The sequence below is a fragment of the Xiphophorus couchianus genome, chromosome 1, assembly GCF_001444195.1.
Source record: "Xiphophorus couchianus chromosome 1, X_couchianus-1.0, whole genome shotgun sequence".
Lineage (NCBI taxonomy): Eukaryota > Metazoa > Chordata > Actinopteri > Cyprinodontiformes > Poeciliidae > Xiphophorus > Xiphophorus couchianus.
In genome coordinates this window covers 7,804,820-7,948,998 of record NC_040228.1, presented here as the reverse complement: position 1 = coordinate 7,948,998, position 144,179 = coordinate 7,804,820, and the positions used below count along the sequence as shown (strand labels likewise).

At 38.6% G+C, this 144,179-nt stretch overlaps 2 protein-coding genes and 2 long non-coding RNA genes across 6 annotated transcripts; 2 read left to right on the top strand and 2 right to left on the bottom strand.

Moving 5' to 3' along the window:
- Positions 1 to 10,021: 10,021 nt before the first annotated feature.
- Positions 10,022 to 26,787, bottom strand: LOC114145828 (uncharacterized). Its single transcript, XR_003595773.1, has 3 exons — positions 26,775 to 26,787; positions 16,468 to 16,471; positions 10,022 to 10,294 (listed from the first exon to the last, which is right to left on the bottom strand). It is a non-coding gene; the product is annotated as an uncharacterized LOC114145828 (long non-coding RNA).
- Positions 26,788 to 54,443: 27,656 nt separating this feature from the next.
- On the top strand, positions 54,444 to 110,676 carry ajap1 (adherens junctions associated protein 1). Of its 3 annotated transcripts, XR_003595553.1 has the most exons (7): positions 54,444 to 55,341; positions 67,426 to 67,502; positions 79,997 to 80,757; positions 101,109 to 101,196; positions 101,337 to 101,579; positions 104,421 to 104,549; positions 106,133 to 110,676. XR_003595553.1 is itself a non-coding variant. In XM_028018027.1 (5 exons), exons 1-5 carry the CDS (start codon positions 55,313 to 55,315, stop codon positions 104,491 to 104,493), a joined length of 1,194 nt encoding a protein of 397 aa, XP_027873828.1. In that variant the 5' UTR covers positions 54,444 to 55,312; the 3' UTR covers positions 104,494 to 104,550. The 3 variants fall into 3 exon arrangements, 1 of the variants encoding a protein (XP_027873828.1); XR_003595550.1 differs by lacking the exon at positions 67,426 to 67,502; XM_028018027.1 differs by lacking the exons at positions 67,426 to 67,502; positions 106,133 to 110,676 and having other exon boundaries at positions 104,421 to 104,550.
- On the top strand, positions 102,798 to 103,619 carry LOC114144834 (40S ribosomal protein S6-like). Its single transcript, XM_028018043.1, has one exon. The coding sequence runs from the start codon at positions 102,839 to 102,841 to the stop codon at positions 103,586 to 103,588; it is 750 nt and encodes a 249-aa protein (XP_027873844.1). The 5' UTR covers positions 102,798 to 102,838; the 3' UTR covers positions 103,589 to 103,619.
- A 4,802-nt stretch (positions 110,677 to 115,478) lies between the features above and the next one.
- Positions 115,479 to 116,586, bottom strand: LOC114146726 (uncharacterized). The gene is made up of 3 exons (XR_003595951.1): positions 116,469 to 116,586; positions 116,328 to 116,399; positions 115,479 to 116,005 (listed from the first exon to the last, which is right to left on the bottom strand). It is a non-coding gene; the product is annotated as an uncharacterized LOC114146726 (long non-coding RNA).
- Positions 116,587 to 144,179: the final 27,593 nt, after the last annotated feature.

The window sequence follows — 144,179 nt, the reverse complement described above, 5'->3', positions numbered from 1 at the left end:
TTATGTTTAACTATTACCCTCTTGTGCGTCAGCTAACAAAAACCCTCCAATGTGGGTAAAGTGATTTGCTCAATTCTTTATGAGCACTGGGAGGGAATGCAGACTGCTGGAAACTATGGGCTTATGATAAATGGAATAAGCTGAATGCATTTCCATTTAGAAGAGACAGACTCAAGCGGACAATTCAATAACATAAATCCTCCGAGACTTGCTTCGGTGGAAATCGAGCCTCCATTAATAGAGCAGGTTGCCGTCCTTGAAGGACTTATGAAAAGAAACACAATTGCAATGGCCACACCTGAGCATCATGAAGTGATAAGGAGATGTGGAGTGTGGTGATAGGATGGAAACGTGTCCTTCAAGGTCACGCGAGAACATTAAGTAAAACGCCTGAAGAGGGAGTGAAAGGCGACTGTAACTAAACAGACTTGAAAGGAATCTGAGATCACCAAGGTGAACCCCCATGCAGGGAGTGGGATATAATTGCTTGTCGTTAAAATGCAATTGAAAGCCAAATCGTAAGCATGCATTGTTGATAAGTGAACTCGGTTCATGTGGTCCTGTGACACTGATAAAATGTGTGAAGCTCACAAAGAATTAATTAGCACGTTTAGCTTCAGGCCATGTCGGAAACCGAGACGGAAGGAGAAAAATGAGCCATCAAAAAGCTACTTCTTCTGTTGGACAATGTTTATAGGCTTTTCAAAGAAACACATTTAAGATTCAGATCAGCTTAAGAAGTGCAGCTTATCACCGGCTGCACTGCACACAGCGAAAGAGAAAGTCTTTTAACAGGTGAGACCTTGCTGTTTTTGCTTTTTAGCAGAGAGGTTATCAGCTAATAAGGAGCAGAAATACAAGAATGTCAATTGAAACTAAAATACAGACCAATTAAAATATTATTGTGGCAAAGGAGGTGACACATGGGCTTTTGATCTGAATTTGAGGAAAAAAAGACAATTTTCTCCCACCTAATAAATATGTATGTAGCTTATTTGGAAATCAGCATGCACTGGTTTATGGGTTGGCATCCTGAAGCTATCAGTCAGTCACAATCTCATTACTTTTCAGTAGATCACATTATTAGCTAATACTTCTGTCTATTATTTAGATGCAATAATTCTATATATAACCTAGAGGGCTGTTTAAAGAGGTAGTTTGGGATTTTTTGAGAGGTTCTGGTAAATTATCAAGAATAGTTAGTATCTTGCCTGCAGCATAAATCCAGATGAACTGACTTTTTAATATTAGGCTAACAGCTAGTTGGCAGAGGGGGCAAAACCAAAGTGGACTACTACAAACCTAAAACCACTTAATTCAAAGAAAAATAAAACATCAGGGTCCCTTAGTAGATTTGAGTGTTCACTCTGTCTGTTTTGCTGTAGGGCAACAGTGGTTCCAACTGCTTCACTGTGCAGCGACATTTTACAATGGCAAGCTTACACAAGAACGGACTCTACTTAGAAAGCCAGAGCCACACCAACCCTTGAGAGTTCGTAACGCCGTAGCGTTTTAAATTTCTATTTTAAATGCACTTGAAGTAAGCCTGGATTCACAGAATGTTCTGTGCTCTGCGATCAAGAAAAAACTGCGACACAAACCCTAAAGCGGCTGAGAACAAGGACGCAGCGCTACAGAGGGAAGATTCCTCCACAGTTTGCTTTTTCATGACTCAGGGCTGAGGCAAACATCTGTGGAAAGCATTAGGATCTAAAAGTGAACCAATTATGAGAAAAACACAGCCCTTGGTCAGTCTTCCTCAGCCCTTTTCTGGTTAGCTGTTGATGACTGTGACTTGTCTCCATCTTTCTCCTTCCTGCAGGCGCGATTGGCTGAGTCTTGTCCAAGGACGGGGTTTTGAAGAGTTACAGCAGCAATAAAAAGCCAAACTGACTGACTCATGTTGTTTATAAAAGATTCTATGCGGCAGTGGGTGTGAGGAGGTGGACCTCTTTGTTTGTGTGTGTGTGTGTGTGTGTATTTGCTTAGTGTTTAATCTCTGGCAGCTATTTAACGTAAATATATTCATATTCATATATATCCTTCCAGCCGATAGTGTGTTTTAAGGCTCTTTTCTTGATATAGGTGGTTTGATCTGTAAGGAGGAGGCAATTATATCTGATTGGATTCAGATAAAAGGCTTTGCTAAATGGTTGTGCGCCAGGTTCTGCTCTGTACTGTGGCTTCTTGTTCAGAGTCGTCAACACTGGATTAAAATGACAGCAGTGTGTTAGATTTCAGAGCCATTATATCGATGACAAATATCATGAAAATCTAAAACATGTTTCAACCATGCAACGACAGCCGCAGCTTAGACATGGATTCATAGAACTGCATACATCAACACTGGATTTCTATAGTAACAATAACAATAATAATAATAAATTTAAAAAAAAACATTAATAGAGGATTTGGAGGTTCCTCATGGGCACACCAAACCTACTTTGCTGCTCAACCCACAAGTGCATTTTCCTTACAAATGCGTTGCCCATCGAGGGGAAATGAAAAGGCTTTCCAAGATTTATTGCCAAGAGGCTTTGCTACAACAAAGACAAACTAAAACAAATGTTTCTACTTCTTGTGCTGACATTAATTATTATGTTAAAAGCCAAAACAAATAGATAATTATATGGGTGGTTTATTTTTTTATTTTAAAAAAAACAACAACCAAATTGCAGCTTCCTTCTAGTATTTATAAAGCCATTTTCAATGGTAAGGTCCTTCATCACTTATGACTCTTACCATTAGGGGTTGGTATTATGCAAAAATTTACTTTTTTGAGCTTTGTATCACTGTATAATGTCATTACCTTAACCAAGAGAGGAAATCCCATCTCATTATTGGGGGGGGGTACTTAAGAGCAATTTTGGGGGGCTCGGCAAAGTTGCAGTGAAATATAACGTAAAATGTGGTTTAAAAAGTTTTTATTGTGTTCAAACTGCAAGACCAAAATGACTAGTGAGTGATCATGCTCAAACTTTTGTTTTTTCTCAGTTAACAAACTGTTGAGACCCATAGAAGTCAAACTAAGATTCAAATGTTATTTAGATAGGAGTTTGGTTCAGTGTCTCTGCTGCACCTTTACAAAAATTTAAGGCTTTGACTAAAAACAAGTTTTAATGAGTAACTCCACTTAATAAAATTCCTCATATATACTGATTTATTGCAGTGGTTCTTAATACAAGTTATGTATTATTTAAATTATAACTTAAGTTGCTGTAAAACTTTCTTTTTTTGTGGTTTTTCCATGTTCTGGATGGCTGAGAACCTATAAACAGGGAAGCATCATAACTTAAACTTAAGGCTCAGCACCAGAGTTTTTTCAGAAAAATATTAAGATTTTATTTTGTGGTTTTAACATCTCTACGTTGAAGATTGTAGGAAATAAAGGCATACTTTATTATTTTTTTTACTGTCTGCTCTGCTTTGCAATAGCCCCTCTGCTCTTGGCTCCCAGACAGAGCTGTCGGCTAGTGCCAACGCTCAGCCGCTCCCTCCAGTTTCAACTCTTCTTATGAAAGTAAGAGTTACTGAGTCCAAATATGATTGAAATAGTGGCTACTTTTAACAGAATAAAGAGCTAAGTCTATAAAAGCAATGTAGCCAGTTTTGCTAATTTTGATTTCCAAGGCATAATGTGGCAGTTTATCATGATTCAGCCAAAGTAATGAAATAACAAACTGCGGTCTGATTTTTATTGTTAATGTGTTTCTTCCTATTGAGCAGTGAAAGTAAATAAAAATGTTTACATGTTTTTTGTTTTAAGTATTTACTTACTGGAGGATTTTTTGTTTGTGCTGTTTGCAGGGCCGTTGCTCCTCCTACACTGTTCTAATAATGGTGGGGTGGACCTAAAAATTCATTCTTATTTTTAATTTTTGTTTAGATGTATGGCAGATTTATTTTGCCTATTCATACGGATATATAGACTTTTCCAAGATTGGGCTGGGGGGTGATTTCTACATTCCCATTGATTTCAACTTGCTGTGGGTCAAATCAAAAAGGGTTAAATACGTTACTGATCACTCCTTTGGCTGGACAAAGCTAACACTTTCTGACCAAGCATATGTCATTTACCCAGAATGCATTGGCGCTGTCAGTGTGACAGTATTTTATTAAAATTTATAAAAACTAAACAGCCTATATTATTACTACTGTATTTTTACATCTAAAATAAATATTTCTCAAATAAAGTCTATCGCTACAACTAATTGTGGATCCCTTTAAGTGCTGCCCATAGTGCTGTGTAAACTAGATGACACCTTCGCCCACAATAAGTTGAGCAGGGTGCAAAAGGCCATATGAATCCATTGCTATCAGAAAGCAGCTGCCAGTAGACACCTGACTGTTGTTATCTAACAGTGGAAAGGCCAGACGTCTGCAACACAAAGACACGTGAATGAATAAAAGCAACATATTCCCTGTTGATCTCGAAAGCTAAAGTAATAAAGTATTTACGACAACACTGACTCGATGACCAGTCTGGCACATTTTCCTTACATGTCATCGAACGCACAAATGGACGAGCAACGTTCGTCCTGCCTGACATTTCTTTGTTTGTGTCGGCCCGCAGTCAAAGTGCACGCGGCTTTCACTCGCTGTCTGTCAGCATACCAAACCGGTTCCTCCCTGCAAAGTCAGATACTAATGCTTCCACTGAAAAAGCAATTTCACACCAATTAAAAGCTGCAACAACAGAAGACGCATTCCAGTTTTTCAGAGCAGCCTGCAGCCTCGACAACGTGATACGAGTTCTATCGTTAGCTAAGTATGATAATCATAACAGCCTTGTCATTTTTTTTTTCCTAAAAAAATACATTGGGAAAGAGGAGTAGGGGATGCATGTTTTGAGATCACGAGAATAGAGCCTATTCTTGTAAGTGCAGGGTGAATAAACTTATAATACTAACAGAAAAAAAAAAAAGATAATTAAATCTGCAAAACACTTGTTTCCACCCACTGAATTTTGCCATGGTGGTTAATTGTGAATAAGGAGAAGAGTCAAATACATAAAAAACGATAAAACTGATTTCCAAAAACTACTCCAAAAGTGATTTCCGTAGCTAATGTTCACCAATAGAGTCTCAGTTTGCCGCCATGAAAGAAATCCAGTAACTTTCAGTATACAGGCACATATGCAAAGGAAATCTAGAACACAATGAATTTCATGCGCTCAATTTTTATGGAATCTTCTAAAGCTCTTTCATTATCATCTTCATTTACCTCAGCCATTTTATGATAAAGGTGTTAATTGGTAAATGGATTGAACTTATTTAGCGCTTTTCCAGTCATTATGACCACTCAAAGCACTTTACACTAGAGTCACATTGACCCTTTTTCACACACACAAATGTGCACACATTTATACACCGATACGCAGATTGGCAAGCAATTTTGGGGTTAAGTTACTTGCCAAGGGGCACATCGACACGTGAACCCACAACTTTCCGATCACAAGACTACAGAGCCAAAGTCGCCCCACATATTGCTGTCCACATGTTGATGCATGTCAAGGTTTAAAAATTAAACCTTGGAGGTGATGTTTAAGTCTTGAATGATTTTTGAAATTGCACATTGCATAGGTCAAAACTTATGTCTGAATAGTCCTGTTGAGGTAGGACTTGAAAACTGACTTTTATACAGTAGAGTCTCTCTACTGTCTCATTTTCCTTACATTTCACAATTATGCATCATTGTATGGTGGTTTGTGTCATAAAATGTGTCTGCAAAGCACCGTATATCTTAGACTTATGAATAGGAAATGTTGATGTTTATGAGAAGACAGAGCTACATTTGAAAAACAAATCTTGTTGAGAAAGCCGAATTGCGCCAAATGACAAGTGAATCAATTCATTTTGGGGTAGATGGCGGAGTTGTGCTTGTTAAATCAATAATGACAGTATAGTGTGCCATCTGCTGCTGTTAAATGACCAGATGATTTTTAATTATGTCAAAACATAAAAACCTCAAAAGCTGAAGCAGAAAATTTCTGCCTTTTCCATGACAGTTTGACATGTTTGCTATTCTGCATCTGTCGTTTTCCCAGGCATCAATTACACAACAACTAGTTAGGTTTAAAAATCCTTTTATTATGTTTCGCCAGCAGGATAGGCCCTCTTATCGGATCTCTCTTCCTGTTAAACCTGTAACAGGGGATTTTCTCTCTGGGAATTGGATTATTGATGGTTTTCTCATTTGAATAATTTTGCAATAAGAAGAAAATGAATTTTCTCTATCCCTCGCCTGATAGCATCCATGCAGCTAAACTGTATCAGTGTTTTTAATAGCTTGCCTGTGGTTGTTGTTGTTGCAGCACTTTGAGCACAGTGCAGGAAACTATTTGAATGTTGTCTGCTTGAAGATAATCTTCTGCTAATAAGCGTATTTGCTTGTCACAATAGTTTTATTTGCTCATTATAGAATGCATAGCTTTGCAAGATGTGCCCCTCTCCCAAGCCAACGTTACTCTAGCACTGCCTACTTTGCCATATTAAGTGCAAAAATAAATAAATAAAAACATCATAGCTGGAACTTTAACCAGATCACGTTGATCAGTTAGTTTGCTGAAAACAACCAAACTTCTCTGAAACGTATTAGACCAGAGACATGGGAAAAACATTAAAGAATTCTACGGACAAAAAACAGTGTTTACAAAATAATAACTACTGATTTTATATATATTGAACTTCACAATAATAGCTTACAAATTCTGATAATGCGGCACTGAATAAAAGAATAATACAATCCGTGGGTGATTCTTTGACAATGGATTTGCCTTCAAAAAGTGTCCTCTGTCCAGACCTGCAGTCAAACACATCTCAGGATGGTCAATTTGTTCTCTTTGTGAGTAACAGCACCGTTTTTCAGAATCTTCAGTAGGTCTACCGAAAGTCCTTCTCCAAAATATCTGAAATAACTTTCTCTGCTTGAGTTTTTTTTCTACAGCCTTTAGAGCTGAGAGCCATCTGGATAACTTTATACCTAAAAACTATTTCTGGAGGCCTCAGATTAAACTGGTGGAGTTCAACCATCAGTGACTTTCAGGACAAAATTACAAGTGCAATGAAAGTCTAGAACATGAGCAAGAGACATGAAAGCTGCAGCATGTAACTTTTACATGCTTACTTTTACATGTGTGTTCAAATTGCTACCTGGTGGCCACAGTATGGTATGAAACAAATCAAGCTCCTCCACCTCATCTCAGTGCTAATTGTGATGTCTGCAAAAATGCACCGCTCCCTGTCAAAAACAACCAATCAGAGCCAGGAGGAGTGTCTCAGTGCTGTCAATCATGCTAATCAAGTGCTAATGGTGGGGGAAAAAAACAAAACGTACTGTTCCAGGAAACTTTTTATCCATCACCATCTGTGGCCATGTTAGCTACTCTGAGCATTCACGGCAGACTCCCTTGTGGTGAACCAGCTGTACTGTAGCTGAGAGAAAAGTGGAGGGTCTGAGCAGGTCAGATGATGCATTTACACCAAACGCATTTTGAGCATCAGGCGTGTCTGGTTTACATTCAAAGTCTATGTGGAGGCACATCAAGGGCCATCATGGTGCTTTTCGAGTGTCTAGCGCAGCGTGATTTGAAACCATTTGGAGCGTTTTGAGCGTTGGAATGCGTCCCGTACTCCACATAGACTTTGAATGTAAACCAGATGCGCCAGTCACTCAAAAAGCGTTTGTTGTGAACGCACCAAAAGTGAACACGCGTCAAACTTGAAGCGTCAGGCGCGTTTTTGAACACTCCAATACACAAGTGTGGTTGACAGCGCCAAGACCCTCCTCCTGGCTCGGATTGGTTGTTTCTGACAGAGTAGTGTATTTCTGTAAGTGACAGCAGAACCAGAACAGAAGATAAAGCAGCTCTATTTTTCCACAGATTATCTGTCTGATATTATACGGTCATGACATAGTAATAGTTTCAACACGTAAAATGAGCTGTTGTTTGGTGCATACTTCCATAATATTTGCCAATTGCAGCTATGAAAAAAAAAGTTTCTTAATGTGCTAACAGCACATTAACAACATGAAGAGGGACCATTTGGCTCACTGGGGAAAACTTTAGCAGCCATCCACTCAGTCCAGGGTCATAAATATCCTCACATCCTCCTGAAAGTCTTTCTCTGTGGAATCTCATGAAGCCACAGATTACAAGGACCAGTGAGATCCGTGTTGACAGATTGTCCAACTTAGTTCCAAAATACTCTGCCAGAGCCTCCCTTGGCTCCTTAAGCCACTTCCTGGTTCAGACCACCATAACAATCCCCACCTGAGTAACACAAAGCAACAAGCAACCACTGGTGATCAGCAGACCTCCCAGAGGATCGAGAGATGATCACACACTCACCACACAGAGAGGTATTTTACAAAAGGCAGACTCTGCTGCACTTGGACTTCTAATTCGCACACGAATGACATTGTGTCATCATCACCACCTGCTGCTGTGGCATAGCGTCAGTGTAGCATTTTGTTTAGAATCCCACAGACCTTAGATACAAAACTTTATTCAAAACAAATATCCTCAAGATGTAGCTATGGCTTCACAACTCTTTATGCAGGATCACGCACACCCACACACACCCCCCCACACACCTTTGTACCAAAGCAAATGGCCTTTACCTTGTTGATTATTTTCTACTTTTTAGACACAATGTACAACGCAAACTGAATGTACCATACAAAGGTAAACTTTCTACTTTCATCTTACTCAAAGGAGTTAAAAGTTTTTAGAACAATTTTATTTAACTTTTCCAAACAAAAAAAAAAAACCCTGCTGTAATCAATTATTAATATCACAAGATCCTAGAGTGATGTCTGCACCTTTCCGAATTAGCTTGTCAACTCATCTTGTTAGCTGGGCTCATTTAGAAAAACACAAATTTCCCCTATTAACTTGAGAAAGAGTGCTGGCTTCATCCTGCTGTTCCTGTCTTTGTTTGATCTGTCTGGTAGCAGGTGACATTACTCCAGTGTTTGAGTCTGAAGCAGAGTTGTACTAGCTAATTAGATTTTTTTTTTCACCACTCCTTTCCACGCCAAAGCACAGCAATGTTGTTAGCACATTAACAAACTTTTTTTCTCTCCCTCAGACATCTATAACTGTCTCTTGGTCTCGGAGCGATAACAAAGGAGAAATCTCTGAAATGAGCAGAAAGTGACTGAAAACTCGAGAAAAGTCATTCTAGGAGCTGTCAGGCTGCTGACGGGCCCACAGCTTCACTGCAAACAGAGGATTTCAAGTCAGCAGAAAATGAGGGATAACACTTGCAGTGTATTATCGCAACCCCCCTCCGTTTGGTGAGTTTTCAGTACTGAGCTGCCAGGGGAAACACTGTGTACACAGAAATTTGAGAGAGCGTTTACTTGTATCACTGACAAAGACACGGACGACAGAGTTGTTCATTTAAGAAACTCGGGGTCTGCTTGTACTACTGTCAAAAGGGGTCAAAAGTTACCACAATAAATGGTTTAACAATATGTAATTTATTGAATTGGTTTGTAGAAACACATCCAAATATATATATATATATATATATATATATATATATATATATATATATATATATATATCTTGAAAAAGTTCTAGTTTGACAGTCAGTGTTGTGAATGTCAAAGCACAAAAATAAACTTTTATAAACTTCCTGATTAGAAATGCAACAGGAAAAAACATCAAACTCCCAAATGTGAAGAAACTGAGTTTGAATATGCATATTTTGATGCTTGTTTATCTCCTCAAATGCACTTTCGCACTTTCACATTGCAGACTATTCTTGGTTGTTACAAATCCTTTCATGGCAATCTAGTAAACTACTGAAGTAATTTCTCCTAGACAGACAGAAGGCTCTGTCACCTTTAATTTTCAGCTATAGCTGTTTCAGATTATTCAACATCACACAAAGATAACTAGAAAACTATAAAATGTTATTTAAAAAAATTGCAGCTCTTTTAATCATTGGTCAGTAAGTTGTAAGGTCCCACCAAAACTTAGACCAAACCTACGCCCTTGGCTGTAACGTATCGCAACAACGGGCCGACCCGCTCAAGCGATAACTTCCGGTTCAAAAGCACTGTCTTCCAATCAGCGATCTCTCAGGTCTCCAACTGGGACATACACTTTCCATTTTGTTAATGTCGTGGTGGTTTCGTTAATGTTGTAGTGCTTTTGTAATTTGTAATTGTGCTTCGTTAATGTTGTAGTGGTTTGCACCTCAGGGCCACCGTAGGAAAACCCAGTTTCGCCATCGATCTCTTTTTCATATGTGGACTAATGCTGCCCCCAAGTAGCGAATTACTGTCCGATGCTGTTGTTGGAGGGGAGGGAGGGTGTTGCGCAGTACTCCTATGTACTTCTCCTACGCAAGACGTAACTGGTAAAATCCGGTTTAGGATTTTCAAAATAAAAGATCCGGAAGTAGTTCATTATTTCTTGCGCGGCCTGGTGGTTGGGGACCACTGCTCTAAAGCACAAAACACAATTAGTAAAAAAACAGACAATATCTAAAATTTAATATTTACAGAATTATCATATATTAACATGGCGCAGGTCCCACAAATGCATTGTTCTGTATTTAATGGGCTGCTTCGGTGTTGTTAAAAGTTTTGTGAGAATTAATGTGCATCTGAACAGCTGAATTGATGCTTTCTCTGGTGACTTATGCAGCTATTAGCTGCATAAGTCAAGCCCACCTGCTCCCCCACGCACAAATACTCTGGAGCAGATCGGCAGATATAGCGAGATATAGCTGATGGATTAACGTAAGATCCCAGTGGAGTATCAGAAGTGGTGTGTAATATAGACTGTGCTATTTTTTGAATATATATAGTTGCTTAAGTATTAACAGTTATTTGAAAAGTGGTGAAGTACTTCTTGATGACGGTAAGAGCTTTCCTGGTGTGGTTCATAGAATACATGTTCACCACATTGTGGTAACCTGGTTTTTATGTTGTTGTTTAATTTAAATGGATTACAATGTTGCTTGACAGCACAGTCTCACTTTATCTCCTTGATTTGGATTTCTGTGGTATAATTTTAGCTGGTCCAATTTTACTAGATTTTCCTGTATTGTATTATAATTGCAGTGTGCCTATGGTTTTAACAGTGGTGGATGTTGTCAATTTTAAATTATTCATTAGTCTAAAATTATGTTGATTTAGAATTCTTAATTAAGGAAGAAACATAAATTATCTTTCAATACCTTATTAAATTCAGTTTACTTATTCTTTAAAATTGTTGTAGATGTTGTTTGTTAACGGAAAGTATTTGTCAATCAGTTGTACTTTTGACATGATGAAAATAATGGTAGATGTAATTCTGATTGTTGTGGCATTTCCGATTATCTGTTTTGTTTTGGTCATATGTAAGATGAGTTTTTTTCTTTTTTTCCACATCATTCAACAAAGTGCTTTTCTATGAGCTTTGAGTAAACTTATTTTCCTCTTCTTAGACACATGACAACTACAGAGTCAGTTGCCACGTATTTCATATATCACTGTCTTCTTAAAAGATTTATTTATTTTCTTTGTCAAGTTTTAAGTTATCTTTAGATGTTTTATCTGTTTTAAAATTTTGTTCACAAACTAAGCATCTGTGACATGAATCATTTAGGGCCATGGAATAGTCTCCATATTAGTTGATTAATATGATTTATTATTTGTGGTGCTGTTCAGTAAAGTATTAGTATTCATTGTAAAATATCTTTAACAGTTTACTTTGTTTTGTTACAGTACTATTGCACAGATCCAACATCTTCACGAGAAGCTGCAAGTAGGAGTGTTCACGAGGCGATCCAGCTGAGCCTGGAGACGCTGGAACGAAAAATGAGGCAGCTGAAGGCAATGCAAAAAAGGATACATTTTTTGCATTCTCAAGCTGCAAACCTAAATGAACAGTTGCTTCAAGCAACAGCAAAAATTGAGACGCTGGAAGATGGTGCAGCATTTTATGCTGATGGTGGGTATATTCATAGTATATCATGTTGATTGTAGGTTTTATTTCTGTTTTATATTTTAATCTTGATTAACATATGATATAGTGGTATATTATTAGGTATTTGTAGTGTATACAGAAAGTATTTTTTGGTTCTTGGATGTTCTTTTTTTGGTTTTTACAAATCCATTGTCAATAAAAGGAAAGAGATTCACTTTTGATATAAGAAATCTAAAAAACAGGTAAATATGATACTGAAAATTGAGCTGCAAAAAATGACATTCATTCACTCATTTAGATGTGAAATAATGATTGTATAAATATTCACCCCCGTCTAGTGAGCATCTACTAGCTATCCTTTCATATTCAATGTATCACTATTTCTTAAATCTTTTTATTGTTCATGGTGTGGATTATCTTGAGAATTAATTTATTTTACTATATTCAGTTGGAATTTCTATATGTGTTCTGATATTGTTTTTTTGATGCTAAAATCTTGCAGAAAAAACTGATGCAGCCGTCCAAACGGAGGAGGAGGTGCATGGTCAGGACATGAACTGGACGGCTGAAAATTAAAAGTTTTTTTTCTCTTAAGTTCAGACATTTTGTCCACATTTGTTACATTTATCACTTTTTGTAAAATTGTTATATTAAAGAAAATAGTTCTACTTTTGTGAATGGATTCATTTTACATTTTTTTAACATGATAAAACAAGATTGCATCTTTAGGGTAAAAGGTAGTTTAAAATTCTAAATTTTTTAACCGCCTAGTCGCGACCGCCAAGTTTGGTGAGTTTTTGAATATGATAAAGCCCCCAAAAAGGCGCGCGAAGAGGGGGTAAGAATAATAATAATAAAAATAATAATAATAATAAACAGCACGAAAACAATAGGCCTTCCCAGCGCTTTGCTGCTCGGGCCCAATAACCCAGTCAATTTGTTACTCAGGACCTCCAGGAAAGTGTGAAAACGTTGCAGGCCTGTTAGAAAAACAATGAGTCGAAAGTCACTTGCAAAACATTGAGAACGTTGCAAGTCACTCGTCCTCTCCTCGACTTCCGTTGAAAGCAGCTGGACACGTAGTGCTGAAGCGGCTAGCTCACGTAGCTAAGCTCACGTAGCTTAGCTCAAAACCCCTCAGGACTACTTGCGTCTACCTCCTCTGGTTCCGTCCCTCTCGCGGCGACCAAGCTCTTCTAACGTCTCCCGAATTTCGTCCTCTTCCGTGCTTTTGTCCAGTTTTTCTCTCCCTTGAGTGTGTTTCCTTCACTTCTTGTCCGCTCCTTCTCTACCTCCGTTCTCTACCATCACGTTTCTCCACTCCTTCTTTCTCCCGCCTCCTCTTCTCTCCACCAATCACGAGTCACGCACCGGACAGACTGTCTCAGTGACCAATCAAATGGCAAAGCCAAATAAAATACACAGTGCATCTTACATCACACTAATACTTCTTTAAATTGCAATATTTACATAAAATAATGCTCTTAGTTGATTTACAAATAATACAGTCTTAATTACTAAGTAAGCAAATTACCTAATAGCTACCTTTACCATTTAAATTACTGAAATATTAAAGTAAAGGAAAATACAACTGTATTTCTTCCAGAGACAAGAATATGAAATCCATAGTTATCACCAATGTTATGCATTAGTAAATAAACGTTCACTTTTACTATATTTGGGTCTTGTCTTGAACTATGTAAGATTTCTATTAACCTCAACATACGTCATTACAGTAACCTCAGTTTACCACAGGGCTACATTTGGTTCAGCATTCAGCCTCCCCAGTATTTAAGCGTCTCATTCTCACTCCCTGCCAGATCCTTTCGTCTACTCCCGTCTCTTCCTCGGTCCTCCCTGCGCTCCTCCCTGCGCTCTCCTCGTGTCTCCTTGCAGGTTTCCTTCTTGTGTACGTTTGGCTTTTGTTCCGACTCCCTGTTGCTTTTTTTGTTCCTACATTTTCATCAAAGTCATTACCATCTACTCAATGCCTCCGTCGTCTGCATCTATGTCGTTGTAGGTGTACCTATAACAACATATCATGACACAAACATGACTAACATGTTTCAACATGGAAATGTTGAAAAAGTGATCAAATATGTCCATTAAAAATAAAAATCTCTTTCTAGATGTAAAATTGAATACGGGATGTAAATATCATTGTGAACATAACTTCTTTTCATGCTTATCTTCTTGCTACACAAAAACACAATCTGATGAATAAAATGATCAAATTTCCAAACTTTGTTTTTAGAATTATTGCATTTTTGAGTAAATAGTCACAAAATTATGACATAAAGCTAAGAAATAAATGATTAAGCCTAGCATGTTTAGATTTTCTAATCATTTCACTTTCATGGGACTTCCTAAGTATTCATCACACTTATGTAACACATTTAGTAAGGTTTTTATAGGGGGGGTTGTTTTTGCTTTGTCTCCATATCTGCCCATTAAGCCAGTGTTAATATTACAAGCCTACACAGCAAAAGCAATTACCTCCGCACTCATGAATATTCCAGTGGGGTTACTGAGAGGTTTTCATACTATCCTTCCCCAGATCTGACTTTTCTTTTCAGCAAAACTCGGCAAAGATTATCCACGACATCTCTCGTTCAGGAACAAAGGAGATGGAGACAAAAATAAAACTTCTCAGAGAGTTATTGCAATTGTTTTGTCAGCGAAGGATATCAACTATGTAGGACAAAATGGCTGAATGGGATCTGCGCTCAATTTCCTAAATGCACAGATGTCTTTTCATCGTACTATTGCAAATAAACTTCAAAGGCGGACTGACAGAGTTCTGACAACAGTGATCATAAAATTGCTGTATTTTTTTAAGTCGATTCAAAAACAAGACAAACATCTCAACTTGATGTTTAAAGCCTTTCATATTCAAAGTCTTTGTATTCTTTTTACTAACAAAAATAGCTTGTTCATAAAAAAAGAAACATGGAAATAATAACAGTGATTTAAATTACTTAGAATCACAATTATAATTGTTTAACCGACAGTGTTCGAACAAAATGTGTTCATAATGTTACGTCCACCAGGCTCTTTTGGTGGGGTAACATTAAAGAAAACCACACAAGGACTTTCTGACTTAATGAAAATTGAATTGATTAAATTATACTAAAGAAATAAAACCTGATAAGGAATACCTGAAAAGAGAAACCAAAATAGATTAATGCAAAACCCATAACTAACCGGAAATGCGCAAATGCAAAACAAACTTAACAAAACCCAACCATAAGATACAAACCAAACCAAATGGGGTTCTGAGGAGGGAGAGGGAAAAGCCTCCTGTCTGTTGCAGCATGGCAGCTTTAAAGCAGCAGAGCACCAATCAGGGGAAAACATAACACCTGCAGAAGGCCTTTCTCCAGACCCCTGCGAGGAAAAAGGGCAGCAACCCACTGCAGCCGTGGGTAACAAAATAACAAAAACATGAAAAGCATTGAGGCTCACATCAGGTTTATGGTGTGTATTTTGTTTCTGATAGTTTAGGTTTGAAGCCATATTTATTGCTCTAGTGTTGTTTCTGTAGTGGCAAAATAAAAAAAAAAATTACAATGTTTATTTATGTGTCCAAACATTTTGCCCTTTACATATTTATCAGTTGTTTAGATTTATAGATCTCATGTGTACATGCACAAAGTTTTCTGCTGCAGTCCTCTGTGTATGATCCATCTTTTACTCCTTTTCTCTTATAGGAAGGAAAACAGGTCCCTTTAAAATAAACACATAAAAAGTTTAGTGTCATATTTCAGTTTATTCCCTCTTGTTGTAAAAATGCACTGCAAGATATGGAACTGTTTTAAAAAAAATCTTAGTATTCAATTTAGCTACGCTGATAAAATATTTTATGAAATATAATAGAGCAATTCTTCAACCTAATGGGCACTGAACACACCGGATATTTTAAGCTTATATGAGTAAGTTTTACTCAGTGTATGGCAAAAAAACAACAACAAAAAAACAAACTTTAACATATTTTAGCCTGAAACAATGACCTGCTTTTCTATGAAGAAACTGCAACCTAGTTATTATTAAAAAAAAGCAATGAAGCAGCAAGAACCCTCCCTGCTTTTGTTCTAGCCTTCATCAGCTTGTTGTTTGTTTCAGCAGTCTGCCCTAAAGTTGTATACACTAGTCTGGTATACTAAACTTAAATTGGTTTTTAGCCTTTTGAATTTAAAACCAAAGGAGAGGATGCAGAACGTGTCATCTTTTATTAAATAGATTCATTTAGGCAAACTATCAGCAAAGCACATGAGTCTCTACCTCAGCATGAAAGATCTTTGAGGTCAAAACTGGAGTAGTAAATCCAAATCCTCACACCTCCATTATTTTTTTTTTTACTAAAAATTATAAAAATGTATGGTGTTATTAATTGTATTTGAGAGTTGAGCACAATTGGCTTCATTCTTGACTTTCAAACGTTTATCCTTTTCTGAGATTCAGAAATTGCACTCTGTTTGCATCATCAAGGATCTAAAGGAATTTTATGCTGGTTAAAAAAATACCTTCTTTTATATTACCTGACTTAAACGCAAATTCAACTTTGCATACTTTGAGGCATGTGAAACATTATGGTACAAGGTCTTTATTGTTCCCATCAGTTTTGATTTAAATCTGCTTGGTGATGAAATTTTATCATGTTTATGAGGTAGCCAGGAATTTATCGTATTTAGCGAAATACGATAAAGTAATGACAGTTGTGGTTGCCAGAGTTTTACCGTAGTTTGGCAAATACGGTAAAATACTGGCATCGGTGGTTGCCAGAATTTTAGCTGGTAAAATACCACCTGCCTATAATTTACCATGAACTATTAAATACATCAAGATGTATTTGATACATTCCTGAGCAAATCGGTTTGACTGATTAAGTTAAGCCTTCGAACATAATAGCTTAATTTAACAGTATGTCTTCTTTGAAATCTGGAGAGTATTATATTTGAAAATTAATAATTTGCTGATAATCATTTCTTGTAGAAATGTGCTATGCATGTTTGAACATTTTAGAATCAAACTAACAGATTTCTTTTTACCATGGAACAGCCCTCACTACAAAAGGTGAAGAATAATATAGAAATCAGTAATACATGGCTAACAAACTTCGACTCCGTTTCTTTTTCTTCGCCGCTCTGTGCTTCACGCTGTCAAGGTTGCTGGGCAACATAAGTTACGCTGGCGTGGAGGCTAGAGAGCTAGCTGACGGTTAGACCTGTCCGAATTCACAGCTTCTCTTCTCTGGTCGTCGATATTCGCGATCTGCAAAGGACCCGTCCTGCATAGACCGGGTCCTTCGAAGGATCCAGACCCTCAATTTGGACACAGCTCAGGTATGTTTTGATGAGGGAATGACATCATCATATAAAGCTAAAAACAATTCATTTTTGCATAATATACCCCCTTTAAACCAGGATTTCATATGGATTTAATCTGATTTCAAAGCGGTGTTTAGCTGCATATTCTGTTAATTGGGAACCAAGTATTGTCCAAAATAATTGGTGCAATTAGAGAAAACACAAGGTCTTGTTGTGGATGTGGCAACACTGAACAACAAACATGAAGTCTACAAACAGTGGGAGCGTTGTTGTCAAGAAACTGATCGTCACTTTAATTTACCCCGTGAGGATTTCAGCATTCAACTAAATGTGAGTTGGAGGAACAAAAGAAAGTGTCACTTCTTCCATTTTATAGTGCAATGTGTCCAATAATAGCACAATTCGTGTTGGTGACCCTGACTTGTCTCGTTATTTAAGCTTGTTTTATTCAACACCATGTTGACTTAAAGGTCTTAGACAAGATACCTGGCTTCATGTAGAGCTTAATATAGATATTTTAATTGTACTGGCATTTAAATTGTGAGTAAGTGCAAAGATGCATCACGGGTTTAGGCCAATTTGGGGAAGACTCTGGCAGATCTCCTTTATGTCCCCCATTGAGAGAAACAGAGCAAGATTGAAGAAGCTTCTTATAGATGTAGGAATATCATCATTCCCCGATCAGAAACCTGCAAGACTTAAAATTCTGCTTCAAGCAGCTGACCACAGTAATAGACTTTAAGCTTTAAATAACCTATTTGTGCTAATTGTTTCAGATGAGGCAACTCTTAACATAGCAACGAGATTTTCCTGCCAAAGGCATAGTGCGTACCTCTCTCTACAGGTCAAACTCTTCAAGGGAATGGCTTTAACCTCTGTGTTAATGGAGAAATGAGAAAGAAGATACAGATGAATGGGGCACGGCGGCAAAAATGATTATTGTATTTAGACGGAGTCTAGTTAGATGTGTCGCGGCACTGAAAGGGAAACTGGGGCTGCCCTCCAATAGCTACGTTAGGTGGGAATAGGACACCACCATAATAAATCTAATGGCTTCTTGTCACAATAAATTATGCGCTTTCACCCCTACAACTGGTGCACATGATTTGTGCTCATGATTTGTAGCACCACAAGGTCACAACAGTGATGAATGTGCAGGCCAGAATTTCTAAATAAGATCTGCACTTGTTTATATCTTTCACCAGAATTTTGTTCATGCTTCTACTATTTTTTCCTGTCTTCAGCCTTTGGAGAGGCATTAGGACATTTTCTCTTTCTGTGTTCGGCGGAGACAGAGGTACATGAGCTCTGGTAATCGCAAAAAAAGAGTCTGACTTGCAAAATGCGAGTTGCTGTCTGTTTTTGATTGTGTCTGGAAAGACTTTTAAAAGTAGCCTGAATATGAGCTTGAGAACTTTAAAGTAAGATAGGAAGTAGTTATGTTCCTTCTCATAACTTAACTATATGAACTCAACAGGACCTCAGCGGAGCGTGACTTAGTTTATTGAACATTTCTCCCAAGAATATAGTGAGATCAATGCACTGATACCACATTTGGTATTCTTCCACATAGTACACAAAATAGTGCCATTGAATAATGTATTGTTTTATCACATACATAACAGAAGTAGTTCTTGAGTTGCCGTTTTGAGTTGACAGAGTTGGCCAACCAAGACATCCGAATGAGTTAAAAAACATATAATATCAATAACACTAAACTCAATTATATTATTTTGCTTCCAATTGGAATATTTTTTATTGAAAGAAGGTAAAGTATTTGCACAACAGTGCATAAAACATTTTCTGTAACGGTTCTCTAATAAATTGCTTGCACAAAACATAATTATGAATAAAATAACACGCAATTTTTTTTAAATTTTTTTTTACAGAAAACAAAACAAATTTGCAAAAACACCACTAGAGAAAAATAAACAGGTTCAAAGTACAAAAAAATCACACCATAGACCTTGCAGTGGGAGTCTCAAAATCAATCACTGTCTGATTGAAGGCGCAGAGAAACATCACACTATTTACAGTAGTCTGTTTTTTGTCTCCCCTCTTCCACTGTCCAGCATTTTGAACAGGATGTGACTGAAATGTCAATAAAATGGTAACAAAAAAATGGTCTTGTACCACTTCATCGTTTTCCCTCTGACTGAGTAGTAATAGATGAGGGCATCCAATAAATCCACTCCCCCCAAGAATTTGTTGTAGTCCCTCAGAGTGTGGAACACAAATGTCCTTCACAGCCCATCGCCTGCCACTTTCACTGTCCTCCGCTCAGTGTCTCCACTCTGAGCCTTGTGGAATGAACTGCATAACGTTACGCCTTTAGTGTCTTTCCATTTCACGAAGAGGAGTCCCATATTTGAGGAGCCACCTTATGCCTCCCCTCTCAGCAGATTTTGGAAGAGCGTTTTGCGTTGTTTTAGGAAAGCCAACACATGTTTGGTTCCACTGGCAGCGCTATGGTTGGCATTTATTTTGAAATAAATAAGGGCTGGTGTAAAAATGATCTACATACAGATGTTAAAAAAGCGTCATCGCTTTCAAGTGTTTCGTGTGACAGTAGTTTTGGTACTTGGTACATTAGATTCTTTTTGTCATGATGTGTCATCTGGAAAGCAGGCAAGTCGACCCAGTAGATAGAAAATAACACTTTATTTTCAGAACTTTAGGCCGCGAAGTACTCAACTAGCTGGAAGAGCGCAGAGAATCCAACAACTTTTCGGGAACACAGGTGAACTTAAAAAGGCTGGACAGGACACAATTAGCAAAATTCAACCCAGCTGCGCTCATTAACCTCCAAGACGTGGGAATGAGGAAAAACAACTAACACGAAAAAGACAACGAAAAACACATTCTGACACTTTTTCTTCTTTTGCTCTTTCCTTTGGTTTGTTATTTTGTTTGTGTTTCCTTTCAGTTCCTGTAAAGCACTTTGTATTGCCTTGATGCTGAAAATGTGCTATATAAATAAAATTACCTTTTACCTTTAAAACAAAGTTTGACGTTAATGAAACTCCCATTCTATTTGTGAAAACAAATGGAGATTCCTCGTTTTGTCACAATAATTACGTCTCTTTCAACTCTACTCTCCTGGAGGACAGCCTAGTAATAATATCAGCACAAGATGAAAGTCAGACCATACAAATCACATTAGTGCTTACAGGTGTTGTTTGGGGGTTTACTACTAAAGCTGAACAGTTGGCCACATTGCTGTTTTGCTGCGGTGTTTACACCCAAAATCATAAGACTGAACCAATGAAAGAAAAGGAAGGAAATTGGGTTGCTTCATTAATCTAAAAGACATGATTTTTTGGGGAATGTGGCAAAACTAGGAATGGCTCAAAAGGACAAAAATGAAACATACCTCAAAGGACAAACTAGAACAATCTAAAATCACCAGATGAAGCAGAAGTGGGTCAGACTACAGAAGCTGATTTAGGGGCCTTTCAGAAGACAGTTCCACTTCAAGCCTAATAACATGAACTCCTCTTTACAGCTGCCACGGTTGCTCCCAACACACGATTTGAATGCAACAATGTCCCACAACAATGTTCACTTAATTCAGATCAGTACCCACAACAGAGCCATCCTTCTGTATCCGCTAGGCTTTTTTAAACCAATGTTTTGATGCTGAGATACTAATTGATGAGTGTAGATGAGATTACACTCTGCTCACCATACTAAGGTTACATTATAATGCAAAGTATTGCTGAAAACAATGAAGAATCCAAGTTTCCCTCAAGACGTACAGTCTACCCAGTCCTTGTGTGTCTCCAGTCCATATTATTGCCCAGGGCAAGGGGTTTTCAACTCTAGTCTTTGAGGGTCGGTGTCCTGTCACTTTTAGATGCGTCTCTGTATCAACACACCTGAGTCAAATAATCGGGTCAATAGAGGAGCTCTGGAGAACTTGACTGAACTGAGGAGATGATTCAGCCATTGGATTCAGGGACACATCTAGAAGTTGCAGGACACCAGCCATTACGGACTTAACTTCAAGACCCCTGGTAATTCAGGCGTAATTCAATTAAATCCAATTCAATCTACTGTATTTAAATAGCGCCACTTCACAAGAAATGCTACCTAAAGACAAGGTATTTGTACTCTTTCACAACCCCCATTTTATCTCTCATTGTTTGACATATGCAGACCCTTTCTAAAACCCACAAGCATCTCCTTTGTTTTGTTCACATTCAAAATTGAATAAATATGCCACGAAGCAATCCACCAGTTCTCTCCTAAGTCATTTGCACACTCATCGGGTGCAAATGAGTCACCCAAATGCACAATCTTTTGGTGAGGTCATCACAAAGCCGTGATATCAGTCCTATAGAGAATTTGTGGGTAGATCTGAGAAGGTGTGTGTGAGTGAGGCGGTCTAACATTTGACTCAGTTCCATCAGTTTCCTCAGTCTGGAGGAATGGACAAAAGCTTCATCAACTATATTGTGACAAACTATTTGTGAAAGGAAACCCAAAACATTAGCGACAAGACAAGCAGTTCAAAGGCAATGCTACCAATTACTGAGGAAATATATGTACACTTCTGTTTTGAAGATGTCCCTGAGAAATTCTTCAGCTCCTTATTGTGTGGATTGGCAAATAGAAGTAATTTTGCTGATTCTATCTGACCTAAAAGAGGAGACGTTTGGTCTGATGTTACCTCAGACACTGAGGGAAAAAATGTGTCTGGTTTCAACTGTACATGCGTCAGCATTTGGATCTTTCCCTTGCTGTCAACGATTGTGACAACTGCAGAAATATCTCCTAAAACTAAATTATGCAAGCAGAGCGGCTTCGGCTGCAGCAGTCTCAGCCCAATAGTTTTAGCATTAGGTCATCTCAGATGAGCAGAAAGAAAAAGGGCTTTTTCTGTGGTCAGACGGATCTGTCACTGCTATGTTAGTTCATGATAAAAATTAACTTTAATGCTGCATAAAACTTGCTCCAATGCAAAATTGCATACTTGAATTTTATAGATTTTGAAAAACCTATATATTTCCCCACAGTATACCACTGTGACAATATAAAGTGTTGTTACTGCGATAAGGTAGCAGGAAGAAAAACACAATCATCAGTTTGTGATAAATCTCAAAAAAAGAAAAAAAACACAGGTAGGTAAAAGAATGAAATCAAGCAATAAAATGAAAGTCAGGAGACATGAAAATAGAATAAAACTAATCAGAATCAGGCTCTCAGATGAACGTATTATTAAAGGATTAATTTCAAAGTGAATGGATGTTCACTGAAGATATGTAATCTCATACAACTCATTTTCTGACTGTGGCACGGTCACACAACAAGCTTTGTCATCTCAGTTTTTAAAATCGTAATGCATGCATAGAAAGGAGTTTTCAGTAAAAAGATCATAGATCATATTTATAGAACTGGTAGAAATCCAGGGATTTGTTTTGTATGTTTGATTAGGGAAAGGACTTAATGTTAAAAGTGCAAAATGTAACATAACATTCAGATTAAAAGCCATTTAAAGGTACCTAAAACAAATTTAATATAATGGAGTGTGATTAATCTATGTCCGACAATTTTAATGTTTTTTTTAAAACAATCAGTTTTTGGAGAAGACACATTGAAATATTTTAAAGGTCAAATGTGGTACATTCATGTAAACTATAATGATTGTAATTTCTTGAGGTCTGCAAACTAGTTTGTCAGAATTTTTTTTTAACAGGTCTTTGAGGTCTTAATTCCCAGTTGAAACAATGGCTAAAACAAAAACAAATATGTGAAGAATGTGTGGAGAATTAGTTTTCACTAATATGCATTTTTATGTATTTCTTGTTAACTGCTACAGTAATTTGGCGTGTGCATGGGCGTGGGGGTGTGTGTAGGGGTGTGTGTGTGACTGGAATCTTTGATGTTAAGTTTAATGTCTTTTACAAAAGGCCCAACCAAATACTGGGTTTGCAAAATAACCTGTCGCTTGAAAACTGCTTACGAAACAACTGTTGCTTTATTTTTTAACATGTAACACCATGTAATGTCCCTGTCCTTGATGAAATAAACTTGAATTGAATCGAGTTGAATTGAATTAAGAGGATGGTCAAGGTTGTCCATAGTTTTCGTGATTTTATGTCAAATCCTTCATCTGCTCACCATTCCTTTTCACTCCGTACACTTCAGACCTCCAGCACAAGAACGACTCCTGCCATTTACAGACATACTCTGATGACTCTGCAACGCCGAGCACAGAAAGCATGTTAGAGTAAAGCAAAGCACGTGAGAAAACAGGAACTCTGCAGTCGAGTCATATAAACCACCTAGTATGATCGGCAGCCCTTCAGGGTCATCCTTGTTGAGTCTTTCCATTGTCTTCATTGGAAATCACGTCCACTACTTAAAAAGGTTGGCCATGCCAAAGTGTTCTTCTAATATGCTTTTGATCCTTCAAATAAGTCTTTACGTTCCTAAAAGCGGACCAAGTGCAATGTCCGTCCTTCCTCTTAATGAGTGCGCAGCAGATATTATTCTCGTTTGAATATTGCTCCAAGGCTGCTTGACCTGTGCAAAGTGATGTTGTGGCGCTCAGTCACAGGGCGAGTGTATAATGAGAAAATTTAATCACAGCTTTCGGCCTCTTTCTCAAAACATGTGACAGACATCTAAAAATGAGCCAGAGCCCCTGAGGAGGCATGAGTTCTGTGGTGTGATGGCGCTAAAGCAATGCAAGTAGAAATTATGTCCTTCTTCCCTCCTTATGTCTCAGTGATATTGATAAGCATTACTGCACAACATTTCTACTGTCTTAACATTTAGGTTCCCAAAATTTGAACATGCATGAGAGACGGGTCTTGCGAAAAGTTCACAATTTCCTTTGAAAAATAGATAGGATTTCCATCTTTATCACATTTTAATATTGTTTCTTGGTGGAGAATACCAATTTATGTAGTTGCATGCAAATAACATCACCTCATGAGACAAACTTAATCGTCATCAGATAGACTTGTTCTTTCTAATAACAATGATGTGTAAGATTCCTCTAGCTGTCCAGTCAGTGGCTGCGCTTCCATTGACCATATAATTGCGCAATTTGAACAAGTCAACCAGGTTAACAATTTTAAGCAGCTGAAGTGTTTTTGCAATGAATCACTAATAGTCATATTTATTCCCATGCAAAGCTTTGTAGGTGTTCAGTTTGCACACGAAGATCTACTTACCTCTGCATGCTTAACGCTTAGAGTAGCTCCAATGGGCAATCACCTGACATACTTTCTAATTAATTCAAACAATCTTTATTTAATGACAGCACTAGACTTGATTCTTTTAATAAAAAGTTATCAAAAAAGTATTTTACTGTAGAATATTGCACTGTGTGTATTATAGTAAATGTCATGTCATATCTCTGTGTCTTTCAATTACTGTTGAAAGAAGCCCTCTTGCTTTGCCTTTGGTAGCGAGATCAAGAAAAAAAAAAGAAGTAGACCACTTATCAAACACCATAACCGCGTGATCAGCACAGAAGATACGCTAATTGCAAAATCAGTTGCCCATCTAATCATCGTAACTGCATGATAGGAATCTTGTAATTATGAGTAAATTAATTTTTTCATAATCGCAAGCAGAGAATTATTAATAGCCCGTGTCATTGACTTCACGATTTTGAATTTAGTCCTTAAGTGTTACAGTAAAGCTTGCAATCAGGAGATGTGCTTTCACGTTTGGTGTTAGTTTTAGTTAGTGTGCACTGCTTCACTGTAGGAGCTTTGTTACAAATATACCGTAAAAAACACTGAGGCCACTTCAGTCAACACATCTCTGAATTATAGACAGGGAGCGGTGCCTTTTTGTTAATTGAGCCTTAAATCAAAGGCAATGCGGTGAATAAAAGCTACCTTTCTTGAGGGCTGGATAAGTAAAAACGAACCCACAGTCGACAATATATAGACTCTATAAAAAGCAGCAGGGAACAGCAAGGCTAAAGCCAATTTGAATGATGGGAGTAACATGAGAACAGGAACTCTAGGCGCGAGCTGTCACAGTTCACACTTATTTTGCTGCAGAGATTTGCATGTATTTCAAGATGATTTTCATCCCTCTTTCTTCACCATATTAACATATTTGCATATCATTTGCAGAAATTTGGCAGCCACTGACATCCAATAAATTTTGTTGTGAAACATCTCTGTCTGAATTAATAAGCATGTGGGCGTGTGGGTGTATGTGTGTGTTAAATGCATGCTGAATCTGGCACAGCACACTGTGAGACTTCACTCTTAAATCACTAAATACAACTGATGTTAGCACAGCACAATCAGTACCAGTCAGGCCTTTCTAAGAATAAAAAGTAAATGTGATAAAATAAGTTCTGCTTTGTTTACAATTCAAATGGTTGATTGATGAAGTTTTTGTCACAGAGGTGTAAGGAGACCTCAAATCAGTAGCTGCATTATCATTACAAATATGCGCAAAACTTTTTCAATATTCCCTTACGACAAAAAAAAAAAACAACAAAACGCAACTTCGCGATTATAGTGTTTCCTTTAACTAAGAAGCACAATTCACGCGACAAATCACTAAAAAGCATGCTGCGTCTTCAACCTCCTACCACTTCCTGTGGTTTTCTTTGTGGTTTGCACCAGTGACAAAGTCTTGCTGTTGATCATGTGACTCAAGTAATGCGTAAAAAGTGTTTCCATTGCAATTTTGGGTTTAAAAAACAATCCGGCCTAAAAACCACCTTCCCGTATCGCCAAAACCTTTTATTGAAAAACAAGAATATTTTTCAAAAAAGGGGAGTTTCCATTAAGCAGATTTATTTTTGGAATGTCAAATTGCGCAGCTATTTGGTCACTGGAACTGCAGCTACTTAAAATAGAGCCTCTCTTTTTCCTAAAAATATGTTTTTGTCTGGAACAAGCTGGGCCATTGCTAGCTGCTTAAGACTCTTCATACTTGCATACTCATACGGTTCAGACAGTGGGCCAAAATTTCTGAGAATTTGAAAAACTCAGGGAGATTCTTGTCTTTGCAACTCGGTGGAGCTCTAGAAAAAGGTCTTAAATTAAACTTAAATTCTATTTAAGTCCACATAGATATAAATAGATATTGATTCATGCCCAAAATGTTTGTGACATCAACATAAGTCATGTGGACTAAAGGCAAGTCTACTAATATAAGCTTCTAAGTTTTGAAAAAGTAAAAAAAAAAAAAAGAAAACTCAAAATTTTGATGCTGTAAAAACACAAATTATTTTTATATTCCCAATTGGCCTAAATCATCCTCTGAAATACATTATGTACATATTTTGTTTAATCTGTAAGCCACTGCACTACAGCAAATTCTTGCATTTTAAATCTGTTGTTTATGTTACGATAGAGATAATAAAAGATCTCTATTAATCATCCTACAGTGACCATTATCAGTACATGCAGATGGCCATTTATGCTAATTAAGTGGTGACATCATTCAGCAGCTTCTAGCAATTAGTTGGATGGCCAGTAGCAACTTTGGTTTCTGAGAAATTATTAACAGTGGTCAAGCTGGCCGTCAACATTTGTTACAAAATTATCAGGCAGCTTTCAGTCCATGCTAAAGTACGATCCTAAATGTAAGTGTGCAGAGGTGTGCAGACAAAAGCCAGCTTTGTTTTGTTTGTGGAAATTTTTTTGTTTGTTTGTTTCCAGCTTCTGTCCCTCTTGCCAACGAGGCTAAAACCTTCTGTCTTGTGAGTCTTGGTTCATGGAGTCGACTGTGAACCTTGAACTTTCAACAGTACTGTTTGACAATTTTCCATGTATTATTTTTTTTTTTTTTAACATTTCAGACATTTTGTGTCATGGATCACACAACACTTGTATCCTAATGATCTCACAGAGATTGATGATGTTCTTACATTGTAAAACAACTTGCCCCACATTTTAGTTGTTGCTGTACTGACTTTTAATAAACTACGTCTCTTGCAAAAGAATAACGTCGAGCAATTCCATCCACCCAGCACTTTTATACCTGCTTCCTCCTGCTCAGAGTCTCAGAGGGCTGAAGTTCACATGTTCTGTTGTTTGTTAGAAAAGTAGGATACAGCCTTATGGGCTGATACCTCCCAGCAGAAACTAAGTGAGGAGGAAGAGTTGTTACGGTCAGTTGTGAATCACTTTAGCATGTTTTTGGACTTTTCCCTTCATGTGGAATGAAACCAAAGCCACCCACGAACACACACTGAACATGCCAACTCCACACAGAAAGAGCCTGTCCAGCCAGCAGGTTCCCACCCAGAACCGTCTGTGTGTGCCGAACACTGCACTACATTTATATTGATAATGAAAAAAAGATCTGAATTTGTTTTTTTTGTTGAGTCTTTTGAAATAATGTCATTGTGCAACCTGCTAAATTTACAAAATGACCTATTTTTATGGAAAACAGTCATAATATGCAATAAGTAATTAATACATTGATCTTCTGTAGTTGCCAGGAAATGTCGTTTGAAGACTCTTCGTTGTACACTCTAATAGGGAAAATGTGATGCAATGACCCCGATGTTTATGGGGTTCAAACCACCCACTGTTTCAGCTAACACTTAAGTAGGTGGACCTAGCCTAAACATTTGCATAAGCTAACCGTAAAAGTCTCTTTGCAACAGTGGAGCCTGCCGGGAACTCAGAAAATTGGCAGTTTTTCTGAAACGGTAGCTTGTTTCTCTGCCATTAGCACAGCTGCAGCACACCAGCAATTTTAAGCTTCAAAGACAACACATGCTGAATGGGGTGAAGGGTGTGAGCGGGGTGTTCACGAGCATGATGGACACTGCTAAGCCATCCTTCCTGGCTCTGATTGGTTGTTTCTGACCGGCAGCGGTGCATTTCTGCAAATGGCAGTAGGACCACAGGGAGGAGCCAGAGTTGCTTGATTTTATTTGATCTTTTTCAGTTTATCTGATATTTACACAACATAAATTTTTTGTAACGGAAAAAACAAATACATCCAAACTTTATGGACTTTTCGAGTTATTTTCACATGGTAATATCGCCATCTGATAGTTTCAGTTGTGTCTTCTTCATGTTGGTTGTCTGAATGATTAATTAAAGGCTGCTTCCATGTGACGTCCCATCTCCACCTTACGCAAACATGAACATTAACAGATCGACTTTCAACCGGTTTTCTGCACCAAAGAGATAAGAACGTATAAACATGTTTTCACTGGGGCTTTTTACTGGTGCAATTTGAAATTGACGTTTGTTATCGCTGTGACTGTATAAAAACAGTCAGGGGTATATATCTGCAAATTTATTGCCAGGGAACACAAAACTACTGCGAGGGTTTGCAATATTTTTCTGAGGTAACACAAAAGAAAAAAAAAAATCACCCACCCATATAGCCTATGGAAATCCATACATATTCTAGTGTCGGGACATAGACAAATATGTCAAAATGCTTTTTTATAAGTTGCCTACTGCAGAGTTAAAGTCGGTGTCACCACTTGTGACTGAAATAAATATTCTTTTGATGAGAAAACAAATGAATACGAAATTAATTATTTATAGATGTATGTCTTTTGCTAGGATACAATTTACAGCAACTTAAACAACACTGTGGTGCGTTTTAGATATTTCAAAGCTTGCATGTTCTCCGGTATAATTAAAAGCACATGCATCGATAGACGTAGTGCAGATAAGTAGTGTGTTTGTGTTGCTACTGAAGAAAACACAAGTGGGACAAAAATGTGCATTTTTTTTTTTTAGGACCCACAAAAAGATGATAACAGTGTAATTTCCCTCACTTTTTGACAAGAAACTAATACAGAGTGTCAACACAGCTCTGGCTGAACTGCTTCTCACTCCCTGCTTTATCAGGAACAATAACTGCCTTGACACGCTGATGTGAATGTGCGTTACCATGGTTACAAAAGGTTGCCTTCTAAACGCTCGCTATACATCATTTATCTGGCCTGTGCTCTCATCACATCTTCATGCTCTGCATTCACAGATTCACTTACAGTTTTGTGTTTATGCAGAAATCAAAAACATACTCCCACACGAACCAAGGGATGGTCTGCTTTTCTCTCACAGACAAATGAACCAAACTGAGCTCCCTGGTGAAATGATCTCAGCGGGATGCTTTGGTTCACACCTTCGTGTGAGGGCCAGCTTTTATACAAGCATTATCTGCTGCATGGCTTTTGCTATACGAGACACAACTTTATCTGTCCTTTTCTGTTTTTTTTTTCATTCAAGGTACTGTTTGATTTTTTTTTAATCAAACAGTGCCTTTAGCAAGTCAAAAAGGTAGTTATGAACTGTAATCTAAAAATTGCATTCTGTGAATGCCACAGTGTCAGCATCTCTCATGTCCTCCGCAAACATGCACATTTGTTTGCAAATGCACGAGTTTACAGTCCTGCAAGACTTGAATGTTTATAGAGAAACATCTGAAGAGTCGGTCTCTGCACGCAGGTAGATGTAGCCTTATCTTACAGTAGAATATAATGTCTACTGAGATTCACCGCTTTAATTAAAGCTGATAAAATGCATTTAAAAGTCACTTATTAGAATTCGATTTAGTTTGTTTACACAGCACTGATTCACAGCGCTGGACGAGGCAGATGTTGTCTCCAGACCCTTCAGAAAAACAAACTGATCTGATTCATGTGTAGAAATGTAATTGGTTCAATCTAATCATGTAGACAGATTCAAATTAAAGAACTAAAAAAACTAAGCCAATTGCACAGAGTCTCTCACTCCAAATTGCCTCCATTTTACTTATCAGAAAAAGGCTCATTGATCGTCAGTGTGAGTAAAGTTGGAAGGGTTATAATAGCTGGATAGGGGTCTTATTTTCAGTAATGTTCGCCCTCTGTGTCTATATACATTCTGACACTTGCCTATGGTCACCAGATATGGATCGCGATCGAAAGAACAAGATTCCAGGACACAAGGGGCCAAAACGGGCTTCCTCTGATGGCAGGTCTGACTCAAGCTTAGACACAGAGTGAGGGGAGTCCTCTGTAACCAAAAGAATCAGCTCAAGTGGCTCGGACGTCTGATCAGGAGGCCTCCTAGATTTCAGGGCATGTCCTAGTCCCACTGGACCCAGAACCCAGTGGTAGACCCAGATCCAGGCAGAATGACTTTATATCCCCTCTAATGGCTGAAAGAAGTAAAGTTAGATCTAGTCAGTTCATCTGGTCTCTTTGTGAAAATTGTCACACATTAGTTTTCTTCCAAATGTCTTCCAAAGACAACTATTGTTCAAATAGGACACCAGGAGTTTTGAAAGCCATAAATTCTTAAGATGTTTGAATACAAGTTAGAAATTACAAAGTTTGTTTTTCTCTGTTAAGTGATACTATTCGTATAGCCTTGCCTTCTTTCCCCTCAGTTCACGTCGACGTTGTGTGTTCTGCCTGAGTTTTCCCCCACTGAGCTCAATTTCTCCAGTTGAATTGCAACCGGGGCCAACATAGTTTGGAAAAGGCAGCAGAGGAAGTGAACAAAGTCCAGACCCCGGGTACAAAGCGAAGCATAAATCACGGAGGTGGTTTTTACCAGGCTACCAATCTTATATCACTGCTGTATTTGCAAGTGATGGAATTAGACACAACCTGATTTCATGAACCACTCCACTTCTGTGAGGATTTTGTGGTATCAAAGTAAAGAAAAAGTCTGTGATTGAATTAACTGGGCTGCTTCTTTATTGAGTAATTATGCAAATTGTATTTTTACCTTATCAAAAGTTTTGTGAGATTGCACACACAAGCTGAATACAGAATTAACTTATTACTTACTTTATTCATTAGCTTTCTGTGTTTAACATAAGATGTCTGGCATGGTTTATTTCTTCTTAATAACACATTTGTGTCTCACAAGTGTTTTAATCCAGACTAAAACAATAACAAGCAACACAATGGAAGCAGACCCATTTACTGGGTTATCTGTGCCACATGTTGCAGGAAGTTATTGGTTTCCAGTTTTTCCTGATTGACCATCTCAAACACAAACGGTATCAGTCACAGCAGCTGACATGGTTATTGTTGCTTTGTTTTAGGCTTCGGCTTCAGATTCACAATTCATTCATACAGCATGTGTCTGTGTCTTGTCACTCGCCTCTAAATTTAGGCCCAGTGCAGCCGGGTAATTTAAACAAATGGTCAAAGCTGCCGTCAATTGAGCATCACGGAGGCTTGAAAAGTCATGTTTTCACTCCAATATTTCTCTTTTCCGCTCCACTCAGTCAGTCTGCTCACGGTGGGAGGACCAATGAGTGAAGAAATTGAAGGTAAAGGCTGTAAGATGTTAGAATCCTCTCACCACTTCCTGATTTATTTTATTTGCTCTGCCCCAACTCTCCCCACCTCTCACTTGCCTCTTCTTTCCTGCTCACTCGTTCGCCCTCTCTCGACGTCTTTCTCATTCTCCCTTCACAATTATCTCTTATAGCCTGTGAGGTGATTAATGGGTTTCATTTGACATCCTCTCTTACCCTTCGCAGAGCACCAACAAATAAAACCTGGGCCCAGCGCACAAATTGTCCCTCAGAAGAGCAGTAAAAATGGGGAGAATACGGGGGCTGCGAAGACAATGAAACAGAGAGATCTGGCCTTTAGAAAGAACAACATTTGCAGAGGAACGGCCTGGAACGCTTTCCTCTGTAGCCGCTCTCCCAAGAGAAATCCCCCTACTGCTAATCTACAGTTATTGCTATTGCCAACGGCAGTCTCCAAATTAAAGAAGGGAGGGGAATAAAAACATTTAGACCTTATCATCTGTTTACAACTCGTTTTTACAAACCGCAGTCTTTGCGGGTTGCCAGCAGCGGTAACGATTACATTAATACTCGCGAAAGATTGTGAATAGAAAGAACAATTGGTGTTGTGGACAGTGGCTTCAATGAAAAAGTCGAAGGCAATCAAACTCAAACTCTAGGAGGAATTTATTTGCAAATTTCAAAAGTGTGACTGAAAACGTATTCATCAATTTAATGGAAGTGGTATCTGTGAGATTTAGAGAAAACGGGTTGCCATTTTCAGGAGTATGTCCTGTAAGTCTGAGAGTGTCTTTACATCTGCATTCATTGCTGAATATGCAATTGTGGGTTTTATTAGTTGCAATTTAGTCAGCTGGACTTTCTGTTTTCCATATTTTACACATTATCGTGTCTGTGTAGGTTGCAGCCCTTTGGAGTCTGACCTGCTGTTAGGACAAAAGTCTGAAAGTGAAAAGAACCAATGGTCAAAGAACAACACATGGGAAATTGACACTCAGCCATCGTCACTGAAACAGATCCGGTATGGAAACCTAAACTTCCTCTTCTCCAGCAGCACATTCGAGGGGATTCCACTATTCTCCAAAGCCAGAAGGGAAGTAATGTCTGTTCATCTGAGTGGCTGTGCAGAAATTTGAGTTGTTTGACATGCACAGTTATCTTCCTTTTGTAATGCTGCAGTGCTGAAAAAGTCCATTGTGACATTATATATATGTATTGCACTATCATGTAAAATGGGGGACCCACTATTGTTGATTTCTCATCCGTTCAGCAAACAGCAAGTGTCTCTGCTGAAGACAGAAAACAGTGACATTGGGCGGCATATCTAGGATGACAGAAAACTCTGTCCAGCTCAGGTGATACTTTGTCAGCCAAGTACTGTGGAGAGAGGTTGATGTGCATTTTCTACAACAGCTGGAAAAGGCGACAAAAACTCATTCTTCTCCACATTTTGAAGAGCCTCAAAAACGACAAACTCAGTTGCCAGTTCTGTAATCATTTGTGCCTGAGTGTTGTTCCTTTTGAAATAATCTAATCCACTTAGGATTTCCTTTAAAATACGGTTCTTCTCTTTACTCTCTTTCATACTCTTTTAGCCTACTCAACTTGTTGCTTTCTGTCATAGCTCTTTCAGTACCACGTCAACAATTACCAGAGCTGCAACATTTTCAGAGGGTGATTTTTGTTTTCCATTTTAAAACAGTTCCAAACCACATCAACTCGAGTTCCCACGTCTTACCAAAATCCTTTTACGACAACTTGTGGTTTTATGTCGTTGCCAATATAAAACTTACCTGCTTTGATGCTGATATTTTACAAATGCCCTGATGAAGACCCAATACTTGGGATTTGAATGAGGAGCCAAGTACCTATGTGATACTTACAGTATGGGCTGAAAACAGATTTTGTTAATGGGATTTAATTTATCAGAAGTCTTAATGTAGACAAACTAATATCAACTGTCAGAAACAGAGACCCCTGTGAGGTACTATAAATTCTTCCAATGAAACTGAATTGGAAGCCTTTTTCTCTTGTGTTTGTAATTGGACTTACTGCTTGCCTTTTTGATGCCTTCATATTGTCTTGCCAACGTTAATTTAGCCTTCTGTCATTATGCTGGACTGGCAAAATGATCTGTCCATTAGAAGCTGTTTTATGCATCATTGTCAGCTATAATTAATACAAATTTCAAGTATGAGTTCACAGCCTCGGGCATTTTTTTTCCCCTCCTGCTCATTGTCAGGCAGAGGTGGGCTCTTTCTTAGCAGTCTTCTCCACGGACATGGTGGGAAATGCCAGCCAATGACATTCAGCTCCTGTAAAGGGTACATCATTCCATCTGCTTTGCACTTCGCAGCTATCTGACCACTTACCAAACCCTGTCTGGGCATCATTACCTTATGTTTGCCATCTTTGCCATCATGGAGTCCGTGTGAGACAAATAAGGTCCTAAGGTTATTCTGGACTGACAAGGGCAGGGAGGAAAAGGACAAAATGACTGTTTCTGCCGCTGCACTGTGACAGGTCATGCAAGCCTGCTGGTTTCCTCTAGTAGCATCAGTCTAACAACATATATAACCACTATAACAGTGTAAGAGATGAACAGTTAATACCGTACGTATATATAATATATATTAGGTTGGCAACTGTAATACATTAGCCCTTAACCCATGCAATTAATCATAAAGGTTTAACACATTGATCTTATATGGTGTTGATACGTCACATGACCTTTTGTGTCCTAACAACATCTCTCCAGTGGAGGTTTACCTCGTTCAAAGCAGCGCATCACACGGTCTTGTACTGCGATCAAATGCAAACGCGAGAAGATGAGCAAGGAAAGTCACATTGGTGTGCTCAGTGACAAATTTTGTTTAAAAAACGCAAAAGACAAAACCCAAACTTCCTTCAAGTCTTATCTATGCTTGTAATAGGTATGTCGCCTACTTATTGCAACAGTGAATTATCCTGTCACGGAAGCACAAGCAGTTTATAGTTAACATTTCTAAGTTAACATTTGAAACAAAATTTCTTCTTTTAGAACGTCCTGAATGTCAAAATCGGGAAAACAGACATTTCTATATGCGTGCTTGCACAATTATGATATACATGTTTTAGAAAATATTTCAAGCTTACAAAGTTGAGCATAGTGACTAATCACGATTAATCACAGTGCTAGAGTGTGATTAAGATGATTAAATTTGCTCATTGATTATTTTAATTAACAGCACTGTTTTTTGTGTAAAAACATTTGCATTCATCTACAAATATGATTTTTCTTAAGGTTATTATGCCATGAGACTCTCCTACCAAACCTAACAGTAACACGCTAGGCTTACCAAATAAGAACAAGTCTATTTTCCTTCTGTATTTTTTGCAAATGACATATTCAGTTATCTATCACACTATCGTAGAACAGCACAATGTTTCTGCCTCACAAGAAAACCTCAGCGGTGTGTGAGACAGCAACGTTCTACATCTTTCAAATCACCTTATTGCTGAGATTGGAGCAGTGAGTGACCCATCCCAAGTGAGGCAGTAAGCTTCAATATTCTTTAAATGTACATATGGATAACTTTGACGTTATTATCAGAAGTGGTCTGCTTTGTTGATCCTAACCCAGCGATTTGGGGATAAGCGAAAGGCCTCAGAGAACAGAAGCAATGAGCTTAAACAGAAGATAATGGAGTGAAGCCATATTATAAGGTGATTAGAAGAGTATCACTGTGTATTGTCACGCTGGGAGGTCTGAGTCCAAGATAAGCAAAAGATAGAAAGAAAAGATAGGGCTATAACTTATACAGACTTGTGTAGACGATGGGCATAGTCTATTCTCCAGAGCTCATATTTCAGATTTTATACATTAAAGCATATCATCAAACCACACCGGAGGACTGTTGTGTCATCAAATCTGCAACTTTAAGGGTCTCTCAGAACGTGCTGTTGCAGAGCTCAGTCCTCCAGTGGCTTTGACAAACAATAAAATGCATACTGATCCAGCCTTAAAACAGAACACGACACACTTTGCTTTTGTTCTGTTTTGGGTCTGATGATCCATATTGAGAGAAAGTGCATTTGGCACTTGCCTAGCACCAGATTAAACTAATCTGATTTGAGCTTTTGACAAATCTTATTGGATCTGTGACCCCCCCCTCCCTGCTTTTCTCCAGCAAAGCTTTAAGAGAGAAAAGTGGAGATGTACCAAAAAGGAAAACTAGCTGGAACATGATGATATCAGAAAAATAACACTGCCTTAAATGGCTCTCTTGGATTGCACTTTCACCGAAATGGAAACTAAGCCTGCAAATAACCACAAGACAAAATGTGGAATGGGGGGGAAAAAATTGAGATTTTTTTTTGTATGTTCTGCAAAATCCTTTAAATTTTACACGAAAGCAAGTAAAACCTGTTAAACGCCTCATGATATCCTGGTGGCATATACGCTTTCAACAAAACACACAATTATCCAGCCTCTGGGAACTAATAGGCATAGTATATTGTAGTCGGCTATGTTACAAAGATGATTGCTACTTTTGCTCTAAGGGTCCTGTTATTTTCAAATGTCATATTTTGTTAGACTGAGACCAGGGAAGAAGGGTTCACCGCCACAATGTCTTTAATCCATTGCCAGGCATTTTTTTTTATTGCTCAGCAGCAAAATGATTTATACCATCCCAGTAGAGCAGCCTGAGGAATAATGCCATTGTTTTGCTGTGATTTAGTTTCTGTGACAAACCTCTCACAGTGTGTAAACTGATTCCCTCTGATCACCTTAGAGTGGAAGTCTTTAAAAAGTTTGTTGCACTAAGTTCATGGTCCAGTGCTTCTTGGGCCAAACGTCAAGAAATAACAAACTGTTAAGCTGCTGAAATGAGTAAAGTCAGCTTTAATAACCTACATAGACATATTGATGAAGAAAAATGAAATTGTGTGAAATTCTGAATTTCTGTAAAAGCTAACAACTTCTATCATCGCTCTGAAGGAATTGAGCGCATAATTCTGATGACAGTCTATGGTCAGTCAAAGGATGCAGGCCTCTTGAGTAGACTGTGAGATTATCAACCATTTAGCATAGTTAGCTTAGCTACAGACTACTGTTTGCCTCCATGTCACTAGCATTTAATGAATTAAGGGAAAGAAATTACCAAGATATTCATATATTTAACTTGTCCCTGTACCTTTTACCACTTAACAACAGATGTGTCAGCAGCAGCTCTAACCCACATCTCTCCTGACCTGCCCTCTCCCAGTGAAATTAAAGCTGCAGTATGTAACTTTTATAAATATATATATTTTTTCACATATTTGTTAAAACTGTCGTTATATTGTGACAGTATGGTATGAGAGATAATCTGTGAAAAATCTATTTCCTCTGCTTTCTCAAAGTGCTAGAAACAACCAGTCAGTGGCAGGAGAGTTTTAGTGCTGTCAATCAATTGTTGATTCTATGTTGCATTGTGTTTCTGTGTTTGATATGGTGTAAAGCCCTTTGAAATGCCTTGCTGCTGACATGTGCTATACAAATAAAATTTGATTGATTGATTGAATCACTATCTCATGTTGCTGCTCATCCTTCCTCTCCCTCTCTCTGTGCTATGCTGCAGCTAGCATAGCCTGTAGTTAATGCTTAGTCTAGTTAGCATAGCTACCCGTGACAGCAGATAAACAATTTTCCTGTAATGATATGTTGTTTCTCCACCATTAGCACATTTAGCAGTGAGTGAATGAGGATGATTGACGGCACTAAGACCCTCCTCCTGGTTCTGATTGGTTGTTTTGGTCGGAACGCTGCATTACTTTAGTCAGTAATAGTAGTGCAGGGAGGAGGTGGAGGAGATTGATCTTTTCACAGATTATCTGTCTCATAGCAAACTGTCATGACGTGGTGACAGCTTTAAAAAATATGGAGAAAACATATTTTTTATTAGTTATATACTGCAGCTTGAATAAAATGCAACTACATAGCATTTTTTGAGAAGTCTGGATTGCTTCATGTATATTTTTCATATTGCTTATGACTGTTGCTCATGGGGAGAGACATTTCAGTAAGCTAAAACTAATAGAAAAAAATTTAAGCAACCTACTTGCAAACTGTTTAATGTAAAATTCGTGAGCAGTAAATATTGTGCTAGTAATTAGTATTAGACCAAAGAAAGCAAGGCAGTTGCAAGCTTTTAAAATTGTGACGCTTTTGATGGGTCAGATAGACTCAAAAAAATTGTAACAGCAGCTGCGTGGGGGGGCCCAAGATTTCTGGCGGCGCCCCTGCTCATGTCTATTGCAGGTCCATGTCACCCTGACACTGAAATCAGGTCCATTGCTCAGTGGGAAAGTTAATGTGTTCAAAGGTTTTTAGTATTGGTGTCACTCGGAATATTGCTTTGACTTTTGTGATTAACAACTTTCACGATGAGTTGGTGTGTAATATGTTTCATTTGGGTTGACTGCTTAATCAAGTGTTTAGTTCTGAAGTACTTTACTGCTAACAAAAGAAAACTATTTTTGTTGTACATTTTGCTTATCTGTATTATTTGAATCTTAATGCTTGTGACCTCTTTCAGAATTTTTTCTTCACCAGATGCCTTCTGTCATCTCGTATATTCTTAGCAACAGACATGAGATGACACCATTCACCGTTACCCATTTCATCCCCATCCTTGAGTCAGACCTGGGTAAGATTGGCTGCCCTGACCTTTTAATGGCCGCAGTCCACCAACGCTGGTCAGGCTGTGCTTTGCTTCACTGGTGGTCCATGGGTGCTGTCCTACAAAGGGGAGAGAGCATTGTTATTGGTCAGAGTGGCAGAAAAATTACTAGAAATATATCAAAAGACACTCAGGTTCACGGTGATCATCATGCTCGATTTCTCAAATGAAAGTGAGATGCATCACACTCCCGTTTTATGCTCAACAATGTCCGCAAAATAAATTAGTTTGTCCAGGGATACAGCTGTGCTTCATGTAAGTTTTATTTTGTTTCCAAGTTCCAATAACAAGTGCCCAGTGGAGCTGATATTACATTGTTAGAAGGGTTCATATCTGTCAAACCAACATAACTGGATCAGTCTATTAAGAGACCCGTCTGCCGAATCTGCTATGAGACTTCAGACTTCAGCGCAAAACCTATATGCATCCCACCCCCACTTTCATGTTTCCTCCCAAACATCGCTGTTGCCATTTCTTGCAACAGCTATTTTCTGCTTACATGTAGGAAAAACGTGGGCATCAAATGGATGACCTGGGAAAATGGAACATGATATTCCTTTTTTTTGTTGTTTTTCTTTTTTTTAGTTTTGCTTCTCTCAGAGCTACTGACCGATCAATTATAGCCCACTTTCCTCTGTGGTACATTTTCTGCTTTAAGTTATGCCCAGTGTATGCTTCTTCTCTGACAGTGTTGTGCTTGTTTCCATAGAGACGACTCCAGTGTTCCCACACACTGCACTTCCAGGTAGGCACTGACGGGGCGACGGTGCTTCACTGAGGAATTTCTCATCATTACCGCTCCTCTGCTAGACTAAAGAGAGAGATTCAAGCAGAGTCAATTGTCCTTGAATGTGCTCCAATAAATTTCCATTGATGCAGCATGTCAGCAAAGTCTCATGCATTAACATCTTCAAACCAGCGTGGTTCATACTTTTACCCCTGCTTGTCAAATTGATTATGAAAGGTCAAAAAAAAAAGCTAGATTACCTTTCTTTCCCATCTATATAAAACCAATGTCTGATTGAAATGGTGTATTGTGTCCTGGTGTATTTTTTCTCGATTTTTTATGTAATTATTTCTAAAGAAAATATTACATTACGCTGAATGAGTGGGTATTCTGTCATCCTCTGGCGCAGGGCAACATGTAGTGCTTAGCCAGAATTTAGCTGCCACCCCTAACACAAAATGAGCAATTGTTCAATGTCAGCTCCTTTCATTTCACATGACTGCACCTCCACTCCCCCTTTGTCAACCTGTTCTGCTGATGCTGCTCAACCTCTAGTTTATACTGCTCTTTTTCTATGATTCAACAAAATTACAACAGTGACATAGCAGCACAAGGCGAAGAACTGCCGTTTTGCAACTTGTAGCGATCTCTCCAGTCGTATAGTGGACAAAATCCTACCTTTGATATCATCTGTGTCTAGCAGCAGGCTTCTTAATTGGATAATTTTTTTTTTTTTTTTTTTTAAGTGGACATTTTTATTTGTTTGGAAACAGTTTTAAGCCAGAATGCACAGAGATAAGGGTCTTAAAGCCAGTCAAATAGCAAATTGAGCTCGATTTAACGCTTTATCCACAATCTAATCATGCAGTGCACATGAGCTCTGTGGTGATTTATCATGTGCCAATCTTTTTCACCTTTAGCCAGAACTGCACAGGCGAAGGAAACTGATATTTAATTGTTTCATTTTGTCAGTTATTTCAGACATGAAATATGTGGGTATTCCTGGATTCCTAATAAATTAACACTTGCCACTCGTGTTGTATCTTTGAATGCTCCTCTTTTCTGATTTTTTTGTGCATGTACTCTTTCTGTTATTCAAGAATGGCGGCATGCGCATTAGCAGTGGCCTTTGTTTTTTTTTAAGAAGCCTGTTTACGTTGGCTTTGTAGATTACGGTGGAGAATTATTAGTTCTTGAAGGTGATTATGACCAGGAAACAATTCATAGAGCTACTTTCTACTAGGAATGTTCTTCCTTTAGAGAAATATTTTTTTTAATCATCTCCATTGACACAACAGAATCAGTCAATCAATCGACTGATTTTATTTATACTGTCAGGTGGATTTGGCTACAGTGAGGTGAGTCAGCTTTCTTGCCAGTAGAGAAACTTTACATAGACACACAGTAAATATAAATATAACATGGCCCGGTGCTCAATACTTTAAAATACGTATATAAAAACATTTTTAAAAAAACCTCAAAAAAACATTGACTCAAAAACAGTATTCTCAGTAGAAGAAGATTAAAACACAAAAATAAAATAAAACGATATTAAAAGAATGCCAAATTAAATTTTGGAAGCATATGGTAACTAGAACAAAACTCTGGAATACCATTCCCTCCATCAAGATGACATAGCAGCAGAAATGGACACAGAGACAAAAAGTGAAAAAAAGAAAGGGAGAAAGGTGGGGAAAATGTTTAAAAGAAAAAGATACAAAATGAAGCATAGAGAGTCAGCCGCCTTGAATTCTGACTCCAAACCTACAGAAAGAGAAAAACCAAACCGAGAAACCACAACAAGTAACACAAGCTTATAAAATAACAACAGTTATAAAATAATGGAAATTTTTACCATAGATCGTAATACAAGCCCAGCTGAGAATGTATCTGACAAACACCTGAATCTGAACACGTTATTTTAATAATGTGTGCTTGTTATTACTCGAGACTTTTCTGTGCTGATGTTTGTTGGTTTTGTAAGACTGTTTTGGGATCTTTTCACCTTTCACACTGCTGCTTCACAATCAATAAGACATTGCCTGTGTGCAGCAACATGCAATAGAGGAAGAACATACCTCATATATAGCTGAATCTACAGAGGTCTGCTTTATAAATGTTTAATATTGGAAGTTGTTCAATTTTATGTCTTGAAATTAATTAGCTTAAACATGTTATGCTATCCCAGTAGCATGCATTGGTGAGTTTTATGTTAAAGGCTGACAGAAGTCGTGTTAATAGAAAAAAAAGATGTACGTGAGCCGTACTAATTTTCTCTCCTGAATAAGAAACAATGAATTGCATGCTCCCGTTAAAACGGGCTTCGTTCTCAGAAACTACAGGGGTTGAATTTTGCTTGCAGAACCAGCATCAGCTTTTTTCTCTCAGGTGGAGACGTGAGAAATCTTTGTGACATGGCTGCTGCAGCCGTGTGAAAACAGACGGGAACAACAAGATCTACCACAATCTGTTGTCTTGATGAAGTGGGGACCAGTTGCTCCAGACAAAAGGATCCCGTTTTATTCTCTGCATTCACTGCATTTTACATATGTATCCATCTCAATTTTCACAACTTCTAGTGAATTACCAGCTGCACAGTGTGAACACGTGGAGAGTTTCTTTCCACTCCGAGTATAGAGGGTGAGCTGCAATGTCAACGAAAGAAAATCTGTGGTTTTGTCTTTGAATTGAGAAGATATGACATTTCCCCGAAAATAGTCGAGCGGCCCGAGGCATTGGCTCACTTCAATGGTGTTTCTTCTTGCGTGTGCAGGCGTGTGTGTGTGTGTATGTAGGGGTCTGTATTTAATAAGAAAGAAGAAGATTCAATGTCCAGTTTGACACTAGAGTCTTGGCAAGGAGTGTTGAGTATTACAGCCCTGGGTGGCAGGATATCAGTGGAGATGGCTCTTCTGCACACTCAGACAGCCACCCTGCCCGCGCTTACTCATGCCTTTATCTCCTCACTTTCAGACCCTGCTCACAAGAAGTCCCTCCTATAATGTCAGGCAAAATTTAATCAGCTTAGACACAGAAAGCTGGAGGAAAAGTTTTCGAAGGTCTTAAAAATGATATTTGAAATTAAGGTAAAATATAGGTCCAGCTTCCTACTGTGAATGCTTTCCGATTTGCGGATCGCATCCCTTCCTCCATCAGCCGTGAACCGATTAGATTAAAGTCCGTGGGGAAATTTTGAGGTAATACTGGCAGTTGGTTTGTATTACACACGTACAAACAATCTAAAATTGCTCTTTGAATAATCCTGCTTTGATCCAATAGTTCAACACAACACTTCCGTGCTCGTCGAGTGCAAGGGGGACCCAGCTGTAAAAACCAATCTCGTGTGCCGCATGTGCAAAGAAGCATAAGCTCAGTGAGCAAATAGCTCTGCTTCTGGGTTGATGGTGAACGTTGTGTAACCTGTACAGGGTTTGAGCTATTTCGATTTATCATATCAGTGTTGCTGCTTGCCGATCGTCCCACACTTTGTCCTAATATTGACTCCCCATTATAACTTAAATAAGCCCAGTGTGTAAAAGAGGCTTTTACGTAACAGGAAACTCAGTCAGCAGAGCCTGCCTCTGGTTCAAACATGATCTACTGGCATGAAATAAGCCCTGAACGGCACTGCTGCAGCTAACTGTTCATTAGTCTATGTAATGAAGCAGAAAAAGGATAACAATAACAGCACCTCACGGCCATATAGCTGAAATTCTCCTTAAGGCTCAGATCCATATACACATGGATGGTGGAGAGGGTCGGCGTTTGAGGTGAATTAAAGCTACTGATCGAGGTTGATCCACACTTTGAAATCTAGTAGCTCAGATTTACATTTGCTGTTAGCAATTAATGAATTAATGAATTAATTAATGCTTTTTGCTCTTTGAGAGAACAAGTTCAGTGTCTAGCAGTGGCACGTTTTATGGAAATAGTCAACAAGTTGCTTGTGTTTGCTGACAACCACAAAATAAGAAGGAGGATGATGTGAACGACTGTGACGATGAGAATTGCCCGTACGTGGGGTTTCGTTTTAAAACCATAAAGTTGACCCGTGTCAAAAAAATGCGCCTCATATTGTGAACGTTGTAAGTGTAAGTTCCAGAAATGACAAAAGAAGCATTGATAACAATATGAAGGCCTGAGTATCATCTGTTATGCCTAGTCCTTCTCTACTGTCTGCTATGTGAGACACATAATAAACTATTGGAATTTATATACAAGCTAGTACAACTCCTAACTACACAAGTTTACTCTAGAAATGTTTGTTTGGCAGTTGTTCAGATTTATTTCCCCTCTTTTGCAATACATATTCATTTTGTGGTCATGTTAGACCAGATATAACCTTCTGACAAGATTATGTCAATGTCTGGCAATGGAAAATGTTAAGAACAACACAATGTGCTTGTGATTTTACAACCAAACTTTTATAGAACTATGTCTGTCTAGAGAATTTAACTGAAAAGCCAACTTTGCTGCACCCGAATCAACCTTTATTTAATTGATTAAACTCAGCTAAATATAGGTTTTGAAAGAAAGTGACTCAAATCTTCTTTTCATAACTGTGAATAAATTTGATGAACCAAGCCTGAATACGTTTGAAAATTAGATGCTTTTCTTTTAACACATCAAACAAGTTTTGGATCTACAGAAAAACAAAACAAAACAAACAAAAAAAGCAGACCACTTTATGTACTTGATTTTTTTTTTTTGGTACACAAGTACTTTTGACTGAATGAAGAAAAATGTGTACATGCATGAATGCATGTAGTTACATTTATAGTTACACTTCATACTTTGTGCTCTTTCAAATGGTATTGCGTTTTCTTTGTGTCAGACTGACAGTGTTTCATGTTTGTTTTGACACAAACAAATTGAATTGAATGCATTAAAAGTATTTTTACAGACCTATATCAAGCTATATGTTTGTAGCTTAATCCTGCTTTCACAACCAACACATTCTTACATAAAACATAAATGTGATTTTTTACACACTTCTATAACTGGCATGTATAACTGCATATTTCACAACGTTGCGGTATTGCTCCTAGCAAACAGACGCACGGTTGCGCATGTACAAATTGACATCAGATGACTGCAACAGAATGTAAAAAAAACATAAAGCGCAAAAAACTGAGACACAAGTACTGCACAATTAAAAACATCATCACAGTGTACTGAGTTGCTCCCATTCACTGCATGATATGGTTTTTGATGCTTTCTCCTTTTATGTGCAGCTTTAAATTAAAGCAAGTGGCATTACTGAGTCACTCATGTTTGTTAGTGAGCCTGACACTTGTTCATGTAGCATGACTGCACATGCTGTGACAAGCTGGACATCTGAAGTTGGACCAGGAAGTGGTGCTGCGGTCACTTTGTGAAGGTCCAGCGAGCCTCTGGCTGTGTTGTACTGGTACTCTGTGTGAGACCGGTCCTATAACCTTTCCTTTCATATCTGATGCAATAGGAAGGAAGAGTGCATGGCGCTGAAATCAATAGAGAAACATGAATAAACATGTTTGATACATACAGCGTTTTATGACAACTGGATAATATAGTAGTGCTATATAGGTGCCTGGAAAATACATACAACTGCCTCTTTAGATGGTTAGCTTAAACAAAAGGATGTAGTTTTGATTGAAGCTGGAAAATATAACTCGACTTAGACAGAGTATTTTTCTCTGTCAGCCCCTGGACTTTACATTTCCTGATGAAAGAGAGTGGTGCCATTTTTATTTGATGTTGAAGAAGTTGCTTGCAGCAATGGAGACTCCCAAAAGATGAGAGCTGGTTCCTCATATTCTTTTCAGTTTTAGGCAAGTAATCTGTCAGCGCGTTCTGTCTGGTAGTAAATATCTCATTGCAGCCTTTGAAAAATCTCATGATCATTGTGTCACCACAGACTTAAAGGTTCCTAATTCATGTTTTATAGAGGATGCTACATTTATCTCTTTATAAACAAAAATCTGCTTAAGAGTACCATAGATTCTTTGCACCAATGTTTTGACAGGTAGAAATTAAAACTTAAAGATTTTTAACGTCGACTTTAAACGTTGGCTCCTGTCTGTATAGAGAGACCAAGGCTCCTCTCTGTAGGTTAGGGTGTGCTTGGGGGAGAAATCAGAGCCTTTGTTCTTCTCCTGAGACCTGCTTTTTCCATCCACTGATAGGATATCTAAATGTCAGGCACTTTTATCTGCCGAAGATGAATTCAGTGGAAGAACCTGGTCTGCCACAAAATTCTCAACACTGTTCTTAAATCTCCCTGATGCATTGTTCAGGTCTAATCTCTAATTGTACATACTTCCTTAATGTTAATGTAGCTTCGTGAATAAGGTAGAATGTGAATTAGATTTATTTCATTTCAGAGTTATGAATATGTGTTTTGTGTCTGCTTATTTTCTGTTTGTTTGGCCAAATTCTAATAACAGTGACAAGATGTTCAGCCTGTCATTCTCCTTCCAAATATGTTTCGAGTTTATGACGTCTGAGTGAACACAGCAGCAACAAAAGACTCGGCGCCACATTGGTCAGCACTGTCAGAACGAATAACAGTGGCACAAACATGTGCCGGAAAGTATATGAGGACCTCGGTACAATACAGTGAAATGATTTTCATTTAATAAAAAAGAAAAACAAGTCCTGCCTGCTGTGAACAGATGCCTATCTATACCGGTAGAGACTTCCTCTGTTGTGGATGTTCTGTTATATATTTTTTATTAGTCAGCAGAAGAATTTCCATTGTATTTACTTCGGGCTTTTATTCTTCATATTGCAGCAATAAAACCAAGGAAAATAAAAAAAAGAAGTTGCTTTCTTGTGCAAATCATTGCGAATAGCAGAAAACAAAGAAAAACAAACATAAATGGACATCTGATCATCTCTGCAGATTAAAAGCAATGGAACCTACTCTTTAAAAAATGCATGTTAATACAATCTATTGATAATAAACAACTGTATAACTATTTCTAAGGAGAAATTACTAGAAATAAATGACCCCAATTATTAGAAAACCTGATTCAGCAGATTCATTTTCCTTGTCCCTTTTTGTTTGTCATACAGTAAGTCGCTTGGAGAAAAAAAAGCAGGGCTTGAATTTCTTCAAGTTTTGTGAAAAATCCTTTTCAGTCCTCCTCACAACTCAAAAGTTTCCTCGGGCATTTCAAATGAAAGCTCAGATGTCTTCAAGAAACTCAAACAAGTTCAGCCGCTTCTCCTCCTGCCTTTCTGGCTCTTAGCCGACAGCACAGAGACAACCTTCCCAGGTTGAACACAACGTTTAACAAATCTACCCTTGACTGGCTGAGAAAAAAACCTAAAGAATAAACATCCAGTCAGAATTCTGCTTAGTAAGCTTAGAGGTTAAAAAGAGAACATTCTAGTTCTACGCCCACGGCACTTGACTCGCTAACTAAATCTTTTTAAGTTGCAAGAAAACTGTCTATTTGGACCTTATGCTTTCTCTCACAGCTGTCTAATCCCACAAAACCAGCAAATGTTTTTGTTTTTTTCTTTTCTTTTTTTTATGACTCTCTGACTGTTGATTAGAGTTTCCAATTTAATGTCTGGAAGAGGAAGATCAATGTAAAAGTGATTAGTGTTTGCTTTAACAGAGTGACAAAACCATTGATGTGTCTCTGGGAGAAAGAGGAGCAGCACTGGCAACAAAAGGTAAGTACCAAAACTGTGAATTAAGTGTATTTGGAGGGGAAAAAACAAACAAATATGACAGTGTTGTCGCAATACCCAAATCTTGCCTTTGCAGAGTGCTTTTAACTCAATGTCCAAATAAATATGTGTACAACAGTGTGAAAACAGAAATCAAGCAGAAGGCAGCCTGAAACTTTTTAGCTGGGAATGCAGCTAGAAGTCTCACCATTTTGTACACGATCAGTTTGAGTTTCGCCTGTGAAGATTTACCTGCACCACAGTAATATAGCTTTCATAATATCAAAAACGCCCCTCCATCTGTTGCTATGCATGTTGGAAGTCAGAATACCGACACACAATCTGCAGTTTGTTTTGCTCAGACAGAGAAAAAAGAAATGGTCAAGCCTGCAATTATTTACCATTGTTAAACATTTAGAAGCCAGACTTGGAGAGAGTGGTCAAAGCTTATTTATTAAACCAGATGTGTAAACATCAGTAGAATTTTTTTTGTTGCTGACAGCACACATGAAATATCAAAAACCAAGTCAGACAACAGGATATACCTTAACAGGCAGTTGTTTCCTAGCATCCACAGGAGCCTCCAGCTAAAGCTGTCTGTCTGTGCTGTGGTCCGAAATGTGTCGCGTCCTCATCCCACAGAACTTGAACTGTTCCTTCAGTCGAAGCCAAGACTAAAACTGAAATTAAACGATTGTTTTGCAGGTAGAAAAAAAACTATTTTAGGAGTTTAATGAGAAATCCATCTTCTTGGCCTGTTTATTTTTACAAAGCATACCCATTTTTTGTGCATAGAGGATCTCTGGGGAGACTCAGAGGATTCACTCCATCATTTTCTGTGTTGTAATTTAGCAGCCACAGGTCTGTTCAGTGCATCCTATTTAAAAACGTTCCTTTAATAAGGAAAGCATTTTCTCTTCTGTTTATTACAGGCAGCTGCACTTGCGACACGCATTTAAAAACTAGATAAAGCGTCCACGTATGAATAAATAAACAGTTAATGATAAAACACTTTGAAATTCTCAATTGCAGTTGAAATACTGCACACTGATCTCTTTTTGTGTTGCAGCAATGAACGGTTTGTGCTCTCTTTCCTGCCTAATGATATGAACTAACCGAACGCAAGCCAAATTGTATTTTATTTTTCATACTTTTAAGATATCTTTTGGTTGTCTGACTCTGCAAAACCATTTTCTCTTCTAATTCAGCCTATCGCTGGTCATTTCTATCTTTCAGAAGTCTCAAATTTTGCATTTTGGCCAAAAAAGATCCCAACAACTTAGAAAAAAAAAAATCACAAAAGTAGACAGATTCTTTCAGAACGAAAGGCTTGTAAAGTGACTTCAACCACAACCACAAACCAGAAAACGATTCATCCTGCACTCAAAACTCAGCCCACAACTGCTGCTGCTCAGAATGACTCAGTCCAGTTTAGCACATACACAGCAGCACTCTGATCCCTCTTACTTTTAATGCGCACTCTCATGGCGGGGTGTTAATGGCTTACACAACAGATGTTTATTATGCCGCGTTTCGATCCATGTGAGACGAAAACCACCTGCAGCCTAAGGAAACATACATGGCAACCTGCGACCCGCGCGCCCCTCCTCTCAGAGGCAAAACAAGGCTGTCCACACATACGCCCCTTTCTTTCCATTTCACGAGCAAAGGCAAACGTACGAGGACGCACACAAACACGAAGCCAGGGGAAGACAACATGCAAAGCAACGAGTGTGGGAGATGGAGTGTGAACGAGAGAGGAGGAGAGAGATGGAGGAAGTGAAATGGAGAAGCGGAGCGATGACAGCTTCCATCTGCTGGAGAGCTGCTGATGGTTTCCTCAGACAGTCGCGTCCACTTGGATCAGGATGTATGTGTACGCAGTAATGAAGTAATGAGGGTGTTTAACAGAAGTGTGTTTTATAGCAACAATTAGCGGGGGAGGAATGTTGCCTCATCATGTATGGAGCAGTCAGTTTTATGAACAGCTGCAATTCATCTCACTGGGAGAATAGTAACTCCTTTCATAACCTCAGTGCCTTGCAAAAAAAAAAAAAAAGAAAACACTCATGGCTTTTTCATCTTTGGTGTATTTTATTAGGATTTTAAGTAGTAGAACAACACAAAGTAAAGTGTAATAGCAAAGTGAAATGAAAATATCAATATCCTTTCAAGACATTTTACAGATAAAAATCTGAAAATCAACAGTTTTCAGAGCCTGCTTTTATTGTGATAAGGTCCAGTGAAAGCTGTCGCCCTCAGCAGTCAGAGGTTAAACAAACAGCGTCATGAAAGACCAAGGAGCACTACAGACAAGTGGAGAACAAAGATGTGGAGAAGTTTAAAGCAAGGGTAAGTCATTAAAAGTAAATCCCAACATCTCAGCAAGTACGGTTCAATCCATCATCAAACGGAAGGAGTATGGCACGCCTCCAAAACCTACCCAGATATGGCCGTCCATCTAGACTGACGGGTTGACCAAGGAGAGCATTAATCTGAGACGCGGTCGAAAAGGTCCCGGCAAATCTGGAAGCACAAATCTGACCTTTATGGATAAAGCCATTATTATTGTTATTTATTTATTTGCAACATATGTTTGTTTTATTGTAAAAAAAAAAAACTTTAATATTTGGTAAACAGCAGAGAAGAAAAGCATATTGGCATTCAAATAATTTCCTCATTTTTAAAGCCCCAGGGGAAAGCAAACATATGCAGGAAACGGTGCTCTGCTCTGGTGAGGTCAAACTTGGACTGTTTTGGTCCACATGTACATCACTATGTGCAGCAGACAACAAAAACTTGCACACGAACCGAACACATTAAAAATAGCAAATCCCAAAACGTGTGGCAAAAACCGTCGCGGAGAAGGCTGACGACACACTGACGACGACAGAGCTTTTGTTTCTATCCATTAGTGCGAAAAAAGGAGGCCCAGTAAATACTAGCAGAGTAATTAAAGGAAAAAGAACTATGGCTAAACAAAAACTACATAACCTAGAAAATTATACGTACAAAAAAAAGCTGAACGTAGCCCATCTTCATCATGATTCAATACCAAGAGGTGAGAAAGATTATTAGTAAGAGGTTAGTAAAGTTAATTATTCTTTGAATAAACCTGACTGAGTTTGGGCTTTCATACAAAAATAATGACCGGATATTTGTTTTGTTGAGTGTTAATATTTCTGTGCTGAAAATGTATAATCTATTTTGGCAATTTGGAAATTCACAAAAAACATTTTTAGATACAGTAATTCCAAATGAATTATTCTGAATCTGAGCTGAGTTTTCATTGCTACATAGATAAGATGAATGTGAAAAGCAACATTCAGCATCTATTAAACTTTCTCATGTTGCTTTCTATAAAATGGCTTGAACTTTGCCCCAGACTTCTTCTAATTGGCTGATCAGCACTTTAGGAGAAATTCCTGCCAAGTCAGACCAAGCTTGATTAAGTTGTATTGTTTTACTTTTTCCTCAATAACTTTCTTCAAGAGTGTTTTTTTTTTTCTTCATTTCCAATTCATTTCTGAGTTGGTCCTAATTAAAAACAGTGACATGGGCCTGCTCTTTCCTGACACAAAATGGCCTCCAGTTTAGTTTGAAATGTGAGTTGTGCTGATATTTATTTTTCTTTTTAGCCAAATGGGAAAACATGGGATCGATCCACAGACTCAATCCCATTAACTTAGAGGCGAAGACAGTATTTCTGGACCACAAAAAGGCTTTCGGATTCTTCTGCTAAGCCAGTTTTCTGATGCCTGTAAAACCAATGACTTCAGTCCTAAACATTTTCTTTTCTTTTAACTTTTTTCTTTTTTTTACTAAATCCCTCTCCCTCCAGATTACCATTAGAAGTCATTATTCTAAGAAGTTTCTTCAGACGTCTGATTGCCAAGGTTTTTATCGAAGGTAGACGTTCACTCAAGTTATGGAATATTGCGAAGGTTAAACTCATCTGTATATTTGTTTTGACTTTTGTTTCCTTTTTTGCTAAATGGATTATTAGAAAATAGGCATCAGTTTGATAAATAATATAGTATTTCATCGTAAGAAAATAGCTTTTGGTGAAATTTTTTTTGTATAACTCTAAATTTATGTGTAATTATTTCAAAGCTGTTAAATTAATCCAAATTCTCTGAATTAAAAAAGAAATTGTCTGTAAATTTGTGATAGATATTGTTCACTGAGAAATAAATAATTCATCCTGCACTGATTGAGGTTCATTACTTCTGTACGTTTGGCACATCTTATCACTTCTACAATGAATTGAACTTTATTTTATTTTATTCTTTTTGTAACATAGAGGAGGTGTGGACTCAAAACACACCACTGGAGATTTTATTTTCCAGGAAAGGCCGCAGTGGCTGCAAAAGGCTGGAACAGGTGTGATCTGTTCATTGGTTAGACACTCTGACCCTGAGGAGAACAAGGAAGGCTGCCTTTTCCTCTCTTTTTCTCACGCAAGACCTGATCTTGTCATGGATAATATTTCCAGCTATCCCGCTGTGCGGTCACATCAGCACACCGATTCTAATGAGAAGAGAATTTTGCCTACCGCTAAGTTCTTGTGGTACAGGTGTGTAAAAAGCCTCCAGGGTGACAGTTTAATGCCGCATTCATGTCAAACGGGAGAGACGGTAGAAATACGCTGCGGAATAGAAAGCTGCTTTCACTTTGGATTCAGCATTAAGGCTGCACATTCTCCCAGAAAATACGTTTTGCCTCATCTGAGCTGAACCCTGAAATCGGAGTGATGTGATTGATTCTGATGTTCTGAGTTCTTACATCATGCCTCTATTGTACTGTACAGTATTCTATATTTGGTTTTTGCTCCAAGTAGCAGACTCGCACACTATGCAGAAGGTGGAAAAAAATTACTTGGTTTTGGAAAAAATAAAATAAAATAAAATGGCGGTTCTATAGAAGCTGACAGAAGCAGGGCGGAATAAAGAGAAATCTGTCATATAAGACAAGGGTATGGAAGGACACCATGTTTTAAAAATGAGCTCGTGAAATAGATAATGCATGGTTCTTAGTAGAAGTATTCAAAAACATTTTATTGATCATCAGCTATACTTAACAGCTTGTCATGTTTGCAAGAGTCATCTAGAGGTCAAGTGATGATTTTCTATTTCTTTCTCTTCCTTCCTGCTTGTTGAAGAGCTGGACTGTTGTGTCTTTATGGGATCACGGCCACTTATTTAGAACTGTGATGGCCAAATCCATGGCCACACTCTGATGTCGGTAACTCTTTTTTTTATACACAGTTTATTTTTTCATATAAACACAACACTTTAGTTTCATTAAAAACATTTATTAGTTGATTTGAATCCATTTGTTCTATTTGTTAGCGCACACATTTAGTTAACATATGTATTTATATCAACTTAAAGTTAATTTTGTTTGCTGAAGATTAATTCTGTTTGTTTTGCTGCTGGTTCTTACCTGCCTTGGAGTTACCAGACAAAGGATGGGGGCCAGAGCTCAGCAGGCTTACATGCTGAGTGGACTGCACCACTAGTTCCTGCTGGAAGGGGGAATTTGTAGTTTCTTTGTTTAGATAAGTTTTCTATTTAAGTAAATAATAGTATTTAAAGTTTAATATTTTTGATTTTCAGTTTTAGGTCTTTAGTTTAGCCAAACTTGGCTGTACTGTTATTTGTTTTTGTGTTATTTGTAATTGTATTCTGTTTAGTTACCCCTATTGTGTCTTAATCAGTCTGATCAGCCAGTATATAAACCCCTGTGTGTCATTTCTTTGTTAGGTCAGTTATGTTTGTTTGTGCAGCCAGTTTGTTTAAATTATTTTGCCTGAGTTCAGTTTTGTTTCTTTGACCTCTTTTATGAACTCAGTTTATCTTTTGTTATTTATAATCTTTGGGTTAAAATAAAAACCCCTATTTTTCTAATATGTCCTGTGACTCCTCCTGTTTTTAACTCGGTCCATCACAAGAACTAAATTAATTAATTTGTCCTGTCCATCACTGTGTCCAGGCAAGCTTGTGGAAAGTTGAGTGGAAGGAAAGATTCAAAACGTGAGGTACATTACTTCACAAAGAATCATCCAGACCTGCCTAAGATCTCCCAGAACCATGTTATGAGTGATGATCTGAAGAACATGGGCCAAAACTTGCAAAAATGTATGCTTGCCACAAAAACAGCATTGGACATCACCATATCCATTATGAAACATGCTCACTGGTTTCTTTGATTTTTGATGGAACTTGGGTTTTGTCAAGGTGGATAAAGTCATAACCACCCCCAAAAACATTTAGGTGTCTGATAGAAAGCTCAAGATGATGAGTCATTTTAGTTTTCGGTCCAAACACTTAGAATCAAAAGACTGAGAAAAAAGAAAGAGTTTTGGAGTGGCCAAACAAGATTTCAGAACTAAATCTGACAGAAAACCTGTAGGATTGCCTGGCAAGATCTGAGAACTAGAGACGTTCTCACAATCCGAAAGATTTGGACAACTTTTGGACGTCACAGTGGATAAATATTATTGCAGAGAAGAGCTAAAGTAAAAGGTGATTCAGCAAGATGGTTTACAGCCCCCTGTCCAAAACAGAGTTCTTTTATTTTTCTTTTCTTCATCAATTGAAGTTTGCTGTACAGGTGGACAGGTTGATGTATCAATCCTGATGAGCAATAGTCCCACACTGCTGACCTGGCCAGAGTCCCGGCTGCAGCCCCAGCCAAGTAACATCACAGTATACCTTCACCTCGGATGCACAGTCAATGGATGACTGACATTCAGTCCTCTGACAAAGTTTTTCTTTTCTTTTATTAGTCAGGCCAGCCACAAGCAGAGCGATGACTCTGTTCCTCTGAGGTTCGGTCAGCTGTGACATTGAGCGGACATTTCAGGCTGATTTCTGTCAGCGGTCATTCTGCTGTGCCGGATCACACGATTTTCAGATATATAGGCCTATATAGGTTCATTTCTTTAAAAAAAAGCAAAAAAAAAAAAAAAAAAATGCTTCGCTTGGGTCAAACCTGAGAGCTATTTCTCATTTATTTGATGTTTCAAACTCACAGTGCTGCCCTGCGACGGACTGCACCTGTGCCGACCCCGCTAGGGACAAGGGTGTACAGAAAATGGATAGATGGATGAAAGTCACAGTGCCTTGCAAAAGCATTCACATTTTTTGAACACATTTTCCCCATTTCGTCCTGTTACAGTCACAGACCTTAAAGTATTTTCTTTGGATTTTATGTGAAATACCAGCACAAATTAGTGTTTGATTGTGACGTGGAATGCTACACGAGTTTCATAGTTTGCACAAAAAAAAGTCTGAAAACTGTCAATTCGTCCTCAGCCTTATTTACTCAGATACTCTGAAGTGTCTTTAGAAGTCCCAGAAGTGCACCTGTGTGGGCGGAGAAGACAAAGTAACATGGCAGCCATCCTTAACACAGGACACAACCCCAGCATGAAACAATGTGCAAGATTGGTCCAGTCAAAGTACAGCGATATTGACAGAGACAGATGCAGTCCACCCAATCTGACTGAGAAATCTTGCAAGTGTATGTCTTTTTTTTTTTTTTTTTTTCCTTATCCACGCCATTAATTCCCGCTGCTTTTGTTTGGTCTGTCACATAAACTACTTGAAAACAAAAATGTGAACACTTTATTATTTTCCCCCCCAAATGACAACGTCATGATTTTATTTACCAAACAGATGACTCCTCGGTCACACTGCTGCTACCTGTGCAGATCTGTGCTCTCCATCACCATGTAGCCAAGCCCAGACGACCATGCGTGCGCGCGCGCTCCCACATGACGCGAGGCGCTCCGGCACATGACATATTTGGCTTTAAAGTGACGTCACGGCAACGTGGGGCTCTGCAGGCAGGTCGTTCGTCAGTCTGAGAGAAGAGGAGCAGCAGGAGGAGACGGACCATCCTCCTCTCCTCTGTAATGACAAGCTCTCATCCCCCCCCCCCCCTCTCTCTCTCTCTTCAACTCCTCAGAAACAACCCTCATCCTCCAGGACTCTCCCTCATCGCGCTCCTTCTTCCTTCCTTCACTTTCGCCTATTTTCCATCATTTTTCTCCCCATCCTTTTCTTTTTACTTTCTCTGAAACCCGTCCTCAACCCTCAACACCTCCAGAGATGTGAGGAGATAATGAGGACCCCCTGCCAGCGCTGCTGACTTGGAAGATCCGTGCATCCTCATCTTTTGCTCTGTTTTTTCCTCTCTCCCTCTCTCTCTCTCTCTCTCTCCTTTTTTCTCGGAGGTTCATCTGCCTCTCAACAATGTAAGCGACGTACTGTCAGTTCAGTGATGAAGAAGCACACTACTTGGCCCGTTTTCCCCGCATCTTATGTGCTCGCTCTTTCAGCCGGAGGGAAGGAATGAAGGATTTTGCGCGGAGGCAAAGTTTGAGGGCACCTCCTCACCTGCCCGCCTCTGCCTTTAACCGATTACCAGGAAGAGAGCAAAAACAACAGATGAAGAACTTCTGAGCGAGCTGACTATTGTTCTGGCGTTTTTATTTATTCATTTATTTTTCGCTTGAGTGGGATTTGGTCACCTTCCTGGAGGAATTCGAGGTGCGCCACGCTGAAGGATATGACTTAGAACAAAGATGCTGGCGTTGACAGCTGGAGTAAGGTCCGTGACTTGAGTGCTTTTCTCACTTCAAACTAGAAATTGCCCCAGACTTAGGTGAAAAGCCGTCCAAATGGGAGGATACCTGGAGGACTGAGGCGGATTCGGCAGCCGAGATAAGATGTGGATAAAAAGGAGCGCTGCGCGCAGGTGAGACACGTTTGCTGCTGATTAAAATAGCGTGTTTGGGATTAAATCCGTCACTTTAACGCTCGAATAACCCGAATAACCCATCCTTTCGAAAATCGGACACCCCTCTTCCACAACACGTCTCAGTTTTGAAAGCTACGCCACGGCAACTTATGAGTTCATCGGAATTAAATATATGCACGCTAAGACTCTAACGAAATAAAATTGCAAAGGGGAAGAGCATATTTCACACACTGCACAGTTTTTGCAATAAAGTGCTGTCAACATGAAATATTTAGGCAAAAACATTTTTTTTATTTTTTTTTCAGAGGAAACATTCAAAATGTTCACATCAGGAACGCTAGGGGTCACCAACAGCACAGCTCAAACGACTCACGCGGTCACAGACGCACGCGCGCACAGCCTCAAGGTTAGCCTTGGCAGCTCCGCCCCACTTCTGAGAGCAAACATATGGAAAGATGCAATCATAAAGTAATTAGAAGGCAACTTTATGGAGGCTAAATTAAAGGTAGCTATACGCTCCAATGATAGCAAAGCCATTGATTTAAAGGTAAATGTCCGTGACATGTTTCATAGTTTTGTGCTCTGAAAGTTTCTTTTGCAGTTTACTGATCTGAGCTTATCAAGGGTAGGAAACAATATTCCATGGAAGCTATTGGGAGAGAGGCTCTGAGGCTAACCTGACAGAACTGTCATTCTTTTCAATGTTTCAGTTTCATGTTACTTTGAACAAGATGGGAAACAGGCTATTTAGCTCAAGCTTCCTAAGCAGTTTCCGACCGAAAGCCAAAATTTGCCACACTCATTCCTCATCGAGGCAGCCAATAAATAAAAGTAAGGACGCCCTCCTAGATGAGCAACAGTCTAATGTTATTCAGATTCGTTGGACACCCGCTGAATCTCATTCCTGCCTGGCATATCTAATTCCTTCCCGTTTGCAGGCGCACATTTATTATGCATGACACACTCTCCACATCCTAGGCTGACCTCACAGGGTGATGGCAGTGCACGGCGTCGGCAGAGCAGCAGATACACAAGATGAAGAAGTGAATTGGTTTCAGATCTGCCGTGGTCCAAAGCTGGAACAGATCTGCGTCCCCTGTTGAGGAATTTTCTTGCTGCTTGTTGGGTGGGTGATGTGGAACGTCCAAATGCCTGGAGAAACGGCAACTGGTGTCATGGGCCGCAGCAGCGTGTTATGAGTTGCAAGCCACTTTGTTTCAAACGGCAGCTGAAAGCTTGAGTCGTCTGTTCTTGTTGGGTGTTTCTTTGGTCAGTGACGGCGAGTGGATCCTGCAGGGAAAATTCTTACTGTCCATAAAGTGTGTGTTTGTGCGGAATAAAAAGCGGAAGTTGTGCAGGAAGAGCTACTGTACCTGTTTGAACAGATAAAGAACAATCTGAGCTCAGAGTGGAGATGTGTGGGCGTAAATTAACACTGCTTTAGCAAAATTTTAAAAAAGGACATTTTGGAAGATAAAAAAAAAATCTCCACACCACAGCCTTTGCATTGTTATTTGTTCATTCATTCTATTATTCATTATGGATTCTAGGCAACTAATCTCATTAGGAATCTCTGTTATAAAGGCTTTATGATTATTCTTTGTCAAAATTTCAACCTGTAAACGCCCTGGCTAGGGTTGATTCTATTATTATTGTAATGAACATAATCTTTCTTGCCATTTAATATTAGGTACAAGACTTTGCGAAAGGATTAGGTTGTATAAATACTTTTAAAGTTTAAATCTGTCTTACATCTACAGTGGATCCACTGTTAAAGAGCTGTAAAAACCCTTGAAGAAAATTATTTTCATTATCTTACACTGACTTCTGAAAAATTCACCCCTCAGTTTGAATGCATTTATTCAGTGGGGAGAGGAGGAATCTATCATAAAAATCAATTGCGAACTCTTACTGCTGTCATGCAGAGGCGGAAAGGGATGTAAAAACAAGAATCCAGCTTATTGTTAGAGAAATGCAGTAAAGTGAGGCATCCTGGGGTTATCAATCCTGCATACCAGCAATTAGATGCCATCCATATGCCCATCAGTTGGTTGTAAGGCAATCCAACCAAGCATTTTTTTTCGGCCCACCATTACAAACTCAAAAAATATGGATTTTCTGGGTGGCGTTGATGTAAAACTAAAAATGAAAAGGGCAACAATTACTCTGTGCCAACTGTCAAGCATGGTAGTTATCTGTGATGCTGCGGCGTCGTTTTCTGCCCCAAAGGGCCTATGAAGCTTCTTATAGGCCCTTTGACATCTTTAATTGAATTACCAGATAATTCTACATTTAATGTCAGCTTCCATTTACTTACTGAACATTGATTAATATGGTGTATTACTGCCAGATAGTGATCCAAAAGAATAGCACACTAATTGTCAATCATACGCAAAATCTATTTTATCCCAGACTCTGGATCAGCCAGAACTCTGGGTGATCGAGTTAAAATGGTCAAAGATCCCTCACTCGTTTTTTTTCTCTAAATCCGTAAAATATTATAGAAACCTAAGACTTGACCGACTGGTAAAGGGAGGCAGCACAAAATGCAAAATGATTAACAGCAGCAGTATCAACATCTGTGATATCAGTGATTAAAAAAAATATATTAAAATCGTAATTTTTATCATTGAAAAGGTTTGTCTCAAAATTTACACCTGCGATTATACAACAGGAAGAATTATGTTAATATTATTAAATATATTACAAAATATATTCTTGTAATGTGTGTGTGTGTGTGTGTGGAACTGTAGCTCCATTTGGCCAAATTGGAAGCTTGTAATTAGTTTGACAGAAGAACTGGTTCTGTAGCACACTAACAGATAGTTAAGTATTTTTTCCAGCACTCTTCTGCTTGCTTGAAGTTATTTGTGTAGAAATATGGCTGCAGAATTGGTTATTGGTGAGAAAATATGTCTTAGATCTCTTTGTGTGTGTTTTTTTAATGAACAGCTATGTTAAAATGTAGCTATATAGAATTTCTCTCATTGTAAATGAAATCCTAGATACATGATAGATTTTCCCAATGGAAGACAAATTTAGGTGCGATCCATAGACAAAAGCAGCTGTAATTGTGTATAATTTGAGTCTACTGGCCATCATTCATCTATGCCAGGCTCTACACCTTGGTACTGAATCTTTCATGGACGTCACACAGTTTTTGCTTCCCCACAGAGAGCCCTCATCCCACCAGCACACAGGAGATGCTTCAGATTACTGTGGCTGCACAACGTAACGGGCAAAGACACCAGTTATCTTTCCCAAGGACTTTTCTTCCTGTCGAGTCGTCTCCAGCAGGCCACCGTTTCTTGGGGTGTATAATTATTTTCAGTCTGGATAAATATTAAATTTGCTCAAACGTTGATAAAAGGAGGAAGTTGTTCAGCTGATCTTTGTGAGCTAAGAAAGCTAAGGCATTATGTCCTCATATCAGTATTCATGTGCTGTATGCGCTGTGTTACCGCTACACTAAATTGTGGTCTGTATCTGACTGATGGTCTAATTTTGAATAATATAAGTGGCTTAATGAACAAGGGCCCCTAATACACAAAGCAACTGCGCAGCATCAGCGGCCTGCAGATGATGGACTTTATGTGACCCGCCTCTTCGTTCTTAGGCTTTCAGCACAACTCCAGTGCCAAAAGTGGCATTTCTGTATGAGGGGGCATCAGATATCCAGATAGTCCTATGATTTAGGTGCCATCTTAATAGCCTCTATGAGGGTTATTAACTGGGCCTCTCTGGAGTGTGATTAACCTAATTTGCAGTGAAATAGGCTGTGTTGCTTCTCCGAGATCCTATCCTCTGGAGGCGTGTGGGGGGGTGCGTGTGTGTGTATGTGTGTGTAAGAGCGTGTTGCTAACACCATGTGCTCAGTAGTCTGTCAAATCCAGGCGGACCAAGACAGGTTGTCCCTGTCTAACGGCAAAAAATACGAAGCGTCCATCTGTGGTTCATTTGACCAAACTTCAGAATTTGTTTAGAGAAGAATGAAAACAAGATTTGTTGTTGAAGGCTTTGATGGCAGCAGGAGGAAAGCATAAATTACACAACACTAACTTGGATTGCAGCTGTAAGTAAAGATAGATTACCAGATTTGGATCACGGCAACTGTTTTGATTTCCTTTACCCCCTGCAACACATAAATGTATATTGAATGCTTGAGATGAGTGGGCTGGGGTTTGATTTTATAGCCTTGGGAAAAATAATAACACTAGCTGTTAAAGTCGGGCACTGTGACCACAGTATCATAAATTATAGTTATTCTGCTTTGTTTTATGACTTGAATCTCTAAAGTTCCTTAGAGCAAGGAGCTGAACTGTAAAGTTTGAAATGGTAAACTGATCTGAAAACTACCGATGCTCTTTTGGGGCAGAGCTACTTTCCAATCTAACAACTTTCACCCGTTTAAATTTAAAGTAGTTCATAGATACAGCAAGCTAAAGGTTCAACAAGCAGGTCTTTAGTACAGAAATTGATAGGTGATGGAAATCGGATCAGCCACTGGTTACCGGATGGTTTGAAAAGTAAAAATTCTGTTGTTTTTCACAGACCATCACTCTGCCATTTGGTCTCTGTTACAGGAAAGTGATGGTTGTTTTAATAATCAGGGAGGAGTTTAAGGTGAAGTCAGAAGGAGCACAAAGATAAAAGAAGGGGCAAGATAAAGTGAAAGTGACTTTTGTGAGCTCTTACATCATGTTATTCCCTCATTAACAATATACCTGGAGTGTTGCCTTGAATCCAGTTTGAGAAATCATTTAATCTCCCATGGCAACCATTCAGGTGTGCAAAACGCTTGCCAGCAGGAGCGATGTTGTGATGACTTCCTGAGATCATCTTCCACCTTTCTGAAGATGGATTTTCAGAAGGAGCAAGAGTTTCTTAAAGAGACAGAGCATGTAAAGGTGTAAATATAAAGGTGTTAAATTGCAAAATCAAATTTCTTTTAAGTCATGTTCGATATATGCAGCATTTTTATAACAACTGAAGGTAACATATTTCCTTCAGTTTATAGTGCTATAAAATGGCACTATGCGCCTTGAAAATACATATTACTTCCCCTTTAAAAGGAAACCGTTTCATTCTGCATATAAGAAAGCACAAAACTTTCAGCAGCTAACAAGAAGGCTGAACATAGCTTTGTTTTTCTCTCACATTAAAACAAACAAGTATTTACAGGCAAATATAACACCGTAATTAATTAATTAATTAATTAATTAACATTTATATACAATTGTATAAGTATCAGCTCCATGGCGTGCTTCTAGATGAGTACTAACAAATGGTAACTCGATCAATCTGGGTTGTTGGAAGGTTTATATTTCTTATTTGAAACAGCTTATTTGTGCTTCTATAAGTGTTTGCCTCATCTTCTGCGTACCCCTCCATTTATTTAAAATTTGCTCAACGACCCGAATCTGCAGCTTGACTGCATCAGCAAACAGCCAACAATGTGCTGCTGATGTTAGATAAACCTTGTGTCTGATTGGCAGTCCTGACAGTTCCCAGCCTGCAGGTTGTGGGGATCAGATCCTTTGGTGTGCTACAGACTTGAAACCTGGTCATGGGGTAGTTTTGACTTTCACATCTCTCAAAGACAACTCCGCTTTAAGTTTCAGTTTGGGAGAGATGTTACACCTAAACAGCATGCACTCGCTGTCTATGCAGTAAAATATCATCCTGTGACTTTTGATTAAAGGAAGTTTGGCTCTGATACAAATGAAAATTTTCCACAATTTATCACTTGACCCGAGCACAAAACAACCCTGCCAATTGCTCCAGCCACTTTTGGTGAAAACTGTAATTACCATCTTCTCTAGTTTGTGCAGAATGAGAAGGTGTGTCTTGTTGCTGTTTCACTGACGCACATCCATCCTGCAGAGTAACAGAATTACCAACACAGATCTTATACTGTACCTGATTAATGTAGTGAGCTTTTGCTGGGTCAATAGTTCTTCTATGAAGGACCAGATTTATCCGTCATAGCCCATTTCCATTAACTGACCCGGACTCTCACAGCTCGGCTGAAATGCTTCTTAATAAAAGCTTTATTTTGTTTTTAGCATCTACGTGGTAATTTATGTGGACTGTGGCACAGGGCACAGTAAGAATTATTACATCAAAGGGCTTTTATAATTGGAGCAATTTTCCAGTTTTTCTGTTTTCTTTCTTACCCAGTTTCTCCCAAGCCTCATCACTCTGAGCATGTGGGTCATATACACAGCGCTGGAGGACATTGTGCAGTGGGAGAAATTAGTGGGATGATGCAAGAGCCTTGGCTGTTACATCTTGGACCCCGTAGTTAACCAAATGCAACAATATTTTTCTGCTGTTTTCATTTTTTTCCCCCCTTTAAACTGTTTTCTGGTGCAGCCATAGTAGCAGCTGTCCCAGCTTAAACCTAAAGGCCCATGAAATGTGGGTCTAGTTATGTGTGTAAATGTGTGTGTGATGAACACTACTGGGACATTTGGAAGGTTTCATACAGTATTTACCTCCCAGTGGCCTGCTCCACAGAGGCAATCCATAAATCTCTGGAAGTCCACAGAAAGCCAGCCGTGATGTTTATCTGGGTGATACGGGATATCCACCTAGACCAGATCAGCTCCTGCACCCCTAAGAGACATGCAGACGATATTTATCTGTGTAAAGGGATGAAATTTGTCTTTTGAATGGGTGACGTACAGCCGTTTCCTTCAAAGCATGCAGACATAACGTATGTTTAGCAAAGATTATTCCAGTTCACAACAAATCCTGCAAATCTCCCTGACCTTTTGTAAAACTCTCTGATGGTTTTTTACCTTCAGAGGTAAAATACCCTTGAAGATATCACACCTGCAGAATCATTGATCTGGATGCCACAACATAATATGATGCATGCATAGTAAAAGGGGCAGAAGTATGTATTCTTTCGCAGGGGCAAAAAGATAGTTTAAATCCATCTCTTTGATAAGGTGGTGATCACTTGATAAAAACCTGAGACAGAATACGTCAATGAGGAGCTGGATTTTTAAACTCTTTCCATTGGGAAAAGCCAGAAAAGACTCTGAACACTTGGACAGTTGTAATTTGTCTCACAGACATTTGGAAATGTTCAGCTCAGAATTGGAGGAGCACCAGAACTTTGTTTCAGACTTCTGAGTCAAATCTTTTATTTTCTCGAGAAGGTCTTATGAGTTCAGCATGGTGCATTTGTGCATTCCAGGCATAAGTCAGCTATCAGTAAAAATGCAGACCGCAGTTTCAGGATTTTAAATTGTTGGAATGTTACCCTTCCTGGCATTTAAAATCTTGTAATGGCTTTATGGAGCACACAGCAATGTCTGCTAGAATTGTCAAGGTCTCTCACTGGTTATGTAAGTTATTTCTGCTTGTTTATATTGATAAAAAGGAAACCATGCACTTTTCAAGGTTTGTAAGTAGATCTTCAGAGTAACAGGGTTATATACATATATGTGTGTGTGTGTTTAATATTGGACAAGCAAATGTTATAACAGTTTGTTTTTGTTTTGAGACAATTTAATTACCCATTCAGGATTTGCAGCTATACATTGATGTTGTGATTCTGTCTGATTAAAAACTGCTGGATGACTAAAAAGATTGCAAAGAAGCTTAAAGAAAAATACCGCATAGACTCTCACCCAGAACATCAGCACACGACACAATAATTCCAGGGGTTTCTCAACATTTCCTGTCTCATCAGAAAGCTAAATGGGTTGAATGGCGAGGTTGCGATGGTTGTAGCACAACAGATATTTATTCTGAATAGAGATCTAATTGCTATTCAGAAAGAAAAAAAAACTTTGGATTTTAGAGACTGATTCAATCTAAAGCGCCACTTCAGGAATGTACTTAAGTGTTCCTTCAGTGACACCAAAGGGAGTATATTTTCATCCAGCTCTGTGGGTAAGGTGCCAGTTGAACCGAGTTTTAAACGGAACAGCTGAATAAGTCATGTAGCCTCGTAATTCATAAATATCCAGTATGCAGCGTTCATCAAAGCGGAGAATTGCTTTCTGGCATTATGCATGCTCTAACATTTTCTATTTACTTTATCAAGCAGTCTGTTAAATTGATTTAACAAAATGTCAATTAGAAGTGCAGCTTTCCAAAGAGACATAATATCAGAATGATATTTGGGGGCAAAATACTTTAATTCATGTTGCGGATTTTTGCTTTCTTGTTGAAGAGCAGAAGAGTTCAATCAGTTTTGACTTCTCCCTGCTTTTTGATGCTAGATAAAAGAAGATCATATTATACATTTAAGACGTTTGGTTCAAAAAAATCCATTGTGAAATCTTTTGAAATTCATATTTCCATCTTTTATCATATGGATTTTTCCCAATGATCATATTTTTTTCATGTTATGAAAGTACAACCTAATTTATGTGGTAACATCATATAGAATCAGTGCAGTACTGATTGCTTTGTCCTCAGTGAATGCAGAAAAATCTAAGCGGAGTGACACCAGACAACTGATAAATAAAAAGAACAAGATAGCTGCCGTGTACTTGAGCCATCTTGGGTTAATTAAGTTGAAGATTGTATATGATTTGCCACTCTCTATAAGAGATCTGAGCCGTGCAAACACTTTACAAAATGCTATCATGGTCTAATCTGAATGTCCCAAAGGTGTACAATGCCACTTATTGATGCTTTGAGTGGAGAGAGACAATGGCTTCCCTTATAATAACACAAAACATAACCATCGCTCCACTCTCTGTTAGAGTGCAGATGGTGGTTGACAGATGGTAAATCTGTTATAGTCATTTTCAAAACTCATTGTGGATCTCTGTTATCTGGAGTGCAGTTTGTTTTTGTTTTTTGGGGGGAGGGGGGGTTTGCCAATATATTTGGAAATGTTCTGTTTACAAAGTTACTCCAGGCTACAAACAGCATCACACCACAACAGCTAATATATCACTCTTACAGTTCTTAACTTTTGCTCAAAGCTTTTCACAATGTTACATTGTCCGAATGCCCTGCTTTACAATGGGGGCTTCAAATCCAGAGTCAGTTCCTGGTATCATCCTGCATTATTCCTGTATTTATTCCATAAATTATAGTCTTGCAGTTGAGCCCAAAGATATTTATACCATTGGAGATTTAGACTTAAATTTATTTCAGTTCAACCGTCATGTTTGTTTATAAATGGACAGGCATCACCCAATTGCATTGGGAACGCAGTTTCATCCCGTCCAGATTCTTCTAATGCTAACAGTTATTGGGTTCACTTTTTAAAATATTGACTACAGTAAATGCCATGCACCTGAAATGGTGGTTTGAAAGTCAAAGGGATACTCTCTACTGAATTATGACATGCTGATATATCCACAGCTGGAGGATGATGCAACACACAGTCAGTCTTTAAAGTAAAGCAGGTATGTACCAGTTTTCTTAAGACAGGAAATCACTACAAGACAATAGCTACTCACCTAAACCTGCCCATCTCTACAGTCAGAAAAGTACTTAAAAAAAAGAAGGTTTTATTCAAGTAGAAAAGCAAGGCTGGGTGGGGCCAGCTGTGACAGATACGAAGACATAGTAACAAGATAGCCTAGGCTAGGCTTTACAAAATGCTAACCCAGGCTAACAAGATAGCCTATAGATAGGCTATCTTGTTGCTATGTAAAGTGAGGAAAAGTTTTCAATGAAATAACACAAAGAATTCATAGGAAATCAACTGTTTTTCCTTCATCCTTTGAAATGCCTCATGTACCGTGAAACCTAGAACGACACTGTTTCTCCTGCCGTTCCCATTGCAAGTTTACTTGTAGTTTTCCTAATAGTAATGCCTGAAAGATATTTCAGATTTAGCAAGGTTAATATACTTTATCAGAGTTGTTAACCTTTACCCAGAGCTGTAACCTGTAGCAGTTGCGGGAGGGAAGTAAAAAAAAGAAGAAAAAACGTAACTGAAAATAAAATCTGAACCAGTTGTTACAGCCCAGCTCAGTTGGCTGCGGGTTTTCTTTTTGGCTCACTCTTTCTGTCTCCATCCGGCTGTTCTTTTTATCAGATGGGCACACACAAATCTAAGGCTTGGATCTGGCTGCGGTCCTGCTCATATCTACCACTAAAAGACATCATGAACAATTTATCGAATACCTGCTGAACAAGAAGAGCGCAAGCTGGAAGAACTTTAACCTGATCGCCAAACTACATGAATTGGTAAAATGCTGAAGAGGAAACATTCTTTGCTAAAATATGTAAAATACAATTAAAGTGACTAAGAAATATATGGCATGTCTATATATGTTAACTGGCATTATAGTATAAGCTTGATGACTAGATTATCTATCTATCTATCTATCTATCTATCTATCTATCTATCTATCTATCTATCTATCTATCTATCTATCTATCTATCTATCTATCTATCTATCTATCTATCTATCTATCTATCTATCTATATTGTCCAATTGTGAAATTAATTCCGTTCTTAATATAGTGCTGAGTTTATATTGATAATGCAATGGTCTGGCTCAGTGTTACAGAAAGCTCTTGTTATATTCAGTGGTGTTGTGCTACCGAACTAGAGTCTTGATGTTCTTTACAGGACATGTCTGCTGGCCCTGACTTGAAAACAGTGATTATTCTGGGTCAGACTCTTTTGAAGCCACATGCTGGAATTAATGGGAGCGAGAAGGGCAGAAAACGGGGCTGGTATCATGTCCTGGTTTTCTCAGTCTGCTGCAGTTGTAAGAAGGAGAAAAAGTGTCACTTCTCGTTAAACCCAGTGGGGTCGTTAAATACTAATTCATGTTTTCTGTGAGATAGGAATGTAATTACAAAAAAAAAAAAAAAATGTTTGAAGATTTTTTTTTAATACTGTGTGAATTAGGATTGAATGTGCATGAGCAGTGTTTGCTTTTTTTAAGGAGAGGAGAGATTTTAAGCCCCATAAAGCTCCATGTACTTGTGATTTTAAAATGATTCTAATATACCATGGCCACATTCTATTTCTCAATGTTTCAGAAATAGTTTGAGTAGATAAATTCAGGGATTTGACCTTTTTGTATTGGTAGTTTCCACTTATTTTCTTATTTTAGACTTTAATATTTCAACTGTCATTTGTAATACTGCCACTATCTGTGGTCTTTTAAATTTATCATGTTGTGGAATCATATAAGAAATGTTTTTAATGATTAGAACTGCAGGCGGACATGACTCAGAAATCCAAATCTTTGTTTTTGTGGTATAATTTTAAAGGTGCATCTTCATCAGACTTTTCATAAGTTCTTTAAACATTATAAAACATTTGTAACAATATAAATCTATATATATTTTTTCTCTCTTTACATATATAATATATATTATTTTACTTTTAAAGCCTGTTCTTGGTACCCAGTCTTCGGAGAATGTAGGGCTTTTTTCTACTTCTTTCCGTTTTCATTTGCATGTGGCGGTAAAGGTAGAATTAAACCAACAAGAGGATTTATAGGAAAAATCTGCAAATTTTCAATCTTGCTGGATATTTTTTCCAGGCATGTGACATACTGTACATATGAGTTAAATGGAGAAGGAGAAATAAGAGGGTGAAGCAATGCTTTCCCCCTTCTTTTTCACATGCAGTGCTTGGGTTGCAGCTGGTCAACAAACGTACCGATGATGACATTTCTAATTTACTCTAAAAATGTCCGGCTTTATGATCAGTGAACGGCCCTAACATGTCTGGCTGTTTCGTGCTGAATCATTCGAAAATTGTACCACTCAGAGGTTCTATCCATTTTGGTCATTTCAGCTTCTTCTTGCGTATGGAGTTTGTCTATAAATATTGATGTATGTAAAATACCGTCTCGTTCCTCCTATTAAATTCAGCTGTAGCAGTCAAAAAGCATATTTGCCTTGCCGCTGGGGTCCAATCTGCACTGCTGTTTGCACTGTACTCACAGCGAGTCATCTGTAAGGAGAAGTGTCCTTGCTCCTCGGCCTGAATGTTATCAGAGAGTTTTTACGGCCCAGAGGGGCGAGACTACCGCACAGCTTCTTCACTGTTCACTCGTTTCTTTCTCCATCTCTGTCACTCTCTAAGGGTAATGCAAATGCATACTCCATGTCCTTCCATCTCTATTTTAGGACTCTCCTCACTTGCATTGACTTGCTACGCTGGAGGCTGGCAGGATCAGGGAAGGTGGAGTGAATGGAAACAAAATGTAAGAGCTCTCACACGCACCCTACTGTCTTGGGCGTATTCTCTACACACAATCCTTGAAAAGGTGAACAAAATAGCCGGAGCTCCTTCATAGTGGTCTGAATGTGTTTGACTTGAGAAGAAGATGTAATCCATCCTCAAAACCCCCGGAGGGTTTTGAGGGAAGCCATGACAGCACTGAGCTTTTTAAACAACTTAGCTATAAATAACCTCTTAACACCACAAGGCGCTGGATACCAGAAAGGGCTTTTTCATCTCGAAGACATTTCTGAGTAACCAGACAAGGTGTTACTCCTATAGATGTTGCCACATACAGTAGGTCAGCTTTTCATGAAAGTTCCCTCAGACTTGTCAGGGAGAAGGATGCGAAGCTGCTGGATTGTTAAATTGCTGTATCAAAACTTCTCATTTGCCGTTTGTGCATCACGATGCAAGATTTTATAAAACCAGAAAAGTCCATATATCACCGAGACAGAGCAGAGCTAAGTTTAGAGGGGGGGTTTCAAAGTTTTGATGGATGACTACCACTTTATGGAGGCAGCATATGATTGAGGGCAGCGCAGAAAAACACACACACAAACTCTTAGTCACTAAATTGAACTTTTGCACACAATTTCCATGAATAACTGCATAGCTTATGGGTATGGGGTTTCAAATGTTAGAGGCAGGCAGAACGTTGGTTTGCAAGTCACCTCACAGAACAGCTCTGCTTTATGCTCCCCTGAATGGGCTTCATCATGGCCTGTTGATGATTATTTAACATGTTTAAATTGACCAGGTTTGTTTGAAGGCGCACAGTTCCTCTCAGGGTTGCTTGTATCATTGACATACGTGGAAAAAACTCATTTCTGAAAGTGAAACTTCAGTCATTAACTGAGTTATTGACACCCTTAAAGAAGGGGGAGTCACAAAAGGTTGTTGCTAAAGAAGCTGGTTGGACATAGAGTGACATATTCCAACACATTTGTAGAAAATTGAGTGGCAGGAAAAGGTACACAAGCAATCGAAATAACCACAGCTTGTAGATTATTGTCAAGCAAAATCCATTCATTTTGTGGAGCTCCACAATCAGCAGACTGGGGCTGGAGTCAGCGCACCAAGAGGCTCCACCCTGATGAGTGTTGCAAATATCGCATTCCTGGTGTCAAGCCTCTCCTCAAACATAGAACATGTCAGAAGCGTCTTAACTGGGCTAAGGAGAAGAAAAACTGGGCGTTTGGTAACTGGTCTAAAAGTCCTGCTTGCAGATGAAAGTAAAGTTTGTATTTAATTTGGAAATCAAGGTCGCAGAGTCTGGCGGCAGAGTGGAGAGGCATAGAATTTATGCTGCTTGAAGTCTGGTGGGAGGTTTCCACAGTCTGTGATGATTTGGGATGCCATGTGATACACCGGTGTTGGTCCACTGTGTTTTCTGAACATTTCAGAGCAATTCATACTTCCTTCTGTTGGTTTTATATTCCAGAATTGGACTTGGGATCTCCCCACACTGCCAAAGAGACCAAAAGCTGCTTCAGTGGTGTTACTGTGCTTGACTGGCCAGTAAAAAGGCTGTAGAACCTATAAAGTATAGATGAAACATCAGAACCGACAATGCAGATGACCTGAAGGCCGCTATCAAAGCAACCTGCTTTCATTACAAACCCGTAGAACCACAGGCTGATCAATGCATTGTTGCAGTAATTTATGCCAAAGGAAGCCCAACAAGATACACCGCAAATCCAGCAGGCCCAAATTAACTCTGTCAGATTCGATTTCAACACTTTTAAAGTGTCTATATGGGTCCACACCAGAAAGTGTCAATTTAACTCTTTTTGAAGAGTTGGCACCTTAATTCTAAGTGTCAAATATCAAATATGTCTGGAGTTAATCATTTAAGACTTAATAACACTAACTCGGTGTTAGATCTTAAATATTAACTCTCCCAGTTTTGTTTTTCTACTTCATAAGAATGATTTGCAATTAATATCAAATAGAAATACATTTTATTATATTGAACTTTTAAAAATTCTTTGGAAAATAAATATTTGATAAATAAGCAATGATTTTCTGAGATGTGTTTATTTCAAAACATGTATCATAATTAGAAAACATGTAACAACATGGAATAATGTACACTTTCATGTTATATATGTCGCTTTCATTCAAACATCGCTTATCAAAAGGTCTGACATATCAGCTGTGCAATACAAAAAATAGGTATAATTACTACATTTTTCTTCAATACAGTATATATGAAATTGTTTAAAGTACAAGGCGGAGAAAGTAATGCGCGCAGTTAATGTAATATGATATTGTACATTTTGTGCATAGAAATGAACATGTTCTCCAGTCTTTTTTATTTCAACATGCAAATGTATTTAGTGTACTTGATGTGTCTTGACAATCATGGGAATTTATTTTCTTTTAGTTTGACCACCAGCCCCTGGTTGGATATCACAATGGCTTTTGCCTCTGTGAGAGCACAAACAACTGACTGACAGCCACCGTAAAAAGTAACCACCAACTTTGATTTTTGACCTGTCGCCACGTCTATTTAAAAATAAAAATCCATTATTTTTTATTGTGAAATTTTGCTTGTAAAAGATATACATTTTTAACAGTTTATTTTCGAGGTGGGACACCATTCCATACTTTCAAACCAAAGTTTTTATGCAGTAGAGGCAGTTTTGCTTAGTTCAAGTGCACGGTTCAGTGATGATGCTTAAGTGTTTATAAGTGGCTGGGATGCAAAACTACAATGGCAGCATAAGAGGTTTCCTTACAGGCAATTGATCCTTAAACGTTTGTTATAACAAGGATGAACATAAGGAGACATCCTCTGCCCTCAACGTGGATATTAGCACTTCCACTGGAAACACACAGGTCTGTGTATCTACTTACACACCTTTCTTCAGCTGTACTGGTAATAGTAATTTAGAGCGCATGTCAGTGTTAAATACGTGATCCAACATTTAGGATGTTAGAGTTTCTGTCTGCAGCAGGCTTCCTCATCCTTTGTTTTGATTTAGTGTCATGCCTCACATGAGTGATAATCAGAATGAGGCTTTCTTTTCACAAATATGTTTTGACAAATCTTAATAAAAGTGCGGGCATTGCTGTAGATGTAAATTGAAGGCACACACACAATCTGCTATAGGAATCCCTTCAATTTACACTTATTTCAGTTCACCTGTTGCAAACTAAAGGAGTCAACTCTTGATGCAGAATGTCAACATCTATAAAGCGTGATGAATTGGTTCGCTGCCTCCCGTCATACCCAGCAAGGATCTGACTGGAAAAATGTGACAGGGAAATTCAGCGTAGTTTGTAAAGACCCATCATAGATTCTTTAATAGGTTGTTGCAAGATTGTGTAATCAGTTTAAAGTTGCATGATCTTTATGTACATTCAAGCATTTTCAACTCCAGTTTTCATCCACATTTTAAAGGGATGAATGTTAGGTTGTTTGGCACCTCTACCGATGGTACTAGATGTGGGTTGGTGTTGGATATGTAATGCCATGAAATGTTTATTTTTCTTTTATGTCTTAATCAGTCACAGTTGTCAGTATTATCATGGCTTTGTTAAAATACATAGAAAATTATCAAAAACTATTTTTGCAACCTGATGTTTTACTCAGACTTAAGCACTGTTAAGATTTTCTGTAGCATCAATAATTTTATTAGAAGTAATAGTAACTTTATTTTTTTTTGTAATTTTAGTCACATAGTTTATCTCATTGATGTTCTTGTTGCTGGAGCTTTTTGACAACTGCCTTTTATGGAATGATGTCACTGAGGAATTGCAATCTGCAGCTTGACACACAGTGTATCCTGCATTCAGATTGTGAACTGGTAATATTCTTTTATATGAATGAAGAGAATGTTCTTTGAAGTCCAGAGAACAGCAAACTTTCTCTAATCATTTTATTTTAAAGGTCATATCTTAATTCACCTGCTGAATGACTGCTTGTCATACCACCTCCGTCAAAAAGTCTCATGTTATTAATTTGGCAGTCCTGACAATTGTTTGCAGACCTTTGCTTATAATGCTAAGAGATTCATAGCAACTTTACAGGCATATAAAAATGAACTTATTCATAGAAAAAAAGAGTCTGGAAAACAGTTTAATTAGATCCAAGTCTTAACAGGTGTGGGGAAAAATGTATAGAAAAACATTTAGTTATTTTTGTATATATATATATATAAAACCTTAAAACCTTACCAGGTATGTTTCCTAATCAAAGATTGATTATAAACTTTGATTAGAAAAAGTTTCTAATCAAAGTTTCTAATCAACTTTTGATTATGTTTCCTAATGAAAAGTTGGAAAACATAAGTTGTGCTCCTCTGCATGGGCTAAGAACAAAGTTCAAAACATTTTTTCTTTTTTGTGCCATTTTAAGTCCAAAATACATCAAAATGTACAAATGAATGTTTTGTTCTTAAATACAGAGGATCCCTACCTGTGTCTGCTGTGTAGTATCTGACAAAATCCTCCAGTTTTGAAACTGAAGTCAATAAATATGGGTTTAATGGTAAGATCATTTTAAAATGGTAAACATAGCAAATGTTGATAGTTTGTTCATTCACAGGTGTGCTTGTATGATTCCACAGTTCTCTGTTCTCATGTGCCAGCCACACCGGCCCTCAGTCGAGGTCCAGGATAGATTCAAAATCTCCCAGCCAGACTCGATAAACATGCTTTCATATTGTCATTAGAGCTCGTTGACTGACTCTAACTACAGAAAATGAAATGTCACAAAACATTAAAGAGCACAAAACCGTCAAGCATTCATAAAGGAAGGTAAAACTGGTAACTTCAGATACTAATGTAAATTTAAGAATGTAAGTAAATTGAAAGTACAAATTTGCACACACTTAACTATGTATGCTATGTTTAGACTCCATAAGCGAAATGCATTTGCATGCCTTGTTTAAGTTGATATCCCGACAGATGAAATGTTAGAGCTGGAAGAAAAAGGCAAGTCAACTGAAACAAGTGTTTTTGAGATGCAGTCCTCCACTCTGTACTCACACAGTCTCACTTTAACCTCTGCTGTACCCGTTTGGACCCACGAGAGAAAAACGCCCACTCCAGGCTGAAACTTCGTGACCTGTTGCTGGTATACCTTTCCCCCAGTGGCTCTTCTTTACAGTATTTCTAGCAAGTACTTCCTTTGGAAGCGAGTGGGAGAGAAACGGATGTCATGGTTCAGCCTGTAAATAGTACTCCCAACAATTGCAAGTGCTACCCTGAATACATGGTTACGTTTTGAACTCTGATATTGCGAACACACAGACCTGAATATAACCACTTTTGTCAGGAGCAGGAAACCCCTCCTTCATCCCCGATGGGAGGTCAAAGAAAATGTCTTCCACTAAATCAGTTTAAATCCTGCCCAATCACGTCATTTTCAGCAGGAGTGGAGCATTTTGTAACGGTTGTATCGACTAGAAAACTAAGCGTACTCTGTGGCTGAGCGGTTGATACGTTGATAAAATTTCTCCTCACTTCAGCCGAGGGACACAAGTTGCCTTTTTCACCTCCCTGAGGTGAGGAATCCATCTACTGAGACCTTGCTCCTGCAAAACGCTCAACTACTTCTAATTAAGACCTACTTTGCACAGGAGATTGCAATATGATGATGACACAGGAAGTGGGCCAGGCATACAGTGCAGAAACAATAATTAGGTGCACTCATTGGTTGATTAGATGCAGATATAACAGTTTTTCTTCACCGGATCCAATGTGGTGCAAAAAATGAGTTCATGAATCAGAAAAGCCTTTAGTTTTCAAGCTCTTGTACTGTCATAAAAATGACATACACTACAAGAGACGACTGATTCAGTGGGAAGAGCAGTTGTCTTGGTATCCAAAAGTCGTGAGTTTGATCCCAGTTTCCACTTATTGCATCCTGACGTGCCCCTGGGCAAGGCACTCAATCTGATTTTGCCCACTGATCTGTCTGAGTGTGATTAGCTGAGTGTGGCTCTCTCATATGAACACTTAAAGGAAAAATATAAGTTGCTTCTTATTCAACTCCACCTACTTTTCAGGTTTTGTAATATGTCAGTGGTGTGTAGAGCAGAACTGAATAATGCTTCATACCCGTTAATAAGGATGTTCTGTTGTAAAGACTTTCTATGTTGCATTTTGCAGACTGACTCAATAAATTACATTACTAAATGTGTAAATTACATTACACATTTATTTCAGAAAATTTTATCATTAAGTCAACCACAATTTATAGATTAACTACACACAGGTAGATGTGGATGATTTTCCATGTACACATAAAGAAAACATGAGATTTAAAATTAGAAAATTACAGCAAGTCATTAAAAAAAATAATAATAATATTGAAATGTCGGCTTAATAAAAAATAAGTTTAATACCTGCTTAAAGGCTATTATTTTTGAAAGGTACTTTTAATTTGACAGACAGGGCTCATGTTCCAATGTACTGAGTATGACTTTATAAGTCTTTAGTTATGAAATTTGGGTATGTAAAATGTTGCAAAGTAAATAAAATTATGTTTATTATTATTAAATAATAACCATTATTATTTTAGTTTCACAAGGGGCCAGACTTTCTTACATCATGATAAATATTATGTTATCCTAAATGGCGATAATAACCACAGATAACCACAGTCAGTGGAAATAGGGTATCATGTAAATATTTTTGGGAACAATATGCAGTTAAATTCATTTATGCATAAACTGTACTAATCTATTATGCGTTTCAAGGATGTTTTTGTAGTTATTTATTGAGATAATATTTCTAAGAGAGATTCACTGATATACAATGTTTCGATCAAAGGCTATGAGATGCTGCGTTTTCAGGAACAAAATAGAAGTTGCATCACGTGGGAACAAAATTCATCCCTTCAAATTTGAAGTAATAAATGCCACTTGAGGCCACTAAGACGCTGCCTTTTAAATTAGAATATGCATTAATAATAAGCTTTTTGTCTCAGTCAAACGTTAACATTTACCATCTAATTGAGACAAATGTTAAATATTTTCACAAAATATTTAAAGAGTTTAAGGAGCTAATAAACACATTTGGAGACAAACACAGTTACTGAAGCAATGTGTTTTGGAGAGGAGCGATTTACATCAGCCAAAAGGTTAGATTGGCTAACTGGAATATATTGATAAGATTGGACAATAAATTATAACTAGTGCTTATTTATTATTTCTTTAACAAAAGTACATGTTACAGCATATACTTTTGTTTACCAAATAAATACTGCTGTAAATTCACAGAATGCAGTTGTGACTTCCCACTATTAGTCAGATTTAGGTCATCACAGGATTTCCATTGCAGCATGCTTGTCTTTCTTGCTACCAGTTTATGCTCTTCTAAGCATTCACAGCACTCATGGTGTCAGTGCTGGGAGCGCAGAGGGGTTTGATACACCACAATAAATCTTAGTAGCTAAACAACAACACTTTGGACAGACCTAGAATTTTTACTGTCAAAAAAAAATGAATAATTAGGGTCTCCTCTTGACCGCATCTCCCTGAAACTGCAGTAATATTAGCATAACTAGGTGGAAAATGTAATTACTCCACCCAGAGAGAGCTTTGGTCTCTCTGGTGGAGTAAGAAGCCCTCAAGTGCTACTCGGGCCGGATTCACCCACACGAGGGTGTGAAAAACAACAGGCTAGTGACCCTGCTATTTGTGGAAGAGCGCAAACCACAGAGGACCACTCTGCATGTCAAAAATTTGTCATCTGGGCAGACATTTCCTTATGCAGAGTGACCCGTATCTTCAGGGCAGAACACGCCGCAAGGAAGGCTTTTTGTTAATAAACGCTGTCGCTCTTCGCTCAAGCAGTTCAAACAGGATTATACTGAGGATCTTACTCACACACTTCAAATGCTTGTTTTTATTCATTATAGTCCTTTTGATTCTTTTGTAGTGGCAGCGTTAAGTTTCCACTTTCAAAGCTTGGTAACTGTAATATATTTGGATTGTTTTCAGCAGATCATGGTGGGATTTGATGAGAACGTTTTCAGAGAATAAACAAAAAAAGTGAGCTTTCTTATTCCAGATTGAGATTTTGCTGGTTTTTTGTTGTTGTTGTTGTTGCTAATTAAAGATATCCAAAACACAAATTATTTATCAAATAAACTATATAAATCAAACCTTAAATCATATTCCAGTAATGTTTTGGTGTGAATAGAAAACCCTGGTTGTGCTTTTCAGACTGATACTTCTGCACATGGACATCATGTGTTGGATTTGCCTTGACTTTCAGTGACTTATGCAAAGCCCCCACTGACTGTAGCATCTGTAAGAAGCAGCAGAATAAGTTGCCAGTAGATTTACTGAATATAGCACAGCTTAAGCTAAAAAAAAAGGAAGGAAAAAAAAAATCTTGGTCAGCGAAGCCTGCTGTAGCGCTCTTTCATAATTGGGCTTGAAAAGCATAATCCCAATTCACTGCTCTAAAATTTTACATGTCACATCTACTCTTACATCACAAGCTTCCTGTAGAAACTCCTCACTGAGTTTGATGAAGGACTGCAGAGGGAGAGCTCAGACTCCAGCAAGATTGAGCATATGGCAAATATCATTAACTCTGAGTCGAAAAACCACAAGAGAGATCGCCTAATATGGTACATGTGAACATGCTGTGTCTGTTTTTTGATGCTTGAACATTGTGAGCTTTTACGTGCCATGCTCAGAGATTTTGCCTGATGCGGGTTGAAAGAAGCCCAAGGTGCCTCTTTCATCTGCTGTCTGTCAAGTCTTGGGTAAAATCATCAATCCAGCAAGTCTGTTGGTGACCTTCAAATCAGAGTCCTCCAGGGCAACAGACGCGCTAATTAAAGGTTTGCTCCAAATCTTTACTTGGTAATGCAGCTCCCAAAACGTCTGGCTCAAGTATAAGCTTGATATGCTGAGATAAAACTTGGGGAGATGATAAATAATGCCATAACATATTTTCTGCTTTGCTTCCAGTTATACCTTTCGCACGTCAGCTGATGAAAATGGGCATCATCTTCTCTCTAGATGTATAGATGTCATAGCCTTGTAGACTAAAAGAGCAAATATTATTTTACTACATTCTTTTTTTGTCCAAAAGATTCACAGCTTCTGGCAAAAAGTCTCATTTACATTTTTCGGGTTGTAACCACAAACTAGTAGAGCATGTCTGTGAATCAGAAGAAAAGCTATGCATGTTTTTTTTTACAACTAAAAACCAAAACATTTAGACATTCACTGGTGTTTTTCTGCCTCTATTCTTATGCAACTGTTTCAACCAACTGCTGCTTAATCAACCCCAGTGTACAGATTAAATCCAGTCCTGTAAAGATCTCAGATGTGTGTTAGAGAACACTAGTGAACAAGCGGCATCATGAAGACCAAGAAACCCAAATGGGTTAGAGAGGAGAAAAGTCGAGTTGTGTTGTTACAGTACCCCAAACTATAAGCTGTCAAACCACCGAAATGTAAAAAGAATGACAGATGCTATAAACTTAGAAAAGTTCCAAACTGGTAGAGTGGGCAATGGGAGCATTAATCAGAGATAGAGCCAAGAGGCCCATGGTAACTTTGGAGGAGATGCAGAGGTCCACACTTCATGTTGGGTAACCTGGCAACAAGAAAACTGTCGGCCATGCATCCCACAAAAATGTTATTTATGTAAGTGTGGCAAGGAGAAAGTGTTTGTTCAAAGAAAGACATTGATGGAAGAATGCCATTAAATGTATTTTTGCAAAAGTCTACTATAGTTGTACAACAACCATAAAAATACAGCGGGAGCTTCTGCAGAATCAAATATAAGATCAAAGATTCCAACACATGATCAACGATTCATATGTTGGAATAACCCATTCAAAGGTTAGACCTAAATCCAATTGGAAGTCCTTGGCAAGACTTAACATTTACGCTGGTAGAGACAAACATCAAAAGACGTGCAGCTGTCATTGGGAAGAAATGTGGTTTTGCTAAGCAATGACTGGTGGGAGTTGAGTGCAAATGCAAAACCAAACTTTTCAGACGCCACACTTTTCATAAAATAATTTAAATCCATGTATCATATTTTTTTGATTCCACAAAAATACACAATTTTCTGTTGGTCTGTCGCATAAAAAGCAAAGTTTCAGGGATATGAATATTTTTGCCAGGCTCTTTATATCTAGACCAGAAGGGCTGCATGTGTTATCACGCTCTGAAGATAAAATTGTGAGACTGGGGCAGTAGAAGCTCTGGTTAAGGCCATGTCACAAGCTCCACTAAACGGATTTCCTGCCACATTCCTGGGGCTTACCTAAACTTTGAAGTCAGCCATGGCAGTATGATATAGCATGTGCTCATGAAATAGGACGCCATGCACACAGTCCCATCAGAAAGCAATCTGGTTTGTTCACGCCGAGAATGTTGCACTACTTCTTCCGCCATCTGTGCAGTGTACTTCCAAATTATATTTTCATTATGCAAGATGTCAGAGTGTGTTAGTGTCTCTTAAATTATCAATGTGCAGTTCCTAGAAAATATTACTTGCAGCTAGGATATTATATCTCTAGCAAGTCCTGTTGCGATTGGAGTTATGCAAGTAGTATGCAATCCAAATAGGATTGAGGAAGCACACCAGCATGCAGAATTGTGTGTGTAAGGAATGAGTAGACGTACTGCGTGCCTTACAAATTATAATGATTTATGCAGTATTTAATTCTGTTCTCTTCCAATTTATTAAAAAGTAAAGATATATTCTAAACTAATGGTAATTAATTGATTTTTAATTTGTAACTCCAAAACACAAAAAAACACAAAGAGGATTAAAAATAGCAAATTATATAAGGATGTTTAGCTTAGGTAGCACTGAATTACTTGAATAATTACATTCTGTCCAGGAGATAACATCCATTTATCTCCTGGATTAAAGTTTGGATATACTTTAATACTTTCTCTTGTTCTTAAGCAATAAAAATCCATCACAAAAAGTAGGAAAAGTTTTTTTTTTCTTTTCATTTGCTTATATTGACTCAGATTTAAATGCTAAATGTTTTACAATCACGCCTATTAATATTGTACAACTCTACTTTTCCTGTCTCAAAGTCATTTTATTAATGACAAGTAACATCCGCTTCCCCTATCGGATATTGAATTAGTCTGGCCTGCAGAGTCAGAAGTGAATCGTCTCGAATCTCCAGGTTGGGTGGGAGCCAGGATCAGTGCCAGAAAGTCTGAGGTCAGGGCCAGGGCTCGTACAAGACAAATTATCACCCATATTTTTAGCTGTCGATAGTACACTGACCTTGTCGCAGCTCTTTCATGATCACATCAGTCACCTTTTATGGCTCAATTAAAATGGCGTTTTAAATTATTCCTTTATCAGGGGCTTGTTGGTTCCTCACACCTCAGTTGAGAAGTAGGGAAGAATGAAAATATGGTTTCTTTTATCAGTCTCAGCCCCACTGTTTTTATGCACTGACTAAAAAAAACCTAATGCTGACAATCAAGAGTCATTTTATTCTTAAATAATCACATTAACTCCATTATAGTTGTCAGATGACTAACTAAACTCTTGTAACATACATAGTTTCCAGTACAACTAGAGAGTATAGTAGAGTGCCAGAGTCGCATAAACAAGCCTCTATAATTATCCGATGTCTTTTGGATGCCTCTAAGCATTGATGAAACCGACCAGCCTGTTTTCATTTGTCATCAAACTCTGTGATGCCTCCAAAAGGAGCTATCCTTGTGGGCTCAAATTGGGCAAGGACAGCAGAGATTAAAGATAGCCTTTAATGAGGTTTCTCCCTCAGGAATCAATGTGTAGCTTTGTCCCAGGGGCCTCTGAAGGTTGAGTTTAAAAGCAACCCACTACCGGATCGCAGCCTGAATACACAGCCCATCTATCACCTTGTGACCAGAAAGCGAAGTTTATACCGAAGCCAAGACTTTCCAATACTATTCAGTAAATTATCTCAGTCTAAATGACAAATAAAAAAAAAAAAGAAAAAGAAATCAGTTATGTATTTGTCATGCTGTGTAATCTGCTGGCATAGTGCAGAACAGCCTTAAGCATTGCTCTGCATAATCAGCTTGCTCCTTAGGAGTCAGATGACTTTGTGTCTGGGAGAGATGATGATCAGCTAAAGCACACCGACCTTGCGTATTGGTCTACTTGATACGAATCTGGAATGTCAAGGATAACTCTGTCTTGCCGTTAATAGTTCAGAGCAAAGAGGTACAAATCCAGCACCTTTCTCATGTTCTGCAACATTTACTTTACAACTGACCTTTATGCTGTAATTCAAGAGCCCCTTTGTAAAAGTAATTATTGTCAAGGCCTAATGGAGCAGCTGTTGCAGAAGTTGTAGAGTCTAAACCTTGATTGGTGTGCAAATGGATAATAACTACAAATGCAAATATTTACACTTTTAACTAGATGGTGGAAGATTGAGCAAGTCTGTACGGGATGTTTTAATTAGATTTTCCTTATCAGTAAAATGACATGTCTCATTTATATTTTGTGTTTTCTCTGCAGTTCGTCTGCTCTGAGGCCAGGCAGCTGTGTGGGACACTGGGTCTGGATCCTGCTGGCCATGACTCACCTCACCTTGGACTTCTCTGTGTGCAGCCCCCTCAGCCCGGGCCTGGGGATCAAGCTCACACCTAAATTGGTTGCTCGCTCCTGGCCTCGGTTGCAACCTCTCTGGGATATGCCCAACAAGCTTCACTGGAGGACAGTGGGCCCATTGGCGCGTCGACTCCTCCACCCCGTTCCTCCACCTCAAGAGAACAGGGCAGGGATGGGGCTAAAATGCAAAGGTCAAATGCACCGGAAGTTAGCACATAGAGGACAAGCGGCATGTAAGGATTGCTGGTCCAAATACTCTCAAACAGAGCCAAGTGATCCTTTGGCTGGGATAGTAGAAACTCCAGTGGCGTCAAGAGGAAAGTTGTTAATTAGAGCCAGGAGGCAACTCAAAGGGAACAGCTACAACAAGCTTCAGGAGGGCCCGAATGCTACGGTGAATACTAAGGGGACTACTACGGTGCCTAGTTTCATAGACTGGGGACCCACAGGGACAGATAGCAATGATGATGACAGCAAAGGAGAAATCAATGAAAGGCTATCCACCAGGGCCTCACTCACGACAGTGGCAACAACTACTGGCACTACTTCAAGGGTCTCTGAAAGGACGTTCACTGTGGTGACCTCAACACAGTCCAAGAGTACCACTAAGTCCTCTATCAGCAAATCAGAGACTGCCAAACCACCAAAGCCATACGGGGACACACCAGGTAAGACAAAACGACTATAAAACAAACAGTTTAGTGTGGATTTTATGGTGGGTTTTAACTTCAGTCCTCGAGGGACAGTTCCTTGCAACTTTTACTTTAGATGTGTCACTGCTTTAACAAACCTGTCTCAAATAAGGTCAGACCATTAGCAGGACTCTGTTGAACTTTACATAGTGAGGAAGTAATTAAATTATTTGGTTTAGGTGTGTTGGACCAGTGACACCTCTAATTGTTGCAGGACACCAGCACTCGAGGACTAGAGTTGAAGACGCCTGGATTAAAATATGAACATTTCATCTAGCTGTACTTCAACAAATTCAACACATGACTTCAGTGCAGAAAAATACATTCAATAAATGTATTTATTAAAGTAAATAAAGTTGTCTTTTCAATATAAAAGGGTTTATTGACAGTTGAGCATGGCTGACCTGAGCATGGCTGAGGACAAAAATGTATTTTGTGCCTTTAATGTTAAGTATAAAATAACTGTTTAAACCTTGTATAAGTTTCAACCTCATTGATTAACAATTACAACTCATTTATATGAAGAATTATCAACTTGCAGTGGTCCAGATCACTGTTTGTATACCTAATTCAATTTCCTTTGGCTTGTTGGATCTGGACCAAATTGTACTGAGTGGTGACCCATTCCAATTTTATAAACACTTGGGGATTATCACAATTTGTTGGTTTCTGCGTATCTACCTCCATTTTGAGAAGGGACCACAGGTTTTTAATGTGGCTATGACTTGTGGGGTTTCCTGGGCATCAGATAAGGATTCAATGGTGAATTCTCTGAGATGCTTCCTTCTTATTTTTGCCTTTTGGTGTGGAGTTAGATTATTCTCAGATAAGCACCAAATGCTGGAAAGAAGTCACTCTTAGACAAAGTTCTTAATCACACTTTTTATTCCTGGTACAATCATTGTGCAAAATTGTGTGTAAGGCTAGTCCTCTGAATGAAAAACACATTAGGATGCTTAAATAATGTGTGAACATGACCAGCACAGTGGTAATGTTCACATTCACCCGTTTTATTCTTGTGACGAATGATTTTTGAGATTATGTTCTGTAAATTCCAGGACACTGGACTTCTATACAATGGCATCCAAAAGAATCCCATCAAATAACAGGAATACGCTATTCTGCCTCATGTAAATATACAACACCTAATATAAACCATAAATCTAAAAAGCACATGAAATGGCAGTGGCAACAATATTAACAAAACCCTATAGATAAGTGGGAAGAATGGGACTGGTGGCGTAGAGGACGCTGTTCAAATATGTCCATAATATTCTGAGTAAATGCTAATTTTAAGAGTTTCAAGCTACCTACATTCACGTTGACAGTCACTAGGATGCTGTTTCTGTGAGCAAAAGATGCCCGTAGCTGTTTGGATCACACCCGTAGTCTAAATGTAATTGAAGCCACCAGTGTATGTTATTTTAGTATATTTTATTAAAATTGTGGTGAGTTGGTGAGATAGGTGAGAACAGCAACCTATAAGTCTTAATTTTGTTGCAATTTTGTTGATTTTAACATTCCTCTCCTTGCTGTTTGCTGTCTGACTGAGGGGATCCTGGTTAGTCAAAGTGACCATTAAGCAGTGAATTGGATCAAACTCACCAGATGAAAGAGGGTTGGACTAATGCTAATCTTTCCTTGCCATAGAAAATATGCAGTGATAATTAACAGAGACTGTGTGAACCTGTCGGGCTAGAGGGAAGAATTATATTCCTTTGGATAGAGAAGCAGAAGGAAAAAGTTTGTATGCCCACTTTTCAAAATGGAAGAGTGTGGGCGTCACATGATGCAGGCATCCTTTATACAGAGGCTACAAATCTCAATGCGGCCGTCCCAAGTTTGAGTCCCGTCCTCGGTTCCTTTGCCACACGTCCCTCCACTTCTCTCTACTCTCCTCCTGTCAGATTACTGTCGAATGAAGAGTGGATGTTCCATGCGCCCCATTATTTATGCACCATTGCGTGGGTCCACAAACCAATATGTGTAGGCACTTATGGTAAAGTATGTGCAAGTAATATTAAAAGGTTGTACAAAAATTGCATAATTACCCAGCTAGGATTCAACACCAACAGTCTGGTCCAGTCTTCCTTCATAACTTCAGAGGCTGAAAGTTTGGTAACCAGAGCTATACAGAAGCAAAAGAGAAGAAAAATATTCTGCTGCCCATCTTTTGTGCAAACTTCCTGCTGAGTTTCTGGCCTTGCCGCTTCTTTGTTGCCCTTCCTGTCACAAGGCTGTTGTCCAGAAGTCTTCATCCCACTGTGTGGGTAGATATACTCACACCCACATTGTGCCAATGCCACCTAGGCTTTGCACTGGTGTCAACTTGACTCTGTTGCCCACTACTTAGTAGGAGGCCATCTTGGCACTTGCTTGACACTGGATGTCTTGAAGCCAATAAGAAAGTATAAAACATGTTTCTGTCATAATGCATACTATTCAAACTTTCTTTGCTATGGCGTATTTTGCATTTAATCTGTTTAACAATGTAAGTAGAATATTTGTGTTAAAAATAAATTAAAAAAAGATTGAGATCTGTGTTCAGCCACAGAATTCATCTAGATGTGTCTGTCTGCACAGCCACAAAACATCCAACAAACGTTACATTTTGCCAAATGCCGTCATAAAAATCATAAAAAATAATCTTCAGTGCAGCTTTTAAGCACATGACCTAGTCTGTCTGCGCATGGGGAGTAAAGGAAAATCAAGCAGAAGAGCAGAATTCAAACACACAAGATTTTGCAATGAACAAGGACATTAATGTTTTCCGCGGTTTATCTCCAGTTATCACATGTTAATATAAAAGATGCACAAAACTGTTAAACTGTTGTTGACTTTAAAGTATAAATGCAATTTTTAAAAAAAACAAGTTTTTTAAGTTAATTTATTGTGAAGCATGAATGTGCAACACTTGCTGCATTTCATATGGAAGCTTGCTGTAGGAGCTCCCTTACATACAACGCCCTTGACTACAGTGAATGCTTGAAATACTGCACATGGCCACGGGCGACATTTATGGGCAGCCCTCTGAGCAGAGGCAACCCTCAACAGACAGCCTCTCAGCCTGACGTTTCTGAATTAACGTTTCATTACATTTATGAGGTACATGACTTCTTCATAGATGTAATGATACATAAGTTATGTTCAACATCTTATCACACAAACTGGGCTAATTGAACATTTCCAACACGGCGCAATAGCAGACGTGTCGTAAAACTGGCCACTGAGCAGCAATGGTAGCTAAAGTCTTCTCTTTTTTTCTGTTGCTATTGCATTGATGCTTGTGAACATGTAAAGAATCAGCAAGAGAATATATGATTTGTTATAAAAATCTAACTTTAAAAAACATCTTTAAGGCTAGAGGCATAAATATGTATTCCATGACTGTGATTGAGCTGTGTATAATGAATGCAAAATGGCAGTAGTTAATGGTCTTGTCAGCTCTGTTGTGATCTCTTGATTTTCCCCTGATTGGGAGGTTAGTGTGAGGCCACCTGTGATTCAAATGATGGCTTGATATTGTTTCCAGGAGGAAATTAGTTAACACGGCTTCCTGAAAGCTAACAGAGGAAGAAAGTTGTTTTTCTCTTTCCAAGTGGGTGCACATCATTGTTCCTGTAAGATCGCAGTTTCTCTTCAGGGCTTGTTTCAAAAATGAACGATTGTCTGCAGAGGACTTTGTCTTCACAGCATATTATCTCATGTTTGTGTCAGATTATCCCCAAAAGCAAAAAAAAATAATATATATTTAATTACCAAACCAGCAGCACGGCTTTGAATTGTTGTGGAGACACTTGCGAAAGAAAGTCGTTCACCTAATTTTTTTTAATCTCATTTGACCACTTTTTGAAAACATAATATTTTTGATTCTTTGAAAATCTGATTCATTGACTTTCCTTTTAATGAGAATACTTACAATTTTAATTAGGAAAACTCCCACAATGAACATTTTAACACTTAAATAATTTTATTCATGTCTTTGTTTTTTCACCTCGTGAAGGGAACTTTGAGGTGAGGTGGGTGAGTAGTAGGAGGTTTTCCAGCAAAAATGTGTGAAATAAAAAGATCTGTATGTAGCCACTTTTAGCAACTCTTTCATTGTGTATGAGATAAAAGTGCAATAGATATTATTGTAAGACCTGCCCGTTCATTTACTGTTTCCATTACCTGAGTTACTTTGACTTTATATCATTTCATTCTTTGACACTAAAATCCAGTTGTTGTTGTTTACATACATGTATTTTGTTCCAGTTCTTTTTTTTTATTTTGGAGTGGAGCTAAGGTGGGGTTGATTTATCCTGATATTGAAATACCTGCTGATACCAATATTTTCTAATCGAAAACTTTTATCCTTAAGCATTTAATTTTCTTTTTGGTCTTGTTTCATGTAAGCTAAAATCAGTACACTCCAGGGTCTAGCGTATAGTCTTTTGTGTAGTCATATTTATATCTTCAAGGTCAACAAATGTGTAATTGTTGTCAGAATGATACATGCCAACATCTGGTTTTTCTAAAACTTCTTGAGGAGAAAAGATATAGTAAAATCTGCTTACCTGCTGCCAAGCAGCATCACAATTTCCTGGTAACTGTTATAACTTCAGCAGCTTTTCTGCAGTGAACGGTCATTAATTATTCATTTGAAGAGGCAACATTACACTGAACTTGTTTGATTAAGTGGCTCCAAACAACTCAATAAATTAGGAGAGAGTTTTAGGTAAATTAAGTCTTAAACAAATGAAACTGACATATTTGTTTTCACAACTTTTATTAGTAATTGCTTACTTATTGCAGTTAGCATTGCTAGCTGCAGATTCCTATGTTGCCTTTAAGTCTTCCAATAGGAAGTATCTCTAAATCCTGCTTGTTTCATGACAAATAGTGTTAGAAGGCTCAACTTGACTAAATAAATCAACTTGTGGTAGTCCAGTTAGCCTTCCTGTTGACAGCTGATGCTCATTGTCTCTTCTCTGTATAAGACTCAGTATTCAGGGATCAGCTCTTTAGATTTCTTTTTCCCAATGCTCTGAATATTTACCCAAAGAACATCAGAAATAACTGACTATCTCTCTTCACTGAATGCTCATTTCATAATAAAGTAATTCTTACCAGAAGATTGTCCAATGGTTTTTCTGGTCTTCCACAACAACCTCTCTGAAAAATCTGACATATGCATTTGTTGAATAGTATATGTGAGACGTCAGTAGGTACGATATTGTTCAGAAATGATTCACAGTAATTCTGATAGACACCACCAATCCTGTAAATGGCCACATATTTCTGTATTTGTCTATGTTTGTCTGTTGCACCCAGTATTACCTAAATATTCTGTGATTTAAAAAAAAAAAAGCAAATCCATAAGACTGCAACGCTGAATGCGGTATGGTTAAAAACTTGGGTGCACCTAACTTTTGTGCTGGTGCGCCAAAGAATAAAGCTTACCACACCAGTATAACCAGCACAAAAAAGTTAGTTTAGAGCTCTGCCGAAGCTTATTTACAAAACTACAGTGTCATATTTAGTGATTAAATATTTAGAAAAACCTGTTCAAAGAGACTGCATTTGACTGCATTATATTAGCTTTGCGTTATCCAAACTGAGATTTTCTAATTTAAATCACCCTTTCCATTCACGTCTTCACAAACCCCTGCTGATCTGTGATCAGTGTGCTGCAGGTATCAGTTACATTCTTATGAAAACTTTAATCACCTTTCATATTAAGACTAACAATATAATAATTCTATACACTGTGTATTGAATGATGTAATAATTCATCACCTTTTAATTGTTTGAGGTGAACTAGAAGCTGAAGATGCTTAGATTGATTTGTCACCGCCATGAAGGACAAAAACATCTGTAGCATTAACAGCTGCAGTCTGAAGTTTCTTTAACTAACTTGAGACTTCAGTAATAAATATGAAAGGTGTTTGCAGTTGTTCAGTGTTTCAGTTTTGTTCATCTGCATAAATATTTATCCTGCTAATCATATTCTGCTGGTTGTTTACTTCATCCCACCTCAGGATTTTTTTTTCTGCCTCCTACTCCTGTTTTACAAAAAAAAATTCTGTTTCATTTGGTGTTATGCAAGTTTTATTTTAAGACTACCAGCAGCATACATTTGATAAAACTATTTTTCATTTTGACAAGCGGACAAACATGTACTTTTTACATATGCATATATTTTGCATAAAAGCTTTGACTTAAAAAATGTATAAGAGCTTAGACCCTGTGTCAAAAGGAAGAACATAAGAGGCATATATCTGTGCAATAAATAGCCTGAATACACTAATTCACTATGACTCATAAAATGAGTAAAATCATTGAAAAATGGAATATATTAACAGTTAAAAATGTACAAAAATATCATATTTCTGATCTGTCTGTATATTTAAATGTAGAAGAAGTCATACAGAAGTCAGATGTGGAGACAGGGCCTAAACAACTGACAGCAGGAATTTAACATTGTGCCAGATTTTATTCTTTGCACATTTAAAGTAAGACGAAAGACATTATAGCTTGTAGTGTTTTTATTGTGGCTGTCATTTTTATGAAGAACCTTTATGGTACTAGGTAATATCACGTTTACTAAGTTGAGTAAAAAGCATTAAAACAAATGTATCTCTCGTAGAAGCAGCATAATCTAACACAGGAAATAGTAGAAAGATCCTACTTATTATTTTCACAGTTTTATTCAGTGGCAAAGTGAATCCTCTGTTATGACATAATTATTACGAATTAAATAGCGCTACAGTTACCTCTAATAATTTCTATAAAAACAGATGCAACTCAGTGATTTTCTGTTTATACATTACTGTTCTACGTTTATATACATATATAAAATATGATGTCTTTTACATCAAAATGGGAAAGATTAGACAACATGCTGTTTACATAAAATAGAGAAATCACAAAATCTAGTCAGTGTTTATATTAAGAGCAATTCTTACTAAGTTTAATTGAGACGAACAAAACTGAACCAGGTCCAATATTTATCTTTCCATCACACACACTGAACATGATGGTAAGGGAGGTATCACAAGCCCAACCCACGCCACTCGAGAATACCAGCATTTTGGGGTTTCCATAACAACTACTTATTGTAGGGCTTTTATGAACATCTTTACCGGGGGAGCAGTAATAGTGGAGAGTGCTGTACGTTTTACATTGAAATAAAAGTGTAAAACGGCAGTCTTTAAAATGTTTCATTGTCCTTTCTGCTTTTCAGCACATATTCCACTGACACACTCCTGTTGGTCAGTGGGGTTGATGTTACTTATGAGCAGTTTATTATCACAGTCAAGAGGTCACATAATACAAGGTGTAAATGTTTCCTAAACCATCTGGGGAAAAGGAGAAAGATTCAGGATTTATAGCAGAAAGGCAGTGTAGACAAATAGCAGAAGAGAGGAGAATAATAGGTTGTAGCTGTTAGATTGTTGACTGCGGAAAGATCATTAAGTTGATGTGGCAACCTTAAAAAAAGCTCTTTCACTTAAGCTCCTGTGGGTTCTTTATTAAAGCAGTAGTTCAATAAATGAAATGCAGTTAAAACCAGATGTTCAAGCGAGCTGTATAAATATGTCAGACATTGAATATAGATGTTTTGTCTTTTAGACAAGCATCTGGTTTTCAACTGCACGTTGAAAAGAATGGTAGTAGCATTTGAATGCTAGTGGAACAGTACTGAATGCATCAGTGCATTTCAGATTTTGTAGTCGGATTTTGTGCTGCACCTTTGTTCCTTTAAGGATTTGGAATAAGCAAAAGGTTGAGGCTCCTTTTAAATATGAAAAAGATGTTAATGTTTCCTCGTCTTACTAAATAAATTGTCTTGATCTTTAAAATTAGACGCATAACCTCATTCTGGTTAAATAGCGGTAGCAGGCAGTGTTTTGATGCAGATTATATGCTGTCTGATAGAGTAACAGACAAAGCCTCATCTTAATTCAGATGAGGCTCAGATGAGGAAGTTCATTTGACCTCATAATCGAGAGTGTGTCAGGGTGAAGGAATTAATTTAAAACATTATCTCGGCCATCAGATCAGATGAATTTTATAATTTTTTTTTTCTTTTTTATTGCTTGGGATTTCACAATTCAGGAACTGGTTTGTTTTGGTTTAAAAACCGGCCATGTGGTGACACAGAAATAGTCCCTCTCACCACGCTCCATGTGTGAGTCATGGATGCTGTCTGTAGGCTAGGGCAACATCACTAAAGAGCCGGCCTGACTCAGCACCTGTTAGCGTCGAACTGTTTTGTCTCCATGCCCAGACCTGTTGGAATATTTATTCAGAAGGGGTTTTCTTTAAAAATAAGTAGATCAAAGTTAATAATTCAAACATGCATAAGATTTTGTTACGCTATCAGCTGAATGACCACCACTAAAAAAGCAAGCCACAACTTTTTTGCTAAAATTGATTGAGAGTTTCTGGAAAAGGAGATGGGAAAGGTTTTGCTTGGAGAAGAAGAAAGTGCACTAGGAAATAAATGATCTATTTGTGAGTCTATCAGAACAACCTCCAGGCATTTTTACACTTAGTTTAGTTGAAGGAAGAGACAGAAGGCTGTTTTCTGTTTTCTTTTTTCTTGGTTGTTTTTGCCTTTACTATAATGAGATGCTTTCACTGAGTCCGCACAATAAAATGACATCTAATTTCTGCTTTTGATTCAAGTTTTGACACTTTGTCAAGTAAAATGCATCTGTAAAAGTGTTTTTGCAATTGAGGTTTCTGCACGCTCAAACATGTGTGCCTGTTGAAGAGATTTGTGATGAGTGATTCAGTTAGTGAAACTCGGATTACAGAGAGAAACAGGAATTAATGTGTAAAACGTTCCCATCTGCATGTGTGACAAGATGAAACCACAAAACTGTTGGACATTTTGGCAGAATCTATCTTTTTGTCAAGGCCTTAAACTGATTGGCCACAATCACTTGCATCAAGATTGGAAATTTCAGAGTTCTTCTGAAGCGAATGCAAACTCAACAACTAAAAGTAGAATCTCACATTGAAGCATTTAATAAAAGAGAAACAGTTTTAGCACAAAAATCTCAGCTTAATGAAAAAAGTGTGCTTAATATATGATACCAGGTTATTTTTTTAGATACTTATCTGACAAATCACAACATGTATTCTAATTTATTGAGTATGACTGAATTAATTCCAGAGTTGAGTTTAAAAAGTTTGAAATGAAATGAAATGAAATGAAATGAAATTTACACAAATTTCTTACACAAGTCAACACCACTAATCTAAGTGGAAAAATTGAAAAGTTGGCATTTTGTTGCTTCCGGTAAGAGGGTTCGAGATGTTTTTATAGCTGTTTGCATGTTATGTTGGTGGCAGAACATAAATATTTGTACAGTTTCACAGTATATAATATAATAACATAAACTGGACATCTGTTTTTATGTTAGCTATTGAAGTGTTTGAAGTGTTACCTATTAGCTAAATACTTACACTCCTCAGCATAAAGATGTATTTCATTGTCATATTGGATTAATGCAATTTGGGGCCAGAACCCATACTTAGACAGTGTCGTTAATTATTGTTTTAATTGACTGAAGGAGCTTCAGTCTTTCTTTTAAAGAACAACAGTGACTTTTCTCTGCAAAAACTGTTTTCACAGAGAATGCAGGACAACATAATCAACTCTTTTATGATCATTCAAACTATTTCAAAAATAATGAAAAGTCCTTTAATCAGATCGGTGTCCTTCAGAAAGCAGCCTTTGCGAGCTTTCTGCCTCATTTAACTAGTTTGAGCTATTCCCTTGCACATCATCAGTCAGTACATGCATTGAAGTTTAATGACTTGCTGCCTTCAGTGGGTGTAATTCTTCAATTAGCTGATTTCTTGCCACAGGCCAAGCCCAAACTGAGAAAGAAACACACAGAATACAGTGTTGGTGATAATGTGTGTTGTCTTATAATAATTACTTGCCACTAGTGTGCATAATAAGCATTTTGAATGTCTCAATTAGGTAGGATGAGGCAGGAGAGGGGAGGGACGGGGGTTTGGGATGCTGCAGCTCTGAGTGGATGGCTCCTGTTGATCCTGCTTCCCTGGTGCTCAGGTCATTATACAGGTGGTGAGGAAGGACAGGGAGGAGGCGGGGGAGGGTGGAGGCGTTTAGTGCGGTGGTTCCAGATGCTCGCTGATTGTTCTCCGTTTGAGCTGCTTGTAACTCCGGCTCCCCTCTACTCCACACAGATGGAGCTGTCAGCTCCATTATGGATATGAAATGATTAAACCTCCAGTCAGCAAACCACTGCTGATAACTTAGGTCTTGTTAGATGGTCTGTGGAATGAGAGATTAAATATTGCAGCTTTTATCAGAGTAAGTAAAACCTTGATATTGTTCCTGGGAGTCCATAAAGCCTCAATGTCATTAGAAGCAAAGCACACTTTGGTAAAAAAAAAAGAAAAAAAAAAGCTATGAACATGGTCACAGTACTCAGGTAGGCAATGGCCTTTGAATAATGCTTGGTTGATAGGGAGGATCTCATATTGTGCTAAGTATATATCTTCCAATACCACCCAGGACACCTGGTTATATTTTAAAATGGTGCATCAAATTGATCACCAGCCTGTAATGTTGATAAATGACAGAATAGATTCACTGGTAAAGTTTAAGGGTAGATTCACACCAGCCCTCTTTGGTCCGCTTTAATCAAACTCTAGTTTGTTTTCCTGGAAGGTTCAGTTCTTTTGGGGAGGTGTGAATGTACAATGAAACTGATGCAAACCAAAAAAAAGTGAACTCTGGTCCACCTGAAAACATTGGCTTGGTTGAGGTGAACTCTGGCATGGTTCGACTGTGTATGTGAATGCCAAGCGGACATTCACATGTCCGCTTGGCATGTGAATTTCCTGGTTTTGGAGACCGCTCCAAAACCAGGAAACGGACCATAGTGCAGGTGATTCCGGGTAAAACCACAACAAACGTGTGAGTCTAGTGCAATGGGAGTAATGGCTTTTGGCCGTTTGCTGAAGAGAAATCCTATAACTGATAAAATCTAATGCTTCTCCAGTTTGTTTACATTTGGTAAAGAAAAGAATTTCATTCATGTCTTTGTCATTTGTTCTTTATAGGATTGCGCTCATTTGACAGCACCAGCTGAAAATGTAACACATGTTGCAATGCTGGTCCCCGATCAGGCCGAGTCTATCGGACTATCAGGTGTGAAAACATCCTTCATACAGTGGACACTGACTGTGAAACCCTAAAATTAAAATAAAAGTTTTTCATTAAAAGTCAAAAATCAAACTATTAATTTAACACAGTTGAAAGAAAAACTAATGTAACTAACTTCAATGAAAACTTAGACTATCATCTGAGTTTGTTTATCTTAACTTTCTCATTATTTGGTCAAAATGAGACAAGTGAACATAGCTAGCATTAGCATTAGATAAAACACGAATGCTGTCTGAGGTGAACATACTTGTTCTGTTAGTTGAAATAATGTAAATAAGACATTCCATTTCTTAGTCCGTGTTGTAAACGTGGCTCAGGGAAGTTCGACAGAAAAAGGCGGTCTGTGAAGGATGAGGAGGCTTTTTCTTCTGTTTTCTCACCCATCGAAGTGGGTCACAGTTTATGACTAAATGTTAAAACCACCCAACTTTTAGCCCTGCAGCATAAACCGGGTATTTCAAATAATTAAGTAACCCGGCAGGTTTTTTTTTTTTTGTGCATGTAAACTATGTTAAGTGTTTCATAAATCAATTTCTAAGAAAGCTGGCTGTGTCAACATTGTAAAGCAGCATTTTGACCTCAGGTAGACCCGTAGAGGCGTACAGTACAGCCTCTTCAACAGCCAAAGACACAGAGCCGGAGAGAAACCACTTTTCCCAACAGTTACCATGGCAATCCAATAAAATTGCCATAGCTCTCGGGATTGACTCACGATAACGTGGGTAAAATTAATCTTTTTCTCAAGCATTAAATCTGGACTTAAATGCTGATGCCCGGTGACAGCCGAGCAAAGTCAAACCCTCTGTCCCTTATTTACAGACGACTCCGCCGAGAGGAGACGGACGGGCCGCGACGAGCAGATGTCACCTCACTTTCAGTCTCTGACTCCTTCTTTCTGGCACATCTGCCTCATAGACACAAACTACAGATGTCGAATGAGAACCTCTGGAGATTTTGTTTAGGTCACTCTGATAAGTTGCAGCAGAATATGTTATGTTAAAAGGGTTTTCTTTATATTTATAAAACAGGGCTTTGGAAGGAGATAAAATCAGGAACTCTCCAGTTGCTCAATTTGTTCCTCCTGCTGTTTCAAGTTGGGTTTTTTTCTGATTTAAAAAAAATAATTTCTTTTGAAATCCTGACGGCTGTTTGAAGCAGCATTAGAAGCAGTGGCACTTCTCAGCCCTCTTAAAATTGCTGTTATTCTCATTTGTCTGCTGTGTGATGAGCTCTTGAGTGTTCTCCCGCTGTTTCTAATGCAGACTCAAGATGAGTGTATCTCCCTTTATGGGGACTATCATTGAGGCAATATACCATGGCTGTCCCGTTTTCTGCCATTTTACCATTTTGCAACGCAGGCTGCCTGAATTATACAGCAATGCCTTTGACACTGAATGAAAAGGCATTTAGAGTAATTGTATCTGATCTCTCCTTCTCGTTCTGCCCTGTGCCTCTCTCGCTGCTGCTGCTTTTGGCAATGAGTGTTTTAGATTGCTTGGTTACTCAGTGGAAATCAGCCTAGATAGACACTTTGACATTAATGTTAATTGGAAATTCTGGGCTATCAGCGAGCAACCTTTGACGGAAGTCTTCCTCCACCGTCCTGAAAAGGTGCCAGTTTGCAGGAAGGAGGGCGTTGAGGCAATCACGGTGAGGTCGCGCAGCACATTAGCATGGGCTGAATATTCTTTTGCAAATGTGCTCCCTGGTTTGAGGGAGTGAAGAGGTTCATGCTCTTTGAGCTGCAACTCTTAATAGTGAAATTAAATTCTTATATTTTTCAGGAGCTTTTTTAAGCAAACAGTAGTTGCGTGTTCATCACAAATGTGCACAATACTTTGTTGATATTCCGCTCAAGTCAAAAAAACACAATTTCGCAATTTTGCGGCGTTTCCATTGAATAGGAAAAGTATTTAAAATTGCATGTCGTTAAGATTGTTATCGCAATAACGCGTTTTAAAAACATGCTGCGCCATCATCCTCCTACTACTTCCCATTGTCTTCTTCATCTTTTCCGTGAGTAGTAACATCCGGTGGTTGATCACAGGATGTGAAAAAGTTTTTTTTCCATTGCAGCTTTGCAAAATACATTAATTTTGAAACACTTAAAAATCTTACATTTTTTGTTTTCAAAAAATTTTTGTTTTTTCAAAATTTCTTCTTGTTTGTTTAATTGTTTCTTAATTGAATGTTTCCATTAAAGGAATTTATTTTCATAAATCCAGTTTGTGTGATTTTCAGTGGGAGTCAGTACTGTTGGCGTCATGCAGAGAATGATTGATACTGAGACAGTTCAGCAAGCACGGGCAGCTGTAACTCATACATGCATGCCAGTGATTCAATATAAATTTAATGAGAACATTATTTTTCATTTCCAAGAAATGTTACTCTCGATTTAATTAATAGTAGACACACGCCGGCATGTATGTGTCCAGGGTTATAAAGGTTGTGGTTTCGAAACCACTATTGTTTGTTTGTCAAACCAGACCTGCAGTTTAAAGACCTTTCAAAGCAAAGCGACAGAAAGTGCTTTAATTAGCACTTTTCCAGCGCAGCCTCTCTGACCCTCACCTTCTGCTGCGCAAAGGCATCAATCTGGCTGAAAATGAGATTCTAGACTTTTCCATTGTTTACACAAAAATAAAATTGTATATGTTTACAAATAATTACTGCTGGAACAAAAGAGACAGTCATGGTGTGGAAACCAAAATCAAAATAAGCACAGCATTAATGCGGGAATACCACCTACCCATTACTCTTAATGCTTTTAAGACTAGAGTTTGGAAGGTGTAAGAAGCGTTTGTTAATTTTGTATTTTTGCTTGGATTCAAAATCAAAATATACCTATAAAATACGGCATAAAGAGCATCATTGACAATGTAATACCCAGTAGTAGTCAATATGTTATTTCAATAGCAACAGTCTGTGTAAATAAAAGCAATTAGATTAATTTACATTTTACTTTTAAATCTTAATGTGAAATCATGTTATGTTTTCCTCAAGCCACAAGAATCACCACACAACGACTTCCTGTTCAAGATAACATCTGAGTACGACATTTAAGAAACTGCTCCACACCAGCTTTATTCCACACGTAGAGCTGGGTGCTGTAAATAAAAACAATGAAAACCAAAAGTAATTTTCACAACAGTATAGATTGATACTTAATGTTTTAAACAGTGGCATCACACTGAACCGCCAAAATGTTGCCTTTGTTTACAGAAAATAATAGTTTCAACTTATGATTTGTTAACATTACCATTTTAACAAAAAACCTAACATTTATTTTCTAACATGAATCTATTCATGTTATATAAAAGCCGTAGCTTGGCATGTTTAATACCAATGGGGTTTTTAGAGGAACTGGAGTTATGAAGTCTTCTCATTAATAGATTACCACCATTATGGCGAGCTGAACACATATTGAGACTTAGCCTGTTCTGTGTCATTTTTGATTTGCTTATTGTGTTCTGTTTTAGTTTTTGTTCAGATGTTATCTCATAGTTTTCCTCAGTACCTTAGTTTTCTGAATCAGGTACCATGTGACGTTCGTGGCTCAGCATGCCTGCTGTTTTCACCTGAGTCCCATTTAACAATTATGGATGAATTTGGATGCGACAAACACAGTCACATTGGCTGACTTGCAACAGATGCTGTTTGAGGAATGGGGTGACGTCCCACATCACTGTGTGACCAAGCACAACCAGCTGTTGTGGTTGACTGTCACGCATCACTGAGGCCACTGTTTGTTGAATGGATACATCTTCCAATTCCCAATCTGTCTAGCTTCTTCAGCTTAAAATAGAGAGAGGATTTGGAAGTTTTCCTATGGGCACAAACCAGGCAGTGAGCAAAAAACAAACTCAGGTTTCCATATAATTTCTCCTTTTTACCTCAACAAGATGCATGCTTTCATCATTTAATATATGAGCGTTACTTTTTCAAACTTAATTCCTTTTTGAGAGTATTGCACCATATTATAAAAAATATATGAATGGCTTACATTTTTAGTTTTGGCAGAACCTCAGAAATAAAACAGCTGTGCTTTGTAGTGCAATTTATTTGGGCAAATGTGAAATTTGGACTAAACAGGCAAATTCTGGTAACGCTGGTCTCAGTGGTCTCAGTCTCAATGAACGCTTACGTACAGCGGGAATGCAAGCGAAATATCAGTTGAGGCAAAAGGGAGGAAATAACATCCCCTCTAACAATGATTTACAGACATACGTAATCTGAAAACTTTTAAATTCTCACTCAGCTTCTGACCAAACTAGTCATACTCTCTCGCTCTCTGCTGGTTTCCTTCTGTACTGCTCCATCCGTCTCATGTGTACAGACCAGCATGCCCAGTATGAGCCTCCTGCTCATACTGGGCAGCTTTCTTGTGATAGCACTCCAAACAAGCAGCAGTTGCGAGGAAAAATTTAGAAAGTTTTGGTTTTGGCATTTAAAAATGTTGTTGCTGAGGAGTAAAAATGAAGTGTTTTCCTTCTGAAGCAGGATTTTGTTTGCAATGTTTAGGAAATACAACAATAGAAATTAAACGTATTTCTCTTTACAGCAAGCCGACAGTAATAAGCAGCTGAAAGGCAGCTATTAATTTACTTATTTCACCTGAACATCATAGTGGACCTGGCTGGCTTGTAGTTTCAGGCCACATTGTTTAAAAAAATTTACTTTTTCTATTTTGTCTTTATTATTAGCCTCCTACCAGTTGCAACATGTGTTTCATCTTTTTAAGGGAGGATTATTTTCATGCTTGAATTGTTTTCCTTTGAAAATGACCAGGTATGAAGAGGAGTCCTACTTAATTGGTAGAAAAGTTTAAGTTGTCTAAACAGTTCTCTATGTATGCAAGCAGAATTCATTTCCATGGTTGCAGGGGAGATTTAGCGCCTCGAGTTTAGTCTCTTTCAATCGTGCTGTTGCCTGACTTTGCCATAGACATGCAACCACGGCCTGACCTGCTCATTCCTGTTTCAACTGATTTAGATTGTTTTTTCTAACAAACACATAAAGTAGAAAAAAGTGCCTAAGCGTACACACTGTTGTTTAAGGCATTTGCAGGCTAGAGAATAATGGAAAGTTATACCTGTGTAGCTTTTATTGAACAGAAAATAAAACCGATTCCTTTTCGGGATTTGATTTGCTGATTACAGATTTCTACAGGAAAAATGTCTGGTTCTCAAATGAGGTTCATTGATCTGTACGTCTCGAATCAGAGGGTTTTAATTTGTATTTTTTTTTATTACAACAACATCCCCATGGTCCTCAGCCAGTATATAATGAAAATCATGAAACAAATGTGTATGTAAGATGCACTTAAAGATATTTAAGTGGAAAATCTGGCAGAAATTAAGCTTTTTAGAAATTGCTTTTTTGTTGATCTGGGCCCCGTCTTCTCAGAGTCCTCTCAGTGAGCTCCTTCCTGTCTTACTGTAGCTTAGGAGTGATTCAATCAGCTGCTGAGAGGGACTCTGAGCGAGGTGTCCGCCGAAATTCCTATCTCAGTGTGGGGGTGTGGTTGAAAAACCAAAGATTATTAATTTTGGCTGAGAGACATCGTGAGGTTGATTCCTGATGCAGGAGCAGGTGGTTGATTAGAAACTAGGTGCAGCTGTGAGGGAAGGCAAGTAACTAAAGTTGATAAGAGTAAGTGGGGACAAAATGGCTGTTAGGATACACAGGGAACATGAGGAACAAGTAATCAATCTAAATACAGAGACGTATCCCAAAATTCAAACACCCCAGAATCGTGACAACCACCAATGCATCTCTATGTTTTTGACAGTAATTTGACCTAAAAACACCTTACCAGGTATTTTAAAGTAAGGTGGATGCCAAAGGTTATTTCTCCAAATCCTTACTAGGACAAAATTATTTTATATCCACGGGCCAAATTTGGCTCCTTCCAACTGGCAGCCATGGGTGAAAACAGGACTGGCCTCTTAGATGTGTGACCGCTGTGCTCTCTGAGAACTTTTAAATATTGCTGCTTAGCAAATTGGGTCATGAGAGGTCTAACGTTGTGTTTGTGTGGCTTAGACTCATATTTTCAGCTTCATTTGTTTCATTAAGGGAGTATGCAGAGATTGTATACATATTTTGGCCCCAAATGGCATCCTGATGCAACTCTTAATGAGCTACTCTGACTTAAGTACCCTGACTAAACTGCACACAAAATGTTCTTGTTTACCAGCTGTGTCAGTCAGCTTCCTCTTATCAAAATTAATAGAGCAGCTTCCACTGGAAGCTGGGAGCAGAAACTAATTTACCCTTATAATGTGTTTTAATCAGTTACTGTTTTACAGGGAAAAATCTACTAAGTGCAGCTTTTGATTTAAAATCCACCATCTGGAAGGTTTCCCTTTTCAATTTTACATCAGTGGAACACAAACAGGATTCCCATCAGTGGACACCTCGACTTTTGATTGAGTTCAGAGAAACAGATGCTCATTTGTAGCCAGATTCCTCCAGCTCCATCATCACACGGACACAGAAAGAGAGAGGGAGGCGGAGGGCAGAGATGAGTGGGTCATTGAAAATGCAAATGCCACGCCAGAGAACTAAATGTGCTTTTGTCATGACGAGGGATTTGATCGCGCTGGGAAGGTGAGGCTTCCTGGACCCAGCCAGAGATATTAATCCAAGCTTGACCTGGTCTGATTTTTTTATTTTTTTTTTCAAAACTCATGCTCACAGAAGGATGCTATCTGAGAGGGGGGCTGTCCAGGCAGCAGGGAAGCTGGGGAGAGGTTGAGTTCTTTGCCAAACCAAAGAGCAGCACTTCCTTTTGAGCATTTTCAGAAGACAAATTGGCTTGGATCAACAGCTAGGCAGCTGGCTGATGGAGAGGTGAGATGTATATGGCCCACATGGGCATTTTCATCATAACGGCATTTCTTTTTATTTATATATTTTGTCCCCCTGCAGTATGTCACCTGCTGCAGTGTGTCATTCTGCCCTATTTGCTCTCATGCTCTATCACTCACCCACACAAATACACCTTAAAGTACAGTGCAGTGGTCCTGAACTAATCCTCCCTTTAAACACGTCCTACACAGTTGTGTTTGTCGCTAACTGCCTTTGATAATAAAAAGGAGAGAGATCTCACTTGAGAGTCTGAAAATAGAAAAGAAAAAGGATGTTGCTTTTTTAGATGTTCCCATGCTGTTTAGAATAAGAAACAGCATGGGAACAGTCATTTTTAGAACATTTCTAGAACTAATTTTATGGCTTTTTGCTGCTTGGAACAGATTTATAATCTGGGTTGTGTAATCCTTTTGAGTTGATCATCAACAGCGTAAACAATAAGCGTTTTCTTTGTTTCTTTCTCTACTTCAGTAGTAGAGAAAGTTCAACCTCTGTATCTGCTGACCTTCAGATAGTGAAATAAGGAATCTTTATGATAAACATAATTTAAAATGCCATTGACTGGTGCATATGAATCAAGATAACTGAACTGTCTCTCTTATTTTACCAGGTGCAAAGTCACAGGTGTGGCCTCTGGACTTGCACTGTTGATTAGTTCTGGATTAGTTTATTGTGGGGGTGATTCTTGGTCTGACCTTTAGGAGTGCTCAGCCCCCCCACCCCCCGTAAAAACTGACAGGACTTTTTGACTGACGTAATTGTTAAAGTCCAGGGAACAAACAAACCCTTTTAAAAAACAGTTTACCCCCCTCGCCGCCTGTGGTTGTGCTGCATCAAGACACAAGAAACCTCCACAGAAGACATGAGCACAGTTTCTTTACGGAATGTAAACAAAAATGGCATCATATTTTAGCAGCTGTAGGATTTCTATTTTGTGTTTGGTAAAAAATCACAAGCTTCTTCTTCTATATTCCATTGTGCTTTTGAAGCAGTCTATGGTCCGCTAGGTGATCACATATGCATTCGAACCATGACAGAATTCACGTCACGCAAACCGCGACCTAGGATTTTAGGCAGACCTAGGTTTTTGTGCCTAAAAACCTAGGTCTGGTCACTTCTGAACTCTGATATGTGTCAGAGTTCACTTGTGCTTTCACACCTCCCCAAACAAACTATCCTTGGCAAAGGAACTACTAGAGCTTGATTAAAGCAGACTAAAAATATCTAGTGTGAATGCACCCTCAATGTCCTGCTAAATCATTGAGATCTCTATTAACACCCCTGCCATATAGATTTAAAAATATTTATTTTTTACCAAGCTATTTCTGTCTTAGTAGTGTAACTAATATTGCTTTGGAATGACCCAGCCAGAACCCAAATTTTAATCTGAAGAAAACAAAAGATTTTGGTGATGGGAATTAGACCTAAATCCTTGTCATTTGTAGTCGGACTGTTTATTAATGATTTCTCCATTGGCTAATGAGAAGGGTACAAGTGATTTTAATTCAGTTTTTTATGTTTACTTGGAGGCTATAAAAATTAGGGACTTTATGTTTTACTTCACAAACACGTCCCCTTTATTTCAATTCTATAAAGGATCAGTCTTTTCATATTATAACATTTATAGTAGTACATTTTGTAGAAAGATGACTCTTAAGAAGAAACTAAATGTGACCCAAACAGCTCTGGGGAAACCAAGCAAATAACTGTATGACATGAACCTCATGTATAGATGAATACAGAACCTTAATCCATATGATCTGATCAAACTTAAGTTTTGTTGCTGAATGTGAAACCATATTTTCCATAATGTTTTGCCTTGTTCTTTAGATAAGAATCCACTGTTGTCTTCCTCAAACTCCCAAAAGTTCAATTATTTTTGTTTCTTTGCTGCCTCCTCAATCTGTCACCCTTTTCAAAGAACTCAGATTGCCTTTCAGGCTCTGCTTTTCATCAGATATTTCATGTGATACATCGGATAAAAAACATTTGCTTCTACTCAAAGCTTAAATGAAAGCCTTCGGGCAAAAGCTGCTTACTTTGAGGTGCGCAGATGTTACAGCATGACGGTGCTCAGGAAGTGGAACACTTGTTGGAAAGCTGATTTTTGAGTTAGATTTTTTTTTTGGATATTATACTGTTTCTACAGCTATCTGAAATACCTGTAAACAGCCTGTAAACTCTAAGGTATAGTGTACACAACTTTAAACTAAACCTTTTCTCTGAAAATCACTGTGATTTATGTTTTTTCTTGCAGGTTTGGCAGTTCACCAGATTATCACAATCACTGTGTCTCTCATCATGGTGATCGCAGCCTTGATCACAACACTCGTCCTTAAAAACTGGTAGGAAAGATTCCTTTACTTTTCACTCACAGCACCTTGTCAGCAGATCCGCTTCTGTTTTAGAGAATCTTACTAGCTTAGTCAGAGGTGCGAGGTATGATTTTATGTTTGTTTCTTGTCTTTGGTGCGTGTTTTTGTAGCTGTGCGCAGTCTGGAAATGGCCGCCACAATAGCCATCAGAGAAAGATCCACCAGCAGGAGGAAAGCTGCCAGAACCTGACAGACTTCACGCCGGCCCGCGTGCCCAGCAAGGTGGACATCTTCACTGCCTACAACGACAGCCTGCAGTGCTCACATGAGTGCGTACGGACTGCCGTCCCCATCTACACCGATGAGATGATCCAGCAGACACCTGTGTACAAGACGGCTTACAATGGAAACAGGTACGACGGTGGAAATATGACTAAATGAAAGAGGGAAATAACTTTTCTGCTTGCTTGCCAGAAATAATGTTGAATGCACTTGAAAATATATAATCACTTGTGTTGTTGGTGTCAGGACCTGTGTTGTTTTGAGTTTTTGATTCTAGTCTCATTATATCGTTTCTTTTTTTTTTTTATTACACCGCCCTTGTTTCAGTTTTACACTAGTTTAGTCCTTAGTTATTTTAGTTTGCTATGTCTAGTTATTTGTGTTCATTTCCCTAGTTACCCAGTTTGTGTACTCTCCCTCGCCCCTGTGCCATTTTCTCTCTCTTTCTCCTCATACCTGCAACCCATTTCTGACTAGCCATCTGTTCCTGGTTCAGTAATCAAGCTACACAGTTTATCTTCAACTTATTGCTGGTTCCTCCTGTTAAATCCCTTTTTTTCTCTGGTTTACCCTACTAGCAGTTCTTCCTGGTTTTTGTGTCTTTTTTTCTGCTCTGGTGATTCTTTTTTTTGTAAGTTCTTTGCTCTCCATTTTTATTAAAACTTCAACACTACTTGCCGTATCTACCTTGCTCCATGTGGGTCCTCCATTACCACAACACATCATGACAGTTGGCGTGTGATTTCTAAAATGTGATGAGAGTACAGTACCCTCTAATATGGTACATAAATCAGTCTTTTTAATAAATCAGTATGATCTCAATCTAAACATCTGTTTTTTTGCTGAAGGAAATCTTTAAGGATAAACCTTACAAAATTATTGGAATTACTATTGGAATTTTTTACCAATTCCTACAAAATAAAAGTGAATAAATCAATTATTCAAGTTGGGTAGAGCAGATTGTTTTTGACAGGAACTATTTATTATTAATGCATGACTTCCTGTATTCATTGAGTAGAGAAATGCTGTAACACCAACTCATTTCTCTTACCCTAGTTTCTAAATGGCAAATATTACAGTGCATTCTATTCAAATAAAGTAGATGTGCATTGATCTTCATGAATCAGAAAATGACTCAACCACACTTAGTCAGGATGATGGGAAGGAAAATATTGATTTGGTTTATAGATTTAGCTTTCATTTTTCTGTCTGTTTTCCAAATAATAAACATGCAAATTCTTTACAACCATGTTAAAGCACTTGTATCACTTTATACCCAAGAAACTGATAAAACAATTTACATTTTTGTGTCTGTATTGATGATTCTCCCATTATGTGGACAGTGCAACATTAAATTGGTCTTATACGGTCGTTGGGTCGGTTTGGCAACATGAAGCTAAACATCTCATTCCCTGCTACCGGCTGCCAGAAGCTGATTGAAGTTGATGATGAGAGGAAGCTGCGCATCTTTTATGAGAAGCGTATGGCCACTGAGGTGGCTGCTGACGCTTTGGGAGACGCGTGGAAGGGTTACGTGGTGCGCATCAGCGGCGGCAACGACAAGCAGGGCTTCCCCATGAAGCAGGGGGTACTAACTCATGGCCGTGTGCGCCTGCTGCTCAGCAAGGGCCATTCCGGCTACCGTCCCCGCAGGACCGGCGAGCGCAAGCACAAGTCTGTCCGGGGTTGCATCGTTGATGCCAACCTCAGCGTTCTGAACTTGGTCATCGTCAAGAAAGGTGAGAAGGACATTCCCGGGTTGACCGACAGCACTGTCCCTTGCCGACTTGGTCCCAAGAGGGCCAGCAAGATCCGCAAGCTCTTCAACCTGGCTAAGGAGGATGACGTGAGGCAGTATGTCGTGAGGAGACCCCTGACTAAAGAAGGCAAGAAGCCAAGAACTACGGCCCCCAAGATCCAGAGACTGGTGACCCCTCGTGTGTTGCAGCACAAGCGCCGCCGCATTGCCCTCAAGAGACAACACACCCAGAAGAACAAGGAGGAGGCCTCTGAGTATGCCAAGCTGCTGGCTAAGAGGATGATGGAGGCCAAGGAGAAGCGTCAGGAACAGATCGCCACGAGGCGCCGCCTTTCTACTCTGAGGACATCCACATCCAAGTCAGAGTCCAGCCAAAAGTGAAATCCTCAAAATAAAGTAACGTTTTGCTGAAGAAAGAAAGACGTTAGCAGAGCAGTAGCCACACAAGGGTTTTTTTTTTTTCAGTTGTTGCATGAGATGGCAAAATTTGGACAAACTGAGCAAAGGTCCAAGTTTCAGAGGCAAAGATTTGTTTTCTTAAAGAAGGGAAACTGTTGTTGTAGTTCTGGTAAAGAAAAGAAATTCCTCAAAAGTGGAGGATTGTGTTGAACTCTGCTATTTTTTTTAAATAAATGTTAATTTTGAGGCTGATATGTTCATTTACAACATTTGAGTGAAATGGAGTCAAACCTGGGCACCTCAAACACACAACGACCAAAATATCAGGGAGAAAATTGTGAGCCTCCTTAAGTCTGGTTCATCTTGTTCAATTTTCTTCATTAAAAAGCATTTAACCTCTAAAAAAAAAAAAAATTGGTCTTATACTGACAGTTTTTATTGTCCGGGTGTCGTTGCGGGGTAAAAGACCAACAATGATGACAAATTAACAGCGGTACATCGGCAGTGACGATGAAAATGATTAATTCAGTGTCTATATTTAACAATCACGGGTCACTGAAAGCATTTTTACCACTTTATTTTACAGATGTAACAAAACACTTCTGATGAGTCATGCAGCTTTTTTTCAGTATCTGACTGCGACAACATTATGCTGTTGACGGAGACTTTGAAGGCTAACTAGGGGCATGACTAGACCTTAGCGGACACACGCTAATAAAATCTCTGGGGTTAAAAGACATGCCTTAGCTCAGTGTTTCATTCACTTCAAAGTCAATTTGCTTAATGATCTAACTGCCTTCGTTTTACCCAACAGGCCCTCCCCCACCGAAAGACAACTGATTCCTGTGGCCTTTGTGTCGGAGAAATGGTTCGAGATCTCTTGTTGATGAGCTTGTAGGCTTTCACTCATTTACCGGGAAAGACTTCATGAATCCACGCTCTGGTGGGTACTTTTCCATGTTACCTCCTCTTACAAACTGTCGAGTGAGCTTCAGCCGCCTCAATCCCCTGTGGTAACGCTGCCCCACTTTGGGAATTGAGAGGAACTTGGCATATGTTTGTTATTTGTGACATAATTGTGGATTTTTCCCATATCCTGTGTGGAAGGAAAATCAGTTCATAGCAGCATCTCAGAAATGAGGTAGTCGTTGGGCCACAACCCTTGAACTTGTTCACATTTTGTTTATTCATAGCCACAAACCTTCATGTATTTTATCTGAATTTTATGTGTTGGAACATCACAAAGTAACACTTACAGTGACCCTCCCCCTCAAAAAAAAGGACTCACCCCTTTTTACTGTTTTATTACTTATAGAAATCATGATAAACATAGTTTGGCTACTTTGACAGGACAAAAAAGATTTATGTCAAAGTGAAAATTTCCATCAAGAAGTGGAAGGAATTTTGTAATTTCTTTGTCAAAAAAAAAAAAAGCCTAATTTTGCTAATCACAATTGATGTGTAAATGTAACAGTACAATGGTAAAATTTCCAAGGGGATGGATTATTTTAAAAGACATTGTAAAAGGATGACAATCTGTTAGCGGCCATAAAAAGATTTGAGACTGAGATTGAAGGTTTCGTTCCGGCAAGACAGTAACTAACAACAAATATCTAGAGATGCAGCAGAATGCTTTAGATTGAAACATATTCTTGTTTTAAAATACAATTAAGATACAACTCTGAATCCAGTTAAGCATCTGTGGCATGTCTTGAAAATTGATCTTCCGTGTTGCTATTCATTCATTCTGACTGACCTTGAGCTCCTTTGCAGAGTACACTGGGCAGAAATGTTATTGTCTTGATTTAGAAACAGAATGCCTTGAAGTTTGTGGTGGTGACTTCATAAAATGTGAAAAAGGTTCAAGCATTTTAAATACTTTTGCAGCATACATCAGCACCATGTGATCACACCTATTTCTTTTTACCTAAGGATCAAAAAACTCTTTGTCCTTTCATTTCCATTTGCATTCCTAGAGTTTGTTCACAAAAAGAGTAGGTTTATACCTTCCTCAAAAACTTTTGCTTGGCCAGTACATGCTAGGACTTCCAAGAATTTGAAATTCAGTGTATAAACCTTGAACACATGCTTTAGCGCTGCAGTATTGGTGGGGGTGGTGTAACTATTGAGCCAGATTTCCAATTAAACGGATTGCCTGCAGGTAAAGTAGGGAGAGGACAGGGTGTCATGACATTTGTTGTTGCCTGGACACACGTTATAAAGTTCAGCTTTTCACAGCTTACTCCAGATCGCATGGCTTTGAATAAAAAAAAAGACTGCTCGCTATTTGTGGAACCTCGTGTATTTATTAGGATTATTTGTCTAACAATTAGCCTTCGTTGTATAGTTTTTTTGCACACTGCGAAATGAGCAGCATGTTTTTCAGGCCAAATTGGAATGCCACCCTCCCCTCTAAAGCAAGTAGAAAGTAGGCTAATTTAGAGAAAAAAAAAATCATGTCTGTGTTGCTTAGCCTCGTAATGAGGAGTAACTGGATTGTTTTTGTCTTTCTCTGCATTTCCACAGGATCCAGTTGGAAACAAGAAACACACAAAAACAGCTTATTTTGTAAAATAGTGTAATCTCTCCTCGGACACTTGTGAAGATATTTATTTTTCTAGAGATAACAAGCTGAGCAGCCGTGGAGCTGCTCTTCCATCTTTCCCGAAAAACAGCATTCATTTAGGTAGAGAGTACATATATATATATCTAAGTATATATAGATATATTTACAGGACGTATGGGACAAGACTGTGGAAGACAAAGGAGCCCAAGGAGCTGCTTTGGGTGGAAGTCAAACTATATATTTCTGAACAATGTGCCAATAATGCCACTATGTGCCACAACTTGGATAAATGGAAGTTTTAACAATAACTGAAGGACTAAACAAAGTGTGTTGTATTAAACCTGTATCAGTTCTTATTGCTTTATTTATTTTCTTTTTTTGTCCTTTTTTTTTAAAGAAATGTAAAAAAAAAAAAAAAAAAAACAAACTTCAAATGTATTTGAAAATGTTTCGAAGTAATTTTGAGAAATGTGTTGCAAAGGAGTCCAAAACATATTTCTACGAATCACAAAAAAGAGAGTTAGAAAAAAAATATATAGATGGTTTATGCTTTATTGAACAATTGACTATAAAGACATAATTTGTATTAAGTCCCATTTTAAAACCGGAATAGTTATTTCTATTTTTGTACACCTAGGAATTAAAAAAAAAGAAAAAAAAAAAAAAGAGTCTGCCGCAGCACCGACAGTGGAAGTCTGGAGAACGGAGGACCGCTGCTGTCACACGCCCCCCACTCTTAGCTGAAACTATTACAAAGGACCCCATCTGCATCTGGCTCACGCCAACCCAATGCTCACGTCACTGCTTCTTAATCATGGAGGTTAATCAAAACAGATATGGAAGGCATTTGTGGTGAAGGTGTATGCAACAGCACCGGATTCATATAGCTTGAATGCAGAGAGTCACGAGACACTGCAGGGAACTCCACGGGATATTCATAGCACCTCAGGACTGTCCAGGTTTCATGCAAAGTACAAAAGAGTCTCTTACTAAGCAATTAGTGAAACTAAATTCTGATACTTGGTATAATTCAAATGGGGAGTGGAAAAAAAGAGGCTCAAACATCCTCGAAAATATATGAATCAGTTTTCTGGGTGAAAAATGGGAAGCAACAGAGGAATAATCCTGCGGCTCAAAATGATCCTCAGCAAGTTTCCTTGACCAGATGTATTGCAAAGGCCACCTCTCTATAGACCCACCTGGTCCTCTACCAAAGGGAAAGCAGTTCAAGGAGAATAAAATGTAACCAGTTTTAATCCAAACAGACTGTGTTGAAATAAATTATCCAGCCGTATCTGAAATAATTCAATTAATAAAAGTTGACACTCCCTGATTGTTTTGTTAAAGTCAAAGGATTAAGACAACCCAATTACCCACCACCAAATTGGTTGAAACAGTCTCTGAAGTCAAGTGGAGTGAACTGCAAAGCAGCGCTCTCCCAAGAACCTCCTAGCACCACTGACTTTATTATTATTAAAACTTAAACCTCTGATTACCTTTGTGCTATGAAGCTCTTGTGGAAACTGTCTAATAATCTACCTGTAATTGTGCTGTAGGTTTGTACAAAGCACAAACACAATTCTGTAATTGTAAACATTTTTTTTTCTTTTGCTGCAAACAGCAATATGTACAGATTTAATCGGTTTCACTAGGTGTTGGGAAAATTCATTAATAGTAATTCACATGGGTCCATTTTTTTTTAGACTTGTACACAATTCGTAAAATGTACCAAGAAAACATGGCAAATAATTTCAAGGAGGCTGTTTCACACATGACTGGCTGAAGATCGTTTGGGGATTCTACGTACAGTTTGGTGCGATTTTTCTTTTTTTAATATTATTCTTAATGGTTTTTTTAAGTGGCTGTTCACTTAAGCATTTCATTATAGAAAAGTTTCTTCTTAAGATTTGGTCTCATAGTTAGAAGTGTTTGGGATGAAGAAACTGTAAGCAGGACAAAATGCAGAGAAATTGATGTTTTCAAAAATGATGAACCTTTCTACAATCACTGTTGTAAAGAAAGAATTATGAAGAAATAAGAACTGCTTGTGTCTTAACACTTCCCAAGAGGCAAGGGAGCAAATGGTAAAAAACAAAACAAAAACAGGTTACCAGTAAAATAGAGATATTCACTGCTACGTTTGCACATTTTCTCGCTAGCTGTTCTTCTGGATTTTCATTTCTTTGTTTTCAAGGCAGCCTGAACAATCTCTGAAAGAATTTCAGGGGAAATGCTGCCACGTAGTTTCTAGAACATTCCAGGACTGTGGTGCATGTGTGAAAACGCCTTACGTGTAAACGCGAGCCCTTGTCGAGGTGTAAAAAATTGAGTTGGGATCAACACTGTGGTGCAAAACTCCTGCTTTTCGGCCCAAACACAATATAAAAAAAAAAAAAAATTAAAAATGGCTCTAATGAATAACGCATAACTGGTTCAGCCTCAAACGCGTCAGGCTGTGTTGCGTCTTTGACATAACATATATTTTTTGAATGAAGACTCTTACCTTCTCTATCAGAGGGGTTGTGAAACCTACTGTATATTACACACGTGTAAATGTATTTTCTATATATTTGCTTCTACTTGTGTACAGGTGTGTTCTATTTTTCAAGGCCTTTCCTGTTGTTGGGAAGGCTTCGAGCTAGGTCGGGGATAGTGTCTTTGTTTACATGTGTATCTACAGTATTTCTTTCAAAAACACAAAAACTAACCTTGTGCCAAGCTTCTTCTCTGCACTTTCGAGCAGTACTTGTATGATATCTTTAGCTAACCAGTATAAAACGTCAGTAGATGCTGCAATAGTTCACTGGCTGAAAAGTGGAAGGTCTGAAAGTAAGAATATTGGGAGGCTTTATCAGGTTCTGGTGCATTTATGGATTGGCTGGAAAACCAATGACTTGCTCTTCTCAAACACTTTTAAGTGGAATTTAATATAAAGAGCACCATCACATGAATATTAATTTCAAAAACAAAACAAAACAACCGATGCCAAGAAACCAACTAAACTTGATCTATGTTGAGTTCCTTCCATCTGTCATTCTTTTTTTTTTACTTTATTTATTTTTTGCTACACTTGCCCCAGAAATTTTAGAATTTGGCACAAGCTTCTACTAATGAAGTACATGATGCCGATGATGTAAAAATAAAAGTGTTAACTGAATGAATGAAAACACATAGTTTGAAAACAAGTTCTTTTTCTCAAAGTTATTTCCTGGTTTGTAAAATCACCTGTACATTTTAACCTGTATTGCTTCAATGGCAGTCCTGATAATGTTATAACTGGGATGCCTGATTAGCATGGAAAAACAGACGCTTTAGCAAGGCAACCTGTGTAGACCAGTTGCAGCATAACACCATAAATGCAACATATGAACTCATTTCTTTTCTTATCTGGCTACACAGTTTACTTCCCTACAATTTTCTGTTGCAAATACTGAGGGAATGAAATAAATTCTTCCCCAAGTTGGATCTGATTTTCTAAGCGGGTGCATTTATTTTGCGCAGCGAATGAATATTTTGCAGCTTCTGTTTCCGTCACCTCACTCGCCTACGAATACTTCCCCTCAGCACAAAGACGCTATCGACCAGCAGAGGCTTGCTCTGTCAAGACGAAGGATAAGACAAATTTACAGGTCCTGTGATTTGTGTTTGCATGTGTCAAGACATATGGAGTGGAACTTATCGACATATGTATTGTTTAAACATCTAAATGTTGACTGAACATTTCCAAGGTTTTTTTTTTATATTTCATTTCCCAGCCATATCGTTAAACAGCATTACCATAAGAGGAAGAGAGTCGATGAATCGAGTCGGCTTCGTTATCAGGCTTTTGGTGTCCGACGAGCCCAGAAACGTGGCGTTGACAGCGACAAGGTGGCGGTTTGAATTTGATCAAAGTCAATAGGGTGCTCAATGAGGCGAGACTCTGCAGGAGGAGAGAAATATTTGATGTGACAATAAATCTTAACGATTCAATTCCTTAGCTGTGAGGAAACTGTAGCTCCTCACTCTGCTTCTCCTTGTTTCAGGAAAATCTCGTACTGTGTGCTTACTGTAATCGCAGCAGAGGGCTCTGACTCTGCTCTTGGGTCATGTTTTTTATTTTTTACTTTTTATTCTTATTATCCACAAGAGCTAAAGCACTGCTGGCGCTTATCTATACAGTGAAAGACTTGGGAACATAGAAGAAAAACATTTTTTGTTTGCAGCACCCCAGATTTTCTCATTACGCATCGGCGAGAGGGGGCAGTAGTAACGTGACCCAAATCTGCCGTTGATTCACACAGAAGGCCTCTAGCACTGTAAGATGCCTTTTGCAGCAGAGTGCAGATCCGAACTGAGTGGCATGTAAAGGGAATCTGAGAAGCAGGAAGGAACAGGAAGAGAGCTACTGCAGACTGGTGGGGAGCGTTTAGTGACGACAAAATCGGAGGCTGAAGTTGAGCTAATATGGGAGAGAAAAATAAAAAGTGTCATTTATATCATACGTTGTGTTTACAGGTGGGAGGGGGGAAGTAAATGAAGAAGAGCTCTGGTTTTTCTTTTACGGGGAAGGGGGCTGCTCATAACGGGAACACGTGCTTTGATCATTCACACTCGATAAAAGCTCATCCATACTTACGGTGAAGGAAAACGACTCCAGTTGTGTTGTCGCCATAAAAATGAAGAATTTGTACTTTGTGACTCTTAAACTTTTTATATTTGTGTTTAATATATCAATGAGTACCTCTGTTAACTTTTCTATAAGACATATGACTATAGTATATAAATGCACACATACACACACCTGCACACGCCACACACGTTATACACCTCCAAAAAAAGGGACTCCAGTCTGTCTCTGTGACGGCTAAACGTTGTATAACTTTTGTTTTGTGTCTTATGAACTACATCTCTTCCTTTTGTAGTAATTGGTAAACGTTTCAATTTCCAGGTGACTATGATTTGGTTATTCTTGTACTACTAAGCTCTGTATTTGCAAGCACTGTAAATGCGATTCTCACTGGATTCGTCCTCTGTACATTTAGTACTCTGATGTTGCTATTAATAAAACATAAAACAACATGAGCTCGTGCTGTAATGTTTTTTTGATTTTTTTTTTTGTTTCGTCTTGTGGTAAGAGCAGAGAAATAACTTCACTAAACAGCTGAGAATAACATTACTGGATATACAATGTGAATCTATTTAAGCCAGAGAGTGGAACTTTATCAAAAATAGTTTTTTTTACAAATTTGATAAAAATTTCACTTTGTCGTGACAGTATGTTATGTGACAGAATTTGTGAACACAAATCCTCCAGCTCCTCCCTGAGTTACTATCGCCATCTGCAGGAATACACTGTTCCTGGTCAAAAACAACCAATCAGAGCCAGGAGGAAGGTCTTAGTACTGTTAATCAACCTTGTGTATGCGCTGCTCAATGTGCTAATGATGGAAACAACTTACCGTTCCAAGTAAACCGCTTTTCAATAAACGACAGATAATGCTGCTTTAACAGTCGCAATTTCTCTTTGTCTAGATTTAATTTATTCATAAGACAGAATTACTGCTAGCAAGACTTAAGTGAATAGATCAGAGAAATTCATGTTTATTATTGTCTTACATAGACTTTCATTTTTTGTTTTGTTTTAAAGAATATCCATGTTGACGGCTGCATGGTGGAACAGTAGGCAGCACCGGTGCCCTGCAACAAGAAGCTCCTGGGTTTGAATCCCTGCAAACTGTCTGCATGTTTTCCTTGTGCATTTATGGACATTCTCTTCTGTTGCTCTGACTTTTTCCTACAGTCCAAACACATGATTGTTAGGTTACGTACTCTCTATAAATTTGTTCTGTGTTGCTCTGTGATGAGCCAGTGGCCTTTGTAGTGTGTATCCCAATGACTGCCAGAGATGAGCGCCGCCCTGCAGCGGTTAGCAAGTATAGAGGATGGATAAATTCATGATTAAAAAAAAATATGCAAAGATGAGGTGAGCTAAATTTCTTACTAGCATTACCTCTGTTTGATAAAATATGTAATTCTGCATGTAATCTTCAAGCGTCATCACTTCTGTTTACGACCACAACTGGATGAAATATGTGCAGACAAGGTACGAAAATATGAACTCCACAAAGGAAGCTCTGTGCTGCAGAGATACAGACCAGATACCACCGCGCCACCGCATGCGCCTTGATGTGTGGTAATGCCGTCCTCTACTTGTTTTGGTGCAAGTTGAACAAAGCAACTGGAATGCTGACTTGGACAGTCTGAGGCTTCCCATAAACCCTGAGCTGAAAATCTAATACGACTGGCTTTTAGGTGAAAGTGGCTGTTACTGCAGAAACGAAAGTGTTCAAATTCTGGTTTGTCAATCTCCATTACAAAAAAACCCCAGTCAGATATGTAGCGCCATTAGTGAACATGTAGTTGTGATGTTTAAATAAAATTGCTTGAAACAAGACGAGCAGTTTTAACAATGCTGTCAGTTAGAATTCTGTGTTTTAAAAAAAATTATTGGTTGAAATAAATTAGGACACCCTCACCTAAAGATGCCTTGAATTACAAATAGGTACATGCTTAGAAGACCATTACTCAGCATTATGGTGGAGGGTTGCCCTGTCTCAACTCAGGCGTTTTGTTTGGTGTGTTCCTTACACTTGGAGTGAACAGCACAGGAAGATCAAAGAAGCTGTCTCAGGACTTCAGAAGGAGATTGTAGCGGCTTATGAGTCTGGTCAGGGATTTAAAGATGTTTTGAAACAATTTCAAAATTGACTATTACATTGACTACACAAAGCTAATGGCAGCAAAATCTCTGTCATTGGCATTAGTCAAACAAGAGCATGTGTTGCTTATCCATCTGTTTTTTTTTTTTGTTTTTTTCATTTTTCTGTGACTGTGCTGCTGGTAGATTTCTCAAATCCAAAAAAAGTATTATGCATGCCACAATATTATTTATAATTTCACTGTTCGGTAATTATCATAATGCTGTGCTTCTTTGCCCGAGGTTTAATTGAATCATATGGTGCAATATTTCTATAATTATTAAATGATTGGTGGTTGATAGTAATTGCCATTTGCAGAATGCAGATTGCAAATAATAATAAAAAATGTCTATTTGAGATTACTGTACACTGGAATGATTATAGAAATAAAAATAAAGAAACCACTGTATATCGTCTTTGTTTTGGTCAATGGGGTGTAGTTGGTGGATCCATATCATGCGTTGGTGGTTCAGTAACTTGACAAAAATAACTGTGGCACCATCGTCCGCCTGGGTAAAAAGCTTTAAAATGAACTGTGGAATATTTGTAGACAAGGTTGTTTCTTCTCCAATAGCTATTTTTCAACCTGATTAAGGTGTGAAACATCTCTACAGCCGGCTTTTCTTTTTGTCTGGAGGAACTTGACGATTAATAACAGCTCAGAAAAAGGTTTTGTGAGTACAGGGGCTGATTATCCCTCCTATAACGGGTCTTTAAAGTCCACTTTAGCTGCATGCCTGCACAATATGACACTAGCAGATAAACACAAAAACATGCTTTACTTTGACTTAAGTTTGCTATTTACCATTTGTCTTGTGAATGTCACTCAGTTTAACTTTAATACAGCAGGAAATGAGCCTGCTTTGAAAGGATTTACCAGTGGGTTTTCTCTCATGTAGCTTCACTTCACAGTATGATGTGAGCACTTTTAATTTTTTTTTAGACTTTCATAACAGACCTTTAATAATACATCTGGGGTTCATGTTTTTCCTACATAAGGTTTTCTCAAGACACAGTTTATTGTAGCCCATAACTTCTCATGCTAACAGGGGAAAATAAAGTAATGGTGAAGAAGCTGGTTTTTCGTTACAGTTTTTCTCTGTCACTTTGGTGCTTTTCTCAGAACAGAATTGAAATTCTCAAAACTACCAGTTCAGTCTTGAGATCATTCGGCCACGTGTTTACACCAAAGCAAGCAGTTTCTCATTTATTTGAGTAGGTTGCAAATGCTTTTGTGCACCCATGCAAATGATTATGTACAATTCTCTGCTTTCTCCTACATTTTCAATTGCTTGTGTCAAGTTCAATATGGATCATATTGTCTTCTGTCTCAACCTACACAACATTTAAGCAAAAGATTGTCATGTAGATCTTTGCATGCAAAACGCATTACCAAGGTATCTTGGAATAGCATAGCATAACTACACTGTTATCCCCATGCACTGAATGTACAGATTATCTTATGTTCCCATTTCTACTTTTTTTGTGTGCTCTGCAGTTCTGTCTTTTTTCTTTCTGTACAACGACATGGGCCGTCGACAAATGACAGTAAAAGCATATATGTGAATCTTGCCATAGATTTCCCAAAATTGCAATTTACAAAACTTGTCATCCAAGCTTTAGCCACAGTTTATAGCAGATCATCCCTTCAGAGTACAGAGTTATATTGACAACATGACTAATTAATTTGACTGTCTTATCCTTACACAATGAAACAAAGACTCATTGTTTCAGACTTGTCATTCTGAAGCATTGACATGCTCACTGACATGAACTAAGAATTTCGAGAAAGAAACTGGCTTTTGCAGATAATCCAAGATGTTCTGCTGTTTGTACAATTTTTTGGGGAGAAATGCACAAATGTCAAAAACGATTTGAGTAATGCAACTGAACCCCTCCCCCCCCCAAAAAAAACTATGAAAACAATAAAGAATGAAAATAATCGAATTTGTCTACTAAACAGCACAAGCCATAGCACTGAAGGTGTTAAATGATTCATGAACAAGCTGTCATGTAGACCTTGGCAGAGTGAAAGGGCCTTAATATTTTAAAAAGATGCATCAAAATCTAAACGACATATTGTTTGCAGGTATTAAGTGTGAAATTAATTCTTATTCTTGTTACAGCTTGGTGATTGGCATCTCTGTCTGTGCCATGTCTGTTGGCTACAGGGTCATCAGCCTGCTTGTTGTTTCACTCCATAGATCTCAGAACATCTTTCAGGGAGATGAAGTAGGAGTAAGGCTGCAGGGGACGTCTTCCTTCCGCCTCCTGCAGCCAGCCCTCGGATCCACATTTCCTTCCCACAGTTTATCCTTCCTTCGAAGGCAGAGTCATGAGCTTTCTTCCTCTGCCACCTCTTTAATGACTTTTTTCATGTGTCTGCCTCTACCTCCTTGGATCTTCAACAGGGGCTGCATGACTGCTCCAGTGTATGGATGTCACTCCTCTCCATCCAGCTTCTAAACATACTCTACTCTGCATCCTTTCCCTTTTCTCTTAAAGGCGTCATCCATGGAAAGTTCAGCTTGACTGTGATGACAATCTTGGTTTAAGGCAATTGTAGCATATCTGTGTAACCAGTATACTATATTTCTAGATAATTAAAAATGGATCATGACCAACAAAGTCAATGGGCTAGTTCTCAGAAGTCTAGATACAGCTCAGGAAAGAGTAGACAGACTAGAAGTTGCAGATGTGAGTGCCTTGTATTCACAGTGATCAATTATTTACATTACAATAGGAAAGGAAAAAAAACATTTAAATGGCCATATTAAAATAAAAGGAAATAATACACAAAGAAAACAAATTAAATTAACAAAAGAAAACAAATCAGTTCCACAGTTCCAGTAACAAGCCACACCATTCAGTTCATAAAACTCCTGAAAACTGAACTAAGGCGGTTCAACAGGGTCAGGTGAGTTTAGAGCGCCTGTTACAGTTCATATGCTGACAAAAGTCAGAGTGGAAACAATTTTGTTCATGGGCTGCAGGAAGCCTCCCACCAGCCTGGTGGGAAACCAAATCTTAACACCACAGGTGAAATCCTTTAGGCTCTTGGACCTGATTCTTCAGCTCGCCATCGAACCTGGCCTGTACAATAAAGCAGGACCAGTCTCAAATATATATATATAATAAACATTCCAGTGTGCACACAAAAAAAATATGATCGGCACTCATTGCACTATGAATAATCCTAATCAATGCATTTCCAAGTACAAATTTTCTAGATAAATCTTATTCATAAAAAGTAAATAAATATGCTCCATACAAACAACAATGCAAAAATCATCTAGATAAGCAAATACTTTTCATATTTAAGGCATCTCATTGTTCTCCAATTTATTTGTTCAGAGTCGCAATAGAGCATCCAAATTGATATCAATTAACGCCAAGTCTTCATAAAATGACTCACCAATTCCGCAGTTCATAAGGCATACAAGCGGTTTTGTGTTTCTCTTATCCCTCAGCTTACGACCGGAGACTCCTAAAGTTAGTACAATTTTATCAGCATCATACAAGATTAAAGAAAAACAGAATGTTGCGCTTAACCGACCTGCAGCTCTGCTCTCCCAAACTTGTTCTAATCCTCCATGCTTTTTGCTCCAGCTAATATACCCAACAAATGAGCTGACGGTGGTACATGTGACTCAGACGCTCAACAATGATTGGCTGTTTAGTGAGAATTGCAACTACCGCGAGATTTTGGAGGGCAATAGTAGCGAACCAAAAAATGGAACTCAACATTTCACTTGGGTTACACAATGTTTCTCAATTCTGGTCTTCAGGGACCACTGCTCTGCAGGTTATAGATGTTTCCCTTGTACCACATAGTTTATTTGAATAAGTGGGCAATTAACAGGCTTCTGCAGCACTTGGTGGCTGCAGAGGAGGTCATGCAGTCATTTGAATCACGTGTTCTGGAACAGAAACATCTAAAATATGCAGGGCAGAGAGAGTTATTTTCTATAACTCATTTTTTGTAAGAAAACCAAATGACAATACTGGCCTGCAAAGACTTTATTGTGATTTTCCTTGAGCATCTGTTCCAAAGCTGCTACAATATTTAACTTGGTCTCTGTTGAATAATCATGTTCTGCTAATGGAGAGCTGACCTAGCTCTTCCTGACTGATTAAAACGATAAACCCTAGGTTTAGTGATGGGCCTGCTGGCTTCCAACCTCTCCAGGATTTCTGCCAGTCTTTGAATGACCTGGTCATGTTGCCATCTGTACCAACCCTGCATTCCACTCTGAAACTGCAGTCCAATATTGTTTGAAGGTAGAATTAACATGATATAACTTGTTATTGGGTTTTGAAATATTGTAGTTGAAGAGAAGGAGATCCTGTATGTGCTCAGTCTTATGAACGCATGTATGGCAGCCTAATTGTGATATTTTCTGTAACTGACTGAACAAATCTCTTTGAATTCCTCCAACTTGCCTAGTTAAAGAATGAATGAAAACAAAATTAACCACATTTTTCAACCTGACAAGGTCTGACGCCGCACTCCACTCTGTGCTTACTCTGTTGGGGAGTTGGTGGAAAAGGGGAAGAGGTGACTGATGCATACCATCCTCCACAATACCAGACATCCCCAGCATGAGACATTGGTGGGTCAGAGACGGAGTCGCAGAAACAGGTGCATCTCTCTGTGTTTTAGAATAGACCGGAGATTCATCATTCCGTCTGGAAGAAACCTGCACAACAGCTTCTGCTGACATGTTTTATATGCAGATATAACTAGTGTTTAATGAACTGTATTTGTCGTGTCCATCTATCTAGCAATAATACTGTGATTCAGTCCTCCAATATGCCACCAAACTCCAACTTTGGGGTTGGATCTGGGCTACAGTAAAGGCTTTTTTTTTTTTTTTAATGATTGAAACATTTGAATAAAACCCATGTTTTTGGTGCAATGCCTGTGAGTTAATGTCTGCTGCACCTTCATTTGTAGCTGTCCAGCCACAATTTTGTTTTGGCCCAAAATCTCATTGTTCAAAGGTATCGGTCAGGAGAAGAGCATCAAAAATTCCACAAGATCAAATATGCATACCAGTCATTATTAAGCACATCAAATATGGGACAAAAGAGAAATCCATCCATCCATCCATCCATCCATCCATCCATTTTCTGTTCACCCTTGTCCCTAATGGGGTCGTCGGGAGGGTTGCTGGTGCCCATCTCCAGCTACGTTCCGGGCGAGAGGCGGGGTTCACCCTGGACAGGTCGCCAGTCTGTCGCAGGGCAACACAGAGACATACAGGACAAACAACCATGCACACACACACCTAGGGAGAATTTAGAGAAACCAATTGACCTGACAGTCATGTTTTTGGACTATGGGAGGAAGCCGGAGTACCCGGAGAGAACCCACGCATGCACAGGGAGAACATGCAAACTCCATGCAGAAAGACCCCAGGCCGGGAATCGAACCCAGGACCTTCTTGCTACAAGGCAACAGTGCTACCAACTGCGCCACTGTGCAGCCCTTCAAAAGAGAAATGACCAAAAAAAAACAACATTTCAATTATCTACATTAAGACAAGGGGTAAGCTATCCAAAGATGATCCACAACACTGAAGACAACACAGTTTCTGTCAAGTGCTGGTTGCGTCTACTTCTGTTCTGTAAGTGCTGTTGATTTCTTTACCTTCAATGCAACATTGAATTGATACTCAGAATAGCATGAAGTCTTATTCATAAATGACTTGGATTGGTGTCGGAGAATCAACAAAAACCTGAAGAAAGATATTCCTACTTGACTGTGTGTTTTAGGTCATTTCCTCGTATGAAGTTAAGACCGTACACCAGAAACCTGAAAGTTAAATCCCAACTAGTCCCAAATGTACTCAAAAGTGACACAATTGCTTCTCCTGACCAAATATAAAATCACTGCTGTGAGATTTCGTTGATTTAATTAGAGTAAATTTAAAAAAAAACTCTGATTGAAATTAACAACAACGTTAAGTTTTTTAGATTTTCCTAACACTTTGCTTAACTTGGCTCAATTGTTGGCTTTTAAATGAAGTTCTTTTCAGCTACTTCTTTTGTTTTTTATTTCTTACAGTAAAGAAGTTCCACTGCCACAAGTGTCTGACGTCAGTTCAAAGAAATAAAATATGTAATGCTGTTTCATGGCTTATTTCCCAAACAACCCCGTTTCTAAATGAATTTCTTCAATAAAAAGACAGATTAAAGCCTCAAAGCAGCATGTTAGTTTTCCTTTTAACCGTTAACAGGGATCCCTCGTGTCTTCTTTCTCTTTGTTTACGGAAAGTCGCGTTCTCTCGGCCTTCATCCTCTCTTTTCTCTCACGCTGTCAGCTACTTTTTTGGATCACCTGGAGACACAGTTCTTTGCTCCAGTTTGACGAATCAGCGCGGGCGGGTTGAGCACGCCTCTGTGCGCCCTAAAGCCACACTCTGCCCTGAGGGAGGCCTGCCAGGCCACATTAGTATGAGGCCACTTGGATCGGTCTGCACTGTCTGTGACAAGCCTGGAGCCCCCTTTGCTCCTTATACATTAAATAGAATTATGCATCCGTGCCTCCACAGAAGGACCCGATCAATGTGGTGGACAGCACATGCCGACAGCTGCCAAGGAGACACTTTAGTACAGTGAGATTAATCTCTGCCGCAAAAACTGTGGTCTTCAAAGAGTGTGCTGCCTCCAAACTTGGGCAGGCCACTCAAAGTTAATTTGGCGTCGGAGCCCCTAAACCGCCTCAGAGTGGCATCTGGACAGGTAGGAGTGCAGGTGAGAGGACTATCAAACTCCTCCTTTCATAGTTTTTTCATGACATTATTACCATGAAGAGGTAATATCTGTCTCTCTGTAAGCCCTTCAAGATTTAGACTTTGTTCATCTTCACTACTTCAAAGGCTTTTATCACACCTGAAAAAATAACAAGTGGAGTTTTCAGACTTCTCGTTTCTTGTCATAGAGGCTCAAGTAGAGAAAGTGATGGCAGATGCGTTTGTTGTGCAATTTCTTTATGAGCTGGTTACAAGTAAATGGACTGGGTTTTTCAAGACTTAATGACCACTTAGATGCTTTTACTCTACATGCTATTCATCTACACAACTCCTCTTAGGGTAAACAGTGGAGCCATTTCTTTTTGGTCACCAACACATACAGATGAATGCATCGCAGGCAAAGTGAGGTTCATTGTATCGCCCAAGGAGGCTTCTGTTTGTAGAGTGGAGAAGTTTGGGACTGAGTTACTCTGTGAACTACAGACGGCCCTCTTTTAAAACATTCATTATCAAGTCCTTGGTGATGGCCTCTCTAAATGTGCTCCGCATCTTCGCTGGTTTGCATCCATTTTTTAGTATGTCCTCACACAGGCCCTCACTCGGTTTGAAGTGAGGAGTTAACCACAAACTGTAAGCGCCACACGGTGACCTCAGAAGGACTAGTTAAAATGTTCATCTTCAACTGTTGTCGTTCACTTCGTTTTACACGGACAAAGTGCAGCAGCCACTGTAGCTTTGCAGGCTTGCTGTGCTACTTAGTGTTCACAAAACATCCCAACAAAATGCATTAAAGTTTGGTGTTGTACCATGATACATGAAACTGTTCTGTGGATACAGTGACTTGCAAAAGTCACTGTATAGTCACTGTGACTATATTTGGAAGAAACACTGACAGATTTTTTTTTTCTTTCAATGTCAGGGGAAAAAAAGCCCTCACTTAGTATTTTTCATAAATCCTGCTCCATCCCTTCCTAATCCATAAATATATGCTGGAAAAAACAGCAGCACAAGCATTTTATTTATTTTTTTTTTTTTGCTGCTGTTGTTGCTGTGAGAGAGTATCAATAAAACTGCTATAAAATGTTTTGGCTGAATCCAAATACGCAGGCGGATTTCCTTTGTCTTAAATGGAAGCGAGTTTGACTTTGAACACACTCAAGCTCAACTTTTTATTATGATGAAATATAAAATACATCAAGAAACTCATTTAGTAAGTGTGCACTGCATTGGAGAACCTGGGATTTTTTGGAAGGTTTCCTCAGATAGCTTTTGTTATTAACTGACGCTAGAGAAATGAAGCAAACAGAGCTGAATGAAACTGGCTGTGAGCTGTCGCAGGTCTTGACTAGATTATTTTTAAAAACCTGTAAAACATACTGTCCCTCACTGCCAGGAGAGACTATGCTTCACCATTGTTACTATCCCTGAATTTGCCCCTTTGAGATATAACTCAAATTTTCATTATATAGAAAGCTCTCAATGTCCCAGCTCCATCTTTTATGAAAGAGTACATTGTTCCCTATCACCCTACAGGAACACCTCCCTCTCAGCAGACCTCTTCGCTGTTACAAGAACTTTTAGGACCAGAATGGAGGATTGAGCTTTTAGTTTTGAGGCTCTTTTTCTTCAGAATAAGCTCCATGTTTCTGGGACACACACGCGCGCTCCCGCACACACGCACATCCTCCAGAATTTTTTTAACACATTTGGCTTCTGTCAAGATGCTCATTTAAAAAATGTTTGTCAAATGGTTGAAGGGAAAACTTTATCTGCATTTAATTATAATAGAGTTGTGTTTGAGAGCCAAGAGTGGACATGAGTATTCCTATATATGTCTCGGCCCACAAACTGGTGTGACTGTCCTTCTTTGACAGAACACAGTCACACACTGTGTCCTTCTGGTAAGCTGACCACTTCTGCAATTAATGCATGCGGTTAGCCTGTGGCTTTCTGTTGTGTGAGCAGGATCATCTGTTCTGCTCCTCTGCCAATCGCAATTAACAAAATGCAATGTGGTAACAAGTGACCGATAGCAATTAATTATTTAAAAAAATAACTGGAGAAACGTATTAATATGTGACATTGCTTCATTCAGAATCATTTTTCTTAATTTCACAAAATTATTATTATTTTTTTGTGATTAACTGTTTATGCTCTGAAACAAAGACATGAAACCACCAAATAACAGTAAGTCATTGCAGGCAGTGTTAAATATTCAAATGTCTATTTATCTGATCACCCCACATGATGTTAATGTTGTTTACACAGAAGATTACACGGCCTTCACTGTCTTTTTCATATGTTTATATACGGTGTCTGTTTTTATACAGCTTACATGTATAGATGTTTTGACAGCATGTTTCTTAAAGCTTTATAATATAGATATGGCTTCTACATATTTTTACTCTAAATAGGCATTGAATGCAACATTGGTTTTTCAAAGAATAGCAGTATCATGCAACAGAAAATACAAAAATATATTGGATAAGAAAGACACAGCAGAGTACTCAAATGGCTGACTGTAAGAAAACGTGATGATGCTTAGCGACGTTGCTAGTGAATTTTCAACGGCACAAATGCCAAAGCATTTTCAAGTGACAAACTGACTCAGTGCCTGTCAATTATATGAACTGCTGAGGGGTAAGCTAACCGATTATCAAAACACACAGGTCCAGACTTAAATGGAAAAGTTTGAGCTTTTAGCATCAAGCCTTTCAATCAATCAATGGTTTGCTGTCAGACAGCATCAAAATGGCATTTTCCTTCCTTTTGCTCCTGGAAGAGACGCAGGTTCAGAGCTGCAGCCTAGTGTTGCCAGATGTGATTTGTGGTGATGTCATTCAACTAAAATAGCTCCTCATTAGCACCTCTGAAGCAGGTCATATGATTAATCATCACCCAAAGATTTGGAATCCAATTAGAGGATGTCTGGGGGAGGAACAAATGACTCAACTTTGAGAAAAAAACACATCAGTGAGAAGGTCTGAATGGACTTTTTTAGGGGCAGGTTTTGTGCCTGGGGCTGACTGAAGCTGAAATGGATGGGCCATGTCTCCAGGACAGTGTGTGTTTGTCAGATCCTGAAGCCATCACTCAAAATGCAGGGTGGCTTGTCACGCGAAACCTGGCAACGCAGTAAATTCACAGTTTATTGTTGACATCAAACACTCTCCTGAAATGTTTTTTTTTTTTTTTTTCCCAGTTATTTTCTATCGGACTAAAATCTGGGGAGGAATGAAAAAAAAAACTGATCTGGTCTCTGTCTTTGCATTTTTAAGTGTTTGCCTGCAAATGCGTTTCTCTGAGAATGACTAATTTAGCAGCAAATGTGTCCCCGCTCTGCAGCCTAGCCTGAAGTTTTAATCCCCACATTTGCATGGCTAAACATAGATCAGCCTCCTCACATCCGCACTGGATATCGACTCGAGGAATATAAATGCTTGTTTTGACTGCACATTGAAAATGCTAATTAAACATTCATGAGCTCGCTCCTGCTCTGTCTCTGCAGCAGCCTCTTAAACCCTACCTGTGTGTGATGCAGCCAGACAATATATCTGCAACTTCTAAAACTCTGATGACTCAACTGTGCTTCCGTTTTGCTATCCCTCGTTGGGGGAACACCACACTCTCTGTTCCAAAAGGCTGATTCAATTCCTTGAAAATGGACTTCACCGAGAGTTTCTTTGCTGAGCTTAAGGGAAGAGCTTAGAGACGTGGAACGGATGCAGCACCCTCCGATAGGATGGCTTTATCACACGCCGGTTGCACAGTTGAGCTGGGGTGCTTTGTCATCCTGGTATTTGCACACACAGTAAAATGTGACTTCAAATAAGAGGCAATAACGTAGATATTAGGGAAATCAGCCTTAGTTTTGTGGCACCCGCCGTAGTCAGTGGAAATGTGTTGACTCACTTTTAATTAGCCCCAAATAAAGCTGTGTGTGTCAGTGTGTTGTGTGACCAGTTGTAGCGGCAGACCCAGAACATGCCTCAGCAGCTGTTCCATCCTCCTGTTGGTCCAATCAAACAGAGCCTCTCTGGCCGACAGAGAAAATAACCACTGCCTCTTCTTAAAATGACTGGATTTACTGGATAACACCGCTGCCAAATGTGGCAGCCGGATTCCAGATTCGCTACAGAATTAAAGAGCTTTTTCATTTAAGAGATGTTTAAAAAAATAAATATAAAAAAAAACACAAGGTGAGATTCAATAAACCTAACTTTTATAGACCAAACCTGGACAGAATTATTTGGCTTCTTCAAAACCCTGTTTGTGATTAGTAAAAGGTTTTTGGCCAATCTATTTTTTATTTATCTATTTTTGTTCTCAAAAGTATTGCTGGAAGTCACACATCTGATCTCTCTGTATATATGTAAAGTACAAGACTAAGACTGAACTAATCAGTTTATAGTTCTGGTAAATAACGATAGATAGATAGATAGATAGATAGATAGATAGATAGATAGATAGATAGATAGATAGATAGATAGATAGATAGATAGATAGATAGATAGATAGATAGATAGATAGATAGATAGATGTTTTTTTTTCATAATGGGCATTTGGTAAAGTGAGTGTGTGATTGATTTTGTGTGGAGTAGTAGAGGGTTTCATTTTTCCACAAAATATAACATTGCTTAACTTTAACTTTGTGTTGTTGCCACTGTCTTTTTCTTCCAAAACAGCGCTGGTCCTTGAATGCGTATCTGGCGCCGGGATGTTAGCAGCAGATCCTTTTAGTCCTTCAAGTTTCAAGGTGGGGCCTCCACTTGCCTGTCCAGTTCATACCACAGATGCTCAACTGGATTATATCTGGAAAATTTGAAGGCCAAGTCAGCACCTTAAGCTCTCTGTTGCTTTGTAGTAGGTGTCATGTGAGCTAACCATTCAACATTTACCTTTTGAGCTTCACACAGACTTTGCTCTCTTGTCCATTTTTAAAGGGTCTGCCTGGTTTTATTCTGTAGACAGATGAAATCCGTTGTCTAGACAAAACAGAGCCTCTTTCTTAAAGCCTCTCGCTGCACTTGGTCTGTGACACTTTAAGCTGTTTTCGTTTTGTTTATGTAAAGCCAGCAGCAGCGGCGTTGTACTTTCTTACAAGACAATGGAGCAAATCATAAAAGTACCCTCTAGGTTTCCTTTGAAATTAATTCATTCTTATAATACTTACTCATCTCAGGCTCAGTGCAGAATGTTAATCATGGTTACATCTGTTAGACTACATTTGATTAGCAAAGCAACTCACAGCAGACAATGTTTTAAAGAAAACAGAATCACCTCTATGACTTTAATTGGCTAATCTCAGTCTCCCTTTAGCTAAATGACTGGATAATTTAACTTAGCCTACACAATGCCCAGAACATGGTTTTGGTTAGATGTTTGCCACGGCCACTCATGGATAATTTCTGCTCACCCCATGAAAGCAATATCACATTAAGACTTTTACCATAATCAACCCGCATTAACACCTCGATGAGAAATTCCGGTAAAGGAAATAATTTACTTTTCTTGACTTTTTATCTTCATTATTATGAGAGATCAGGATAAAGTTAAAAGAAATGAACATCGTTGTGGCTCAAGTAGAGGTTTAAATAACAAGGAGGTGTTCAGCCCACCAAATAAGTAAAACAGCCCAAAGGCCAAACTCCACCGAGAAAAGATTAATTCAGCTGTATTTTCTTTTTTCTTTTTTTACTAAACCAAACTATTCGGTCCTCAATACCGTCACCTTATTTTCCTCTTTGAATGAACAGAGATGGACTTCAGGACTGTCCAGATCCGCCTCTTTCCATCTCTCGCTATCTCCAGGGCACGGCCCGCTTTTCCCGTCGCACCAGTCTCCCTCATCTCTTGCTCACGCAGAACTTTTGATTACCTTCCCTCAGTCCAGTGGCTCCGAATTGGCAAGCATCGGGTCAGGGGTCCAGCTAACAACGGAAACAGCAGGGAGGAAATGGATCGACTAAGAGAGCTCCTTCCAGGTTCTTTGTCTGCCACATGTGACTTGTTTTCCTTCAGCTGATAAAAGCTTACTTCTTCTTCTGCAGCTTTATTCCAACCTGGCAGGAGACGATCAAAGAGACAGAGGTGGCAAAGAGAATGAAACCAGCACACCCAGGGAACACGTTCTACATTCTGTGTTGTCTTTTGACATTTAACAAGGCGTTTGAGGACTACAAATTTGCTCTGTGCATCATATGTATCAGCTGAAAGGAATATTGTATTCTATTTCTTCTGAACAACAGTCTACCCAGACAAAATATTTTGCTAAAAGCCCCTGCTTTAAATTGAAGGAGATCAAAGGTGATCAAAGCCGGTTCGGATTTTATTAAGTAAAAAACATCTATAAAAAATATATATATATATATATATATATAGTTCTGGCTTAAAGTCTTCCCATCTTGCTCATATTCTGTTCATATGAGTCTGTTTGTTTTAAGATTAGAGACAGAATTATATGGATCAGAAGTGCAAATGAAAACAAGAGAGGAGTAGATGATGGAAACATCTGTGGAAATTAGTTGTCTTTCATTTTGTATTTCCTTTTTATGTTTCCATAAATAAAATAAAGGTTTCACAAATCTGATACAGTAGTTAAAGAATCTCTGATCAGTGAAGAATTGTTCTTTTAAAAATTACACAGTCTAAGTCTTTTGAAATAGAGATCACCAACTTGTGTGTCGCTAGCCAGTCAAAGTGTAAAACAGTACAGCTTACAGTGTGTACGCTGCACAAAACAGGGGAACATTTCCAAACATAAAAGTAAGTAATATTTGCTCTTGTTTCCCTAGGGAGGGAGAGAAATTACAGGTAATTTTTGTCAAACATTTCTGTTTTAAAAGCTTAGCTAAAATGAGGTTGCCACATCATGTCCTTAATGTTTCGCAACATTCGGTGTTCCCTCTGTTCACCATCAGCTGCCTCAGCCCAGACAAACTCCAGCTATTTCAGGCTGGTTATTCTCATCATTCACCATTTCATTGTCTTTATTAACTATTAGTTAGCTCATTGCAGCATTTCCATTAGATTTGCTCCTACAGTCATGATTTCCATTTCTATTTATCTGTGTGATTCATCCATCCTCATGTTTTCACCTAATCCAGCTCTCTCAAAGACACGTTTTCATGAAATCCCACAATCCATGAGCAGAGCGCCTGACATTCTGATGCGGGATTGCAGGTCGGCAGTCGTGCATTTTTCCTTTGTCCTCTCCTGCACAACGAAAGACAAAGACGATTCCTTTCAAATCTGCAAGTCTTCCAAAGGATTTATTGGTTCTTTATAAAAACCCCACAGCAGAATCCCAGATTTCATTCAAACTATTTCTCTCGTTGATCTCTTCTATGATGTTCAACAGCATAAAGACTGGCTTTGTTGTCCCGCCCTTCCTATGAGTTTTGGGCATGATTCTTTATCTTGTTTCTTCATTTGATTCAAAAGGTTCTCCAATGTCCATTGCGTAGGATCTACCACTCATTCATTACATGTCAGTCATCCTGTGCTTATACCTTCCTCCAACCAGGCTCATTCATGGTTCATTTGATATTGCGTCAATGTCCAGATGGTAACTGGTTGAAGGCGACACGTGAAGTTCCACACTGTGATCAGAGTCACAGAAACACTGGTTATTTTCATATTTTGCAGACAGAGTCCCGCCGGCTCGACCTTTTGGACGTTTTCATGGGAATTCCCAGCTTCTGATCAATACAACTGCTGCCCTGCTGGGGATCGGGCTCAGCGCTCAGAATCCTTTATTTGTGTCACAGCTAGTTCTGCTATCACTGAGCCACCGTCGTCAGAGATCAGAGACTGAAGCTAACCGTTTGATTTATTGTGTGAAAAGCAAGGGGTTTTATTTCTCCTTCACAGCTGAGAAGATACCAAAAACAGGCTGCGTGTTTTAATTTTGAAATATCCTGCAAACTGTTGGCATGAATTTACTTATTTAAATCCAAAACCTCCTGTTCTGTAGTTATTTTGGTTTGCAAAAGTGTTCAACCTTTTGAAGCTTTTGTCACATTTAAAGTGCAAGCCTTTGTATTATTCAGATTTTCATTGGGATTTTATGTGACAATTGTGAAACTGGAGCAGCAAGTGTATATGGTTAACTATTTAAAAAACTACCACTGAAAAGTCAATAGTACACATGTGATCCACCTTCTTTAATCCAATATTCTGCGTGGATGTGGATTTTTGCGTCCGTTTCTCGTTTTACTTCCTGTGTCGTCTCGTCTTCCCACTGATTGTCTCCAGCTGTCTCTTGTTTCCCTGATTAGCCCCTCCCATATTTAACCTCACCTGTGTCCTGCGGGAAGCTAGACGTATTGCAGTGGTCCTACCATTGTCACCAGTGTCTGAGTTTCTAGTCTCATTGCCCACCTGTACTGCCTGAACTTCTGTACACCTTGTTTATCATCATTAAATCAATGTTATCACTCCAGCCTGGGTTCTATTGTGTCTCTCCTCACCACCAATTCCTGACGTATTCAAAAAATAAGGTCCAGTGCAGCCAATATGTCCAAGGTGTTCTTGGCCAAATACATTTTTTTGGATAGCATAAAAATAAGGCTATGCATCCCCCTGAGCCATTCCCACTCCCACCGTAAAGCTTGGTTTTGGCAACATGTCATTTACTTTCAGGAGGGTCAAGCTGGTCAAAGTCGACAGAAAAGGAGAGGAGACTTAATAAAAACTAATAAGGATGCAGGATAATGACCCCAAAAATAAAGTCAGGTGTGATAAACTTAAGTTCAAACCTTATTCATGGATTAGAGCTAATATCCAGACCTAAATGTATTTGAGAATCGATGACATAATGTAGATTCATTCAGGCTTTCCATCCAATCTGCTTGACCTTGTGCTGTTTTGTACAAGAGAGCAGGAAACAATCTCAGTAAATGTGACATAAACCCAGAACACTTGAATTGCTTTAATCGCAGCAAATGTTTGCCTCAGGTGAGCGTTGTGTCAGACACACAATAGATTTTCTTTTGAAAGAAGTAAAAAAAAAAAACAGATTTTTTTTCTTTCAATTACAGTTGAGAACTACAGTAATTCTGTTTACTATATAAAATATCGGTTATATAAAATCAAATTAAGCAAGACTTTGTTTAATGACAAAAAGTGTAAAAGTTCAAGGGATCTGAATAGTTTTGCATGGACCTGTGACTTTACAAACAACTTCAAAAATCAACCAAACTGCGGGGTATGAGTTTATTAATATCTTAGAAAGAAAAACCTATGTAAGGCTCTATGTTTAGAGCCTTTACTGACAATAACCCACTTTCAACATACTTTTAATGGGAAAAGACATTGCACAGACATTTCAGAAAAAAACATATAAATCCATTGCGAGCTAATTCTGGTCATTAGCTTGAGCTGAGTCACTGTGTGTCTTCCTCAGTCAGCAGCATATATCAAACATCGACCCTTATGATTTGGACAGTGTATCTGAACTAAAACAACCTACAGCTGCCTTCTGCATTTCAACCCTCTCCTGTCTTCCTACCACGGCTGCTTGTCTGCCTTCTGCTTTATTCTCTTCAGCCCTTTCAACACCCCACAATCCCTCTGGGACTCTGACCTCAGAGACCCTCTCCTCACTTCCTGACATGCCGAAGACATGTTCAGGGTGTACAGATGTGCTCATCACTCCTTGAACATGTCGAGCGGTATGACAGCAGGGAGTGATGATGTCAGGGCCTGGACACCGACCTGTTGTACATCGGTCAAAAGAAACGTATTTAAACAAGTTGTGTGACTGAAGAAGAGTAAATGCAAAAATCAGTTTTTAAGTAAAGAAATTTATTTTGAGAACAAATAAAACCAACCTAGCCATTGGTTAAAAAAAAAAAAGACAAAATAATTACATTCACCAGTCTAGAAATGGTTGCAGAGGTAAAGCTTTGGGGGTACACAAATGTGGAAAACCTAGAACTCCTTTGAACCATCCCGGGAGTGGCCAACCTATCAAAATTAGAGTAAAATTCTGGCCTGATGAGTAAAAATATAAGGGATCAGATCAGAGAGCCAATAGAAATCCAAGAAAAAGAGAATTTTTGAAGAATTTTAGTTTTTCAGGAGGCAAATCAAATCTCAAAGAATACTGTCTGCCCCTACAAGCACCGCACTCCGAATACACTAAAACAAATGTCTACTGTCAAATCAGTCGATGACAAAAGAAAACAGCCACTGACAGTCAACATATACCAGGATTGGCTACAAATACTTTTAATAACTAAAGAAGCTTAGTTAAATAGGATTTAATTGACTCTCCTGTTACTAAACGTGAGTTTGACAAAAACTTTGTGACAATATTGCATTTACTATTTTTGTTAAGTATGTTTATCTGAGTGACAAGGCATCACAGTTTCAACAGCAGATGTCACTAGTGAGAAATGAATGAACCACCTAATAACGAACCTTTGGGCAAAGCAGTGGGCTGGGAAGCTTCATTGCTTCATTTGGCCATCACTAATGCACAGTTCCTTCTAGTTTCCCTCTGTAATGCTGGGGTCAGTTCCAAGCACAGCTCCAATAAAATTGCCCTGGGTAATCTAAACAGATTGATAAGCCACTCGTCTTCATGTGCCAACAGGCCAGTGCGTTCTCTGAACACACACTCCCTCCGAATCCTTCTATTGGCGATGTCCTCCAGAAGTGCCAAAGCTGCCATCTTCCACAACTACGCCCACCTTTGCGCAGATGTTTATGTACATGTGTGATTGTCAGAACCTTGTCCACTTCAAGAATAATCAAGCCTGACCTGTTTGGAGTAAAGGACGGCTGATCCAACCTTATTTTCTTCCTCTGTGAGAACAACAGGACACAATATGCATTTTCTGTGCTTTGGCGCACAGACCGTTGCGCAGTTAAATCTTTATGTGACAAAACCTGAGGATATTTACCATTTACATTCGAGTGAGGTTTTCCCAGTCCTCTCATCTTCAATTTGTTTATTTTTTGTGTGTGGTAGATGATTTTCCGAGGAGAAATTTGGTTTGGTTTTATAGTTTGCGTTTTAATCAATAAACCCATACAATCATGACAAAACATTGGATTCAATGCTCCTTTAGGTCAATACCACTGTATGGAGTGAGATTTCAGTGTATGTAGGTGAGCTTTGACGCTTTGTACTTTGATATTGTCCACAGAAAAAGTTTGCTCATTTTCACTCCAGCGAAAAACTGCGCGTATATTTACGCAAACTTTGACGCAAAGTTAATTTTTATACATGCCGACTTGTGCGTAAAATATGGCGCAGCACCTTTTTTGTGCGCATGCACGCTTTATGCATGAGGCCCCTGGTCATCACTTTTTCACGTTAAGCTGAAGCACACATGGGCTATGCAGTGAGACAGTAATTTGAATATGCCTAAACAAAAAAATTAACTAAAAGGTTTTTTTCATGCTGTAGTGAAAATGTGGATTGAAATTTAATTGAGATACTGTGTCTTGACATTATCCGCTCATGTTCAAAAACCCTCATGCTGCAAAATTGAAATGATAAGATGAAGAAATTCCCCACAGTGATGTGAATAGTTTGTTGCCAGTTATTCTGGCAGTTGTAGATTCTTCATAAATGAAATAATTACTTAAATTGTTTGTTGCATTAACTCTTTTCATCTTAGGCGGACAATGAAATTTGTTTACACGATCTGAAACATTTAGGTAAAACGAAAAGCAAACAAAAGGAAGAAATCTGCAAGCGGGTAAACACTCTTGCAGCAAGGTTTATGGTGTTTTAAAGAAACGAAACTCCAGGGGAGGGCATAAAGTGCTCAAACCATTTATGGTGACCTCATTATTGGTTCAAGTCCTGACCCATTGACCATTGACACATTTCTTCCCCTTCTCTTACAACCCACTTTCATGTTGTTTTGCTATCAAATAAAGACTGAGGGAGCCAAAAAAGAAAAAAATAGAAAAATAAATAAAAGGAGTGAAATTTAATTTGTGTGTGGTCCAAGAAATACTCTAACCTCCAGTGTAGGTGTTGTTGCAAAGACATCAGGTTTTAAAGGTCTTCCTAAAGGCTTCATCAGAGGCATCTGGTGAGAGCATTATTTTCCAATCAGTTGATCCAAGCAGTTTGCAGATGTTATGACCATCTTATCCGCTTAATGGCATCCGCTGCCGCTCCCTCGTTGCACTCATCGAGTGTTGTTTAATTACCAGTCAACTGTAAAGACTCAATGAACTATTAAATAACTTAATGATTTTGGCACCTTCCACCAAGGAGCTAGCACCCAGTGAAGCGCTTCCCTGCATATTTTACAAATGACTGCTGGCAGAGGTGTGTCAGCTTTGTACCATTATAGTCCCTCCAAACACTGTAATGAACTGTAGAGGGCATTCAGTTTGCCAAAGATCACAAACACTATGGGAAGCTCTTGTCCAAGATTGGCTCTTCAAGAGACTTTTAAAGCAAATACAATATTTTTAACAGACGTTTATCTAAGCAGTGACTCCGTCTACTAAGCTTGTAATGCAATAACACCTTCATCCCCAGTCCAGATGTGCTTTATCCCCACACTTAACCACAACGTCTGGGACTTTATTATAACAGCTACTGTCAAGCCCGGTCAACATTTAAACATCAGATTTCCAAAGCATTGCTACCTTCTCTCTCAAACAGTTTTAACGGGGAAACTGAAAGTTGTAGGTTATTAAGGGCGACTACAAGGCAGCGGTGAATCGGCCTCCATGGAACGATGTCAGCCCAATCTACACAGTGGCCAAAAGGGAGCTTTCATCTCTCTAAAGACTCTTTTAGTGCTTATCGTACCGGATCTCGGAGAGTTCACAGTGCACAGTATTTAGCTCGCTGCCTGCCCTGCCTGCCTGCCTGCATTAGTACCAGCTGTCATTCAGCCCAAACACTCGGACATTTCTTCAAAAATCATTCACACGTCTTACTGAGGTGTGTCGGCAGATGCACAAAGGTATTACAGCACAACTCTGCTTCTTTCTGGGAAGTTAGACACAATAACCTAAACATCACTGGCTGAAGTTTCAAATTGCGTGTAAATATCTTGAAAAGCAAAATACTTTTTAATTTTTAGAGGACAAAATGCTTAAGGAAAATTTGAGACCCATTTAGTGAAATAATTAATGCCTAAACTACTGATCTTCATGAAGATCATTTCAAGACTTGCTTGTAATTGTTACTTGAAACCACAGTTCAAAATACACAAGTAACTTATATAACTTATATTTAAAGTAAAATTTACTTTTTGAACCTTATAGCATGTTATATTATTCCCTCATCAAAAACAGACCTGCAGTGTTGCTTTGACTCTTTAGTGCATGTTTGCACAATCCTTCAATCTCCCATGGCAACCATTCAGGATGTCTAAACAGTTTCTCATCCAAAGTGCCGCCTATTTCCACAAAGCTCCTCCTTGGAGTTGCAGTCTAAAGCCAAGCTTCCACCTCACAGAGCAAATACTTTGGGACATTCTGTCTGACCCAAAACAAGAGACATTTTGTATAACTTAAATTCAGACTGTCTTCTTATTCAGTGGATGTATGGTTTCAGCTGCATAGGTTTGATTAGATTTCTATTTCTAACTCACTGTTATTTTCCGGTTTGTACATTATCTGTGATTGAAAATAGATCCCGGCACTGACAAATCAGAGGAAACATCAGATTGGCAGCAAATTAGCATAATATATTGATTGGAAAATTATAAATGGTGCCTTTTATTAAAGGCTAAAATGTCATTCTACAGACATACAACTCTTGTTTACTATTCTGAACTTTCACTTGGTCTGTGGTCATTCTTGTTGAGTAGAAAGCCTCCGACTTATGTCTGTAGGGAATTGTTTGAAGTAGGTCAGTCATGGTGTGCCAAGCAGACACCAAATGACCAACGTGATGAAAAACACTTGAAATCAAGCCCGGGAGGCAGCAGGTTTGTTCAAACAAAAGGAACCATTTGGTGCATTTACTCTGGAGGTATCCCCCGGTTGTGCTTTCTACAGTGTTCAGAAAACACAGAGCCGGTAGCATGCAGTTTTTGGAAAATAACACATAGCTTGAGGATAGAAAGGAAACTTTGTCTCTGTCCCTCACAGGATTTCACTTTGTTCTTCACTTTTGCTGCCAACATCGACAGGTTGACCAGACAAGATCACACACAACCTTTAGCCTCTGAGTGACACAAGCAAAGGTGCACATAATTTGAAGCTGGCATCAGATGCCTCGCTGCATAAAAATGTGGGATTACCAAAGCAGCATCCCTTCCCAACATCATTACCTAAAGAAGTTCTGGTTGTACCCATGCGCCCTCTTTCATCATCCTCCTAACTTGACTCCTAGTCTCTTGCCATTGTCATGCAAGAAGAAAAAGAGGGAAGTATTGGAAACCTTGTTTTCAGCAGATGTGTGTGTGTGTGTGTGTGTTTCTGTTGAGTTTTCCCTAATTACCTCCCAAAGGAGCTTTATGGCTGTCAGATAGAAAAGGACGGGGGCAAAGGGAAGATTGAAGAAGGGAGATGACGCAGAGAAACGGATGGGAAGAAAGACAGAATATCAATGGAAATGAGACAGCAATGAAAAGAAGAGTGGAGAAGGGAAAACAAAGGAAGGAGCAAAAAGATGGAGTTTGCAAGTGATCTCTCATTTGCACGTTTGCTGCCACGCTGACACTTTAGCCCTCACAAAACAAGATGGATGCTGATGCACATGCTAAGCAACTGCACTTCACTTCACAGACTGATTCCTTGATTTCCATAATACAGTTTTATTTTCTGAACTGGCAGGTGATATGGCCTTTTCACAGTGTGTTATCGGCAATTGGCATAAAATTTATGCAGACAAGAGAAACTGAGCTGCATGATTTATTTTTTTGGACTTAGATTTTAGTGTAACTTAAGAGCATGTTGATTCACAGTCATAAATTTACAATGTAAACAGGCTATTCAAAAAGATAATTCTACAGAAGCTCTGGCTGAAATGTTGCTTTTAAAAGTCATTCAAAACATTTTTCAATGAGGCCACGATGACACAGAAATCTCACAAAACAAGGTCAGTTTCATGAGATATTAGATCTTACGAGCAAACCCGATGCATCAAGTTCCAGAAATACAAAATAAACCATCGAACGCACTCAAAATGAGGTTCTGGGAAAAGTTGATGAAATGAGGAGAGCAGGCATTTTCCAGAAGGTTAAATAAAGCAAGGATTTTTTTTTTTCATCTTGCCAGATGAGACAAAAAACAATACCTAAAGAATAGCCTCTGTTAGAGGGGATTGTAGCTGTGTTTCCATTGACCATAAATTTGAGAAAATTGGAATTATTAAACTAAATTTGTTCAATAGAAACACTGCAGTTTCAAAGAATCCTCACGGTTTTCAGCACATTTTTGCGTTGGGATAAGTTGGTTTTTCAGCCATATCAAAATAGATGTATTTCGCAAAACTGCAGTGGAAACACTTTTTTCACATCACATGAGTTACGTGATCAACAGCCAGATGTCACTACTGGTGGAAAAGACGAAGAAGACAGCAGGAAGTGCTGCAAGGATTTTGTAATGGAAAAGCAGCTCCTGAAAGAATAGTTTTCAAGTGTTTTTTATGTATATTTTGTCAACTCCATTTACATATGGAGAGTTCTTACATATTTCACCGTTTGGTGAAATATGAACACTATTGTCAGGTCATGTGAAGACATACATTTTTCCTTTGTGCACAGGACCAGATTTACATTTGAATAAATCCTGCTGGGATGAATAAAGTAAAATAAAAAAAATCCTCCATGTTCTCATGACACTTTAACTGCTGGAATGTTGCATAGATAACCCCTCCTATTTCCAGCCAATAAAAACGGCAGCATGTATTATAAAGGGTTCAAATCCAAACGCCTCTTTCTGCTATTATAGGTCGGTGCTTTTTTTAGGTCACAGTCCTGCATGAGCAGCACAAAGCCTGAGCAGGTTTCAATAAAATGTATTCCCAGTGTGATCATATGAGGGCAGTGAAAGTGAAATATTACAAAATCTTAATTTCACAGAGAACGGGGACATTTCTTTACTTGAATCAGTAAATATTGTTAGCAAATTCTTTCACTGAATTAAAACAGTTGTGATATTCGGTACTGAAACAGCGAAAGTGTGCTTTTTCAATATAGCAGATAAATTTTGCCAAAAGCATGCCTGCAGCGGGCTGTCTGGGTGACGCTTTCCATGGTGCTAAAAGAGCACAGTCTACATGTGTAGAAAGCCATCCAGATGTAGCAAATGTAACACTGGGAGCAGCTGCCTAATTATTACACTTTTTACATTTTGAAAACAGCCTGCAGTAGAAGGTTTTCAGTCTGCTCTTTTATGTCGAATACGTGCATAATCCAGTCGTAACTGTCCATTTAGCTCATTTTAATAAGTAACATAGTGACTGATTAACTGAATCAAGATGGTGTCAGCTCACTTTCATATAATGATTATTATTCTAGACAGGCGCTAAAGCAAAATGGCCAACATCTCCATGTGTCTCTGAGTACTTTCAATGTGTGTTACTTTGTCATGACAGAACTTGGGTTCTGTTAATACTTTTAAAGATTCTTCTTTGCAGAAATTGCCCTCTAAAAGACCCGTCTTTGGCTCTTCAGTTGCTGATTTGATTAGGAGTTATCGCCTGATTTACTGATTATAGCCTCATCCTTCAGGTTGTCTCAAGAGGGTCTCAGTCACTCTTTTTTTTTCTCAGCACAGTTAGTTAGGAGAGTGTTGGATCAAATTAAATTGAAAACATGAAAATAGCGTTGCTCAATTTGCATGTGCAAACAGATAAGTCGTGTTTCCATGTTTTAATCCGGATTTTGAAGCATCATGTTAGAAAAGGCAAATGGAAATTGAAAGATTTGAAGTAAGGTAGTGTTGCAAAAATGCTTTCATTCTCACTTGAGGTTGTTTTTGGCTTTTCCAATGGTTGGTCCATGCTCGTTTTCAACTTCAACATCATTTTTTTAAAATTGTTGCCATGTGTAGCAATAAAATCTGACAAAATTAGACTTTGCGCAGCCTGCTTAATTCCCTCCAAACCAGCAGACTGAAAAATGTCTAACCCACATTTCATTTTTGCAACATTTGAGAACATTGCTCACAATTCAAATGGCAATTAGATTGAATCATAGCTGAATAACTCGGCAAGGTTTAATTTAATTCATCTTTTAAATAAATTCCCAACGAACAAAAAATATACATAGAGTAGTTACACATTTTACCAGAAAATCCACTTTCTGTCCATTTAAAAAGAAAAAAAATCTACAGTCAGATTCAGGAACTGATTATGTGCAATCTAGTTCAGCCTTTAGTACAATTCAACACAGTCAAAGTCATTTAATATGAATAGTTAAAACGTGATCTCTCCAGGAAAATTGAACTGAGTCAGTCATTGACAACATCCATCATCCCGAGCAACCGTGTAGCGTGGAGTGGAGATAAAACTCTTTCTTTTGACAAGATGAAGCCTCCAGAAAGGACCAGGTGAAACCACTTCTACTGAGCTGACAGGAGGGGAAAAAAGCCTGAGTGTATTTTTTTAAGAAAAGAAAAAAACGTACACAGAGTTAATGGCGGCAATAGTTCTGTCTAAGAAGATACACAAAAATACTTTCCATTGGGAAGAAAAAACAACGCAATTCAACAAGATTAAGGGCAATAGTAGCTCAGCCCTTCCAGGAAAGAAAAAGAACAACCAAAGGCATGTTTTTTAACAAAAAGACAAACAGCAGGAATAAAACAGACTGAACTGCAGAAATAATGGAACGTAAATGTGGAGTATTAAAAGCAGTTTATTGTTTAAAAACTAAGAGCTGGTTCAGCAGGAGAGAAGACAGATACATGAAAAATCTCCCCATCATTTTTCTCTAAGAAACTCTAGTCTACCTGCAGTCTGAGAGCTCTGTGCTCTGACTCAACGCTAATCCTGTGGCTATTGGGTAATATTAAACACAGTGGTTTACTTCATCAAGTAACACCTTAGCAAAATAAAAATAGGAAATAAATCAATTATTTGGTTCAAATGTTTCCACAGCATGTTGAAATCTGAATACGTTTAGTTTTGATTGGGAAAATGGGTTCGGTATTCATCTTACACCTGAGCCCCACCATATTTTACACAAACAGACAAAGGCCAGCAAAGGACTGTGGCTATAAGCAGTAAAAAAATAATCAGTTCTCCTCAGTCGGGGTGTTACTAGCCCTGCTCATCCTACTACATGTTGAGTAATAAAGATATCAGTACTGTGCACAGAATGTTGGACCATCTATTCAAAAATGATAAAATATAGATCATTATTGGGCCACAAAGCTAGACTAATTGAGTTGTTTTCTGTTATCTCGTTTGTGAATATATGGTATTACTTTCACACCTGAGACCAGTCAAAAAGCAGGAATTGCTTAAATACTCAATAGACTTCCTGTTGGAGGAAAATATATTGCTCTGAAGCACCCGAGGCGGGATCCTCCTCTCCACGTTTATGCACAGATACAAAATGGGAACGGGCAGAAGTATTTATTTATTAATACATCAAGCATTTTATTTTTCTTTCTCTCAGCACACCCTCCTCTCCGCAGGCAGCATTTGTAAATGTGTGCTGACAGCAGAGGTTACCTTGAGCAGGCCTGCTGGACCTGGGGGCTGTATGTCTTCATTTTCACCAGAATCTGCAGATGCCAGGGAGAAGGGAACGTTATTTTCTGTCTCTGGCCCACGGGGAATGCACAAGCTAATGATCTTGGCCACGCTGATTGTTACCTTACGCCTAAAATAGCCCTTTACTTTTAGGGGCAAGTGCCAGGGAATGCAGGCAGCAAAGAAAAGGAGGAAGGATATGTGGGCCCTGAGCCAGAGTGGCGCAGGCAAGGGTAAACCATGTGAACATGTGAGCATACTCAGGTAGCCAGAGTCAGGTGTGCTCTGTGATTACACTGAGCCTTTGTTTCCAACAAATTAATCATCCGGATTATTTAGGTCGACCCGGATGCTCCGTGAACACCTACCACATAGTCAGTCTATTAAAATCTCTGGGCTCGGATGCGATGTAGAAGTCTACTTACAGTTCAAGCAACAAAAGCAAAGCTGTTAAAAATATTTGCCATTGTTCTGTTTCAAAATGTGACACCTGTCCACTGGATTATGTATTGCTTGATTCCTAAAATTTTAAGCCTCGATATAAAAGAAGCACTCTCAGCCAGTGTCTCTCATTTAGTAGTCATGCATTGCCTAGAATGTCTTCATTCACATCAAGGACACTATTGACAACAAAGTAGACCCAAACCAAGATGTATCCAGCAGGAACCAGACGATTCATAAGTCAGACTGCACCAATCAGATTTCGGTTCAGGCAGCGTCTCTGACACTGGTACAAATGTATCATGGCAGGGATGTGTCTTGAGGGACCACTGCTCACAAATAACTGCTTTGCAAGGAATCCAAGGGATCAAATTGGGAGGTTTTTCATTTGTACAAATTTTGTTCGATTTAATCCAGATGTTAACAAGTAATTTCTTCTCATGTGTTTTTCCACCAGTCAGTCATGTCTGAAATCTCTGACTATTTGAAATAAACATTTTCTCTCATCAAATCCATGACAACTCTAACCCTGCATTGCCATAGGCCGAGATGCCAAACCTGCATTGCTTGTTCTTTAGCAAAATTTCCATATGAACATTTAAATTTTTCTATTAATTTTGTAGCATTTAATTGAGCATGCAAAAAACTGCCAAAGGCAGTTCTGTATAATTTTGAAAAATGATACAGTGTAACGTTTTATCACAATAGAAATATAAATAGGCATTTGTACTCTAACAAATGGAGTAGGTGAAAACTGGAATACCTGGAACTGGACGTGTCCTGTAACATCCAATAGACACCAAACAAACCCAGCATCATTAGGCATTCTCACCAACCCCTCTGCTTCATGTGAAGGCTGATGCAGTGCTGACTTCAATTCGCCGGTGTGCAGTGGAGAGCATCTTGACCTTTTCCATGATAGTCTGTTATGGAAAGTACTTTGAGTCTGACAAGAAGAAGCTACAAAGAGAGATCAGATCAGCTTAAAGAATGACCAACAACAGCCTCCTTTCGCTAAAAGTGATTTACAACAGGAGATTCAGACACAGCGCAGAGAACATCCTGAAGAATCCCATCCAGTCCAGTGACTTTTTATTCCTCAAAGTCTATACATCAAGGTAGAGGAGTAGGTTTGTTCCTCAGGCTGTGGTTCCCATGAACGTGGCCACCAAAATCAGTCCTTTGACTTTGTTTTTGTTTTTACACAGATTATAATCTATTCTTATATTTTTTCAGGTCATTTTTGCTTTTTTCTGCTTTTTTATTTGTGTGCCTCTGTTGCTGGCATAAGATACACAATTGGTTTTTCCACGTCTCTAAAATGTTAAAATATTATTCTGATTCAGTTGTTTAACCAATATGACAGAAAGGAAGATGACAAAAAACAGACAATATGCTTCTGGTTTTGAAACTATTAAAAGTTGGAAAAGTTACACTCCTTACAGTATTTGCACTTTGTCTTAGGTTTCTTGCTCATAAATTCTAAAAGTTATTTGGGGCTACTTGTGTTCTTAAAAGTTTAACTTTTAGCAACAAAAAAGTACAATGTGCTCGTTTTATCCTCAATGCCCCCGGTGATAGAAAACTTTATCGAGGCCGTGATTAACAACTTTCTTTTATCACTGTCGAGTATTTTGCAATCGAGTCAGCTGATGTCTGCAAAACGAACAAAAAAAAAAGGCATCTAAGGACTGTGGCTGTGTGAGACTGTTGGATTGAAATCACACAGAGGGGATAGACAAGCAAAAACAGAATAGAGAGATTCAGCCTGCATTCACACCATCTCTGATAATGCTACATCTTCACCCAGGAGTTTGTTTCGTATTCCCGTCCATGTGCCCAGGATCAATGCTTGTCTTTACTGAACCTTGTGTCGCTCAGCCACAAAAAAGCTATCACTACACTCTGTCTTTCCCATTTTCTGACTTAACTCGACCAAGTTTGGGGTCGAGTTAAATCTACTGCATTATTCTTGCAGTAGTGGAGTCATTGGCAAGATAAATAAGGGAGGTAACAGTAAGATAAATATTAGTCCTTGTAGGACTGACATTTATCAATACAAAATATCAACGCAATGCAAAATATCTCAAGTGTTAGGGTTAGTGTTACCCAAGAAGCTTTCCTAGCTTCCCTCTTATGCACACCCTTTATTTTAAGGGGTGTGCATAAAACTGACATGAGACATATCTTTATGTCATAATGACATAACACCAGGTTATGAACATGAGGAAGTCTTCATGAATGTTTCACTGCTGTCCTGAAGTGTCAAGACACTTAATGCAAAGTTGACACTTTTAATGGACATAATTCATGTTAGTAGTGTCCAAAGTGAGTCCTCGAGAGCTTGGTGTCCATGTTTTCCTTCTTTCCCTGGTTTAGCACACCTGACTCAAATGATGGTTTATTTTCAAGCTTCAGAAGAACGCTGTGGCATGCTGAGGGGTCAGTTGGAGGTTTGACCCAGCTGTTTAGGAGCAGAGCCTGATCTAAAACTGGCAGCACATTGGCCCTTGAGAACGGTACATGTCATTTAGGATTTTTGGTGTTCCAAGTAAATTGACAATCCACAAGTCAGGTTGTCCCCTCAAGTTTGGATGAATGACAAGCTGTTAGATGTTCTTTTCTTAACAAGCCATGTAAAGAATGTATCCAACACGTGCAAGTAGGTGTGCTGACCAGATAACACCAAAATCGAAATTTTTGGCTGCTCTGAAAAACGCTGAATGTGGTAGAAAGCTAGCAATACACTTCATGTTAAATACACAATATGCTTGATATCAAGTGTCTAAGACCCGCATTGGGAAGAGCTTCTTGACTCATTGCTGGTTTCCTCTGCCGGTCTTTTTGTACAATATTGAATGAAATTGAGAGAGTGGCTTGGATTTATTTACTGAAAGCAAGACAACATCGTCATCGGGCACCTCTACCTGATGACCAGACAATTCAGAGGCGTTCTGACTTTGAGTCCCACCACATGCTCCACATTTACGAGGGTCGGTGTTAGAGATTTTTTGGTATTATCATTTTATTCTTACTTTAGTTCACATTCAGCCTATAGATCATTGTGATTTTCTGTTTAAAGTGTTCTCTTCCTTACGTGTGTATGGAGGTCACTACTGTCGGTTCAACTTTACGCACCTCCTAATTCAGTAACTACCTGTGAGCAGTCGTATTTTGTTTTATTGACAGTACTGACCGAGATTTGAACCGGGCTCAGACCTTTGATCAGATATCACATCTGGAACTGGGTTGTTAGATGTTTGGGTTAGAAGCTTTACGACCTCTGTTGTGTTTCCTGACTGCCCCCTTGCCTGTTCTTCTTTGACAATAAAAACAGGAGTCCTTGTGAGGGCAGATCAGAACGCTCTGTGGAACTGATCGGAGGAGAAGTTTGATAGAGCCTTCTCCTTTTGCAAAAGCTCCACGTAAAATTCATATACGTTGTCTGTGGTTCTTTCTTTTATTTAGGTTCGAAAGGAAAATACCTATCAGTCGGTTTCAGCGTTATTTTCGTTTAACCCCAGTCCAGTTTACCAACTTGATGATGCGGGTCATAATGACTTGACTCGCATGCCCACATCTCCTTCCAGGACACCAACCACAGGCTGCTACATCCCATAGCAGAGTCTCTCTGATGGGCTGACACCCTCCATCCAGCTGCAAAAGTTTAGAATTTGCAACTCTAGCATCTGTTGCTCTGAATGCACTACATGCTTGTTAAAACCTTAAAGTCTGAAAACGAGCAGATTTCAGACTTAAAGCTCGTCCACTTTAGACTTTGCATGTAAGCCAGAAGCCCCTGATGCTCAAAATGCGTTCGATCTCAACACACGATAAGAGGTTGTAAAAGACCTGGAAGTGGGGCTGAAATAATCAAAAGAATCACCATATCAATATACAGACAAAGTTGCAATAGTTTAAATCAAGCCAATGTTCAAATTACCCAATCGAAATTCAAACCTGAATTCAATTAAAAATTTGCTGGGGGGAAAAGTAAACACAATATCAGCAATAGTTTAAAGGTCCTTAACTGATTCATGCAAGAAATTCATCCAAATCAACTTATAACCACATGTGGAAAAAAACCTTTTGCCTTGTCCCTTGATAATCTGATATATCCTGATCTGCCTGAAGCAAAGCTGTGCCCTCCAGCTTTTTCTGTTTCACAATGATGGAAGTAAATGAAGTGCATGTGGGGCCTGTAGAGGCCAGGACACTCTAATACCCCACCAAAATTGAGGGTTATTGCACTTAAATACAGGCTGACAATAATCCGTTAATCATGGGGTGACCATTGAAGAAAACTAATAGGCTCATCAGTAATCAGGGACTAATTCATTGTCCTAGCTCAGCCTGAAAAGACTTCCCAAATTGCACTTTAGCAATCTGTGTTGGATGATCTCTTCCAGTGTCTAGTGGGAAGTAAATAGATTTCCCTTAGAAAGAAAAATATGCTTTTTTTTCCCCCTATACAGTATAAACAAATTATTCTTTCTAATAATGGCATCCTATCAACAATATACCTAGACTTTGGGAAAGGCCTTCCTTTATCTTTTCTTTGTTGCTTAGCTTACAGTCGAAAAAGCTGACTTTTCTACTCAGAGCTGAGAAGTAACCCCTTCACAAACACTTCTGGATGAACTGTCACTATCAGGTACTGATCGTTCCACCTCAGATGACAGCAGAGCTCAAATTTCTGCAGCCATTTTACAAAGTCTTTTGGAAATTTTTCTCTGGTAAGAAAGGGATGCATCCTATTAGGATAAAATCAAAAGCTGTCTAGGGGCGGTTAGGCAAACATTATGATGGATGATTTGCTCTTTTCCATGTTTTTTGCCTTACCGTCACAACACAAAGGTATTATATTGGGTTTTTATGTGAAAATAAAGTATTCCCTAACTATGAAGTGGAAGGAAAATTGCCCTGTTTAAACTCATATTTCTAAACAAAATCCAGCGTTGGAAGTCACTTCAGAAAACAGATCTATATTTATTGAGATTCACACAATGTAAAACGAACATACACCACAACGAATGCTGTCTCTACCTGACAGGTCAGGTAGAGATTTGTGGTGAACATTCAAGGGGCATTACAACAATATCCCAATTTTTAAAGGTCTTGCAGATTATTGTTCAATCCGTCACCTGAAAATGGAATAAGTATTGTACAAGTATTGTAGTTAGGAGATTCTTGACAGAACAAGCATAAATTAGACACTCCACAAAAGTCTTGTATCAATTACTGAGTGAAAGAAAGCCATACATCTGCATATCCATCGACCATATAACTGCACAATTTGAAGAAAACCTACTCAAACATTCAAAAGAAATAGAACTGGGATGGAGGTTCATCTTCCAGCAGGATGATACTAAACACACACAAAAAGCTGAATGGCCAAATCTATTTCCAGTTCTATGTATCAGTGGGG

Coding starts and splice junctions, on each gene's coding strand:
- LOC114144834 (XM_028018043.1), top strand. CDS start 102,839: ATGAAGCTAAACATCTCATTCCCTGCTACCGGCTGCCAGAAGCTGATT.
- ajap1 (XM_028018027.1), top strand. CDS start 55,313: ATGTGGATAAAAAGGAGCGCTGCGCGCAG. Junction 55,342..79,996: donor AAAAGGAGCGCTGCGCGCAG/GTGAGACACGTT, acceptor TTTTCTCTGCAG/TTCGTCTGCTCTGAGGCCAG. Junction 80,758..101,108: donor GCCATACGGGGACACACCAG/GTAAGACAAAAC, acceptor TTTTTCTTGCAG/GTTTGGCAGTTCACCAGATT.